Source organism: Gorilla gorilla, chromosome 18 (genome assembly GCF_029281585.2).
Source record: "Gorilla gorilla gorilla isolate KB3781 chromosome 18, NHGRI_mGorGor1-v2.1_pri, whole genome shotgun sequence".
Taxonomy (NCBI): Eukaryota; Metazoa; Chordata; class Mammalia; order Primates; family Hominidae; genus Gorilla; species Gorilla gorilla.
In genome coordinates, this window is record NC_073242.2 from 81,508,073 (window position 1) to 81,644,872 (window position 136,800).

Here is a 136,800-nt window from a genome sequence, read left to right on the forward strand (position 1 = left end):
TTTGCATGTAGCAGAGGTAAATTTAAGTAATTAGAGCCTTAGGCAAATGGAGCTGTCTGTCTGCATATCTGATGCCGTTGTCTCCTGGATGGTTAAGCTTTTCCTCAGTCACACACACACACAACCCATACACCTGTAGGATCACAATCTACAAGGATTAAGCCCGCTCACTGGCTTTAAAATTCAGGGAAAGTCTTTATTCTGAGGTCAGTTCAGATCATCAGTAAAGCTAAATGCATTTGAGGGGATGGGGAGAAAACATTTATATATTTAAGAATATTTTCTAAGAGAATTCAAGTCTGGTTGTATATCTGATTGATTTTCTTAGTAAGGCACATTTTTTTATAAATGTGTAATACCTGAAGAATAATGTACAAATATGAGGGCTTTCTGTTAATACCAGGTTTTCTTCACTTTGCATTCACATTTTTCAACGTCTTCCCTTCCCAAAACCTCAGACTCCTAAAAGTCTATTTTATATATTTTTTTAACTTGCGCCTACTTAGCCCATTTTTTGCTACTACTGAGTGAGTGAGTGTGTGTGTGTATGCGTGTGTGTGTGTGTGTGCGTGTATTTGGGAGAGCAGTCAGATCCTTAAAGTGAACCAGAATTCTGGAGTGATAGATTACATGTCCATGCTGTGTCATATCCAATTATCTCAAATTGACTGTACACTGCATTATTCTGTTAGTGCATGGAAGATCAATAAATATGAGGAAAAGCCACCCCAGCTCTCCACTTTCCCATCCGATTCTAGTAGGTCTGAGACGGATCATGCTACTGTGATGTGTACGCCACAGCTAAGGCAGGCAGGTGGTGCATAGACACCATTCAAACTTGGCCTATTCAATCCCAACTCCTCTAACTCTCCATTCATGCATAGCAAAACACCATCTGGTCCTATTTTGCCTCCAGCAATCACAGCTGACCAAAAACGATAATAACAGCTGTTGCAAAACAAAAGCCAAACAAAGGGGGGTTGGGGGGGGGGCAGGGAGGAAAGGTTATATTGAAGTCCAGTGCTGAAAAATGCTCCATGAAGTGAGAAATGGGAAAGAAACCATTCAGATGTCTAAAGCTCACTGAATGGACACAGTGGAGGACTTCTACTTAAACTTGAGATATTAATCCATCTGTCTAGAAAGCCTTCAAACCTCCATCAGGTGGTAATATATTGCAGAAATTATGCTGCACAAAGGCATTTAAGCTTTTGTTCTCTGACTCGGGAACTAATGACCCCATGTCAGCTAAAAATGAAAATGCCTTATGTTCTTTCATCATACAGCAGTACAGGTTAATGCAAAGAGAGAACATGTTTAGCCAGAGTAATAAAACAATGTCTACATGGCATTGGGAGAGACAAGGGGTGTGTGTGTGTGTGTGTGTGTGTGTGTGAGAGAGAGAGAAAGAGAGAGAGAGAGAAATGGAGGTGGTGGGGGTGGGGGGGGGGTGTCTGTAGACCACTTAAGAGGGAAGGCATTTAGGCCATTTAGGTATGACACTAATCAGATACCACATTTCTCATGTCTATTTTTCATTATCCTGATTTATTTCTGACCTGTAACAAAAGAAAAAGTGCACCAAGTACTTACTTAAGTCTCAGGAATAGAAACCAGTCATATGTATAAACTGAAATATAAATCGATATATAACATGCTTTGTGAATCCTGAAAACAATAATTTGGTAACAAGGTTGAGGAATTCTTTTCATGATTCAAGGCTTTTGACATTTTAAATATATAGTTTTGCCTGGTGATTAATTTTATAAACTGTAGTCATTAAACATTTTTTTCCCTCTGGAATTGACCATCAGTGGCTTAGCAGCCATTTAATCAAATGTGATAAAACCTAAGATTTATAAAATCATTTAATAGATGTTACAACACCTGCTTCTAACTGCAAACAGTTGAAAACAGACTTCACTTGCAATTAAGTCTTATCACTAGTGACATTTTTTTCCAAGCAATACTTCATGGGTTTTCAAAATGACAATTACAGAACTAATACACAATTACTGTCACATGTAGTTTAGCAATTAATTTTGAAGACATTTGTCTAAAGGTTTCACAACAGAATATAAAATGGTTATTGTTATGTAATGTTAGTTTCAATTCACAGAAAATCTTTTACCATTCGAGCTCTACTTCTGATGGGTCTGATGCTAGCACATCATTTCTTTGTGGAATACAATCACTCCCTTGTAGATGTAATTAGGCATCATTCTAAGGCTGTTTGAACACTGATACCTGTCAACTAATACATCTTATGAAAAGCTTCAATTTAGACATAAATTTTTCTACAGCAAGAAATCCATAAATTTATAATTAGAATCTCTTGCTGTTCAATATTTGTACATAATACAGAGTAGGAGAGGATTATGAAATATTGAAAGGTGAATTCATTATTCATAACCCACAACATACAGTAAATATTCTCTGAAATACAACAACTTTGAGGGATCCATATTCCATTATTTTTGAATGTCTTGCACATAGTAGCTGTGGAGCACACCACGCACACCCTCATTCTTTCCAGATTAGGATTCTGGTCAGGGTTGACACTTGCTGTTTTTAATTTTCATTTTATCATAAGCAGTTTAAGACTGTTGCCAGTGGTAATTTGCAATTTTTATCAAGACCTCTTCATTATAGCTTCTGACAGGACAGATGCTGTAATTAATCATGCAAGACAACTGGGGATAGTGGTCACACTGCTCTCAAAGAGGAACCGCTACAGAGCAAGAAAAGGGGGGAATAAATGGGCACCGAAATAATTATTTTGGCTTAAGAATTAGCATTCACCATCTATTTTAATAGCAATAACATTACAATACCCAGCTAGTTCTAGCCCCCTCAAAAAAGCGATTACTTTTTTCTCTATACTTACCTTGTACTTGCATCTTAAAAAAAAAAAAAAAAAGACAATTACACAAATATTTCCAATGCATTGTTTTGGTTTTTTCAAGGATCTTCATTTCAGGCTATGCAATGCATATTCTTGGCCATAAATATCATATTTCCAATTGAAAAATGGAAGATGATGCTTGGGCTAGAACGAAACTCGGTATGTGGCATATTTCCCCATCTTACATGTATTCAAGGAACCAAAAATGAAATCTGACATACCATTTTATTTGAAAAGTGAACAGTTTCTTTGTTGTTGCATCAAAATACAGTCCACAGTTTTTACTGAAATGTGTTTATTCTATAGCAAGATAAAAGCATTTTTGTTTTAGTTAAGCAAAATACAAACAACTTAATTGCTGCTATCATAACTCATAAAAAAGTATAAAACAGCATAAAAACACAATAAGCAACGTAGCAATGAATGGTTTATGTCACCAGTGTTTACGTTAAAGCCTCATTTAGGAAAACTTTACAGCACATGATATGAAAACTTACAACTTTGAAAGAAAATATTTACATTGATTATTCAGATGTGGTGTGCCTTTTAAATATTCTACTGGTATTACATCATAATAAAAACTCTTGCTTTTTCTTTTTAAATCTTAACTTTTGTAATAACTGTTTTCATTTAAGTGCATTTCCCTTTTAAAAATACAGTGTTTTTATTTTTCGAAACTTGTCACTCAAAACACGGAATATAATATTCACATTTCTTTTCTTCTAATTGGAATGAATATAATGGGCTAATAGTGGTCATAGATATTGTTACAACATATACTGTGGTTTGATTTGGAGAAGTCATGGATAAAAAGTGGAAATTAGTCAATAATTGAATTTAATCACTTGCATTTTTTTTCTGGAGAGATTTAGGAAAAAAATAAGAGCTTTGGCAAAAGTCTGTGATTTACATTATTTTTTTCATGACAAAAAAATGCCATCAACTATTCACGTCATACAAATGTTTGTATGAAACTGGATCTTCATATTTCAGGTAGTTACAACTGTGCTTTTTATTTTTAGGGCTTCAGAAGTTCAGATAGCCTGGAAGTGTGGTTTACTCACTTCTGGAGAAATAAGGCCATTTTTCTATGACTCAAAGAGGCCAGTTTATAGTCATCAGTATGTCCCAGGATTCATTAAACAGTTTGATTCACATATTGTAGGTATAGCCTGAATAAATAAAAAAGGCATCACATAAAAGAGCACAGCTTTTCTTGTTTAAAAACAAAGTGATTTATAGTCAGCTAAAAGATGTTACTCAGCTACACTGCAGTTCTTATTGCCTATCTAATAGACACTTGAGAGGACCGTTTGATCTGTTACACATTTCTGCATAACCAACACCAACTTACAGGTTTCAGCCACATATGCTTTTCCCTCCTATGCCACTCTCCTCGGTATATGCAAATCCGTCTGCCACACGCGTCTTCAGAAAATACTGACCTGCGATAATACTTGAGTCTGTGTCTGAGACTGTATTTGCGACTGGTGCTGCTGAGAGGCTGGCTGGGGGCTCCCGATGGCAGGGATGGGGGATGTTATCTGAGAGGCGACGGGGGAGTGCTGCCGAGGAGAAGGCTGAGACTGGTGCTGCATGTGTTGCAGCTGCTGCAGCTGGAGGCGCTGCTGCAGCTGCTGCTGCAGCTGCTGTTGATTAATTTGCTGCTGGAGATGCTGCTGCTGCTGCTGCAGGTGCTGCTGCATGTGGTGCTGGAAATGCTGCTGCTGCATCTGCTGCTGGATTTGCTGATGCATTTGGTGCTGCTGGAGTTGCTGCTGCTGCATCTGTTGCATCTGTTGTTGTTGCTGCTGCTGCTGCTGCTGCAATTGCATCTGATGCTGCTGGGTTTGCACCGAAGGACTCACTTGGGTGGAGGGTGCTGAGCCAACCATGGTCGTTCCCATGGAGCTTATCAGTGGAGCCCCAATGTTCGAGGGCATGTTGGCTGCAATGGTGACTGATGTGACAATCTGGTTCATGGGGAGTCTCATGGTTAAGGGTTTGGGAGCGATTGACCTAGGGAGGGATTGCTGGAGAGTCTGAGGTGATGCTGACACTGTTCCATGTTGAGACAGTGGAGTGTTGAGAAGGAGAGAGGATGTTAGATTGGTCGACGCCAGGGTCTGCTGAACAGAACGGATGGTCTGGGCTTCTGCTGACTCAGCAGCAGCCTGCATTTTGGGGGAGAAAATTCCAGACTGTTACAACACATAAGTATTTAAAATATTTAAGCATTTTTAGATATTATGAATTGATTTTTTTTAACAGCCACCATTATTCATGCCCTCCTGTATCTGTACTCTTTGTCTTGCGACTTTTTCACTCCTCCCAGAGGTGGAGTCAAATCCCCTACCTCCTTGAGTCTGGGCTGCTCTTGTGCCTTTGCTTTGGCTAACAGAATGTGATGACAGTGATACTGCTCCAGTTCCAAGATGAGGCTTCAAGCCTGCCCCTGCCATGTGCATGATGACAGACATGTGGCCCAATTACCCCCCTCAAGAGTCAGTTCACTGCCAGCCAGCCAACTGTGATCAATGTGAATGAGTCCAGCCCCCTCCAACATGCAAGCTGACCCCAGACAGAAAAGCAAGACTAGCTGGTCCTACCTATCCTGGCCTAGATCTGAAGAAACAGCCAGCTAACTGGCACTCTCTGAGGATAAATGCTCATCTTATATCACATCATTGAGCTTTGGGGATGATTGTTACACAGCACTATTGTGGCAAAAGATAACCGATACACATATTTAAGAGCAACAATTTTTCTGCATTTAAGTCTGTACTAACGACTTTACCATTGAGTACCATATGTTTAAAGACAACAGAGTACAGGCTGCCTGAGTTCAAATGCAGTTCTCTGACTTAACAACTTTGTGACATTGGGCAAGTTAATTTACTCATCTGTTCCTGTTTCCTTATCTGTAACATTGGGTTATATGGTATTTTTCTTTCTTTCTTTCTTTTTTTTTTTTTTTGAGGTGGAGTCTCTCTCTGTCACCCAGGCTGGAGTGCAGTGGCGCGATCTCAGCTCACTGCAACCTCTGCCTCCTGGGTTTGTGCCATTCTCCTGCCTCAGCCTCCCAAGTAGCTGGCACTACAGGCGCCCACCACCACACCCAGCTAATTTTTTGTATTTTTTAGTAGAGACAGGGTTTTACCATGTTAGCCAGGATGGTCTCGATCTCCTGACTTCGTGATCTGCCCACCTCGGCCTCCCAAAGTGCTGTGATTACAGGCGTGAGCCACTACCCCTGGCCAGGTTATATGGTATTTTTCTTGTGCAGAGGTTGTGAGAATTAAATGAACTCACATGTTAAGCATTTAGGAAAGCGCCTGGTCCATAGGAAGCAATAAATATTAGCTATTTTTATTAGTTAACAGTTACTATTACCAGAAAATGGCCACTGGAATACTTGAAAGCCCTGTGTTGTGTGATTATTTATAACAAGGTTCACTCAAGTATAAGAAAACCATTATTGGTTTCCTCAGAGATACCAAATTGAAGTTTTCACAATTTTAGAAATGTTTTAGTTCATCAACTATTTTTGAAGATTTCTAGAATTTATCAAAGGAGTCATAGATAAGGGGAAAATGTTCAACTTCATGGGACCAAATCACCTGTTAAAAGATAAACAGCAGATCTAGGGCTGAACATAGAGAGAAACTATCTATTACATTTTGTACTAAAAACACTTCACTGCCTCTACAAAAAGAAATTCTTCCACTAATGCAACAGTGATTGGAATGATTCATTCCAGAGACGATTTTTTCCTTGTATTTTTCATTTGATTAGGATGTTTTTGGGGGTGTGTTGTAGGGGCACCTAGGAGACATCAAGCAGCCATCCATTATCTTTAATAATTTTATATTTCTAAATTTTTATGACTCCGATTTATAAAATCCTGCTGTTGGAAAGAGACTGAGATGTAACCTCATATAGAGAGTCATCCAGTGTAGGAAAAGCCATCTCTGATGTTTTCTGTTTGAACACATGTCATCATTGTAAGGCACTCCCCTTCAGTGGGCAGCTCTCCACATTACAAAACTCAGTGGGGCTGCATGCTCCTGAACCGTCATGTTCTAAGGTCTTAGGGTAAGAAGCAGCCTATAAATATTCAAATTTGTCTTCAAAAAACCATTAAATCTCCCATAAAGTTGAATACACACAATAAACATGTACATAATTCTTATATACTCTAGTAGTTAAAAACTAATAAGCTGTCTTAAAGAAAAAAACACAAAGAAAGTCTGTATTTCAACACCTGGGCAGCTCAGTTGCACTATTGTGCCTTTAAGATGCTGCCTTAACGGTAAATGGAGATGGGTGGATGATTGCACAGAGTTCTTCCTTGCCTGCCTTCTTGTTCCTTTATGGCTTAATAGTAAGCTTCCATGAATTTCTTTGGTTATTGTAAAGATTAAAAGTGATAGCAGAGTCGTATCTTAAGGGGGGAGGTCTGAGGCTCTGCGTGCAGAGGCATAAGTTAAATGTGCATATGATGCAACCCTATTGATATTTCTGATGCTGGGGCTGAACTCTCACCCCCTGTAAGCTCACCCCTTGGATGAGTTCTCCTCTCTTGGGCACAAAGATCGACTTCATTTCCCTCATATAACGGCCCTTATATTTGAGGACTAAGATCATATGCCTCCAAGTCCTTGCCTCCCTGATTCTTTCAGTTATTCTAACATGATGTGATTTTCAGTCCTCACTATCATGGAGGCAATGCTCTAGAGAGACATCAAGTGATTGTCATCTCTCTTTAAACTGTGGGATCCAAAACAGAACCAATTCTTTAGAAGCGGTCTAATAATCACTGTACAATTCAATGCTGCTTCCTGTGCGATCACTATATTAGCAGCTACTTCACAGTTTGGGTTCAGGCTGAAATTATTCTAAACTTATAACTAAAGGACTATATTAGTTGCCTCACAGTTCTTTGAATAGAGATTTAGGATCCTCTCAAAGTGCATTTACTGAATTAAAAAACAAACAAACCAAGCCCTAGTATTTTAAATTTATTCCTTCTAAATTCTATCCTATTGATTTTTTTTCTCTTTTTTGGTGTCATTGAATTCCACCTGGAAGTATTTCTGAATCCTGATTCTAGTATGCAATGTATAAGTTTTAAGTTATCCCCTCTAAGTCAGTCACAGGTTTCATGAGCCCAATCATGGTTAATATTCCCTGAATGCCTTTTGAGATACCGGATCTTGGTTTAAATCCATATACAGTCAATTATTCATGCTTTAATGCACAAAATCACCTATACCTGCTCTGGATAAATGAATGAATAAATGATCCACTTAAGAAGTACATGCACACTGTTACTCTATTCACTTCACTCCATCTAGTTAACCACCAACTATACTTCAATTCTTAACATCTGCAGCCCACACAGTCAGCTGTTTTCTGCCAATGTGCAAGTCTGAGTACAACATCAGTATATCTTCCAGTATGTGTCTTCCAGAGTCTGAGAAAGAGGTTTTGCTATTGACCTGATAAATGTTTTATCTATCTAATGAAGTGGGAAGTGTCCTAATAGCTGTCAATAAAGAGAGGAGGACCTCTGTTGATCTGATTCTGAGCAGCTGCAAATGGTAGATCTTGATACAAATACTTAATACAGATAATATAAAGAAGAAGCAACTCAGGTGAAAAGAGAAAAAAAGGAATGAACCCTTTTTAAATGGCTTTGAGACCCTAAGTTGTACTTGAGACAGCAACAGTGACAATGAAATTGTATCCCTACTTGTCAGAAAAAATTTGTCTAGAGCAAAAATATATTAGATCAAATTATCCTTTCCAAACCCTCTAAAATCTAGAAAGGCAAGAGAAAAAGCTAATTAAATGTTAATATAATGTATTAGCTCATATTCCTTTGGATTCATTTGCTAGAGTGACATTTGCTTGGGATACTGGGATATTTTATAACACACCAGGGTCCACTGTATACTCTCTATATAATACATGTAGGTTTTGTTTAGTACTTGGAGTATAATTTCATTTTAAATGATCATGAGGTTTATTTATTTATATGATATGGAACAGTTTGGTCAAAAATGCAATGCCCCCCTATTGTAGTAATATAACCACAGAAGAATTTATAATATGATGTCCAAAAATGCCTGACAAACATACCTCCCAGTTTAAACAGAGGACATTAGCACAGGTCCCAATCCCTGACCAGAAGAAAGCATAAGAGCCTACTTAAAATTTATGTATATAGCTACATACACATATATAAAGATCAGGGAAATCTTTCAGAAACAACTTAGACTCGGCTGCTTAAATTAACTCATATTTTCAGATCATCACTTGGGTAATCTCTAATGGAAACGCCTAAGTTTACAAGTTGTTCAAGATACCTTTCCATCAACTTTTAGGGGAGCTACAAGTATGTTTTCAATGCTTGAGGGCTGTTTTCCATGCTGTAACTATTTTGGAGCCTGGCCGCCCCTGCCCAGGTTTACCTTAGAAACGAGGCTGGCCCTGTATGCCGCCAGGGCCTTCAGGTATTCTTTTTTGGCAGCTTCTGTTTTCCTTTTATATACCTATTAAAAGACCACAATTAGCACCACCTTTAGCGTATAAATTCTCAGCTAGAAAATAACTGCTGCACAAATTAGGTCACATAAACACAACTCACATAAAAAGGTTGGTCTCCTTGGCTTTGATTTTTAAATGTTAGCGCGTGCACACACACACACACACACGGATATTAAAACAAAACAGAACCCTGCCACCCTCACTGGAGCACAATTTTTATATTTACTATCACAAATAAGAAAAAGATTTCTGGATGCAATACAGATTACTTGAGAATCACTTTTTCTTGAGAACAGCTGAAAACCTCATGCTAAGGCAATAAATAAGGTAGCAAGAAGAATAAGCTTTGCTGCAAATGGCTTACTTTAGAGAAAGTAATGAGTTTCTCCATCAATGTCTTCTTTCTCTCAGATACCTTTCTAAACTATACCAAACAACAGGATAAAAACAACAGGTAGAATGATGAAGACAGAAGAGAAAAGAGCAAAGCATTTCAATGTTGGTTTTCTTTTGGAGCAAAATTAAAAGTCAGAAATCATCCAAGCTAGGAGATTTCCATTAGTGACCCCACTGAGTTACATAAATAAAATTCCAGCATATTAAACATGATTTGGGTTTCTCCTTTTCTTAAGTGGTCTGATGGCTGGGTGTTCAATCAACATGCATCTTTCTCTCCAGAGTTTAAAAGTTAGGTGCAGCACTTTTCCAGTCCCTCAGAATTATATTTCTGGGACAGAAAATCAGTCTGCTATCTACAGTAATAAACTCAGTGCAAACTAACAAGAAATTTCTAATGTTGCACCTTCCCAACAAAACAAGCTTCTAGGAATGAGTTCCTGAAATAAGTTCATGATTTGTAAACAAAATCAAGGACTTTCCACTCTTCATTCTTGAAAACAATTATTCTATTTTATCACTCATAGGGGTTGATCTATTCTTCTGTGGATATGTAAAAGTTAACTTCTTTTAATGGTAATTGGAGTTTCATGCAAGGAGTAAGGGGGGGATCGACCCCCAAGGAACCCATTCTTCCTTTCATTTGTGTGGAGGAGTTGCAAGGGGAAGGAGAGGAGACGAAGCCCCTAAGGAAGTATCTCCCACAAGCATGGCTAATTTCTGAATACCTCTCATACTGCCTTGCTTTAAAATGAACTTGGAATAAAATTTCAAATGCCCGGTGACAATAATGAGACACGCAGAGGCAGCTTCAAAGTTTGGAAACCCACCAGGACAGCACAAGGGTTCAGAAAGATGATCAATGGAAAGGCAAGCGGGATGGACCTAATCCCTTTGTAGTGCCCTTTTTGAATAAAGGGGAAAAAATTCCACATTATTTAAAATGAAAAGATTATCATCAAAACTTTATGCTTGCAGGATACTGCCTGGATTTCTTCCAACCTTCCTCTGAATGGGTTCTGAACATGCACCCATAAGCTGACAGAGAAATCAATATAACTGGAGAGTTGTTTAGATTTATATGTCTGGGTTTTTAAATTCCATTACTTAGAAAAGGATTTCAAAAGAAGCAATCATATTAAGTGAACACATGCACTCGGAAAAGGTGTGAGGAATATTTTAAACGATCATGAGGTTTATTTATGGAGCCTTGATGGGTCTTTGTCTCACCTGCTTTTGTTCTTCTCCAAGGCTGTCCCACATAGATGCTACAATTTTTGAGACCTCTCCAAAGGTTGCATTGGGGTTTTGACCTTTAATTGCAGCCTGTGTGTCTCTGAAAAACAGGGCATATGCTGACACTGGCTTCTGTGGCTCATTGGGATCTTTCTTTTTCTTTTTCTTTGGAGTCTTGGGCTTCTTGCCAGAGTCTGGAGCAGCTCTTTTCTCTCCAATGGCCTGCAAAGCAGGAAGAAAATTCACTGCCTAGAATGTACTTGCAGAGAATGCAACAAGACTTAACTCAGATCCATAATTGTTCTTTGAAGGTTTTGTTAGGCATCATCAACAGATGAATCACCACCAAAAGCGGGGGAGGGGTAAACTTGCTTGGAGTTAACCAGACAGCAGAGATTAGCATTTAGAACATCGATTAATGAGACCCAGAAGTATCTTCAATACGTTCACAACATATGCTCTAAATAGCAATTATGAGTAATGAAAAACAGAACACTCTGTACCAGGCAATGCTATATATATGCTATACTACACATACATACATCAGCAAAATATTTTATATCTTCAGAGGTTTTAGAAGTAAAACCTAAATAATATTCAGGATGTTGATCATATTCAAATATTTTAAATGAGGTCCCTAGCCATAGTCACATGCCTTATGTGTGATCTGTCTGAATTGATTTTTTTTTTGAGGCTGATTTTTTAATTTTACCAGAATGTTACTTTGCTAATGGCTCTCCAGAAATTCAAATGGAAATTAGCTCCAATTTCTATACTTGCAGCACTAGGAAAAGGTCATCTTTATTTTCTAAAAATAATTTTCTAAAGATTAACAGCAAATGTAAAAATGTCAAAACTACTTTAAGTGGAGATAAAAGGGAAATTGATACTCTCCGTAAAATTAAAAACGTGTAAAAAAAAAAAGAGCAATAGTTGATACTTAAAAATCACTAAGAAGACTAAAAAGAAGATGTTTGTTATTTATGGCAAGTAACCCTGCTCACAAGAATACTCCATAGAGACTCACGCACATTGACCATATGAACTCTGAGAGATCAGAACCACAAACTGATATGGGTATAGTTTCCCAATTTAAAGATGACTAAGCTCCATACTCACCAGCTACCACCATCTAAGTTCACTGATCATTTAACATACTTATCAGAGAAGCAGGGAAATGATTTGTAAACCTTGTTTTATTCCCCTAGATTACAATATCGAAGATAATTTTGCAGTTAACTTCATCAAGAATCCTGCAATGTTTGACAAAATCTGTTTTCAAAGCCAGCCTTGGGCAAGATCAACCAAGATAGATTCAAGTTACTAACAGATAGGCTTTTAATGGCTTGAATTCTAATTCAAATTTTCCTAGAGTATCATTTACTTTCTAAATGAGGGTCATTTGGAACTTTCACTAAATTTTTACCATTTACTAAAATTCTTAGGGAGGAAACTGATAAGCAATTTTTCTTAGAGAGCTCTGAACACTCAAAGTGTTAAGAAACCACTGGCCTACCTCTCTAGGTGAGCCTACTGTTTGCACTATTTAAGTGATAACAGCAACCACACTTTATCTGAGCAGTTTACAAGCTTCAGATGGTTTTAAGTCATATCTCACTTCTCCTCCAAAATGCCATCTTTCATAACTCACACAATTGATTCAATAATTCTCTAGAGCCCATAGTCTTTTTTCTAAATTTTCAAAATAAGTGACACTTGTTTAATTCTACTTAATGAATGTGAATTTCCAAGAGAGTCAGATGCCTTTCAGTTAGAGCTTCACCTGGAGCCAAGTTTTCCTTCAATGAAAAACATTATTTAAACAAGAAAATCTATATACAGACACACATATTTTTCTAGTTGAGTCAAACAACTATATTTTTCTCCTGGAAGAAAATCTGGCACTGTTAGTGCCACAATACCCTGACCAATGGCAAGATGCTATTACTTTCCAGAGGAGCTTTTTTTCCAAATGAGAGGAGTTCAATTTCATTCTCTGTAAAACAATATTCAAATGTCGACCACCTTTGATGCCTTTCTTGAATAACCATGATGTGCCCTAAACATTATTACTTTTTAAGAATAAACAAGAAATGTGGAGTCTCACATTTTAAACAAAAATTCAGAATTAATTCTCCTAAGGAAATTTTTGTGTCATTGACTTAAAAGGGTTGAGACAGAAAGCTGGAGAAAAAGATTTATCCCAAAGAGACATAATCAATGATAGTTTTAATCTTCCTTTCTCAGCTAAGGTTCAATGAAGATACATTGGCTGTATTGCCTTTACACAAAACCTAGACCCTCGCTTAAAATGGAGCAAGCTAGGAGTCCCATAAGAGGTCCTCTTTAAGACATGACACTTTCAGTTTGGTACAGTGGCAAGTATGAAGATCAGCGGACGTGTTATTGGAGGGAAAGGAATCCCTCTCAACTGTAATGGCTAAGCTGTTACCTAACCCCATCTGATCATATCCCTCAAGAGTCTTTAACCATTACTTCTCAATCCTCTGGACTGAAGTTCTGTGACTGTGAGAATACTGTCAGTGCATTTACCATTCCTGGGCCCAATGCGGGTACTAACATGATGTTATAGAATAAACCCTTCATCTTGAAACCGTTCGATTTCTGCAGCATCACTTGAAACTCTCTCCTCTGTTCCTCCTCACTCTTAATCTTCTCTAGCTCCTCTTCTTCCTTTTGCTACTTAGAAATAGATGATGCTCAGGGTTCTGTCCTTGACTTGCTCCTTAATACTCTCTGAGAAGTCCTGATTACTTTCACATCTTCTCATCCATGTGCTGATGGTCCCAAAATCTATAGTTCCAGTTCCCATGACTGAGTTCTAGACTCCAATGTAAGCACATCAAATTCAACCCTAACATCCCAAACTCTCATGTTCCCCATGGGGGAGAACACTCCTCTCTTTGTGGATTGCTCCTCTCATTTGCTGATAGCCATTCTGGCTCTCAAACTAAAACCCAATTTGTCTCTTCTTCAAATTCCAGTGGATCACCAAATCCTTAAAATCTTTATGATTTTCACTCCTAAAATGCCTGCTAATCTGGTACCTTCTATTCATTCCCTCCCTTGATGAAAGGAAACATAACAAAAGAGTCTTCTAATTAATTTCCTTTTCTTTGGTCCCTCCCTTTATAAGGCATCTTATATATAGCCAAAGTTGTCTCTCTAAAGCATAAATTACTTATGCCATTCCTCGATGCAAATAATTAATCAGCTCTCAGCTACCAACAGAAGAAAGACCACCACATTTAAGCCATTTCGTTCTTCAACTTCTATTTCTCTCTTCCCCCATATCGAACTTCACTATACCCATAAATAGCATGTACTTCCACTGTTCCTCACTAGCCCACCACCAAAATGCTGGCCTCTGTCTTCTGCCTCACAAACTTTTATTCATCCTCTTAGACCTAATTCAAATATCACTTTCTCAGTAAAAGTCTTCCTCAGATCACTCTCCCAAGCAGAATCGATTAGAATCTCAGCACACCAGATACATCAATTATATCACTAATCACATCTGGAGCTAGTTTTAAACATTGCTATTCATCCCCAATGGGGAATCTCATTAGCAGTAATTCTCTTATAAATCTTTGTATCACAAGAACCAAACAAAATGCCAAGCACAGAGTAGGTATACAGCACATAATTAATGAGTGACTAATGAGTAATTATGTACTATTACAGTACTCTTTTTCATTATTCTAAGCATTTGGAAAAGTCATACTGGAACACAGTTTTTATTTCAAACTTTGCATCATTTCAAATTATACATTTCCCATGACAAAGGCAAAAATGTAAGATGATGAGAATGAACTCAGCGATAAACATCACTGAAGCCGCAAGGCTGTCAAATGTGGCAGCAGCTTGACCAACACACTGGATGAAACTTGCTCACATGGACATTTACTTAGAACCAGAGCAGTTTAGAATTTCTGGAATGTCTAGAATTTCTGGAAATTTGTAGCAGGGAGTCCAAGCCTTCCTTTTGCAGATTAGAAAAATTGGGGCTACAAGAATTAAATAACATGTCCAATGCCTTACAGCTATAGTAGGAGAAGCCAGATCTCTCAATTTCCAGTCCAATATACTTTCTACAGAAAATAAATGAAAGAGTGAAGAAAAACAACAAACCATCATACATTTAAATGCTACTCCAAATCCATGAAGACAAACAAGGTAACACCATGAATGAAATTCAAACAGCATGGGGTAATCCCATATTCTCTGGCAGGTTACACACTAAGGCAGTTCTAACTTACTCTGTTGGCTTCATCAGCATCCTCTTCATTGATGGAGCTGGAAGGGGAGGGAGTGGCCGATTTGCTTGCTGGAGGTGAAGGAGATGTGTGAGGCATACTGGCACCTCCCAAATTCAACCCCAACTGGGCGCTGAGCTGAGACTGGTTGATGGTGGTGAGCTGGGCAGGAGGCATGACCCCAGAACGCGCAGCATCGGTCATGTGGACGATGGACCGCATGATCAGGGAGGGATCCTGCCGGTACTGGGACACTTGTGTGTGGCTCTGATCCTAGAAAGGCAGCAACAAAGGGGGAAAATATTTCAGCTTTTCCAGATATCAGTGAACTTATCAGGTTAGCATCTCCTTAGATAGGTTTGAACTGTTGCAATGTTGATAGGTCTGACCTATTGCAGGATGATGGTCTCCATTCATTTATTAAATATAAGGACCCATGCCAAGAAGTTGAAAGTTGAGAAGCACAAAATCCAAATATCCAGCACAGAATATTTCATTATAGAACTGTCAGTGGATGTGGAAGGAAGGAAGGAAGGAAGGAGGGAGGGAAGGAAGGAAGGAAGGAGGGAAGGAAGGAGGAAAGGAGGGAAGGAAGGAAGGAAAAAAAGAAGAAAGGAAATTAGCAAAACTAGATATAATCTTTCAGCTCTTGTTTCTTATTGAGTAAACTGGTGGCAGGGAAAGGGCTGAAGCAGAGACCGCACCCATTTAGGCTCATCCATTAGTTTACCATCCTTCCCAAACATGTAGCTGTTATGAGAGAAGGCGAAGCCATTCTTTATTTTATTCTCCCAGAAATGCACAGGGCACGCAGAGGATGGGCCAGCAAAGCACAGAGCTTTAGTTTCACAGAGCAAACATCTGTTTGCTTTAGGGCACCCTTTCTGTGAAATCCTCTGTGGTTAACCAGACGGTCATTCCGATTCTAAATTACATTGTCAGCGGCATCTGGAAGTCATTCAATGTCTTTTGGATTGGATATCACTTTTTTCACTTAAACTTACTTTGTTTTCTTTTGTTCAATCCATCATGATTTAATGTACTAATGAATTTTTTCATAAATACGTTAAAAAAGATGGTAGAGACCATCAGAAATAGCTTTTTCTGAAACTTATTGCAGTTACTTCAAATGCAGCTTTCTCTGTTCTTGGTAGTCATACAGAAAGGCCTTATAGTTGTTACTGCTTATTCTCTATTTTTTTTTTTAATTCCAAAGAATCAAAAAATGAAGACATGTTTTTCAAATGACTTACTTTAAGACATGTCATTTGGAGTGAGTCTGTGATTTTGCTGAAACCAAATTCTCTTGACTCACAGTGACCCAGAATATAATTTTATACACAAGCCTATGAATTCTTAACTGTTCCTTTTTTGAGTCCTTCCGATAAGGCTTATTTTTGCTCTTTAAAGAAGCGGAATGAATTGTAAATAACTAAATTGGAGCATTTGGTTTCTTCATATTAAATATATAAATGCCACTCAATGAGAAGATCTATCAAAGAAAACTAGTTGAATAAATTATAGTCTACCCATACGTCAAAGTGTTATGAAGCTTTTAAAAATAATGAATTAGATTTATGTGCATTGACCTAGGGCAGAGTTTCTCAATTTCAGCTCTCTTGACATTTTGGACCAGATAATTTTTATTGTAGGGGCTTGTCCTGCATATTGAGGGGGCTTGTCCTGCATATTGTAGGTACTCAGATGCATCCCCAGCCTCTTCCCACTAGATGCTAACAACGTCCCTCCCCGTACCAGTCATGACAATGAAAAATGTCTCCAGACTTTGCCCCAGGTGGGGCAAAACCACTCCCAGTTGAGAACCACTAACCTACCCAAGATACAGTACATAAAAGGCAAGTTAAAAAATAACTATACAGGACAGCCTTGTTTTCTTTGGGAAAAAAAAAAAGTGTATCCTAACATTAACAATGGTTACATTATAAGGGGTGGAATGGGAGGGGCAAGGAAGGGAGAGTTTCAACTTTTTCTACATACATGTGTATGCCGTTTTAATAAGCTGTGACCACAATACAAACGTAAACATTGTTCAATTCCCACCTATGAGTGAGAACACGCGGTGTTTGGTTTTTTGTCCTTGTGATAGTTTGCTGAGAACAATGGTTTCCAGTTTTATCCATGTACCTATAAAGGACATGAACTCTTCATTTTTTATGGCTGCATAGTATTCCATGGTGTATATGTGCCACATTTTCTTAATCCAGTCTATCGTTGTTGGACATTTGGGTTGGTTCCAAGTCTTTGCTATTGTTGTGGGGTGGGGGGAGTGGGGAGGGATAGCATTAGGAGATATACCTAATGCTAAATGACGAGTTAATGGGTGCAGCACACCAACATGGCACGTGTATACATATGTAACAAACCTGCACATTGTGCACATGTACCCTAAAACTTAAAGTATAATAATAATTTAAAAAAAGAAATGGAAAAAAAAGTAAACAAAAACTAAAACACTTTAATCAGCAAAAAAAAAAAAGGAAGATAATGCAAGTGGTTAAAAGAGTCTGTCAACAAGTGTTAGAATATTAAATACATACATTTCCCATTTCTTAATAATTTCCGAATAATTACTGTGAAATCCTGGAGGAAAGTGTCACAAGCATCAGAACACCACACTCCCTTATATCACCGGCAATGTTCTCCTTCGTTGTTCCTACAATATTACGTTCTACTTGCAGGTGTCTTTCTACAGATTGTGTGGATTTTATGTTATCTGTTCATCCTAATTATCTTTTTTTATTGTAATTCTACCACATTTGCTCATTTCTCCTAGAAAATCTGAGCTATCTATTCAGTCTTCCATGTTCTCTTGAAGTGTAACTACTGCTCACTGACATAACTTCCACCCCCACACTACTGGTAATTACGCCATCTAGCTTATTCTAAATTTTCGTCTTCATATATGTCTTTCAGAATGCTTTTTTTTTTTTTTTTAGATGGAGTCTCGCTCTGTTGCCCAGGCTGGAGTGCAGTGGTGCCATCTCAGCTCACTGCAACCTCCACCTCCCAGGTTCAGGTGATTCTCCTTCCTTAGCCTCCTGAGTAGCTGAAATTACAGGCACGCACCACCATACCCAGCTAATTTTTGTATTTTTAGTAGAGACGGGGTTTCACCATGTTGGTCAGGCTTGTCTCGAACTCCTGACCTCAAGTGATCTGCCAGCCTCGGCCTCCCAAAGTGCTGGGATTACAGGCATGAGGCACCGTGCCCGGCCCAGAATGCTTTTTAAAAATCTTTCCATCTTATTTAAATCTAGATGTTTTAAAGTATCTACAGGCAAATTCTAGGGCAGATTTAAATGAAGTATTTTAATTCTGACTGTATAATACTAAATTAGTTAACTGGTATGGTCATGAAATGTGATCATCTGATTTATGCAGTTTTCTCATTAGCAGAGAGTTACTTTGCTCTCTTTGCTCCAATGCCTGTGAAAATTTGCACATATAGGTGCTCGATTGACTCACCCCACACCTAGAGCATTTTTCAGATGGCTTTCATGGCCAAACACAAGCATGTCTCCTTGGCTTTGTCAGCCCTTCCTGAATTCCATCTGCAATTTATGCCTTTATTATGGATCTTGTTGCTGGGGAGCTCCTGTTGATAGACAGCCAAGGTTCACTGTACTAAAAAGGAAGTTTTACTGTGTGTTTATTACTATGCGCCAGCATTTGTGCTAAGCTTAATATGCACTTTCTAATTTAATCCCCTAGATTGCTTTCTGCATTAGATACTAGTACTATACTCATTCTTAGACAGATAAGAATGATTCCCCAGGCCCCCAAGCTAGCTAGTGAATGCTTGATAGAAAACCTGGGCCCTAGAGAGCCATGGTATCTTCACGGTAGAGGCATGTCCCGGCAGAGAGAGATGAATAAGACTCTGGGATCTCCACTGCCATCATCCCCCTTTAACAAAATCAACTCCATTTCCATTTGTTTTATAAATTGAGGTTCCTCATAATATTTCATTACAAAAAAAAAAAAAAAGATTCTTTTGCAGTGTGACAGTATGGAAACCACTCCTGAAGAGTGCTGGTGGTGGGGCCAAGGCCTTGCCAAAACTTAGAGTCATCCACATAGTCTTCAGATCCAAAAAGATGCCATCTCCCACTGGACAAGATACCAAGGGCCTCTAGAATATTTTTAAAGTAACCTCTGACCCACATAATTGATGCATCAAAATGTGCTACCACTCACCACGGTTCACAGTTATCCCATAATCACTTCCTATGAGTGAAGATTATAGTGTAAGACGATTAATGGCTAAAGTGTCTCTTTGGAAATTCAAGCTCCTTTAGGGCCACCAATTATTAACAACTGCCTTGGGGAACTTGAGGATCCTCAACAGCTCCAATCATTTTCCATAAAAGTAACCTTTAAAAGATGTTACCCTTGATCTTAGGACTACCACATAAAAAGAGAAAGATGTCAGCTCAGTATAAAAGTATTTACTGAGCCCCTACTATGTATCAGGCCAGAGAAGGCAATATATCAAACCTTATATCTTTGAGAACCAGGAAATTACCATGTGATTATTTTACACATTAAACAAAATCCTGAATGGATGAACAAATTTACTACAACATAATGTAGGCCAGAATAATTTTTATATACTCCCACCAAAATTGCTCACAATTTTTCCCAGTAGTAATGACACAATAAGGAAATGTATAACTATGAATATAGCCCAGAGAAATTTAATGTGCTTTTGTTAATATTACTTCTTACTTACAAAAATTAAGTCCTGAAAGATTTACCAGTGATCATTTAAAGGCAAAGCAGCTATTGGGTTCTAAGAGATTGCCCACTATCATAACCAACAATAAGAGCTGAATGCTGGTAGCTTTTTCAACTCCTTTCACAATTACATTTTATATGTAATGTTCCTTTATATAGTTTCCTAAATTTTTCAGTATTTGGGAAAAACTCATTCTCTCTGCCTTGTCTCGTTTTGTCTTCTAATTGGCGATATTAGATAAGAGTTTCTCAACCTGAGTGGTACTGACATTTGGGTCTGGATGATCCTTTGTTGGGGGAGGGGCATTCTGTACGTTATAGAATATTTAGCAGCATCTCTGGCCTCTACCCACTAGATACCAGTAGCCGCCCTTTCTCTACCGGGCTGTGACAACCAAAATGTATACAGACATTAGCAAATGTCAAAATCCCCTTCATTTGCAAATTACTGTATTAGACAAATGTCATAAAAATCATCTCCTTGGGGGAGGCAGGTAGTGAATGTTCAAAGCTTACGTTCTTTTCCTAAAAATAGAAAGCATCCACATAAACAAGATTCCAACTGTGATAAATATTGGGAAGAAAATAAATAGGTTATACAAAAAAGAGTTACTGGGGAAGGATGGCTACATTTGATTGGGTCAATAGGAAAGGCCTCTCAAAAAAGACAGTATTTGAGCTGATGCTGAAGGATGAGGAGAAGCCAACTGTGAAGTGAAGGGAAAAGCATGTCTCATGCAGAGGGAACAGCATGTGCAAGGTCTGAAGTGGGAGAGATCTTGACATGCTTGAGAAATGAAAAGGTGGACAGGAAAGCTGCGTGCAGGGTAGGCAAGGTAAAGGGTGAAATGCAATAGGCTTGGAGAGACTGGCCTCATTGTGTAAGGTGGGGAAATCATGGGATGCTTCCCCGAAGAGGTGACCTACTATGCTGAGGTATAAAGGGAAGTAGAAGCTAACCAAGCCAGGGCATCCCAGACAGAGATGAACATGTACCCAAACCTGGGGCATGGGCAAACATACTGCCGATAAGGAAATGACAGTCCAGTGTGACTGGGCCAGGAAGAGCACAGCTGGCTATGAGGCTGGAACGGCAAGTCATGGCCATAAAGTGACAAGGTTTATTGTCTGGGTTAGGAAGTCTGGATTATATTCACAGTGTAGAAGGCTGCCATTGAAAGTTTAAAGCATGGTATATATCTAGTGGGACTATTCATTGCAATAAATATTAACTGACCATACCTCATGGACAACCAACCCATCTAAATCAATTGCGGACATTTCTATTTAGTTTAAATATAAACGTACAGCCTGCCACCTCAATCTGTGTTTCGAAGAATACCCAAAGATTAATATTTGCAGTCACAGGAGGTCACTCAGAATGGGTGGGCCATGGATCTCATAAAATGCTCTCACTAATAGGAGGGGCACTGCCTTCTATCTATTGGCCTATATGATTCATGCCTGTGGTGTTCAACAAAGCCTTCTGGTTTCTGTATGCCTTGGTGGGGGTAGGGGAGTGCCTGGCGGAGGCTCGCCTCTCTCTCCACCTGATGAAAGAGGCTCTTTGTCTTTTTTAAACAGGAAAAATCCAATGAATGGATATTTTGGGTAGCAATCCCTCATTTTCTTAAATTGCCTGAAACCCAGTCTATTATTGAACATTAATCATTTGAGTGAACAGTTAAAATCTGAATAATGTTATATTAATAAGGAAACTTTAGATCACTAGCATAAATGAAAAATTAAAATCACTCATGGCCAATGGAATGCCAAATAAACACCAGGAAAAGAAAACAATACTGTTATAGTCAGTGTGGATACTGGGGCCTGCCTAAGTCTCTGGGCCTGAGTTCTGCTTTCTTTAACTTAAGAAGGCAAAAGAAAGGTGTGAAAGACTTAATTAGCCCCAAACTGAGTCTTTCTCCTGGACTTAATCAAGATTAAAAGAGAATTGAAAGGTGAAAAACTTCCTTACTGTGTAAGTCACTATGTTATAATATCATGTTTGTACTTCATATGAAGATATGTCTTAGGGTAGCAGGATATGAGAAGAGAATGGATAAAACTTGCTCTAATTTCCTTAAATGAGAAAACTCTACATATTTAAATCCTTTTCACTCATTTTTTCAGGCCTGGAGCAGTGCTACATTTATCTTTGTGCTGCACAATTAGTAGTCCATAGCTATACATACTATGGTCTTGCTTTGTTTTGTTTCTTTTTGCAAATCTAAGATATAAGCTTCCACCCTGACATTTTATTGTAAATATTATACATTATTATTCTATATTATCTGTTTATACTTATTACAATGGCACTTACACTTGGGTTGATTTCATCATTAAAATTTTTTTAAATTCTGATATGCAAATGTGTTTAATGCATCTTCTATGTATACTTACACATAAATATTCTCCATAACGATCCAATATTAGGTTTTCAAAATAGAGCATAACATCCAATTAAGAAGCAACTAACCCAAATATATTAGAGTGTGACTACATATATTTTCACTGTGCCAGTTTTTAATCAATATTTCTTGAGAAATGAAGTAATTAAACAATTATCAGCAATAAAAATTACTCTGTATTCATAAATATCAGAGTTAACTGCAAATAGGAAAGGCAGGCCAGTAATTTTATGTTCAATTATTTAGTTATGTCTTATAGCAATGTTAAAATTTTATTTCCAAATTAACAACGATCAAATAGTTATGCATAGCTACTACTTTTGTAACTCCAATGGACCCTGACACAGTCATGCCAAATGCATACCAATGATAATTACAGACCTGCATACCACCACCTTTATACTCATCAAAATATCTGCACTGAAATAGATCATTTTTACTTAATAGCTACTCTCAGGGTTGTAATCAGACATACCTACCCATGAAAGTTTTGTAAAAAACAGTGTTCCCTAAAGTTAATTAATAGTTTCTTGGCAAAATAAAATTTTCGAGAGTTTATTATGAACACTTAATGGTAGTTTACTCACGTACCCTGCAACTGCCTTTGTTTTACCAAAGGGACAACTCCACACTGATTTTATTCAGTCCTAAATTAAAATTTTAAAGAGCAATTCCATTTTTTATAGCTGTTGATACTTCAAGCCCCCTCCCCTCCATTTTAACTTAACAGTCTAAGTATGCTCTTAATAACAAGTAAATGTTCTTTCAATGCCCTTTTATTCATTTATGTATTGAACAAATGAAATATGTATTGAAAGCCAAGTATATTCCAGGCCCAGGGATGACACCAAACAGACCCAAGGAGCACTTGCCTTCCTGGAGCTTCTATTCTGGTAGGGAGGAGACAGATGGGAAGCAAGCAAAGGAAACCATTGCAAAGGACGACAAGGGCTGTGAATAAAAGGAACAGGGGTAATGGCATACAGAGTAACTCTCACCTCTCCAAAAAATATTTGAGCCATCGTGTCAGTCTTATGTGGGAATCTAAGTGCTGTAAAAGGGTGTCTTTGCTGTCTCTGAACCATCACTAAGTACTACGATACTTAACTGTAGATGATCTATGTTAAAAAGAAGATACAGGGAAATAAACCACAGCCAGCCTTCTCATAACACTTTCCTTTAAATGTTATAAACTAAACAATAATCATGTATCACACTGCACAAGGTCTAATTAGGTTTAGTAGAAGTTTGGAACACAGTCCTACTTTGACAGATGACCCTCAGGTTACCTCAGCCCTAAAGACAATTCCTATCTGTTCAGAGTCAGTAGTATGTACAGGCCAAGAATAAAGAATATTTATTTTAAGCTTAGTGTGGTACAAGGCTCTACAAAGAAGGCAGCTTGTAAAAGTGTCTGTGGCCTGGGTATTTTTGGCAGACAATTATCAAGGTATAGTAACAGCTACATTAAAGTTGGTTTTTGACAATAAGCTTCTTTCAGGCAGCTTTCAGATTGAATCTCTGTAATTCATTGAGGGGACACTGGTAGTCAAAAAAAAAAAAGAAACACAAAACAATTTCACAAACAGTATAATCAATCTCTAATGATTAAAAACAGGCCAGGTGCAGTGGCTCATGCCTCTAATCACAGCACTTTGGGAGGCCAAGACAGGAGAACAGCTGGAAGCCAGGAATTCAAGACCAGCCTGGGCAACTGACAGCAAGGCCCTGTCTCTATAAAAATTTTAAAAACTAGCTGGACATGGTGGCACACACCTGTAGTCCCAGATACTCGAGAAGCTGAGGATCGCTTGAGCACGGGAGTTCGAGACTGCAGTGAGCTATGATCATACCACTGTACCTCAGCCTGAGTGACAGAGTAAGATCCTCTCTCTAAAAAATATGTAAAATTAAAAAAAAACAACAAACAATATACAGCACTTAGTAGGTGCTCAGTAAATATTCATTGAAGGTTAATATATGGCTTCAGTTTTATAATTTAGAGTTCACGCAGATAGGTCTTATTCCATTCAATGTGTATTTTTGCCTAGGTAAGTTGTGACTTTTATATTGTTAATTTATAATAAAATAGTTTTTGACCGTAACTTGACCAAAATTATTCAATCTGTATGATAAATGTGTAAGCATTCAATTTGTATGAGAAATTGCTTGTCCCCCCATGGCTAAATAGTCATCATCCTGTGAACTTTAGCTCCCCAGCCTCTATTGACAATGGCAATGAATGCGTTCATAACAATAATAAAGGCTTGTTTTAATAGAACGTTCCATGCATTAAACACATTAATGACTCATGAAATAACGGCTTTATCTGTAACACATTAAGCAACGTTGCTAAAAACAACGTATTAATTGAAAGTCTTCTATTTCTCTTAACGTAAGTTTTTTAAGTATAAAAATGGCATGAAAGTCATTTTCTTAAAAATAAATATAATAATTCAACTTCAAAATTAGAGCCATGCCAAGTATAATAATAAAAAAAACATCTAAAATAAGCCTGGTAATTTTAGATGTAATATTTTGATAAATTGCCATTTTTCTATCAAAAATGATATCTGTCTGGATTATGACTTAAGAGTCTTATGAATATTTATAAAGCTCATAATTTTCTTCTCTGCATAAGTGTCTCCTATAGGACCTTTTCTTCTCTTTTTCTCTTCCCTTTAACTGGTACGAATACTACCATACTCAAATACTTTCCTTACTTCCATCTTTTTCAATTTTCTAATACTCCGTTTGATATTGCTAGAGCACCACTATAGCATTTTCTATAAATATGTGTGATCACAATTAAATCCAAGGTAATATCAAACAGAAAATGTCAGTCCTCTAAACATGGAACTATAATATATGAAGAAAAGTATGTGAATTATCAGTGTGTTTTATAAATTCTCTTTTGGGGGGCATACAAAATATCAGACCAGAGACAATTATTTTACTGTCTGTTTCTTAGATATCAAAGAGAATTTTGAAATTCATCAAAGCTAACCTTCTGTTATGTACAACAGGCTAAGCTGAAAAGAATGTTAACAAGTTCAATTTTCATTCAATCAGCACTACTGCTCTCTGAAATGTTTCATTGCAGGAAAGAAATAAAAATAATCTATATGGTAATTATGAGGATGAATCCCCCAGTAACTTTCAGCTACATGAAAGGTCAGTTCTATTCAAGATATTTTATCAGTCCCCTGCACATACTCCTGTCCTGTCATTTTAAATCTGAACAGCATTTTATTTTCCCATTTACAGCTACCTGCAGAATTAAGTACTTAAGCCAAATAAGAAAAAAAAAAAAGAAATGTTGAATGCTGGCAAAGGCTATAATAGCATAGAGATAAATCGTTCATCTGCTCTCTCTCAAGCCTCTAGGGCTGCAGATTTTTCTTCTCCTGGTGCACTGTGGGTATTCAAAACTTGTTCAACATGATTTCATTTCATTTCAGGCACTGCCTGAGAAAACTAAATTACAGAATCAATCATACAGAAGGTCAGAGTGAGACTTCATTACAAGTATTGCATGCTTGCATGAATATCTTTCATTTATGACTGACCCAATATGTCACAATAGCTGTCTAGTAAAAATAATCCACTTTCTGAAATTGATGTACTACTGATGTCAATGCTACTCAGCAGGCTGGGCAGATTATAGAGAGGTGTTAAAAAAAAAAACACACAACCCTTTGGAACTCACATTGTAGATTTTTAGAATTGCAATCTTTTGTGGATTAAAACAATTTCCTCTGATCATCTGAACTGACAATAACATTTAGAGGTAACAAATTTTTAACCAAAATATACTGTTGATTTTGACTTGCCAACCACATCCTGTTTTAAAATACACGTATTCACGACAAGCAAATCAAGGTTGTTCTTTGAAGTCACAAATGCATCGACATTCAATTTTTCAGCAATTCGCTTTTGAATACTGGGGCATTATTTGCATATTTTGAAATGTGAATGCTAATCACTGGACTCTTTTTAATCCCCCTTTTTTGTTCCTGCCTTCTGTTTTTAAATATAATGGCATAAATTTAACGAAGATAAACATGTTGTGCTTGTTGCCAACAATAATGCAGCTAATCAGTAATGTGACAAACTGTCACTGTTTCTAAAGGAAAACCGATGAAGCTCTGAAGAAAAGCTGGTTCAATACAACATCAACAAGCTGGCTTTTCTTCTTATATGATAGTCTTAATTCACCATAGCAATCCTTAACAGACAGCCATATTCATTTGGATAATAAAACTTCTTACTTGCATAAGGTATGAAATATCCAACACACACTGGGAAGCTGAATGCATGACGTATAAAGTATTATTTATTATTTTTCTGGTGACTTTCCTAAGGGAAATCTCTGAGGAGGCTTCTGTGGAGTGTTATGATGTAGCCAGCCAACTCAGTACCCGGAGAGAGATATAGAAGAACCCTGACATAACCAATTTTTAACCATGCCTCTGGCGATTCTGAATTCAAGTTTATAGGTGAACATGTCAGGTAGTACATAGAACAAAGCCAACGACACATTGTATTCATCATAATTCTGTCCTAGTACATTTTATTTTTTTCCAACATTTGTGATTTAAAATCCCATGACATTTCTTCAAGGTGAAATTCTACTAGAATTTTCAACAAGATTAGTTTGTTTCAAGCCAAAATAAATATCACTCAGGTTCAGCAAAACTTCAAAAAGGCACCAATAAATGTGATGAGGTCCATGTAAATACCATGACAACAGCCTGCACTTAGCTAAAGTACCTATACTTTTAAAAATCAATGAAATAATTCAACTGCTTTAGTGATTAGCCATACATTACAAAAGAAGCATTAAAAATTGAGTCCTCTTTCCCAACGCCAGTCCGTGAAAGCATTGTTCTTTAAGTGTATGTGAATATCATAATTATTTTATGATTCCATCTTTAGTTCTTTCCAATATAGTAAATTCAATTGACCATGAAATGAAATTTCATAGTCAAAATGCCTCCTTTACGCTTTTTTATGGCAGCAATAACAGTTTTATAGCTTTAAGGCAAGGTAATTCATCAGATGTTTAATTTAAAGGCAGATTCTTATATTATTAATAAATATTTACCAATTTAAGAAAGTACACATTTTAACATACATTTAACTATTTCTGCAACTTAAGTGAGCCTCGCTGAGCATCTATGAATGATGGTGAACGCTGGCAAACTCCCTTGGTGACTAAACACACCCATTTTATTTTTATCCTTTCTAAGCAAAACATTGCAAGCCTGGCTGTAGAGAAACAGAGAATAGAACCCTCCATTCCAGTGTCAAAGGTACAAAAACATAAGAAAGTCCCCAGGAAACAATTATTTGTGATGTCTAGTAACGTTTATGAATACTTAATGACTATTTCCCGACTGTTCACTGAATTCTTTTCTGACCAAAAAAAAAAAAAGTAAAAAATAAAAACCCCGATGTTCAGCTCAAACACAAAAGATCACAGGCAAAGAAAATTATGTTGCTGCAATCCTATTTGGGAAAGCAATCTTATATTTCAGAGAGCACTTTGAATCTCTGCACCACTAATCCACTACATATTTTGCAATCATATGTTGTTATCTGGGGAATTAACAATGAAGCCAATAAACATCACTGGCATGGTCCTAATGTGCAGAGAAATATGTAAACAAGCAAGAGGATTTGTTTTTTGTTATACCAACACATCTGTTTCATTTTATCAGGGTTTTTTTAAAAAAAAGCTCTATATTAATCTTGTTTTAAAAATGTCTACTTAGTACCTCACCTAGCTAGACACAAATGCATTATATGCTGTGATGGAAAAAAAAGAAAAATCCCAGCAGAAGAGTTTAAAATACTTAAGCAGATTTACTCTAGTGATTGCTGACTATAATTGCACACTAAGAAAAATAGAACCAAAATTATTGCATTAGTTATCTTGGCTCTCTGGAGTGCCTTAATCGATGTTTATGACAATAAATAACACAATTAGGTGTATTTCACATAATCGGTTGTTCTATATTTTTCTCTGCTGGTTATAAGCAATTATACTTTTTCCCTTTTTTGGTATCTCAGTTTGGTATTTCATTTGCAGTAAGAGTAAATCGTGTATCATAAGCATTATAATACTAAAAACTCAAAAGACTTAGGCACCTGATAAGGACTTCCATTTCTAAAATCTTGCCTGGGCAAACTTTCAACTCAAGCACACCTTTGTGTTAAGCCAACAGCAAGGGAAGATTGGCTACTTCCAAACTAATGAATTAGACTTTAAAAAAAAATCATTTTAAATCAGCAGACTCTTTTTGGATCATCCTCTTTTTGGTTACTGTCAACCAACCCAATACCCCTTTGTTCAATACCAGTACCTGCATGTAAATAGCACTAGGATCAATCCACTAGGAACAGGCAAGAGCACGTTTCAGAACATGGACTCTCAGATCTTTACTATGATTTGTGCAAATGATAAAAAATAATTTAAGTAATAAATGTGGTGCCTACCATATGCAACCCACTGCTATGAAGCACGCCATCTTGTTCCACGAGATTTCTTGAGATTGTAATGGAAGGGAGGTCCAGGCTCTGAGGGGGAAACTGGGGTGTGAATTCACTTCCCTGGGAAGGCAATGGATCGCTGAGGGCTTGAAAGGGTAGCAGTACATCCGGTATGCCTAGGGCAGGGTCTGACTCTGGAGGAGGCGTGATTGGTGGAATTTCGAATTCCTCGTCCCCAAGGCTTGGTGTGTGGAATGTCTGCTAAAAGGAAACAAAATACAGGTATCTTCATATTCTGTTCCTATATCTTATTCCTCCGGGGAGGGAAAGAGAAAGACATTGCATGAAAACACTGCATACGTATCTAGGCCAAATATTTATTTCTCAAATGAAAATATCTTAAACACAGATTTCCATATATAAAGTTTTGCTGATCATTCTGATTAAAGATTTAAGTCTCATTATCATATGGTTTTAATGGAGTATCAGTATTAACAGTTTTTTAATGCCTACTTAATTAGCAACATCTGTCTTTGTTGTTAGTTGGAGCATATAACAAATTGCTACTTTATTGATATGTTAGTGAAACAGCTCAAACCGCTGACACTATCCACATGCTTTATAAAATGCTGATGATTTTGTGGCATGCACACACACACACACATATTAATCCAGAAGTGAACATTACATATATTTACTTTCTGCCACAACATATAAAACAAGTAATATTAAATTTGTGGTTTGCTTTTTTAATTTCCTCATTGGTATATTCCCAAGTGCAATGACTACTTCTATGGAAATTGTTACTGTGTGTAATACAATGTTTTATATAAGGATTATCATAGTTCATATTAAAAGATGCCAGCGCTTTTATTTAAACTACAAAGAGGGTTATTTTCTTTTACAAGAACATTTTAATATGTATTTATCTGAACATTTTCTACCAGTCTTCTACTTTTTAAAGATGATCTAGAGAGCATAGAGCTATATTGATATAGAAATACTAACTAGATTTGATGCTGTTCGCTTACTTAGACAAGTATTATATCTCAAGACCTAAGTAAGTCTTAATGCATTCTTTTTTTTTTTTTTTTTTTTTTTTTTTTTGAGACAGAGTCTCGCTCTTTCTCCCAGGCTGGAGGGCAGTGGTGCCATCTCGGCTCACCGCAAGCTCCGCCTCCTGGATTCACGCCATTCTCCTGCCTCAGCCTCTCGAGTAGCTGGGACTACAGGCGCCCGCCACCATACACGGCTAATTCTTGAATTTTTTAGTAGAGACGGGGTTTCACCGTGTTAGGCAGGATGGTCTCGATCTCCTGACCTTGTGATCCACCCACCTCGGCCTCCCAAAGTGCTGGGATTACAGGAGTGAGCCACCGTGCCCAGCCAATACTGAGATTCTTAAAGGCAGTGTTTTAAAATAGGGCCTCGTGATATAAATCAGTGTTGCTCCACCCAACCACACTAACCATTTTTGGGGGGATTTTTTTGGCGAGAGGTTCTGGGGGAGTGGCAAGGTCTAGGTTTTTTTTTGTTTCTTTTTTTTTTTTTTTTTGGTCAGGTGGAGGGTTTGGGGGACTACTCATATTTTTTATTCCTAGCTCAGAGAGTCAAACTTATAGTTCATTTATTATTAATAGTATTTGAAAGAATGAACTGGTGCAAGATAATTTGAGTCTGCTATTATCAGTTAAGAGGACTAATTAAGTGCTGAAAATCATCATTCTTCAAGCTATCAATCATGATATAATGTAATGACCACTTGAGGGAAAAGAAAAACTCAAGAAAAAAAAGCAACAAAAAACATTTCTTACATATAGAACCTGTCAAATGTTATTTGTATCTCACCAGAAAAAAAGAGGTCACGAGATATGGCAGTCTATGGTGGGACAACTGAACATCTTGAGGTTCTTAGCAGGCTCAATATATGCAAAACATCGTAGCAGAATAATACATTTGAATGCTAGACTAAAATATTGGATTTTCTGACACATGCATTTTAATAATGACCCCAAAAGCTGTCAGTTTCTAACTGTGGAACCCCTAGTTCCCAAACACAAAGGGATGAATTGGCCACAAACGTGGTTGGCTAATGAGCATAACCCTATGGTTGCATTTGCCGTTATTTTGGCACTAATATGGTCTAGTAACAGATGCAACTGTAATTTGTGACTCATTTGCTACCCCATTACTGCTTAATGAAATCTAACATATCACATTAACAATACGGATAAACACTCATTCTTGATATGTGGCATTTGGCTGTTTTCATTACCACTGTAATTAACACTTGAAATATTATTTCAATAAATATTTAAAGTACTTTAAAAATGGTCAGGGTAATCATGACACAGATAGAAAACATAAAGCAAATGTGTGAATTTCAAACTCAGAGTATCCTAGTCCCTGTAGTGTTATCTACAGGACAATATCCATGTGAAGGGAATTGGTTTCAGGCACAATTTAGACTTTACAGCATGCAAACCTAAAGACTTCCTGAATTAGTTTACACTCATTAAAATGTTAAAAAACCAAGTAAATTTACTTTTAATGCAGTGACTGGGAAATTAGGCACATGCTATAATGTAGCATTAACATTTACTTGGGCTTTATTTTTTGTTCAAGAAAAGATGTACAGAGAAATCATTACATAAGATTACTTCCAAAACTAACATAAAACATGTCTATGCTAAGCAGTCACAATTAGGAAGGTTTTTATTTTTGTTAAGGAACAGAGAGAGATGTCATATGCAATATGTCCCTATGGTATAATTTTTTTAACGACAAATTAATTTCAATTAAGCATATTACAATATCCTAACCTAATATAATAATCCACTGAAATAACCAAGAAAATGTTAAAATGTTAAACTACCTTTAAAGGCAGGTAATATATTAAAATTAAGCTTTCCTTAGAGAAAAAAAGGAATCCAAAATGCTGGATATCTGAGATTATAAAAAAATAACCACATATGGCATCAACAACAACAAAAACAACAAAAAGACACACTGACTTTGGTAACTGTGCCATCTGACCAATATCAGATTAATCATTTAGAGTTTACATGATTATTTTTTACAGATATTGACTTTTCAATGTTTACCTTGAACATGTTAAAGTAGTATGTACATGGTTAAATACCATCTGTACTGAAATGTTCAAAACATTTGTTCCTTTTGATAAAAATGCAAATCTGGAGAACTGTTGTATCAACATATAACAGCCAATGTCTGACACGGTGAATTATCACAGCTGGAATTAAATTGTCTCTGAACAGCTGCTGGCAGCAGAGCTTTCATCAATGTTTGATTCAAATGTAGGGAAAAAAAATCCTACAGAATGAAACATCATGTTGTCCTTACAGATGGGGTTTGTGTTCATTACCACAAACAACACAGCAGCCAGTGCCAAACAATATTCCCTTATCTAAACTGTCTTTTTAGTTAGAGAGATGATGGTCACCATAAAAATGATTAATCTAGGAATACCTTTAATTCTTGATTCCCCATTTATTCTAATAATTTCTCAAAGTTAATTTCTTTCATAACACTTGCCTCCCTTTACCAAGATCATTTATGAAGCCATTATTATTTTCATTCTCTGGGGTCAAGCTAGTTCAGTTTCCTGTATTTGAATGTATCTGGAAAATGAGGACTTTATATTACATGAACCACAAGAGGAAATGTTCCATTTGGGCCAATTTCACTTCTGTTTGTTCTTGTTCTAAAATCTTAAATCTCACACAGTCTACCATTTTTAGGAAACCACGTTTTATCTAATGAAGATTGAGGTTTTTCTGGAGGGCAGGCCAATGAGACCAATAATAGGAAATGCAGTAAAAACAGCAGCAAGAAGATGATGCTTGTTTCATCTGCACCCGTAAACTGAAGACAGACCCAGAGACAATGAGGTGCTGCATTTAGATTCCATCACCCAGTTTCCCCAGCTGTGACCAAGTCTTGGAGCATGCCAGCCACTCATTCATTCATTCTATAAATATTTATTGAGCACCTACTACTGCCAGGCACTGTACTGGGCTGTGGGGATCTAGCAACAAATTACAACACTCATTTCACATCACCCCAAGCCCCAGAAAACTATAATACTCTTCTGTCGCATAGTTTCCCAAACCATGACAACTTAATGACACTTAATTATCCCTAGATATATGTGAAGTTAAACTATTTTCCATTAAAAGTCACTTCTAGCCTGGTATCTAAAAAAATAACCACTTATCTGCTTAGATACCAACACTGTATATGTGTGTGTGTGTTTTAACATACATTCTTTTATATTTACTTTTTGTTTGCATTATTTTTTAATCAAAAGATTCGTATGAAGTTACTAACATTAGTAACAGTCTACAGACAAGTGATAAAAGACTTATCAGGTTTTCTTTTCCAATAAGCTTTTTTCATTTCTCCTCCAAAGTCGTTACCTTGTGCCACATAAGAGAGAGATAAATTTGATACTTTGTTTTTCCCTTCAAGCCTATTAAATTATCTCAATAACACGAAAAACAGGAACAAACACATTAAGACAGTCACCTACCTCACTGGCAGCGAAGAACGCATTGTTCGCCTCAGCCATATTCATATAGTTATTATTACTTCCAAACTGAAAGAAAACAGATTGTTTTATGTTAATATGCGGCATAATAAAGCATTCTGGCTGTGATTTGGAAAGAATGCTGGTGTTGCTTTTATTTAGCAAATTTAGAGAGTTTTATCAGCCCAAATGCAAAACATGACAAAGGTTTCAAGGCTACACTGTCAGCTGGTTCCCTCAGAAAATAAAGCACAGAGTTAAGCTAACTCAATAATTCTATAAAATAGTTTTGTTTCTCATCAAGACTAACTGTGAAGGGAAAGGATTACAAACATTAAGCCAACTGGTCACCAGTGTGTGTTGCTTATTGACCTGGCATTTGTGAGAGGTGAGAGGGAAAAGAGTTTCCAAGAAAATCACCTTGACACATTTTAAAAGCATGTAAGGATTTTATAGCTTAGTTTTCAAGAACAGATGTCACAAGTGTGGGTAGGTTAAAATGTGAATTAAAGGGAGTAAAATTCAATTCCCAGGACTCAAATTCTATTTTCTAGTGAATGGGGTGTGGCATGAATATAAATTGTAAGACTAAAGAATATTTTTAAAATCTCCAAACAGAGCTTAAAGCGATATCTATATCCATCAGAGTTGCTGAAAACAGTGATATTTAATCTCTCAATGTAACATTAAGTGCAAAGAGGTTTAAAAATAAGCGGGATCTCATGAACACAGCAATTTTTATTTCATTCGCTAACACAATGGGCCATTCATATCATCACAAATAAGACCGTATCAGCATTTCAGACTTAAGCTCTTTACTTCTAGGGACCTGTTATCAAAACGTAAAACTTGGATTTTGGCAGAAATGTATTTTCAGGTTCAAATGGTCTAAATCGGCACATTTTGTTGCTTTAAACATTCCATTATCAGTCTGGTAATATGGAAAGGCTCTGTGAGTATAATAATCTAGAGCTATATTATTTTCATGATTTTTAACTGGTAAAAGAATGTCCTTTTTATAAAGTGTATTATTTCCTTCCTTGAATGCATCAAATAAAACATACGTTTGGTCTCCAAAGGGTGAAATGTGTATATCTATTCTCTAATATAAATAAAGCTAGTAATTATTTAAAGATACAGTTTTCCCAAGGAGAGTGAGAGATGGATGGATGGAGATAAATGGGTAGGTACATAGATAAATACACAGATAAATATTGAGAATAAATAGAATATGGAGAGAGATGCATAGATATGGAAGACTCATATAATCCTCTTCCTCAATAAACTAACACTTATTTCTGGGGGGCTCTCAATCCCTGACTCTGAAGGACTTACACCCAGAAGCAGGATTGACATGCTACACTTGATCATGTCAGGGATCCAAGAACTAAGCAGGATTTATACAAAAGACTCTAATGGTTCCAGAGTATCCCACAACAGCCAACACACCGAAACGCACATACAATGAGTCATCCGACAAGCTCTCACTGAGCACTCAGCTTCATTTAGGTAAATATCTTTATAAGGATTTCTGAAAGATGAATTGGCGCTTAAGAAAGACCTTTATCTGGTTTCTCTGAAGGCATGTGATATCAGAAACATGTGCATGGCTGCACATGGGCACACACACACTCACACACATATTTTCCCTTGTTTTTCTACAATGTTAAATACATGCAAGAAAAAGTATTTTAAGTATTTTATTTTCTATCATGAAATTTTTGATGAATGAATGATGCTAGAGTTAAAATCTCAGGTCTCCATGCAAATGTTCCTTTTGGATATTTATGAGAACCTGGGCTCGAGATGAGTATTCCGTGCACCAGTCCTGGCACCCCAAACCGCCTAACAGCATATATCACAACCTCAATGTTATTTAAATGTAGGTTTTGCTGGGGAATTAGAAATCCATTTAAAGCAAACAGCTCATTATCACAGAGTATTTTTTTTAAGATTAAACTTACTTATTATCTAATAGCACCTAAAACAACAAAGAAAAATAAAATGGCTATTAAACTAAAGGCCTAAACAATTCAAAAAACAAATTAAGCTTAGAGTGAAATAAGAACTGGGTTAGAAATCCTCTTCTGAACAGTTAGTATGCGAATGTAATTACTGAAGAAACTACAGCTAATCAGCTGTGAATTGTATCCATTAATTAGTATTTGCCCTGGAGAAATGAGAAAAATCAGTAACAACGCTGGCACTGCAGTGCACACTGATGAGCAGAGCAGGCCACGCAGCGTTTAGTCAAGCAGGTGGCTCCAGTGGTCCAGGTAATTTGAAACGCTCTCACCTGAAGTACTGAGCTAGCATTACAAAGCACTCCTTGCATATCTTTTGTATCTATAGAAGGCCTTAATTAATGGCTTTTAATTTGGAAACACTTGCTGATCAGGCGGGAACAGTTATAAATCATTTCAAATAGAACTAAAGGCTTCTATTCTGTATTGGGTAAAACAGCCCCTCTACAAAGGGGGCTTTAAATATTGACTTGTTGCAGGCAATTGTCTTTCTCCTGCATAGGTACCTGGGACCCTAGTTCAGTGTGGCAAGGTAGTTAGATAATATACAGGACACCCAGTTAAATGTATTGAATAAACAGCAAATTTGCTTTAGTATAAGTATATCCCACGCACTATTTGGGGGTATACTTATATTAAAAGAACTATTCTTTATCTATCTGAGATTCAAATTTAATTGGGTGCTGTGTATTTTTATTTGGTAAATCTGGCTACCCTACCGTGGTGGTTAAACTAATCAGAATGAAAGGGTGGTATTTTCATTTGATTACCTTACCTAGTAATGCTAGCTTGATCTTATTTGTTTTACTTTAAAATGTGACCTATGAATCCTGCTTTAGTCATTTGGTGTAAGAACAGATCTGATTCTGAGAGAAAAAGTGCTCCTTTGGGGCAGGTCTCTAATATAATGACCTCAGAACAATTAACTTTAAGTGAATTGTGTACAATTAAATTTACTTTATGTTCTAAGAGGCAGTGACATCAGTAAACACATTATAGTACAAAACCCCATAGGTCCATGGGGAAGGGGCCTTAACTGTGTTCACTGACATCTCTCCCAGAACTAACAATGTCTGGAATATTATAAGCACTCTAGTATTTGTTGAAGGGAGAGAGGGAGAAAGGTTGATCACACATAAACTTCAATGCCTCCTAATCACCCATCCTATCTGGAGTCATTTTCACTTACTTTTTAAAAGATGATAGTAATAAGTATTTAGCCCAGTGACACCCTCTACATACGCTTTATTTCATTTAGTTTTCCAAACTGGGACTAATCATAATCTATTTTCCCAACACCCAGTAAGATAATTATCATCCCTATTTTATGGATCAGTAGACTGAGGCTTCTAGGGCTCAAGTAACTTGCCGAAGGTTATAGATTCAACCACGGAAGTCTAGCCTCCTCCCTACCTCATGATCTCTATCATTTACATTCCGGTATCTGCAAAAGCTTGAGTATTTCACTCAGTGATCAATTCAGTTTTACTTTTTTATCTATTTTACTCAAAGTTAGAATTTCCCAGAGGTATTCAAGTCTAGTAAAATGCTCCTCAAGAAATGGTTCCATGGTCCAGTAAGTTTGGGAAAGGCTGACTTCCCTTTGATGAGTCACGATGCTCGCTATAAAGTTAAAGGCTCTGAGAAGTCCCACAGTTCCTTCATCCAACAAATATTTATGTGCCTATTATGTACAAGGGGCTGTGCTAGGCACTGGAGGCAATATGATGGAAAAGATGACAAATTTTCTACTTGGATGAAGCTTACATTTTTCTTCAAGGGGGAGACAGGAAACAAACAAACAACAAGCTGTGGATCACTTTCTTCTGTTTCCCCTGCAATACCCTGTGAAAACACAGTTTGGGAAGGCTTGTTCTAAGCCCTTTATTGACAATATTATTTTATTTTCCCTGAATCTTTCTTAGGAAAGCTAATATCCTAATTTTACACCATGGTAAAATGTATTTGTTTTATTAATATGAATCAACTAAATAAGAATTTTTAATTATTCATTCTAAGTCACCTTAACTTGGTCTATTTCCAAACTTTCTAGATTATAACCCTCCACTGATGTTCCCTCAAAGATCCCCTACTCAACCATACATGGGGCCTTCTATGCAATTTCAAGAGTCAAAACAAAATATTCCAAATAAACTAAATGAATATCAGGTAAAGTAGTTAATTGTTCTAAAGGTCATATACAAACATTATTAAAGAAATCAGGCAATTCCAACTGTTTTAAAGACACATAAATGGTCACTGGGAATCAGGGGTATTTGGCATTTATGAGGCACACTGGTGGTAATAGGTCCTTTTCCGTGCTGATAGGCTCTAATAGATGTGATCCCCAAAGATAGAGTCCCCAAAGATACCATTATAAAGCAGAACTAAATTACTCTGCGTTGAACTTCTGTATCTTAATAATTTCAAAAAGAACATCTTCATTGTACTTGGAGGTAGATTTGCTTTTGCTGCTTGATGAGTAATTATAGCTTGGGCAAATACAATTTATGAAGGATGTCAATTAAAAAGGAGCACTGCAGGATTTTTTAGAAATTTATTAAGGACCATCGTGTTTGTGGCCTATTTGACCATTTGAAGTGCCAAAGTAAATTAATGTGGATTGTTAAGTCTAGCTAGTCCAGCAAAGGGGCCGGAAGAAAGTGGAACAGCCCAGACAAAAACCCATCTGTAATCACAAGACGAATACTTCAGCTTGATGCGTCCACACAACATCATTTTCACTGAAATTATTTTGACACCCATGTGAAGAATTGTATAGGCTTCTAATAAAGCAGCATTAACTACAGGGTCTCAAACAGCTAAATGGCACAAACTTAATCTTAAAAAAAAAAAAAAAAGATAATCCTTCGAATTCTCTTCTCTTTTTCCCCCATTAGATTTATTAGCAGACACCATCCAAATTGATGCCTCACTATGGACATCTGTCAAGTCACTTACACAAATGAACTGTGCCATGATGGATCAAGTGTGCCAAGCACGGTCACATGCTGGCAGAGGCAGGACTGCAAAGTCCACACGCACGTGAAGGCTCGGTTAACTACCCCCTGGAAGAGAACTTAGGAGAGATCATCAAGGTTCAACCACTTTCAGCATTAGTAATCTGTTTCAAGACACAAAGCCCAAAGGAGTGAAAACAAGCCAATATGGCGGATGATGATGAATACTGATGATTATCGTGGATGGGTCTGGAGCACCACATTAGGAAGCAAAGCATGACTTTGTGACTAAAGACCATCTACACCAAAGGTTGGAGGTTCAACAATACTTTAGAAACAAAACATTGCAAACAACAGGCTATGAGGTATAATATAGGAATCTATATATAATCATATAGAGTTATGTATACAAACAAGTATATATGCACACAATTCTGCTAATTATGTACATACAATTATATAGATTTACACACACATACATATAATCACACACACACACGTCCACATGCTAAAACTCCTAGATGAGGATCCCCTGAGCACCACACTCATACATCCAACGGTCTACAGCCCTTCCAACTGGATGTCAGTAAACATCTTAGACCTATGTCCAAAACTGAATTCCTCATCTTCTCCTCAAAGCCTGCTCCACGCACAGTCTTTGATGGGGAAATGACTCACTTTTGGTGACTCAAGCCAAATATCATTCTTAAATCCTCTCTCTCTGTCTCCCTTCCTTCATCCAATCATCAGGAGATTCTGTTGGCTTATCTTTCCAACTGTACCCAAAATGGACCATGTGTGCCTGCCTTTCAGGATCCACCCAGGCCCAAGCCATCCATTTCCTCCTGGACCTCTGCAACTACCTTCCCAGCAAGTCCCTCTGGTTCTACCATACTTCCCAACAGACTATCTTCAACACAGAGACAAAGAGGCCTTTTGAAAATCTAAGTTTAGCCTGGGCAACATAGTGAGACCCCATCTCTACTAAAAAAAAATTATAGGCATGTTGGCACACGCCTGTAGTTTCAGCTACACAGGAGGCTGAGATGGGAGGATTGCTTGAGCCCAGGAGTTTGAGGCTGCAATAAGCTATGACTCTGCCACTGCACTCTAGCCAGGGTGACAAAGTGAGACCCTGTCTCAAAAAAAAAAGAAGAAAGAGGAAAGAAAGAAAATGAAGGAAAGGAAGAAAGAAGGGAGGGAGAGAGGGACAGAGGAAAAGAAAGAGAAAGTAAGAGATGGAGGGAAGGAAGAAAAGAACTAAGGAAGGAGGGAAGGAAGGGAGGGAGGGAGTAAATCTAACTCAGACCATGTCACTCTTCTGCTCAAAACTCTCCAATGGCTTCCAATTCATTCAAGGGAGATGCCCAATCCTTACAATTGCCCCATTTCTTCTTACCTTTTGGCCATCGTCCTTCCCCTTTCTCACACTCCTCTAGCCTACTGGCTTCCTATTGTTCCTTCACCACCCCAGACATGTTCCCACCCCAGGGCCTTTGCACTGGCTGTTTCTTCTGTCTGGACTATTGTCCCTGTAAATGTTCCCAGGGTTCGTTCACTCCCTGCCTTTGGAGTCTTTTCCCAGATGTCACCTTCTCTCTGACTACCCTCCTCCACCTCCAACACTCTCTATCCCTCTTCCCCAAGTCTACTTTTTCCATGAATAGTTTTCAACATCCAACAACATCATTACTGCCTTTCTCCTCCCACTAGAATATAAATTCAATAAAGATAAGAATGTTTTGTCTGCCTTTTACACTGATGTCCCAGTAAGAAGAAGAGTGTTTGGTAAATAGTAGGTGTTCAATAGGCACAAATGAATTTCTGGGTGCAAAATAATGATATCAGAACTGCTGTCCAAGCCCATTCAGACACAGTACTTGAAATCCAAGTGAAAATAAGATGTCCAGCAGCCAACACCACTAGTCACTCCCCAAACTACATCTATGGGAAAAATATGGTAACATTAAGGCTTCTGTGTTATAATAAAAGTCCCATTTTGAACCCCAGAACTATCTACCTAGAAAAAGGCTTTATTCTAGAAAATGCACTAACCTTTTTATAGAGCCCTAGGTGGATGGGGGTTGGGTGCTAGGGATAGGTGCCTTCGGTGGCTGAGCACAAACTGCAATGAACAACACAGATTCTAGCCTGCAGGCAAAATGCCGAGAGAAGAGAGAACTAACAGCATAAAGTCAATGGGGGCAAGGATTCAAGTGTTAGATTTGACAGCTAATTTTTTTTCTAATTTAAAATTTCCTCTTCTAAAAAAACTGCTTTATATTATAGGTCAGGGTTTCTCCAAGTGTTGTGCTAAGGACTGCAGAACAACCAGATGGCTGTTAAAAATGCGCATTACCCGCTCCCCACTCTGGATTTACTGTAGCAGAATCTCTAGGCGGTGGGACCCTAATACATGTATTTTTAACCAGCTTTGAAGGAACTCCAAAGCACTCTAATATTTGAGAACGACTAGTCTAGTTCATTTTAGACTAATGTGGAAATTCCTTTTTTTAAAATAAACATTTCTACACATCTCACAGAAATGCTGATAGAGCACAGGCTGTTTTGTTGACAGCAATGAAGGCTTGGCACGCATATTTACAATCTCCTCTCACTTTCCTGGATGATAGGGACATGCAACCATTTGTGAAGTGACCATCCAGCCTCTTCTACCCATATCACCAGGAGAAAGGATGGGAACATCCAAACTTGGATCAAGTAGGAACACAAGTTCCACTGTTGGATTCTTCAACAAGTTCTGTGGACCCACACAAGTAACAACAATGCCTAAACATATGGACTCTGCTCAAACACGGAGGCCTTGGGATTTTCATGATCTGGACACATTTGAGTCTGTGAATCGCATAACCATCTGGACTAGTTAAAAGTGGCAAGAAAGAAAAAACACCCTCTCAAACCCAACTGCACTTGTTTAATATCAGGAAAACAAATATAAGTAGGAGTGGATACTAAGGTTCCAGAATTAAGGGGGCTTTTTTGTTTTGTTTTGGGGAGTTTTTTCTTGCTTTTTTTTTTTAGCAAAAATGGGGCCATCTTTGAGATTGGCCAAGCAACCAATCATCACCAATATTCGGAGAACAGGAAGAGAAGGCCTCTGATCTCTGGTTCTCTTCGAATATACATCCACAAAAAAAGCCAATGGTAACACATATGTTGTGAAGTGACTACGTCTTCTGTGTTAATTCCAGTTTGTCTCCCTCCCTTCTCCCTGAAAGCCTTACCAACACTTAACTGAGTCCCTATTAAATGCTACTTAATAGGATATATTTAGTGGAATATATTATCTACTTCTCTGTAGATGCAGAGAAGTAGAAGATACGACTGTTGATTTTAAGGGGTGAAAACTCAGTTGGGGTGATGAGACAAAAAAAATATATCAAGCTAAGGGCCAACTCAGTGACAAGTGGCTTGCAAATCTAGGAGGAGGAGTCTAAAAGGAATGGCCTTTCAGAGGAACAAGTCTTTTTTCAATATATAATTTCACCTTTTATTTTAGATTCAGGGAGTAGATGTACAAGTTTGTTACATGGGTATATTGCATGATGCTGAGGTTTGGGATATGAATGATCCCGTCATCTAGGTACTGAGCATAGTACCCAATAGTTAGGAACAAGTCTTTAACCAAGAAAGAAGGCAGACAGAGGGGGAGTCCCAGGCAAAAAGGAGGGAGTGAGTGAAGCTTCAGACCTACTTGTACACAGGCTGTGTTCAAAGAACAAAGCAGAGAGCAATTTGGCTACAGAAGAAAAGGAAGAAAGCTGGAGGAGATGGTAGGAAGCCAGGCTCTGGTGGGCCTTGAAGGCTAACCTAAATATTTTGAAATATATTAAATAAGAGTGTCCACAAAGGATTTTGTTAGAGGAAGGAGGCAGAGAGAGAGAGATGTAAAGCCCACACCTGAACTTATCAATAGTGTGAGATGCACAAGAGTAGTATTAAGAAAGGCTGGTGCCAAGGAGACCAGTGAAGAACACTTCAAGGCTGGCAGGAGGTTGAAAGTGTCTAGACTGGGCAGAGGCAACAGTAGGAAGAACAAAATTCAGAAAGCGCTTTACAGGAGTCAGACTAACTTTGAATTCCAATCCTAGCACCAAACTAGTTGTGGGATGGCAGGCAAGCTGTCTTACTTGCCTTAAGAACAAGTTCAGCTTCCAGCTGAACTACTTGCTAGGGGTCATTGTGTACAAGCTGTTTACTCTCCATGTGTTTCAATTTTCCCATCAATAAAACAGGGATAAGAACAGTATTTGCCACATAACAGGGGTTTTGAGGATTAAATGGGTAAGTATGTATAACGTCACCTTTTCTTTTTCAAAAGTTTTTAATTTTTTTAAGAGACAGAGTCTTGCTCTGTTGCCCAGGATGGAGTGCAATGGTGCTATCATAGCTCACTGTGGCCTCAAACTCCTAGGCTCAAATGATCCTCCCACTTAAGCCTCCCAAGTCACTTGGATTACAGGCATGTGCCACCATGCCAGGCTTAAAGCCACCTTTTGTATCTATACTAATGGCCAGGTGACATTTCAATGAGTTTTGAAGAAACCAACAGAGACCAAGCATATCTGTTTTACAAACTGCTATAGCTTATATGACAGTGCAAGAGAATTTTACTATTTAGAGAAATCCAATGGCTTCCCAAAGACACTTAGAGTAAAATTCAAACTCCTTGCCATGGGCTACAAGTCCCTATATCATCTGGGTGCTGGCTCCTTCTCCAAACTCCCTCCTGAGAGCAGCTGCCACCCACTAAGCTCCAGAAACACTGCACTGCCTGGTCCTCAGTTCTTTCTCTGGGCCACTCATTGCACTTGCTGTTCTTGCCTGGGCCGCTCTCCCTTCTATCCCTACTTTATGTAGGTTTATGCTCAATGTTCACTCCTCAGGGAGTCCTCCCAGGTCAGCTTAGTTAACAGGACCTCCATGTGCCCTCCCTGTCTCTTGCCCATTCTCTTCCTTTATAACTCATCAGAGATACAAAGTCACTCATCACTGACTAATGTACTGGATTTATTTGTCCATTTACTATTTCTCTCCATTCTAGAATAGACAGTCCATTTGTCTAGTTCAATGCTGTTTCCTTGGAAGAGTATCTGGCCCACAGGAGCTGCTCAGTATGTTTCTGTTGAATGCATAAGTGAATGAGTGAGCCAGAAACATCCAAATTCAAAGCCCAGCTCTACCACTTACAGGCTGGGTATCATCAGGTAAGTTGCTTCATGTTACCTCTCTGAACTTCTGTTTCCTCATTTCTAAGGAGGAAAGCATAGAACTGTATGGGACTGGGCTTTGCAAGAAGAAGGGAGACAACACAAACTCCCAGGAAAGGATGTCATACAGAGAGGCACTTGATAAATGTCAGAGTTGGAAATGAGAAGCCTGGGAAGACAGAAGTTCAATGATCTGGGGAAAATGAATGGGTCATTGAAACATTCTGTATAACATTTATTAAGTGCCTACAATATAAAAGATACAATGGTAAATATTGGGCTAAAAATGTGAATAAGACCCAGTTTCTACCCAAGAACAGCTCTAATAGAAAAGACATATGTGACTCCTCATGACAGGTACTACGTGGAGGAGGTATTTGAAGTACTCCCCCTTGAAAGTCAGCATAAGTTTTCAAACAAGAGGAGCTACTGGAGTGGGGTCTTGAAGGATGTGTAGGATCTCACCTGTAAGACAAAAGCACTTTGGTAGATAAAACTCCTTGGGCAAAGGCCTACCTAATGTCATCAAAGTGAGCCTTGCATACCAAGAAATGAAGATGTATGCATTCTAGGCAGGAAGGACAGAGACAAGGCTGATATAGGAGCCTGCAAGTATACACTGTGCATAGGGGAGGCTTAGCTTGAACATGCTTATGAATAAAAGGAGACTTGCAAATGTTTGCAGGTAGAGAAGAAACTAAGAACAAAGGAGAAGGAAGATCAGACCATGACAGCTGAAGATAAAATTTGAGGCATAATTTTCAGAAGGTAAGAATAATGTCTACTCTGAGTGTCTTCTCTTGTATTTGGCAAACTACTGGGCATCTCTTATAAAATGACAGCAACCTACAAAAGAGATGTGCTTAGTCTGTTTTGGTTTTTATGAGAATCACTGAAATGACAGCTGAGAGAATCCATTAGTCCAGATGGAAAAGGTGGTTACTTTCTCTGATGTTGCTAGAATTGAAAAGACCCCTTCTCCATGGAAAGATATGACATGCAAGCTTCTATTACTAGCAGTATCCTCTCTTGGGTTTAGAAATGGTTGTGACCTGTTATAAATCCCAATATCGCTGGGAGGAATAACAACTTAGCTCTCATCTGCCATGGGCACTTTAGTGTGAATTCGTTCATAATAAACAGTTCTACTGATGCACACAGTGGGTATCATCTTCAAGGATGCTCAGAAAACAACTCTTTGGAAAAGCCTTCCTTCGCACCACCTTCCCCTCCCCTAGCTGGACTGGATTCTCCTCCTTTAAGCTCCAAGGTAACCTGTGCATTGCTCTAAACTGTGTTAAAATGGTCCCATTTCAGTGTCTGTCTCCCTGCTACAGTCCTTGGGGGCACAGGCAATGCCTCATTGGCCATTGCAACACCAGAGCCAGGCACACAATAGGGTCTCAATTGATAATGCAATGGCCTCAGGATCAACCCCAGGGAGGCTTGCACTTGGCAGCTTCAATGTGGTTAAAGACACTTGTTACTAAGCCATTTATTTTTTCTGTGCACATGATGCAGCCCACATCAAATTCAGGTGAACCAGTGTTATTATGGTTGCCAAAGTACTGTCAAGCCTTAAAACAAAATAGAAATAAAGTCATGTAAGATAAAAACTGAGTTATTTTCCTTGTACTGCCAGACTTCGTAGTTCTTGCTGCAATCCAATGAAGGACCTTAGAGACTTTCTGCTGAAAACAAACTTTCAGGCCTCTAATGACATGACATATTTACACTGGACACCCCGAGTAAGTCTCCTGGGCATCACTTCTTGCACAACCATGTGAAACTTCAAATGTAAAAAAGGAACAACAAATTAAATAAAATGTTCCTCAGTATTTTTAAATGAAAACCTTTTAACTAATTACAAAACTCCCTTAGTTCAGTAACCGAACTTTCACTAACCAATAGTAAAAACATGTGCTCTCTAATTTCAATAAATCCCTTTAATTATGAGTTAGTGTGAATTCCACCAAAACATCAATGACTTCCTATACTATCTTCCATTCTTTGATTTCTAAAGTATAAAATATAATGCTCTTAAACCATAATCATGTTCAGGTGCCAAAAACTAATGTGCTAATACACAGATGCAGATAAAGCTATAAACAGTTATAAACAGATAGGTATAAACATCAGTGATTCTCTACCGGGGCAATTTTATTCCTCAGGGGACCTTTGATAATGTCTGGAGAGAGTTTTTTTTTTATTGTCATGACTTCTGGCATCCAGGGGATAAAGGCCAGGGTGTCACTAAACATCCTACAATTCACGGGGCGGCCTCCCACAACAAAGACCTGCCCTATTCAAAGCTTCAACAGAGACTGAGAAACTCTGATATAGATCAATCCATACATTAAACATAAATTCGAGACAAGGTATTTTACAATAAATATTACAGAATCATTGCTTCTACACTATCCAAATACAATGTGTTGTTTCTTCAGGAGGGCATTGTGTTGCCTTTGGATATATCTATAAGATTACTGACTGCAATTAAAGATTCTCTTAAATGTGTTTCAAATATATATCAACTAGTAGGTTCTCAGCAATGAAGTTTTCCATTTATATAAACACCCAGTTGCTTTTTTTGTTCCTGCTGAGAATAAGCCAAGAAACAGAAAATAGTTTAACGTGTTCTTTTAAGGCTAACATTTTTAAAAGATCAATAAACCGATAAGTTCTTCCTTAAGTATTATAAGGGACTGAATGTTTTTATTTTCCAGTCTTAATCATATTTGATAAACCAAATACCTAAAGCCTACTTAACTCACAAATCATCAATGATAAGAAGTTCATAAGCATATACAACATATAATCACTTAAGCCAAACAGGATTACATCTGAGGTCTATTAATGTCTCTTAATTCACATTTATCATTGTTTAAGAGCAAGTCTAAGATAGCTGATAAGAAATTATGGGAATCTATGAAACCACTGGTACCAGTCTGGCTTTAGAAACATGTCAGGGCTAATGTTTTACTGCATGGTGGCAGAGAGCTTTTGCTCACACTGCAAGAATATCTTGATTACATACATTTTTCTGTGATTTTATGATTGCCGGAATTCTGTAGGGACAACTTTTTACCAGATGGGTGATCATATAGCTTTCATTAGTTCTCTGTATTTTACCAGTTGTGTTTATCTAAAATCTTTTACTAGGAAAGAGCTCACATGAGACTCTAAATCCCACTTCCGATGAGGTCTTAGGGCAGGAAGGACAGAAATCACACTCCTCCCAACCAACTATTCCAAAATCTGTAACTTAAGATTTTATATCTTATATTTATTTTAAAAGAAGGGTTTTTGCTAAACCTATATTTTAATTAGTTTGAGTATGTGGCTAATGGTTTCTTAAACATAACCATAAAATAAAATCCCTTCAAAGTAGGGGCTGCTGGCTTTCATCTTGAAGACAAATAATGGAATTCAGTCGAGATGTAAATTTTAATCGGGTGTTCAGCTACAACTTATTTTAGCATTTTATATAAAATAACCATGAATTTAAGTATTCCTAAATAATGGAGGCATTTTATTCTTGGGATCCCAAACAGTCACTGCATACTAATACATTTAAGATTACCTTAACATTTCCTTACAAACATTTAAAAAGATGTGATTATACAGCAATTTGTAAGCAGCTCTTCTTAAATCATATATTAAATTTTACTCACTTCAGCAAAAATCAAATTCTAAAAGAGTGACTCAACTGTATTTAGGCAAATTATATCAAGTTGTAAATGCAAAAGTGACCAAAAGGGAGGAAAAACGGATGTAAAAGTTCTAAAACAACCACAAAAGGATATCAGGGTGCATTTTAAGCTAAAGACACTATATATACTATCTAAATATTTATTAACCCTCTGGATATGCCACAGTTAAAAATGCAGCATATTTGGAGAGAAAATTCTTGTTGAGAAGCTAAAAAAAGGGAGGGGGGACACACTACTTACCTTTAAAGTAAAATGTTAGCACCTTATTTACAGCAACTCTTATAGAAAGTGTACATATTACCATACACACTGACTCCATTTATTCCTAACAAAAAAGAATTATTTTTATCATCGCTACTAGTGGAAAAATATATATGGCACACAGGAAAAATTACTACACATTCCACAGTGCTGGTTAATAACTGAGGGGAATAGTAGAATCCATCTATAAAGCCAATCTATAAATTTCTTTGGCCATAATAAAAATAAGTTAGAGGTATGATTTTTTTTAAGAACTGCAGCTGCCTTCATATCAAGATTAATATTGAAAATAAACCCCGTATAATAGGGCCCCTGGGATAAGTAACAGATTCCATGAGGGATGTCCATCTGGCACTAGCCATAAGCCACTCCCTTTTCCACTGTGCTAAATACTCCAGACTAAAAATATGCCCTCCCAAGAAAACCTCCCAGAAAAACCACGCCTTCAACAACGACGCACATCACCCACACTGTTTCACTTCCATGTTTTAATGACTTTAATAAGATTGTAAAGTGGTGACACCGAATATCTTAATGCACAACTGAAAATAAAAGGGTGCATATCAAAGGAAAGCTCTAGACACAAGGGATCAGAATTCCCCAAGGAAAAATAAACCCTCCAGAGAAAACAGAAAATACATTATATTAAGTCAAAGTTCTTGACTCTTGCATTGCCTAGAAGGGGAGAGCTGGGAAAACACCACGGGCGTAACTCATTCCAGCACTGTACAGTTATAAACTCCCTTCGTGTGCCTTTGTGAAATGAGCTGAGATGAAACCTACATGTTGCCTACCCATTCATCATTGGGTAAAATGGTAAAGTTGCTTCCTCTACTAGACATGGCAGTTTGTTTTTTTGTTTGTTTGTTTTTTTGTTTTTGAGACAGAGTCTTGCTCTGTCGCCCAGGCTGGAGTGCAGTGGCGCGATCACGGCTCACTTCAACCTCTGCCTCCTGGGTTCAAGTCATTCTCCTGCCTCAGCCTCCCGAGTAGCTTGGACTACAGGTGCCTGCCACCACACCCGGCTAATTTTTGTATTTTTAGTAGAGACAGGGTTTCACCACGTTGGTCAGGCTGGTCTCAAACTCCTGACCTCAAGTGATCCTCCCACCTCAGCCTCCCGAAGTGCTGGGATTACAGGCATGAGAGGAGCCATAGGGCAGTATTTTTAATACAAGAAAAGTAACCTTAACAAAGAAATATTTAATTCCTAGTGGTAGAACCTGAAGTTAGCACTTAATGTGGTTAACTGGAACTATATACAATGTTGCTTTGTAAAAAATACTAACCAAGGAATCCTCATACTAGCCTTGAGAAATTGGAATGATGGAATATCTAGATAATAACATGGGGTTACATAAACTGGCAGTAGTTACTGAAGCAGAAAACATATTTTTGACCCTAAACAAAATGTAATATATTTTAAAAGGAGCCTAAAGTTCATCATACCTTATGGACTCCAATACTTTAGGGAAATTTCTTTAAACAAAGTCTTTCCAAGAGTTTTCATTCATCAAAGATAAATATTCTAGAAAGGTTTTGTGTCTCAAATTTGTCAATTTAATTTTAAACAATTCTGAAGCAGTTTGAATGACAAAGGAAAATAGTCACGGTATAACAGAAAAACATGATTCAAAACCATATCCAGTTTGACAGAATTCTTTTATTCTTTTGCTTTTCTATGCTTTCCAGGTGTTTTAACATTAGGACCTACTAGTTCTGCAATCAGAAAAAAAGTATATATTTATTTATAATGAAACTGCTCAAGAAGGATTTCATTAATCTTCATCGGCATGAAGCACGTAAATAAACATAAATTCTGAAAATAACAAACAGCAATAATCAAGTTTTACGGTTGATTCATTTACTCATTCTTACAACAAATATATTCTGATTGACTCCTATGTGCCAGAAAGTTTGCTAAGGTAGTGAAAAAACATTAGAAAAAAAAAATCTATGCCTTCATGGAGCATCTAGCCCAGTGCAGAGAAATAAGATAACAGTCAAATAACTACAGATATAAGTGAATAAATGAATGAATGTGAGACTTCTCCTGTGAATTATGCCATGAAGGATACAGCTATTGATGGGAATGGAAATTAGTTCAATCTCTATGAAAAACAGTATGGAGGTTTCTCAAAGAACTAAAAATAGAGCTACCATTCAACCCAGCAATCCCAGTACTGGGTATCTACCCAAAGAAAAATAAATCATGATATAAAAATGACATCTATATTTGTTATGTTCATTGCAGCACTATTCATAATAGCAAAGTCATGGAACCAACCTAAGTACATATAAGCAGCTAACTGGATAAAGAAAATGTGAGATAAATATATATATATATATACACACACACACACACACATATATACATGCATGTATGTATATATATATACACATGTATGTATATATATGTGTGTATATATATACATGTATGTATATATGCGTGTGTGTATATGTAGTGTGTGTGTATATATATGTGTGTGTGTATATATATATGTGTATATATATATATATATATATCCCATGGAATACTGCGTAGTCATAAAAAAAGAATGAAATCATGTTCTTTGCAGCAACATAGATAGAGCTGGAGGCCATTATCCTAAGTAAACTTAACTCAGAAACAGAAAACCGAATACTACATATTGTCACTTAAAAGTGAGAGCTAAATAATGGGTACACATGCACATAAAAAATGGAAATGGCAGACACTGGGGACCCCAAAAGGACGTTGGGGGGTGATGAAGGTTGCAGAATTACCTATCAGGTACGATGTTCACTATTTGGGTAACAGGTACACTAGAAGACCAACCCGACCAGTTGGGTTGCAATATACCCATGCAATATACCCATGTAACAAACATGCACATGTACCCCCTGAATCTAAAATAAAATAAAATTAACAAAAAAGGAAGCATATAGGTGGAGAATAAATAAGAGTGAGCACTGGCAGATCAGTTAGGAAAATTGTGCCTCAGACTAGATGAGAGATGATGAGAGCATGACCCCAGATGGTAATGGAGAGAAGAGAGCAAAGATGGGGAAAGTTGAGTCATGGATGGATCCCAGGAACTTCCTTTGGAGTGTTTTCCCTGGACTTGATGATGAATTGAGAGGGGTGAGGGAGAAGAGCCATCAAGGAAGCTTCTAGTTTTGGGGCTGGCATAACTGGATATGTGGCAATGCCATTCATCAACACAGGGGAAGCTGAACAGAATCAGTCTTCCAGCAGTGGGCCAAAGCACGGGTGCATTTTAAACATTGTTGGGGTTGAGGTGCCAAGAGATGTCTGTCATTTACCAGAAAAGTCTGGAATACAGTGACCTTTTCATGTGAGACTCTTTGTGAGACACATGGGTGCTGGTGTTCAATGAATGAGGCCCTCCGTAGTGAGATTGGGAAGGGAGAACATCCCAAGTGAGATGAGAGGAGGCCTAGAGGAGAACCCTGAAGAACACCAGTGTCTGATGACCAAGACACGGATCCCAAAAAGGAGCCTGAGAAAGGGCAGCAAGGGATGTGGAAGGGAAGCCTAGCAAGGGTGGGATCCCTGACATCAAGAGACTTCACTAAAGAGAAAGTGATTAATAATGTTGCATGCTGCAAAAGCTTGAAGTACAATGAGGCTGAAATAGATCTGTTGGGTTCAATGACATCAAAGACACTTTGGTATTTATCAAAAGCACAGAGAAGAAGTATAAGGGAGGGATGGCACCAGCTGCCCTCCAGGAGTTGTGAAAACAGGACGAACATGCATGTACCTACACAGAACCATATCAAAAAAAATTCAAATACTCAACTCCAGTTTTGGTGGGAGAATGGAAAAGTGGCTGAGAATAAGAGGGCCTGCTATGGCCAAGGAAGAATTATAGATATAAAGAAATTGTGGGCTGGGTGCAGTGCCTCATGCCTGTAATCCCAGCACTTTGGGAGACCTAGGCAGGAGGATCAGCTGAGCCCTGGAGTTCGAGACCAGCCTGGGCAACATACTGAGACCCCTGTCTTTCCAAATAATATATTTTAAATTAGCAGAGTGTGGTAGTGCGCGCCTGTAGTCCCAGCTACTCTGGAGGCTGAGACGGGGGGATCACTTGAGCCCTAGAAGTTGAGAGTGTATTAAGATATGATTGTACCACTGCACTCCAGCCTGAGCAACAAAGCGAGCCTCCACGTCTTTAATTAATTAATTAATTTTTTAAGGAAAAAAAGTGGTGACCATCCACCATATGATCTTGCTTTGTTCTAAGGGGAAAAATAATAAGCATTATGCCCCTAGCGTATAAATTATCCCTGTGTAGATAAAGAGTTCAAAATGGTACATAAATGGAAATCCTTGGAACAAATGGACAAAAACTATTTTCTTATAATAAAGCAGAAGATGCATCTTTTGGGATTAGTGAGAAGGCCTTGTTCACCATGGGATGACAACAGTTGTACAACTCGAAAACTGTTGGCTTCTGGTAGTGACCATGCATGGTGCCAAGCTCACCCCCTAATCCCACATTCCTCTCCATCAGGACCACCAGAGCAGCTGAGTCAGATGGAAAAAAAAAAGAAAGAGAAAAAGAAAAAGACATCCCTTCATCATGAATGGTAGCAAAATGAAGAAAAATAAGCTTCCTCAATACCCTTTCACTACTAGGGACTGTCGTATATCAGAAGGTAATGTAGATTGCTTTCACTTCAAGAACTAACAGCTCTAAAGGAGGGTCAGTTCAAAACTAAACACACATGTATTGCTCGAGAAACACTTCCACCCCCAATTTTATATACCCACATCATTTAAGTAGGAGAAAGTATCTGAATGTGTTCATAAGAAAGTGACATCTACTAAAAGAAACAGGATTAAAGGATTGTTTTTGTCTCTAGGACAACAAAATGTATAAGCCCCAAACTACTGTTGCCCTGTATCTTTTCAATAAGGTCTTAAAAACAAGAGAATCAGATGAGGGTTTGCAGTTAAAGTTAATACATGAAATATTAACTGGGAATTTAAAGAAATTTCTGACAAAACTTGAAACCATTGTTCAACATAATTTGGTTTTGATAAATGTTGATGTTGGGACCCTTTGAAACTGACAGTTGTGTCTGTGGAGCAATGGGAATTTAAGTCTGTGATTTTTGGAATCAAATATTTAATGACTAAGAGGGAAAAGCAAATTTTTCCCCACAATTCTGATATGTCTAAAAAAATGAAACTGACCCATATTGAATCCTTTCCCCTTTCATCTGAGGTCCTATCAGGTATCTTAAGTAAGCCAAAGGGAAACTTCCAAGTGCCAAAACTTGACAATGACTAACTAACTCACTGTACTTTCTGCATATGGATATATCTGCCTATGTATCCTGGTATGTATATTTTATTTCTTGACCACATTCCATATTTTCCCAACTTCAGGCTTTCTCTTCCATTGGAAACTCTTCATCTTGCCACCTCCATTCCAAAACACCCTGCCCCTAGCCAGTGGCCCCCTGCTGAAATTCCATGCTTTTATCAGTGTCCCGTGTAAACCACCTCACCTACTGCAGGAACTTTGCTCAGCTCAAGCTACCAGATTTACTGACCTCCTTCTCTGGAATGTCCAAAGCTCTTCCTTTCCATCTCTTTTTATGACACAGCTTGTGTTGATAATGGTTAATTCTTCCTCTGCTCCATCCCACCACCCCCATGCCCACTACAGTGGAAGCTTCTAAGGGCAATGACCATCTTGTTGCCATGACTTTTCTGCAATTCTAATCCTTTATCCATAGAAAAGACACAAGAAGTGTTTGGATGTAAGTTTTTCTTCTTGCACAAACTTTCTTTTTAGTGGAAGAGGCAATACCAAGTATAGAGAAGGAAAACAAAAGTTAAAAAAATAAAGCAGACTCAGGAAAAAGACTCAAATCTTAGCATTATATTTACTTGGGTTCTAGGAAGTAGACCAAAAAAATTGTCCACAAATCTATGATTGACTCATTTATTCAACAAATGTGTACTGAGCTTTCATTATGGAATAGATATACACACAGAGAGAGACATACAGATACACACACGATTAATATACCTTGGAGACATAAGCATCAAAAATGTCTCTCTCCCAATAGGCATGAGCTTTTTTGTTGTTAGGTTTCTGACTCAGCAGAGCCTCTCCAAGCACTCAGCACCTGTAACTTTTCCTATCCCATTTCCCCACAGCAGCTCTGCCAAGCTTTCAGCACCAAACCTCACCCACTTGTCAACTAATGGACTTTGTCCCTCAGTGAGTAAACAGAGGCCATGAGGTATGCAGTTCTTTTGCAACTATCACCCCAAACCAGAACTCCAAATCATCCCTTTTTTTCCCTTTGCCCAGCAAAACATATTCTTCCATCTGTGTTCTGAATCCCACTCCACCATGGTTTGGTTTGGCTCTGTCAATTTACCTCTCATTTGATTCTTCATCTTTTCCCACTCCACTGTTTCCTCCTAGCAAAATGTTCCAGTCCCATTCACCCTTAGAGTTAGGGGAGCAAACACTGCTGAGCCCCTCTCAAATTAATCTTGTACCTCCCTCCCCTAAACCCACTAACTATGTGCCCATCTCCACATTGTGATCTGTCCCCCTTCACCTTTAATCCTCCTACAATTTGTCTTCCTCTATTTAATGCGCTGTGATCATTAAGTCTACTGTGGACTTCTAACCTCCAAAGCCCATGGACATGTCCCCCATAGTATCTAGGTCTCAAATGATTACTTTTTCTCATCTGACATTTTCAGCTATCACCCTCTGGAAAGAGTTATTTTCATTTGGAAACAGTCACTCTAAGCCAGTGGTCTTATTCCCTGGAAAGGTTCTCAGCTTCTTCTTAACACATCCTCTAACAATTCATCATGTCCCAGTGCATCAACCACGAACACTCTCCAGTTTGAATATCTTTCACTATACTGAGTTGCAAATTTCTAACTCCTTCTGAATATTGCCTTGGATGACTTACTAACAACTTATATTCAACAAATCAAATACAGAGCTTATCTTTACCAATCTCAGATATGCTCCCATCCAGAAATCAATCACTCTATTAAATTTCCTTTCCAAAGCCGAGACCTTTGATTCTCTCTTATCCTCCACATGTGGTCATTCAACTACACCAACCACACCAACATCTTTCACATCACTGCATATCTTTCTAATGGTACCAGCAATCCTAACCAATCTTCAGATGCCAATTTCCTCCCTTCAAACCCATCCTCCACACTGCACCTGGAGTTACCTTTTGATATGGTTTGGATTTGTGTCCCTGCCCAAATCTCACGTTGAATTGACGACAGGTGTAAGCTACCGCGCCCAGCATATGATGTGATTTTTTAACACAGTATGCCAAGGTAGGAGGTGACCGGATCATGGGGGAAGATTTCCCGCTTGCTGTTCTTGTGATAGTGAGTGAGTTTTCAGGAAATCTGATGGTGTAAAAGTGTGTGGCACTTCCCCCTTCACTCTCTCCCTCTCTCCTGCCACTATGTGAAGAAGGTCCTTGCTTCCCTTCCGCCTTCTGCCATGATTGTAAGTTTCCTGAGGCCTCCCAGTCATGCTTCCTGTTAAGCCTGTGGAACTGTGAGTCAATTAAACCTCTTTTCTTCATAAATTACCCAGCCTCATGTAGTTTTTTATAGCAGTGTGAGAATGGACTAATACATCTTTATTTCCATTTGTCATTTATATTGCATTGTTTAAAATAATGGAAAATACTGGAAAGCCTGAGGACTAACACAAAAGGCATTTCTCACCCCACTATCAAGATGAACACTTCACAAGGGGGAACCAAAAAGTATATTTAGTATATTTTTTTAAATTGAAAAGTATTCTGTAATCATTTTCTTCCCTGAGACCTTCTAGGATGTAATTTTTTTTTTTTTTTTAAATACAGGGTCTTGCTCTGTCACCCAGGCTGGAGTGCAGTGGCGTGAACATGGCTTACTGCAGCCTTAGCTTTCTGGACTCAACCAATCCTCCCACCTCAGCCTCCTGAGTAGCTGGGACTACAGGTGCACACCACCACACCCAGCTAATTTTTTATTTTTTGTAGAGACAAGGTTTCTCTATGTTGCCCAGGCTGGTCTCAAACTTCTGGGCTCAATCAATCCACCCACCTCAGCCTCCCAAAATGCCAGGATGACAGTTGTAAGCTACCACACCTGGCCTAAGATGTGATTTTTAACACAGTATGCCAAGGCATGGCTAAAGCATAATTTACCTAATTGGTTTTCAATAGGGTTAGTCTTCCAATATGGAAGTCTGATCATACATGTCACTGTCGGGGTTAAAATACTTCCACAGTTACCCACAGCCTAATTAAAACTCTTTTCCTCATTGAAGGAAAAAGCCATTTACAAATCAACATCACTTTGTTTATACAGCCTCATTCCCTTCTATTCCTTCTGTTCCTTCTGCTCCTCTCCTCCATTGCCAACCTCATCACCTCTACTCTCATAATCCTTCTCTTCTTCTTGGTTCTTCCAGTCCCTTTCATAGAAGGATCCTTTTCTGTTAACATCCAATGGGGTGAGCTCTTCTTCCTCCTGCTCCTACACTGAAGCCCTTTCACACTGGACTATGATTGGTTTCTTTGTCTTTCTTCCTAATTAAGCTGTGAGCGCCCCCAGTAGACATGTAATCTTACCACAGAGCTAAAGACTCACAGCAGCTCCTCAAATCTGTGTTAAATAAATGGGAGTAATGTTTTATTTCATTTAGATTTGTCAGCAGAAAAGGACTTATTGTGTAATATTTCTAACAAGAGCTCACATGTATTGAGTGCTAAGTATGTGCTGGTATGTATAACCTTGTTTGATCATCAGAGTTGCAATTTTACATGTCTTTGGGTAATTATTGGACTGATCTGCTTGTCCTACCCATGGACTGGAAATGTCACAAAGGAATTACATCTCTTTTTGCTCCCTCTTTTGTTCTCAGTATTGGATACACTATGTGGAACACTGTTGATGCTAAATATGTATTTTCTGCATAGATGAAGAAATGACCCTGTGAGGTCATTCACAGTGTTATCTCCATCCTTAGAGAGGGGAACTGAAGCAGAATTCCTTTGGTTGGGTTTCACATCAAAGATGAGAAGATGACACGCCAGTATGTTTCAATATTCCGTTCTAATTTTTCTGATGGTTTCTTGCCTCTCATGAAAGAAAGTACCACGGCCACAGATGAAGCTATGCTCGGGGCTACACACCACATTGCCAGGAGCAGTAGGAAGCATTGAGCTTTTGCAGGACTCCAATCTGAACAGCTTTACTAGGCCCCTTGACACAACAAAGGCTGACTCTGAAGCATTCCTCTTCAGTTGTTCCTGTCTTTGTAAGTGAAATCTATTTCTCAAAATGGGTCTGTACAATGAATTCTAACATCAAAATTACTTTGTCAATATTTGGGAAACTTTTTAATAGTGCTGTGTTATTGGTCATTTTTCAAACTAATATATATATATTTATATTATATATTATATATATTTATATTACATATTATACAATATAAATATATAATGGTTGAGAGGGAGGAAAAGATCATCTATAAATCTCTATTTCAGTATAATGAAATTTGGATATTACATTTTCTTCCATTTATTCTCACTAGAATTTACTCTCACCTCCATCCCATCATCAACAATTATCAAATATTATCATGAATATTATATATATATTAGTTTGAAAAATGACCAATAACACAACACTATATTAGTTGTATATAAATATGTGTGTATATATATATATACATATATATATATATATTCCTGAATTTTTTCCTTTCAGGTAGAATGTTCATGAGAAACTAAATTTTCATATACTGAATCTGAGACCTAAGACAGATGGCCAATCAAAATTAAGTTACTCTTCATTTTCCCAGCTGAATTAGGGCTCCACATGTTACCACGTGTTATCAGATATGACAAGAAAAGAAAAAAAAGACCCTATCTTTGCTTCTGATTTGCAGGATGATGAAAAGCCCCTTCCTTTTTTTCCTCACCAGTAGATTCTTTCAACTCCCAATTGCGTTTTCATGAGAGTCACAAGGTAGATCAGAAAACCCAACCGCAAAAAAAAAAAAAGTTCACTCCAGCTTTCGTTCTGAGAACAGTCAGATCAAAAGAATTTTTCTGAAGGCAAAACAGATGGGTTTTTCCCCTTTATACTTACAAGTGAAACAAACATGTACTTTGTACTTTCACTGAACACAGAGCAAGTGGACAGAACCAAGCTTCCCTGTACTTAGTCAATATTCATACCCGCAAAAGACTACAGTCCTACAAAAGAAATAGGCACCTGGAATCAGTGACTTATAACTGGGGCAACGGGAACAGGATCTCAATAGCAGTATTTCAAGGAACTTGCGCAGAATAAGGTGCAAGTGAGAAAGACATGTAAGGTAACACTGAGAACTCTTTCACCTTGGACACGCATATACCTATATGCATAGCCACACCTACACACACATCATATAACCACATACATATCAGCCCTCTTCCTCTCAGAATCCAGCTCTTTGGGAAAGTGAGAGTGCAATTTTTATTCGAGTTCAGCGTATCCATAAATTGGACCATAAAATGAAAGAGGTAATGGTGAATTCCCAGGAGAGGTTAAAAAATAAATGTATATATAAACTACAAGGTGATGCAAAGCAATAAAGTACATTTTATGCCAAATATCATCTGAAGAGAATTACTTACTGGCAAGAATAAAGGGAGAAAATTGCTTATAAATATTTGACAAACCTAAATATTCTCGTTTGTTCTCTCTAGCCCCTTTTTTCTCACAAGAAAACGTCCTCCATATCTTCTTATTTTTATCCTACTCCATCACAGAATCATCTTAAAAACACCGCCTAGTTTAAAGAACAAGCCTTCTCATCTAAACAGTCTTTGCTTCCACCTCTTGAAATCCCACCTTTCCTACAAAGTCTCCCTTTTCATTTGGAGGAAAGGTGGTAATTATTTCCCAAACTCCTACCCATTTAAGCACATAATTACCCAGACAGTTCTTCAGTCACTGCCACACTCCTTATATTCAATGTCAATACTTCAGATGCTTTTCCACTGTTGATAATTCTCCCTGTGGGCACATGCTCTTTAAACATTTATCTTCACCAAAATTGAAAGGCTTGAATTTCATATCTTAGGAGAACAGATATTTTCTGACTGATAATCCAAAACTCCCCTGTAACCCTTTCACCCACAACTGTAATAATAATTTTATTATCTCTTCTTCCAACTCCCCAAAGAATCTTCTAATATTGACAAACAAATCTGCTTGTCATATGTGGCAGCTAGGCTAATTATTTTCTAAGAGTCATGCTCCTCTTACCATCATAAATCATTATGGGCTGTTTCCAACCCCCTTGCATTTTGATGCGGGTTGGGGGGCAGGCAATTTAGCTCTTACTAGTGCAATGTGAGCAGAAGGATGTGTCTCACTTTGGGGCCAAAGCAGCTGAGCAGGTGTGGCTTCTCCACCTTCTCTATGTCCCGTTCCACCCCAACTGGGTGTTCGAACCTAAGACAAGATGGCAAGGCCTCCACCGGCCTGGGTCCCTCCTCCACTGCCTACCAGAACAACCTTGAACTTAATACTTGAACAGGAAATACACCTCTATTACATTTACCTCATTATACATGGTGGGTTTATGTGTTAACAGCTGTTATGATATTCTAACTGAGCCACCATATCCTATTTATTTATTTCTACTTTCCATATCCTTTAAGGCTATCTCAGTAGTTCTACATTTGTTTGATTACTCTGTGCCCCTCTTGTCCTTCAAGTCTCTGATTAAATCCATCTCTCTAACAAAAACTTCCACTCAAGATCATCCTCTCAACATTTTGAGGATGTTTCTACTACATTCGCTTGCATTTGGTTACATCACCCATTCAGCCTCTCCATCAATAAATATTGACTCAGCACTCTTACATCAGATGCAAAATTATTTCACCAATCTGATTATATGATTCTAGAGGAGAGAGGTTGTTTTCAGTTTGTTTGCTCTTTGGTTACAAACCATCTACCTGTGGCATAGGCCAGTAGGTATGAGTTTATGTCAAATGGCTAGTAATTGGCTTGTTTACACCACAATTCTCAGTACCATACAGGTAGGGGAGATCTTCCATGGAGAAGTGACTCTCCTAAAACAGGCTTACTACCTGCTGTGGGTGAAAGCGGCATCGGTTCAAATCCCATCCACTTGCTGGGGTTACGTAAGTTCTTTGTAAGGTCCTTCTCTACATTCTCATTTCCTTATCTTTAAAACAAGATAATACTGGTGCTAAACTTGCAGAATTGTTGCCCATCAATTGACAAAGCAATGTAAGAAAACCCCTTTTACCTTTAAGACATCATAATAAAACTTTGAAAGGAGTTGGGAGCCCAGAACGTGCTTTTGGAAACAGAAGAGCTTCCTAATTCCCCAAAATGCAATTCCCTGATGCCTTATATTCTCTTCAAAATTAAATTCATTTCATCCCAGGATATAGAGAATAGCCATGTGACTCTCCACTAATGATTATCAAATAATTTGCTAGTGAAAGGAAGGTAAGTACTACAGCTACCACTCTGGACCAACTTTTTCAAATCTCACCAGGCCTAAAGTGTGGGGGAAGGCAGACCTTAATAACAGTAGCATTTATTGGCATTTCAGCACATTTCATCTTGATCATAACCCTATTGGGGGAGTATTACTTTCTCCTCTGGTTATAGGTGCAGACTCTCAGAGAGGTTTAGTGTCTTGTTTTAAAATCACACAGCACATGCACATGTGGCGTATGCAGAACTTGAAGCCAGTCTGTATAATACCAGATGGTATGCTCTTAACTACCACCACGGTGTTAACACACAACTCATGCCTTTCCAGAGTACAGTTAACACATATACAATCTCCAAATTCTTCCACTAGGCACTTGATCCTAAAATTTCACCCAAAATTCATCTAGAAATTCTCCAAATTAACTCATGGTTGAGAGGGAGGAAAAGATCGTCTATAAATCTTTATTTCAGCATAATGAAATTTGGCTACTACATTTTCTTCCATTTATTCTCACAAGAATTTACTCTCACCTCCACCCCATCATCAACAACTATCAAATATTACCATCATGAACCATGGGGCAATAAAAAGAGGTGCTATATCAGTTTTACTAAATGCTGTTCACAGAAAGAGTATCAAATTCTACCTATCAGTTTCTCTCATTCTTTCCTAACTAAAGACTTAAAAGCCAAATAAAATAGTAACTGGGAGTTTAAAAAACATGTAAAATACCATATAATCAAGATTGCTTAAATGTATAAAACTGTCAAGCAGATTATCCTTTATGCAATTCAAATGAGCCTTTGGGAGACAGAATTAACTGAGGGCAAACAAGAGCTTAACTTTAAAAGACAAAGAGTTGGCTTATATCAAGTTGACACTTCCAGATAAGATACTGCATTATACCAGGTTATACTTGCAGTAATAATTTTTGATTGGCATATCATTTGCCACTAACTGCTGCCTGGCTTCCACTGAGCACACGCAACATACTATAAACTGTTATGAAAGATGTCTTTGTATTGTTCAATATTTACAGGGTACGTTATTTTATAAATGCTCCAGTTGGCAGAAGTTTAAAAAGAAAAAGCATTAAAACATTTCAGATCAAAATGATCCTCTTTGCCTTACAAAAGAAGTACTTTCTAAAGACAGGTGACAATTCTGTTCAGAAATTTTCACACCAAGGCTAAGTAAATGTTCAGCGGTAAAAACAGAATTGCTTTGTTCAGCTGCACAAACAGATTTCTACATTGCCTCTATTTGCGTATTCCTGAATATCCTCTTTCAGATCCCACTTTTATGGGAAGCAAAATCAATTTTCTTTTGGACAAAAAAGTGAGATCTGGTCTAATGATTTTAATCTTTTAAATAAACATGAACTGAACTTGGAGCACAAGCTTTTCCCTTAAGAAAAGATCTTTGTTGCTCAGAAAGATTTCTTTCAACCCATGAACAGTTAGTGCCCACGACAGTCTAACCTGGGGAAAAAAAAATGGAAAATACATATTTATACCTATGTTATTTATTTGTTAAAAAAAAAGCAAGTGTTTAAAAACAAAAACAAAACCCCTGCAATCAAATTATCTTGCCCCTAATGTAGATGGATGTTAAGTTTAATTTTTGAAGCAAATTAGGCTCCCCAATTCAATTTTAAGCAAATAGAAAATGAGAAACAGAAAACTGTAACATAAAACTTTTATTGCTACTTTGCTAAAAAAGCACACTCATGTTTATGAAATAGAGTCTCCCTTAGCCTCAAAAGGGGAATTATTCTGAAAATCAGCAATACTTCGGGATCCTCACAAACACCAGCCCAGTGCAGCCTTTCTAGGCCTGTTTCAGCCCTGCTAATAGTTATTGTTTGTACAACTGTAACTAAGTACATTACCAACCGGTTGTTCAATCTATATAAATTTAAGAAACACACATTGCCAAGGAGTGACTCATATATCAGTCTATTATATGCTACAGGGCTGACTGTATTAAACAAATCACTCTGCCTACAGCTGAAGAATAGAAGCTATATACAGAGCAGAGGTTATTGTCTAATTTAAATCTTGGCTTGCTTCCCAGTGCTGTACAAGATTCCAATTTGTGGAAATGTTGCTCTCTGCTACTGCCAGAAAGGCTGCAGAAAATGGTATTGGGAGCCTTCCAGAAATATGTCTGCAAAATGCCAATCAACAAGTCACTAAAGATTAACAGTATGACTGTACCAAATTAATTTAAATTATAGAAACATATGGCTAGGATGTTTGCTTTGCACTTAAGACAACACCTACCTCACAAAGAGCTAGGTTTATTCCACAGTACAAAATAATAGCCCAATGTTCAGATTACTGCAAAATGTGATCATCAACTAATATCTCAGGAGCTAGATGTCCTTACGGAGCCAGTTGTTTTTTTTTTTTTTTTGTTTAGGGCCATGTCTTTAATATATTCAAAACATAGGGGAAAATACTTTTCATAACAAGGTATTTTTCACCCGCAAAGATATAAAGAAAAAATCAACATTATTCAGCAACTGAAAACAATTTGCTCTATAACGGGAAGAAAATTCTAGCTTTATTGAGATTCACCGTAGAACCCAGAGGATGATGCGATCTACTGCACATTATTCCCCATTCTAAAATATGATATTGGGTTAAGAATTTAATATACGGCCAAGAGAAATTCACCAATTATGTGACCAAATCACGAAAATAAAAAGACAACACAATTTCTACCCCGCCAGCTGCTCTCAATGTATATGACATTCACGCTGCCTCTCCATTATTTTCATGGGAATCTTTAATATATACAATCATGTCATCAACCAAAAGGGGGGAAAATCAATGGCACTTCAAGCCGTAGTTATACATTAGTGTACACTGTATTTCAACTGAATAGGAAGGGAACTGTTTTATGTTTCTCTCCACCGCTTTTCTATTATTGCCTAGCTAATGGAAATACATCAAACAAATGTTATACAAGAGCAATAAATATTAAAGTTGACCTATCCATCTGGGAAAAATGAGAACAATACTGCTCACTTTTAGCCCAAATATGACACTGATAAATGAAGCGATGAGATTCCATCACACTTGCAACAACCTGGGCTGGGAGCCCCCGCATGATCCTGGTACCAGCAATTTTCTTCATTCATCTTCATTAGGCAGTCACTTGACCTGCCTCCCAACATCCCTGTCAAATCTGAACCTTTGTGGGGGTTGGGGGGGGAGGCTGTATTTTCTAACAACGTAGTCAAAATGCGCCCTTCAAGTTTTAAAAAAGGCCAGAAGAAGGCCTCCATGAGCAAGAAAGGGTGCAAACAAGTCCTCTGGAAACAAAGAGACATTCAATGTAACTCATGATTAAAAGGGAAACCACAGGATAAAACTGGTCCGTGCATATCCTGCTTCCCCGTGCATCGCCACGGTGGCAGGGAAGGCCTCCGAGTGTGCGAACAAGCACACCCTGCGCCATCGAAAGACAATTACGTATTCAAATGAAGGATGTACGCGGGGCCTTATCACAGATGTAGAAATGCTTTCCATTTCCTTCCTCAATCACAGTTTCAAGTGAGCTGGAACAAGAAAGGAGAACATTCTTACCCTAACACAATGAGCGAGTTTCATCACATTAGCAGTTTTACATTACAGTCCCATTATTTTCTATTTCAACGGCATAATAAGAGAGGTGCTGATTTGATTATTCCGTAATAGTGAAAATGAATACCAATGCAATATAAAATTGCTATTATAACACAAAGCTACTAATATGATTCACAAGACCCCCTGGAAATTAGGTTTTATAACTATGATCACAGGGGAAAAATTAGAAAGCCAGTAAGCAACAGAAGGGAATTAGGTGCTCCACACCAGAGCCTTAGCAATGCAGACAGCTGCTCAAATGAAGCCAGGCAGCATTTACTTCGAAACGACATGCAAAACCCAGTCCTTGCAAATTATTCAAGAGGTTTTCTTTTGTTTTTCTTCGTGGCAAGTGTTCCAGATACTCAAAACGTTAACTAAATCTGTGTTTGAGTATAGTATTAAGGCAAGATTCACTGATTCATAAAATAAATACAAGACAAACAAACAAACAAAAAAACATAAATGAGATGATGCTAGGGAAAGTATGAAGAATCTATCACTTCAGGAATCAGATTCTTAGAACCAGATTGATTCTACGAATCCACAAGAAACAAAATTGCCTGAGGTCAAAGGACTTTTTTTAGACATGGCTCTCACCCTAAATAACAAGGATGCTAAAACCAGTTGTGATTATTTCTAAACCAGTGTCCTCCACAGGAGTCTAGAAAGATCTAAGACCCACCCCAGCATACTCTCACCTGGACGCCATGGTTCTACTGAGCTGAAAATATGTTTTCCCTATGGCTTCAAACACATACCTGCCTAGGCAGGCAGAGGGTGAACACAGAAGCTGCTGAACAACTTTCCAGCCACCCTAGGTACAAGGAAAGAATGCAAAGCTCTTTATAAAAGCTCTTTCCAAGTCACTTCTCCATCAGGTTCTGAGAGTGTACAATCTGAGATGAGCAGAAAACCATGACAAGCACCAATCTTTGGCCTGAACACAAGGGTCGCTGGCTACAAAGTGACAACTACAAATTTCTGCTTCTGATCCAATGTAACAAGAGATATGTTTATATTGGCCAGAAGTTTTCCATCTCTGCAGAGACAGGGAGCTCTGATACCGGAAATGAAAATGCTTATCATGGTTTTCTCCTCCAAACAGAAGAGATTCTGCTATATTTAAGAGATTCTTAAAAACGTATTAATGTTTCGTCTGTAAAGGAAGTCACATCGCATCAAATGTTACTCTATATCTGTATGCTTCCTTCTCATGTGTTTTAAACATTTAGGTTATTAGAGGACGCAGCACTATGATTGGAGCAAAAACCAAAGAGTATGTAAATAAAACAGGTACAACCCATGCACATCATCTTAGCCTAGGCCTTAACTCCTGGCACAGACTTCTAATCAAAAAATACCCTGTTAATTGAGGACTATGGGTACCAGTTAATCGGCATTCGATCATATGAAGCAATAATATCACATGGCAGTGTTTCACAGGGTTTTTGGAGAATATTAAAAGGTGGCCATATTTCCCAAGCTGGGTACCACAGAAGTATTCCGAGAGTTCTAAAGGTGAAAATCTATAATCCTACTAGATATCAAAGGCTGATCAAGACCTTCCAACTATTGTCACTGCATTTTGCATTCTCATTTCCCTCTTAGAATAATGCATATGCCAATATATCTTAATTATAACAGTTAACATTTATTAAACACCATCTATATTCTAGGCATTATGGTAACCACTTCCCATTCATCGTCTTATTTATTCCTCACAACCTTAGAAAGTAGAAACTATCATATTTCATAAAATCTAAGACACTATTGATTATAAGATATAATCTAACTACAGACATGTTAAAATGTGAAAAATATGTATGCCTAAGTCAGTAAAATATGCTACTATTATTACCATGCCCATTTATAGCTAACTTGTCCACAGTTACACACAAGAAAGTCTGGACTTGAACTAACAACTGTTTGAGTCTGAAGTCTTAAGTGCTAAATAAGTAGTCTCCAATTATTTTTTACTACACACCTCTAGTAAAGATTTTCATATAAATAATACCAATTAACACTTACATATAACTTGCCATGTGCCAAGTACAGTTTAAAGCACTTTCCATATGTTAACTCATTAATTCCTCACAACAGCCTATGAGACAGATATAATCACTGTACCCATTCTACAGAGGAACAAACAGGACTTTGGCCAAACCTACATGATGATGATGCAAGACAAACAGGCCTCCAAGTGTACACTCTGAGCCACTATACTGTCTCTTTAATAACATGGGCGCCCAATTGCAACATATGCAGGTTTGTTTATTTATTTATAAACTATATACACAGTTACCACCATCCTGATGTATTATGTGTATTTCAGAACATACCAAAAATTATAATTAAAAATGATGAATAAAAATATAGAGATGGCTGAGCGTGGTGGCTCATGCCTGTAATCCCAGCACTTTGGGAGGCTGAGGCGGGCGGATCACCTGAGGCCAGGAGTTCGAGGCCAGCCTGGCCAACATGGTGAAACCCTGTCTACTAAAAATACAAAAATTAGCCGGGCATGGTGGCGATCCCAGCTACTAGGGAGGCTGAAGCAGGAGAATCGCTTGAACCCAGGAGGTGGAGGTTGCAGTGAGTCGACACCGCGCCACTGCACTCCAGCCTGGGTGACAAAGCAAGACTCTATCTCAAAAAAACAAAACAAAACAAAACAAAAAAAACAGAGAGAGAATTACTAATATTTTCTTCTCCAACCTTAATGCTCACTCCCTGAGCTATGTGGATTATACTAGTGAAAGTACTGCCTTAACCCACTAATGTAAACAGATTCCTTTTAAGAAGCCTCCCTATCGAGAATGGTCTGTAAGAGACAACCATGTCAACAAGTAAAGTTCCTTCTGCCTTCCCTCCTGGGGTGGGCTAAGATGGACTCTTCTCACCATTCCCAATTACCTGCAGGAAGGCAGCAACAGAATAGAGAAGGAGGGTAACACAGTTTCCTGTACTTTAAATACCTCCCTGCCTCCGCAAGTAAAACTTGAGCCATGCCAATGAGGGAAAAAGTGGCCGCGTTTTCCCAGGTGGCTTAGTAATACACAGTTTTCTGACACACTGCAACTCCATTCTTTCCTAAAAGTTCCTTCCAAGCCTGTAGGCACTGTAAGACAAACAGCTAAGCACTTCCTGAGTGCCTACTATTTGCCAGGCTGTATGCAGCACCAGGAACACAAAAATAAAAGCTATGGCCATTCAGAACAAGATTTCAAAATGAAAAATAGGAGGAAAATCTAACATGGATGGAAAAAAGCCACACTTTTCCATGCTTCAAGTTTAGTTTCCATTTCTAAAATGTCTGTCCTCATATGTTAGCCAGAAAGCCAGTTTCCAGCAAGACAAGCAGAAATAAATACTATGCAAGTCAAACCTACAAGAATGGGTCTTCAAGAAAGGGAAATAATTTTCAGTCAAAATCTAAAAATCCATATTCAACAAAAAAAGCACAGATTGAGAAACTAATTCAATAGCAAAAAAGGAAAATTACCATTGATCCAGGTTGCCATTTTTAATAAAAAGCAGTAAGGTCTTAAAGAAAATATTAGCATTGAAGTTCAACCAGATAAATTACTTTGTCATCAAAATGAAGAATGCCAGAAAGTTCTCTGAAATACACTTTTTAACAAAACTAAGAAAGCAGAGGAAGTATTTTTTAATATTACAAATTTTTGACACCAACATAAGAATTCCATGATATCCTAAAGAGCAATGAACCCAGGTAACGCAGTTTCTAGAAATTTTAAAACACTACCAAATAATATTGCTTCTTGCATTAAGTATAACATTGGTTTGCTAGAATAATCCTAACAATGACAATGCAATGTACTTTAAATTGGGGTCAAAAAACTTTTTTCTTAAAGTACCAGATAGTCAAGCTTTTAAGCTCTATGGGTCATCCACAGACACACTGCAACTATACAAACTATATCAACCCTGTTGCAACTATACGAAAAGCAGGAAAGCAACCACAGAAGACAGACAATACATAAACAAATGAGTATGACTGTGTTCCAATAACATTTTATTAATAAAAACAGGCAACTGGCCCATGGGTGGTAATTTGCTGAAACTTGGTTTAAATTATTATTAGTATCTACCTTTTTTTAAAAGATGATGTTTTTTAGGGTCTTTCCATCATGAAAATTATGTTTTTATGAAAGTGATTTGGGAAGTATTAAAATACAGAATAAAGAGCAAGTCTTGGGCTATGAAGTCAAATAGGACTGGGTTCCAGGACTGCTGTGTGACTTTGAGAAACTGACCTTCCATCTCTAGGTGTCAGTTTCCTCACCTGTAAAATTAAGATGCTGACAGCCCTCACCTCACAGGGTCACTCACTGCAAGGACCACACAAGTGAACATGCATATAGCACTTAGCATAGTTATGGATAACCCTGTACCTACCCTATTATAGCAATTGCTATCAACTTTCTTCTAGCTTATCATTAATGATACTATAAAAACACCCAGCATAACGCCAGCATAAGGATGTGCTCACGTTGAATGAATGAGCAAATGAAAGGAGGGAGTGCAATGGCAAAATTTTACCTTGGTTTCCAAGCTAAAGTATAACCTGAGTTTTTTAATGCTTTACAAAAAGGAAAGGCAATCAGAACCAATAATTAATATTTAAGCTGTATTGGCAGGTTTTCCAGGGAAAATTCTATAGAACTTGTTATTCTCCAACTTCCAAAAATAAGCAATAAAATTTTTTTTAAAGAGCTGTTATTTTAAAACATTATTTGAACCAAAGAATGTGTTTATGGTAACAACATACATGTTGTAAATTAATCAGTTTCAATGTTATAAAATAATACTTCCAAGAATAAATGTATCATATAATCTATGTACATCATGTCGATAATTTAAATAAATACATTAAATAAATACATCATTCCGAAGTCCGCTTTATCATTGTTTGTAAAATCCAATTGTCATACTCTGGTATTTGTTCTCCAAAAGAATCATCACTTTCATATTCACTACAGCATGAGATGAGATATTTAATAAATAATAGGACATCATAATCCAGGGATTAAGTAGTTTCTTTTAGCAAAATTGAATATGAGCGTAGCATATGCCAGCCGTTCCTAGTTGAGCAACAATTTCTGTGTTGGGAGAGGATAACAAAGCCCAGTATTTTCCCATAAGAAGTTCACACTCTAAAGGGCCAGGCGCGTTGGCTCACACCTATAATCCCAGCACTTTGGGTGGCTGAGGCAGGCGGATCACTAGGTCAGGAGATTGAGACCATCCTGGCTAACACGGTGAAACCCCGTCTCTACTAAAAATACAAAAAAATTAGCCAGGCGTGGTGGTGGGCACCTGTAGTTCCAGCTACTCAGGAGGCTGAGGCAGGAGAATGGCGTGAACCCAGGAGGCGGAGCTTGCAGTGAGCCGAGATCGTGCCACTGCACTCCAGCCTGGGTGACAGAGCGAGACTCCGTCTCAAAAAAAAAAAAAAAAAAAAAGAAGAAGTTCACACTCTAAAATGAAGAGAAATGAGAAATGTCTATGTGCACACAACGTCCCACATACACACATTAGTTAGAGACCACAGTGATGCCCACCCTCCAGCTCACGTGACATTTCAAAGCAGAGATGAGACTTAAAGGATGGAAGAAATGGCGTTTGTTTCATGGATGGGGTAACGGACGCTTTTAGGGGCTTATGGGATGGACAAGTAAAGGATCAATGAGACAGAAAGGCAAGGCAAGGCAAGGGACTCGATCTCAGGAAGTGGTGAGTGGAGATGAAAGAAGTCCAATGGAATGGCAGTCACTGGAGATATATTTAAAGAAGAGGGTCTTTTTGTTTGTTTGTTTGTTTGTTTGAGATAGAGTCTTGCTCTGTTGCCCAGGCTGGAGTGCAGTGGCATGATCTTGGCTCACTGCAACCTCTGCCTCCCGGGTTCAAGCGATTCTCCTGCCTCAGCCACCCAAGTAGCTGGGATTTCAGGCCCGCACCACCACGCCCGGCTAATTTTTGTATTTTTAGTAGAGACGGGTTTCACCATGTTGGCCAGGCTGGTCTTGAACTCCTGACCTCAAACGCTCTGCTTGTCTTGGCCCCACAAAGTGCTGGGATTACAGGCGTGAACCACTGCACCCGGCCAAGAAGAGGGTCTTTTAAAGAAGCAAGATAGGAAGATCCGTTAAAAAGAGAACTGCATGGGAAGGAAAAGGCCTGGCTAGGATTCCCTGAACCTTCTCATTTCACTACTCTCTTGTTAGTCATCAATGCAGTTAAGAATTAAAGCAATCAAATCGAATCACATAGTGATTAATTTGTGCCACCAATAGCTCTAATTTTGTTAACTTCTCATTCCAATAAAAATAATCATCTGGTTAATCCATTTCTTCAGCAGGATTACTTGTTTGCTTGTTTCTTTAGCTATAATAAACTCTGAATGCCAGAGTCACCAAACTAAGCATTAAACAAACTGATTGACAATTCGGAAGCATAGGAATAATTGCAGATGATGCTAGACAATATCACTAGATTGGGTTTTCACGAAGCTCCTGACTGGATTTTGCCACAAAAATCACTAACTGCTTTGGCTTCCAGAGAATAGCCTCATGGATAAGCCCCAAGTTCCAAAAACTACAAAATAGTCAAAATCACATTCAACTAATTAATAATTTTATGTCACAATAAGAATTAGGACTCTCTAGAAGGCTGGATACAGTAGCTCATGTCTGTGATCCCAGCACTTTGGGAGATCGAGGCAGGCAGATCACTTGAGCCCAGCAGTTCAAGACCAGCCTGGGCAACATAGGGAGACCCCGTCCTACAAAAAATATAAAAATTAGCTGGGCATGGTGGCACATGCCTGTAGTCCCAGCTACCCAGGAGGCTGAGGTGGGAGGATTGATTGAGCCCAGGAGATGGCGGCTGTAGTGAGCCATGATCACACCACTGCACTCCAGCCTGGGTGACAGAGCAAGACCCTGTCTCAAAAAAAGAAAAGAATTTCTCAGAAAGTCTTAATTTTTATCTAAACCTATCTGAAAATTCAATGATGAATTTCATGAACTTAGCCCTGAACTGACATTCCTGGTGAAAACTGCAATCATTGTAGGACAAGAGCCGTCATGTTAAATGCTAAGGCTATTTTATACACATCCAATATTTTGGGAGCACTGCAATTAAAAGTCTTCTCACACTAAAACCAACGCACAAAGCACCTCTCAGGTTTAAGCCTCACTAGGCTGATGCCTGAAACACAGCAAAATGCTCATACTCCTTTATACACATGTCCAAAGGTCTAGCTATCAAAAGACAGATAAAAATCAGCATTTTCCCCCAACTGATGGAAGCAAGTCCAAGGTGAAGAAAGAGGATAGAACGAGAAGGTAAACCATCTCTCAAAGGTGAGAAATCAACAGAGTCAACCAATGTCTTCATCTCAACCCAACCCACCAAGCAATGTATCAGATTGGATTGGAGACAGATTGGAGACTCTATGAAAGAACTGGCATGCACAACCCAAGGACCTCCTGGATTCTTGGCCCTTCTTTTAAAGAAGGGGGGTTTCTAGACAGGAATAGAACCCACAGAGTCATGGAAGCCAGCCCCCTACCATAAATTGTTCATAACCACAAGCTTATTGGTCAGGTTTATAAAGTGATTCAGACTCTTTAGAGGCTACAGGAAGGGTGCAGATAAGAGGACACTTATGCTGCAGTGGGGAATTATTGGAGAGGCCTCCAACAATGAGATATCACCTATAATTACATTAAAGATTTTAAAGCATGATTGAATCATATGTTAACAATCTCCTAATTAGAGCTCTGACTCTCCTTAGAATGTCCAACATCCACTGCATCTAAGAAGCACTAGTATTTATTATGTAGTATTGTTTGTGTCAAATTCTTAAAAAAGGTTATCTTGAAGGTTAATGGATTTAAGTAGCTGGAAACCCTGATTAGAGTTGCCCATAGAAATCTGAATTCTGCTCAAACAGTTCAAAGCTGACAACAAAACAGTGATGGACTCTGAAAGTGAAGAGACCCATAGAGTTCACATGTAATGTTAAAATGTTCGGCACTTCATGGACACAGGAAGGGGAATATCACACTCTGGGGACTGTAGTGGGGTGGGGGGAGGGGGGAGGGATAGCATTGGGAGATATACCACCAGCATGGCACATGTATACATATGTAACTAACCTGCACAATGTGCACATGTACCCTAAAACTTAAAGTATAATAAAAAAAAAATAGATTTAAGTAAATAAAAAAAAAAAAAAAAAGAAAATAAATTGTAAACTACAAAAAAAAAAAAAAAAAATGTTCGGCACTTCACTTCTCAACCGGGGTACATGTACACCTAAGACCTACATCTTAGAAGTTTCCAGAGTTACAGAATCAACTGGATCGTGTCTCAGATTAACAATTGATTCAAAGAATGGGGATAGAAAGGGAGCCATGACAAAAAAAAAAGGAGGGGGCTGTTTTGTATCACAGCAAACAAGGAGATCCTGTGTAAAAGAAATTATCAAAATTGTTAATGCCAGAAGGTGGTGGTTTATGCCTGTAATCCCACCATTTTGGTAGGCCAAGGCAGAATTGCTTGAGGTCAGAAGTCCAAGACAGGACTGAGAAACATAGTGAGAGTGAGACCCCATCTCCACACACACAGAAACATCTTTGCATTAAAAAATGAAACTAGAGGCTTTAAAGAACTGCTGCAGGCTACGTGACTTAAAGAATATAAGTTCTCTGCCTTCTTTGTCATCAGGAGTGCTTCTGTGATTGCGTATAGGAAGGCAAACCTTAAAGGAGGTAACTGAAATCTTTACTTCAACATACTCAATTGTATGCACACAGCTTGGTAAGCAAAATAAGTCACAAATAAGCAATATTGCTTCAAAAACCTTTTTTAAAAAAGATACATAATCAATTATTTTCATATTAATAGAGCAAAGGAATACCATGAATAATCCAAGATACCAGGTAATCCAGAAGTCAGATACTGAGAAGTGAAATACATCAGATAATTTTTACAGTGTGTCTATGATCTTAATTACATTTTACTAAGCCTAATACTAGTTTTTTTCTTTCTTTTTTAGAATTTCTAGATTACATTATTTGAAAGTAAATAATGGCTTCAAATCATGTTAGGCAACAGAATTCCCAGGAAGGAGTGAAGGTAAATCAGATGACTGAACTATATTACAATTAAGCTGTGATGTTTGCACAACTATAATAATATTATAAATGAGCTTGAGGTTTCTTACTGAACATGTTTAATATTTGATCCAAAATATCGAGCAGTTTTGACTAAGCACTGTAAGCAAAGAAATACGCTATCATAGCAGGACTCCTGTAAGTTTCCATTGTATAAGAAAATGTTTCCTTTGTTTAATTGGAGAGTCAATTAAACATACAAATATCTGAAGACATTATTATGAAGGCCGATTTGGAGGAAATATATAATGCAGATACATTCTGGGTGTGAGTATTAAATTCATACAACCATTCTGGAAAATAATTCAATGTTGCCAAGTCAAGAGCATTCCCTAAAACCCATGAGTTCCTCTCCCAAGTAAAGACATGAGAACAATTCTTGCACATGTGCAACAGAGTGCATACACAAGGGTGTTTGCAGGACCCGCCCATGATAGCAAAGCACTGGTAACAAATCAAATGTCCAGAGGGAGTATACTCAGACCATGGAATACTGTACAGTGGCAAACCAAAAGAAAGACACCTGCATCCACTTAGAAGAATATTACAAAACTAATATTGAAGCGGGGAAAAGCAAGTCAGAAAATAAAATATATAACATCATTCCACTTATAAAGAAACCAGGAATATGTACAACTAAGTAATATATTATTAAGGGATAAAGAGATGTATGGTAAAATTTTATATAAAGAAAAAACAAGGGAATAATAAATGTAAAATTCAGGAAAGTGACTATCTCTAGGGGCAGGAAAGGAGGGAGTTGCAACTGAGAAGCGCACAGAGAGAACTTCAAAATTATTGATAACTTTCAACAAAGTTGGATGTTAGACAAATAGGTGATCATTTTATTACTATTATTTAAACATGCTCATAATTTAAATTCACATGTATAGCTATATATTATGTATTATAGATATAAAACAATTCAGAGGTATAAAATGCAATAAAAAAGTGTACAAGCCCAAATCTCTAGCATACTGCCAATCAAAAGATGATTGTTATTCATAAAGTATCTCAAAAAGGAACATTAGACTATTTCCAGAAATCCTGGTTGCTTTATTATTCACTTATTATTTATTACCCCAGGAAAATAAATTTTAGGAAGTTTCTACTTTGAGTGTCTTTCTTCTAAGTTGCAAATACAAATAAATGCTTATTTGGAATTATAACTATACTGGAAGCTCATGTTTCAAATAAAGCTATTTATATATAGCTTCATCATTGTTTGAATGCTTATCATTGCAGCCTCATTACAAAGAACACCTAAAAGATTTTTTTTCCAACCTAAGAAAAAACAGTGCTATAATAAGGTATCTTACATTCATGGGTAAAAATACTCCTTTTAGAGAACATAATATAATTAGTTTCTATTCCAAGTCTGTCAGTGTGCACTGTTTACCTCTAACAATTATGCATGAACCTTTTAATTAGCATGTTATCTTTGGTGCAATTAATAACTTGTACTTCATGTTATAGGCAAATTAAAGTTTTCCCACTAAAACCAAATTCTTCAGCATAGTTCTAAAAGTGTTTTGCCATTTAAATGAAATTTTAACATTCAGACCTCTTGCTCCCAAAACACATAAGCCATTTTTTCCAAAGCTAGACAGCTTTTCTCTATCCACGTTCTTTCAAATATTTTACCTAAGACAGAGAATCTCATATTAAATTCAATTTCACACTTGCCAATCACACACGCCCACTCACAATTCCTCCAGATGATGCAATGTGGCCTAATGTGTATGCTTATGTATGTACATGTGCACACACAAACAGGCATAATGTTTAAATACATATAAACACATTCATTGCTAGGTATTGGTTAAAACAAACAGGCTTGCAGCATACCAACTTATTAAACATAATGACTGATATTAGTAGTTTCATTAATGTAATTAACCTTTAGATTTGAATTATCAAGTTCAAAGTCTAAGACCGAGAGCAGTGGTTCTCAGGCCGGTACAATAATGGCAAGTCATGGTATTCAAGAGATGAGTCTAAAAGGCCCCTCAGTCCTGCCCCTACCAGAAACCAGAGATATTTGCTGCTGGTAATAATGAGGAGGGGATTTTTAAGTACAAGATCAGCTCTATTCTTTCATGCCCTGGAAATCTGCCCTCGCCTCTGATACCTCAAAAAATATCTGTTGCATTTCCAAGGGAAAGAACAATGATATAAGCCTTGCTGTTAAAAAAAAAAAAAAAAAAAAAATGCCGCTACTTACAAGATAAAAGGCAAGGTGTTTTGTTTTTTTCCCCTTTCTCTTAGAATAGGCATGAATAATCCCAAAATATTTGTTTGTCAATAAAGTGATTAAAATAAAGTGATAGACAAGACATAATGATTAGAGAAATGAATCAAAGTAATATTTGGGACCAGGGTCTTACAAATCTAGAGTAAGTATGTTGAGCAGAAATAGATACTAAAAATTTACATTAGAACAAAATAAAAATGGATTTAGTAATGCTGGATTTAAATTGGAAATAGCTGTTTAAACTCATGACCTTAAAGAAAACTTGTCTTGGCCAACTGCGGTGGCTCACGCCTGTAATCCCAGCACTTTGGGAGGCCAAGGCAGGCAGATCACTTGAGGTCAGAAGTTTGAGACCAGCCTGGCCAACATGGTGAAATCCCATCTCTACTAAAAATACAAAAATTAGCTGGGCATGGTGGTACATGCCTGTAGTCCCAGCTGCTTGTGGCGCTGAGGCAGGAGAACCGCTTGAACCTGGGAGGTGGAGGTTGCAGTGAGCCGAGATGGCACCACTGCACTCCAGCCTGGGAAACAGACAGAGAAGGACCCTGTCTCAAAAAAAAAAAAAAAAAGAAGAAGAAGAAGAAAAAGAAAATTTGTCTTCTAGCTCTCTCCCTAAAATGAACTAACTGGGGAGTCATTTCTACCTTCCAGAAGCATTTGAATGGAACAGCTTGATATCATGCGGAGCACCTAAATTTTGGATGCCACTATGCTCTATCAAAGGAATCAGAGCTCCTCAGAGAATAGCTGACTCCAATGTATTGGGTCATGAGAAAATCAAGATCCACTGGAACTTGTGGTTCCCAGAAAACAACAGTGCTTTCAAGAATGCCTGGGGGTAATGCTAAGGGGACCAAAGAGGACATTTAAAGGGACTCCCGCAGGTCATGCTGTGACCATCTGAGCATTGACATGACAATATGAATTATAATTAATTAGAACAAGTGCATCCCTTAAAAGCTGAGAGTCCAGGATACTCAAAGAGAAACAGTAAGGCTGGCTGGGCACGGTGACTCATGCCTGTAATCCCAGCACTTTGGGAGGCTGAGAAGGGTGGATCACGAGGTCAGGAGTTAGAGACCAGCCTGGCCAACATGGTGAAACCCTGTCTCTACTAAAAATACAAAAATTAGCCGGGTGTGGTGGCAAGCGCCTGTAATCCCAGCTACTCGGGAGGCTGAGGCAGGAAAATTGCTTAAACCTGGGAGGCAGAGGTTGCAGTGGGCCGAGATTGTGCCATTGCACTCCAGCTCTGGGCAACAGAGCAAGACTCCGTCTCGGGGCAGGAGAAGAAACAGTAAGGCCTACTGAAAACACATTTGTATCATAATACCAAAGAAGAGTGACTATAAGATGTCCTAAAAATAGATGGTGAAGTATTTCAAGATTAGGATATTCTCTTTCTCCTGTGAAGTATGTGCTTCTTTATGAGGAAAGAATCTGCATTTTTCTTTTTGTGTGTTTGTAGGACAGAATGAATGCAGAGAATTCTAACCCAAATAGTTCCAGAAAAGTAGGAATATACCACGAAAGATGGCAGCAATAGTTTGAAGAGTGAGTCAGAAAACAAGTAGTTTGAGAACCGTTAGCCTATATTCTAATGACTTGAAAGTTTAGTGCATGGAGAAAAAATATTTAATGTAAAGTCATGTTTGCCTTTATAATTTCAAAGAATACTTAAAGCAGTATGGGAAATGCCTAAATGGACACATTCAGAACTCCTGAGGGAACAAGCAGAACACAGAGGGCAAGAGAACTTGGAATCAGATATTCCACGTTCAAGCACCACGTTGCCTATTCCCCAACTTTAAAAATGATCAATCCTGCCATATCTGCCTCCCAGGGTAAGTCTGAGGAACTGTCCCTGTGGTTTATGTTTGTTCAACTGTATTTGCAGGTCCATCTTTAAGACAGTTTGCCCATGAAGATAGCAAGATACTTTTTATGACCCTATCTCAAAATCAGGACACATTCTGGTAAAGACACATAAATATTGGCTCAAATGGATTTTGTTTTACCTGAATCAAAGGGATTTTGTTTTACCTGAATCAAAGGGATGAAAATTTGCCCCAGAAATAGTTGACCAAGTACCAGGAGGTTTCAAAGGAAAAACTAGGAAGCTGACAGATTGAATGTTCAAAATGATTCCAACCCAAAATGCTCTATTACCCAGAACTTGACTCCAGAGACAATCCAACCAACGTGAACCTCTGTTTTCTATTTACTCAGAGCATAGTTGCTGCTCAATACATCCATTCATGCAACAAATGCCATATTCATGATCCCATGCCAGGCACATTCTATGTGCTTAAGATGCAGTTAGTGACAAAAGAGGCCAAAGTCCATGCCCTTGGTGACTGGGGACAGGCAAAGGTGGATGGCAATAAATAAGAATATTAGATGAAGGAAGTAAAATAAGACTATGTCACTTAAGATGACTTGGTGGGTAGCACACTTTTGAAAGGCTTCTCAGAAGAGGTGACATTTTTGAGCTGAGACACAAATGACAAGGAGCTGGCCTTACAAAGAGCTGGGGAAAGAATTCCTTGCAGAAGAAAGAATCAATGGAAAAGCTCTGAGTTAGGAATGTGGCTGGCATGTTATTAAAAAAAAGAAGAAGAAGAAAAGAAGGCTTAAACAAAGTGAATGCCAAGAAGTGTTAAGATGTGAGTTTGCAGGGGAAGGAAAGAGCTAGAGAACACGGTGTGAGTAACGTAAGCAAAAACAATAAATAATACCATTCTTCACATCCAAAAGCTGGTCAGATTTCTTTTTCCAGTGCCAAAATACATGTAAGTACATAATGTCACGTTGCATACCACTGCAGTGGAACACAAGGAAAGAAGAGCTATAATGCAAACAAACAGCAACTGACTCTTTGGGGAGCTTAGAAAAAAGAAGTCCAGGCGCCAACACAAAAGGCTGAATAAATCACAACCTTACTCAAAGAACAATATTAAGGGCATAAGCTGTAGAAAAGGCAACTGGTTCAATGCTTCTCATGCCCTCTGAGAGCTATCACAATTAATGGCATCATCTTCCAAACAACAGGTAATACAATGTTACTTCTGTGTTATAGAAACATTTGGGTTATAACTGGAGACGTATGGTATATTCATCACAAAGATGATAATCATTTCCTCTTTGCGTATTCAATGGACAGAAATCTCTAAGACTAGGCCTCTGCTTCCCAAATATTCATGCAACTGGAACTGTTACAAGGGTAAAGGCATGAATTAAAATTATAGAAATCTAGATGAGATGGAAATTGAAAATACAGTAAAACCTAAAGTCTCCTATAGTTAACATGGTATAATATATGCAAAGTTCCTAACAGAGTACCTACAATCCTATAAGGGCTGAATAAATGTTAGTTTGCTTTCCAAAGTAAAAGTGACCTGATTTTTCTGTGTTGCTCCCACTTGAGATCTAAAGCTAAACCTCTACTGAATAAAAGCAGAGTGACTTACAATTGAGATAGGCCAATCTAAAACTGAAAAGTCTAAAATGTCAAACTTTTAAAATAAGGGGATGTTCACTGCTTATTTGACTCATTAAAAATAAAAATACCTAGTGATTGTGAATTTAAAACTGTAGACTTATGATTTGTGCATTTTATATATGTTATTCTTCAATTAGAAGTTCAAGAAATAATAATGGGAGGCCTGTATTAAACCATTTATATAAAAGTTTCTCAACCATAATGGAAAGATCAAGATGTCTAGCATAATTTGAAAGTATGTTTCTATTTGACAGAAACCTTGGCTTGGAAAAGTTAAACTCTAAATATTTGTACAGAAAGAAGTATTCTGGGTTTCATTCATTAAAAGTCATTGACCACTGCAGAAAAGGGAGAGCAAGAGATTTACATATATTTTTCTCGACGTTTTATATGCATTAGGCCTGGCAATGAACTTGAGGTAGGTATTACTATCTCCTTATTTCTAAGGGAATCAGAATACTGTAAACAAAGACATGGAGCTAAATAATGGAGTCAAATCCTGGCTTACTAGGCTCCACATCCATGTTGCTCCACTTATCAGACTGCCACCCAAATATACAAGTTTAACAAATTCCAAATTATTGGGGCCTAAATAGACACTTTTTTGATTCAATGATGCCCTTCTTCCCTTGTATTCTGAATATCATGTCAACCATGAATCAGAAGCCAATGCTTACAAATTTAACTTCACATGATGAGTTTTGAGCCCAACTGATGCCTAACCACTAAACCATTTATATAACACACTGAAAAGAAGCCATTTAAGAAATGAGAAAAATAGGTATTGTTTTCTCTGTATGGCTGTAAAAGCTGAGATAAGAACATTTTGGCAAGTTCAATAGAGCCGAAAAGCTTGTGAAGGCTATGGGAGGATGAGTATATTGGAAGAAGATCAGTAGGTCAAGAATCTAAGAAGAGCTATTTATATGGGAGACAGGAATTCCCTTGAAGGAAGAGCAGAGCCCCAGAAGAAGAAAAACAGAATATAACAGCTAACTATAAAAGGACCCAGGGCCAGGTGCGGTGGCTTAGGCCTGTAATCCCAGCACTTTGGGAGGCCAAGGCGGGTGGATCACGAGGTCAGGAGATCAAGACCATCCTGGTTAACATGGTGAAACCCCGTCTCTACCACCAATAAAAAAAAATTAGCCGGGCATGGTGGTGGGCACCTGTAGTCCCAGCTACTTGGGAGGTTGAGGCAGGAGAATGGCATGAACCCGGGAGGTGGAGGTTGCAGTGAGCCGAGATGACAGCCACTGCACTCCATCCTGGACCACATAGCGAGACTCTATCTCAAAAAAAAAAAAAAAAAAAAAAAAAAAAGGACCCAAGAGAATATAAGTCCCATGAAAACAGAGCTCGAGTCTGTCTTGTTTTGTCACATTACCTATTTGATACTCAATATGTAATTTAATTTCTGAGTGAATAAATTAAGCAAATGAATAACTTAAAAGTACAGCTATGAATGTTCAAAAAAAAAAAAAAGAAAAAGAAACAAAAAAGAAAAAATTAAGTGGGGAGAGGCATGCCTATGGCCTTGTCCTTGGTCCTGAATAACTGTTTGGCCAGATAGTATGGTTTCCTAACCCTAGCTCATGGTGTTCAAATTCTACTAGTTTTTCTTTGTTTGAACTTTCCATCTCCATGAAACTAAAAAGTATAATTTTTAAGCTGCAGAACAAATCATTCCATGTCTTATTTTCTGAGGTTGCATAGCTGGCTGCATGTACTTTCAACAATTCTATCATGCTTTGACACTTAGAAATATTTTCCCTACCAGCTTTGGGAAGCTGGGCGGTTTGTGTTTACCATCCTCTCCTGATGTTATGCTTTAGTTTAAAAATAACAGTCATTATCACTCAATTATTCAGTGATCAAGTGTAACACCAGGTGCAAACAAAAGTTCTGAGAACACTAGAACATGCTCTTGTTACTGCAAACGATTTAAGAGCTTTGAATTTATGAAGCTAGTGATCATGTTTCTCTAAATTAGAAGCAGGTAAAACAGAAGAATGGCATAAGCTAAATTTCTTCTTTTCGTTTCTTTACTTCCTTTTTCCTTTTAAGGATATCTATAGCAAACTATATTAGCTTTCTATTTTCTCCACTATTTGCACTAGCATTAATCAACATCCAAAAAGTGTACAAATTATTTTAATTTATCTTTATAATCAATCTTCTGAAATGCTAACTTGAAAATATAAACAGCACAATTACTTTTTTCTCTTTTCTTTCCCATTTGAAATGTGTGCTTGTGTGTGTGTGTGTATCTGAATCTGTACATATAAATCAAATACACACACATATACTTGTTTTAAAAAAAAATCCTCAAAGAATCAATCACATATTACAGAACTGAAGGAATATTGGAGTTCATCTGGTCCAAAGTGTTGGTATTGTAAAATCACTTTCAAATTTCACAGTTATCCAAATGGTAATGAATATTAATACCTAAGAAAATCAATCAAAGATTAACATTAAGACATTAGATTTTAAAAATCATTTCATTTAATATTTTTTATCCATTTTCAAATTTCAGAAACTAGGTCTATATTGTCCTATAGATCTAACAAGCACTATAAAAGAAAAATTACAAAGATTTCCCAATATACAGATAGACACATAAATGAAAACTTTTAATTGCAAGAGAAAGGGAACTGGATTCATCAGTTACATGCATTTAGAAAAATCTGTCTCATTCATCAGCAGCAATGAAGGAGAAAAGTTGGCAACAGAGCCAAGTATACTTACTTTCTAAGTAGCCAATAATTGGAGGCATTTAAAAATCTTTTTCACTAAAATATACATTTTTTGCTCAAACTCCAGATTTCTGACATTTCCTTATTCTACTGATAATGACTTCATGTGAGCAAAATGGAATGAAAGATTGAAAAAAAATCAGATATATGCTACCCATAAAGGTTTATCAATATGATATATCTAAACATTTATGTACTTATTGGTTTAACTTAGTTGATATAAATGAATATGTATATCATACATATCATGTGAACAGATGAGCAGATCAGTGGCTGGGGGTAGGGGATTAACTGCAAAGGGGTACAAGGAAACTTGTGGTGATGGAAATGTTCTATATTTATTATGTGGTGGTTGTTCACAACTGTACATGTTTGCCAAAACTTACCAATAGCACATTTAAAATTGGCAGATTTTATTGTATGTAACATATCTGACTATCCGACCAAAAAAACCAAAACTCTGTTATACCATGACACCTAAAAATAATTCCTACAGAGACTTACCTAGAACATCATGAACACTCAAATATTAACCATGACCCAAGAAAACACTATAAAGTATGCATAAACAGTGATTCTCCTATAAAATCTACACACACACACAATATGTTAAGAAATGAGTACAAAAATTAGGGGAGCTACCATAATACATGGCAGAAACAGATTTCCTGCCCCCTGCCATAACTATCATTTACCAACATTCAATCGAATTTAAGAATTGGGGGAATTTCAGAGAGTATCCTAATTCACTTCCTAATTCACTTCCTCTAGATACCACCACTCAAAGATTCCCGTGGTTCCCAGAGCCTTCACTTGACATTCACACAACTTTGACCAGGAAAGAAGGGTGCGCCACCTCCACCTGTGCCTCTGCCTCTATACTAGAAAGGATTAGGCAGAGAAAGAGATTCAAACAGTGGAAGGAAAAGAAGGTATTGGGAAGCCAGGATGGTTTGTTGGGGCAAAATATTCTCTTGTCACACAGATGGCTCTCTTCTTGGTGGTGCCCCAGCCCACCCTCAAGGGTGTCTATAAATGGGAGAAGAGAAAAGCACTAATTATGATTGTAACATAATTAAATAATTTATGAAGGATAAAATATCAGAGTCATGAGAGCTCTGAAAGAATAGGTAGACTACATGCATCTTACCTACACATTGAGTATTAAAAATCCTAGCTGCCCTCTGCAGTGATGCCCCACCCAGAAGACCAATCCATTGGAACTATTGCAATCTGATCAGATTAAACACACCAAGGTCACTCTGAAAGTATGGAGGAAAACACTAAATTAAGAACAAAATAATACTTTTAAAATATAAACTAGTTTAAAAGTATCAAAAACGTTTCTATTTAGTCCATCTCTGATCTCTCTCCCAAACCTCTGACCGAAAGAGACACACATTTTTGCTTCTAAAAACAAAGTATATTTTACCAACAGGATAATATAAGTGCTTTCAATTTTATCTAATAAAAAGTAGGGCAAAGTAAAAAACAGGTGCCTCTACAGATGGAGTATACTAAATACATGTAACACTTCTGATAATGTTGAACCACCCCCTCCCCTTTTGGAATTTGAAACATCCCGTATAAGATCTGCATTTTTCAAATATTGCTAAATATTTAGAGTCTAAAAAGATGAGATTCATTATTTTGCACAGTAACACATCTCCTAATAATATTTGAGGCTAGTTTTGAAGAACTGCAATTGATATCTTTTCCGTATATACTTAACCTCCTACAGATTTATTTGATTCTCAATAATTACTATTCTCTGGTAAAAGGCATATGTTATTACAGTACACTGCACTCCCACAAGCTGCCCATTCAGTGTATTTTAATAAATCTCTGCCAGAGCTGTATAAATTTGATCCTGTTTAAATTTAATAAGGATCAGAATATATCAAAGCACAAATACCCATGGGAGAAATAGATATTTTGCATAGTTATTGAATGGCCTATTCAGGGATACAATATGTAAGACCCAGACCATCAACCTTGAATTAAAAAGAGAGATTAATGTGTTCAAAGCCAGCTACTTGTTAAATAACATATGAAATTAGTATTTAATAAAACATCTTCTCTATATTGTTGCTAATGGTATCCATCCTAATACAGCTTTAATATCAATATTCTCATACACAATTCTAATATTTACAAGAATTGTCAGCAAAGTATTTCTTAAATATCTACATTATCTTGATAAAATGCAACACCATATGGAACAGAGATGAAGAATACCTCATAGTAATTTGGAATTGTTGAGTTTAATGTTCATTTGAGTAATATAAATAAAAAGAACAACCACTTTGCTGTATATAGTTTTCACAGATTACAAGCCTGATGATCAATGAACTGCTTTCCCATTCTCTTCTGTAGCTGGATATGTTTCTGATTTGAATCGTATTTCAATAATCATTAATATCCTGTGGTTGAGCAAATCATTTCAATTTTTTCCAACCAAAATCTACACTTGAGTGTAAACACCAATGGCAATGATTAATGAGCCTGGATTTAGAGGCTGTTAGAAGATACAGGGAGCAAAATGTCAGGTATCAGGAAATCCTTCCTCACAGTATGGACGACTCACAAGACAACTATTGCCAGGAAGATCAAAGGGAAATGGTATCATGCGAGGCATGTAGAACCAACCTGTTCTAGCGCTAAATGCACCAGACAGATGGATGGGCTAATCCGTCTTCAGTTATCTGCAAACACTGCGGGGGCCACAAATTGTTTAAAGCCACTGAAACTGACATTCGCTCATGCATGTTATATTTGAATCTACACCTCATTATTCCCAACCACTTTCATCTTATTCTTAAACTAGAAATGTAAGGGTTAGTGCATTCATCAGACAAACTGATAAAAGACACTATCTGGTTAGCCTGTCCAGATCCATTAGAAACCTCACCAGAAGATTAGGTCTTACTTTCAGATAGGTAGTTATCAGGTAATGAAGGCTCTCCTCAATGCGCCTGGCTCCCAAGCGAGGGTGGCACTAATCATCCTCCGCTACATCTTCTATGAGTATCTAAATCCTCTCTACCCTCTTCTGACTCTTCTGTCCTCTGCTGGATGGGGTTCAGTGAGAGAAATGCATCCTAGCTGAGCAGACGAAAAAAAAAAAACATGGCTGGGCAATCAGCTATTTGTCACACTGAGAAGACATCACTTCTTACCAAGCAAGAAGTAGTAGAATGGGCTGGGCGCAGTCGCTCACACCTGTAATCCCAGCACTTTGGGAGGCCAACACAGCAGGAGCTCTTGGGCCTGGGAGTTCAAGACCAACCTGGGCAATGTATTGAGAGCTTATCTCTACAAAAAAAAAAATTAAAAAATTAGATGAGCAGGGTGGCACGCATCCACAGTCCCAGCTACTCAAGAGGCTGAGGTGGGAGGATTGCTTGAGCCTGGGAGGTCAAGGCTGCGGTGAGCACAGTGAGCACTGGTCACACCACTGCACTCCAGCCTGGGTGACAGAGCAAGACTCTGTCTCAAAAACAAAAACAAAAAAAAGAAGAAGGAGAAGAAATAGTAGTAGATGAGCTACAAATACAATGCCCCAATGGCTGAAGGAAACTGAAGTATGGATGCAGATATGACATGTCCCATATATCTAATTTTATGAAATATCGGTATATAAAATCCAAACATAAAAATCAGATCCATAAGACTAATGAGTGTAGTTAAAAGTTCCTGAAATAGTATTTCTAAATATATTTAAAAACTAGCATTGGTTGAACATCTTGTTTTCCAATAAAATTGTATAATTTATTATGCTATAATTTTTCTTTAAAACTTTTATTTTAAAAGCCCAGGCTTGGCAGCCTGGCCAAGATTAGCACCTTATCTTACACAAAATACAGTGCTCTGCCTCTTAACAAATATAGATGTAACCACTGCCAGCTGTTTACAGCAAGCAAAAGCTGGGAAGCCCTATTAGGTGTTATGTTTGTTCTGCTCGTGTTAATAGACTCATGTTCAATGACAGCTCATCTTCCTAGACCAGTGTCTGCCAAATTTCAGTTATTTGTATATCACTTTCATGCATTTTGCCATTTAAAGCAGGTCCACACTCTTCCTTATCCAAAACCTTATGGCCAGATGTATTTTACAGTTGAAAGTTTTCAAGATTTAGAAAAGTAATCTGGTGCATATTCCATTATTACATAATACCTCTAGTGGTCTGAGGCAGCACCCCATAGTCAAACATGTGGACATCTTTGTAGCAAAATGTCTGAATATTCACGTAAAGATAAATACAGGAAAAAAAAGTTTCATGTGAATTCAGGTCAAGTTTTGCTGCAAATGTGTAACCCTAAACATTTTTTTAAATTTGTTTTTCAGAGCATTTAGAATTTGGAATTATGGCTAAGGTATAGTATTGTGAGCCTTTATTTTTCTTTAATTCATGCATTTGCATAAAAATTAATATGCTTTTTTGTTAACAAAAGTACACTTTATGTCATACATGGAAAACTGGTATTCCTTTCTATAAATAGCACATAACCATCAAAATAAATACAATAAATACAAAATAATCTATTTAATTCTAGCAAACCAAAGCTACAGAAGGGTTGTAACTGGGTCCTGTATGATCTCCTCCGTCTCTCCTTCTCTCTCTCTTCCCCTATAATGTGTCTCAATCTCTCTGCTAAAAAAGAGATTAGCAAGTATTAGGTGTTAAAGACATATTCGCACCAAACTGAGATTTTCTCACTGATGTAATAAGAAAGCCTGAAAGGAAAATGGAAATGCTTTCTACGTAATTCAATATGGTTTAAAAACATATCCTTGTAGCTAAAAATCAAGCTACAGCCTACCAATGGTAGAAGCCCAGTACCACCTGCCTAGCTTCCATCTTTCCTATGCCAACCAGCACACCATGTTTGCTCATGTCCCTGGCCAGCTCTACCTTCTCTGCCAGATATTTGGAAACATACAAGGGTTGTAGTATTCAGCTGGAAAAAAACAAGTTCAGTGGTATAAGACCACAGGGGTCCAGGAAGTGCTTCATTTTACATAAAGCCCATTTTACTTTATGCCCCTTAAATATGTTTTGCCTTTGTGCATGGCCATCTGTGCCGATGACACTGTTACCACTAGAGTACCTAAATATGAGTGCAGTGATCAACTGTGCGTACACAGCTTCAGTGGATGCAAGTATGATCTCTCCGATGATCCCGGGTCCCTTCAGAGGCCTTTGGATGGTTCTGAGCAGTAGACCTCAAACTGTGATCCCAGGAAGGCAGCATCAGCATCACCTAGCAACTTGTTAGAAATGAAAATTCTTGGGCCCTACCCCAGACCTACTGAATCAGAAACTCTGGGTGTGGAGCGGCAACGTGGATTCTAACAAGGCCTTCCGGTGACTCTGATGCTCAGTGAAGTTTGAAAAGCCTGTGGGTAACGAGCACAGTCTCTGGAACCTGCCTGTTGATTTGAAGGAATCCCAGATCAATCACCTCCTCGCCTGAGACTTTGAACAAGTTATTTAATTTCAGCCATGCTTCCATTTCCGTTTCTGTTATCTGGGACATTAATAGTACTTACCTTATAGAGTCGTGGAGGATTAAATTTATTAATACAGATAGGGTACTTAGAATAGTTCCTGAAAATACTGCACAAATATCAATAGTATTCCATGTAAGCTACATAAAACCTTTACTTACAGCTAAATAATAGTATTTTCTCCAAATAATAAAGACAATTAATAACTACAAGCTTCATTTGATGCTCAAAATGAGGTTCATAGGCTTTGTCTCCTAATAAAGTGTAAGTGTGGAACTTCAGCAGAGACAGCCAAATGTCAGGCCACAGGCCAGATGCAGACTTTAGACAGTTTCCAAATAGTGCTAACATTTAAAAATGTTAAAGTATCACAGAAATCAAAATTTCTGGTTCCCCCTGAAAAATCAGGACCTCAGACACCACTACTCTAGGATTCCCTAGAGCTACTGGCAGGCAGAGTGGAGGAGCAACCACCTCCTTTGAAGAAGTCTCGTCTCTTGCAGTCTCACACAAATGGGCAGTTCAGTTGCAGTCATGCACCATCTTCCTCACACCTATGACACAGGGGTTTGTGAGCCCTGTCCTTCTGCAAACTCTAAGGTCTCTAAGTGTGTCCTCTCTGTGCAGGACAGGGTGACAGCTGTCCCACTGGGAAAGCAAGGGGGTTCCCAAGGACACTGGTCTTTCATGCAACAACAGGGAGAGTCCCAGGAAACCTGGGAAAAAATGGTCACCCTATCTGTGCAGATGGTTCCCAAGTCTACAATCCAAGTGTCTCTCCTATCTGGTCCCTGTTTCCAAGTACCATGAGAAGCATTTTTTGGTTTGTTTGTTTTTTGTTTTTTGCGAATCCCACTTTTGCCTCAAAACACACTTTCCTTCATGTTTATCTTGTGCTATTCAAGCACTTCTTGGATGAAGGCCTCCTCTATAGCAGGCACAGTCCTGGACACTGGAGATGAAGCAATGAACAAAAGAGACAGAAATCTCTGCCTTCGCCAGGTTATGTTCTAGCATGGAGGAGAGAGACAATGAAATAAATAAGGCAGAGGGAATGTTGAATGGTGGTAAGTGCCTGGAGAAAACGGAAGCAAGGCAGGAGGACAGAGAGTATCAGGGAAAGCAATGAGGTGCCCATCAAAGTCCTCCCTGAGAAAAGGGACATCTGAGGAAAGACTTGAAGAGAATGAACAATTGAGCCATGCAAATATCTGATGCAACGGTATTTGGGGCAGAGGAAAACAGGACCTGCGCCTTGAGGTGGGCATGTGCCAGGGGTTTCCAAGTGATCAAGAAGAGCGGGGTATGTGGTGGGAGGGAAGTCAGACAGGCCTTGATGAGGTCAAGGAAATAATGTCCACCACTGAGTTAAGACCAGGCTTTCCTCTGAATGAATCAGGGAGCCATTGGAGAGCTCCAAGCAGAGGAGTCACAGGGACCTAGCTTACTTATTTTTCTCAAATAGTCGTCGACATCTAGTTGTTTTGACTTGTTATTCAAGGAGGTCAGTCCAAGGAAACTAGATTCCCCACCTTCTATAATTTCAGCATCCCCTCTCATTGAAGACAGGAACCACGTTTAACATCAATGAGTCCTGTGGGAATAAAGACTGACCGGGAACCAAACAGCAAAAGGGAAGACTTACCTCAGTTTATTTATGGGGATTTATATACTGCAAACTAATATTCTATTTCACTGGAATATTTGTGTTTATGAAGACATCCTGATGAATGAGACTTTTTTTTCAGTTCATGAAATTTTCACCATAAAAGAACCCTGAATTCCTATTTTGAAATCCATTGTGCCATTTTTATTCTGCCTGTATTTGAATATAGCATCAATATTTAACTACTCATTAAATGAAGTGTGACTTTTATAGTGAAAATGTCAGTCTTTGCAGTTCATTAGATTCATTTAAAGTATAGCTGCTTGATATTTTTTTCCTGGAAGAATAAAAGAACTGTGAATTGAAGACATAAACTTTAAATTTAAGCATGTGTTTTCTTCAAAATTAACATTCAGGATCTGTAACATTATTCATGAGATTGAGGGGCTGTTTGCATCTTTCTGCATTTACTTAGTGACTGTCGTCTTTTATGGAGTATAGAGCTGTTTATCACAGTTGGATATGACCAGTGGAATGTCACTGTGGACATTAAGATGTCATAAGCTATTATGAATCTCTAGAATTCTGCATGTAGTATTAAAAACATTATCTTGAACTATGGCATCAGAAAAAATAAACCCTGGAAGATGTGAAATTTAATAACTCACTGAATCCAATAGGGCCTAAAAGTGGTCAATTTCAGTTTTAAAAAATAATTCTGATAAGACTTTAGACTGCCTGAAAGAAAATGATATATTAAAAATGGAATTTGAGAAATGAATTCAAATGAATTTTTTAGATGTTTGCAATTCTTTCTTCCTAAAATTACTATGATTTACATGTATGGAGCAGTAAATGCAAATGATTTCCAATCACCACGGGTACGTGTACTCAATTTCAAAGTCTCTTAATGAGCATTGAGAAGATTTCAGCATTCACTAAACAAGACATAAAGCAAATGAACTCTTCAGTGCCCTCCCCTTCCCACAGAGGGCTGAAAGGGACTCACTCTTGTTACAAGAACACGGCCACTCCTCCCTCTCTTCCTCTTCCCAGTCCATCCCTCACCCCAGTTTCAGCCACCATCCAAACAGAAATCGCAGCATGGCCCTTGAAGCACATTGAGCTTAAAAGTGCCTAGAAGATAAAGCCTAAACTGCAGCACGACAGGCAAGACCTTTCAAAATCTGGCCTCGACCCTCCTCTCTGGGTCTCCTTTCTGAGAACCCCTATTTTCTGCCTTTTCACAACTCCACACTTATGCATGATGCTGTTTTCCCTCCCTGGCTCACCCACCCCAGTGTTCTTCTTCTGTGATGGTAACCTCCCCAGAAAGTCTCTTGAGCTAGAGTGATCATTATTAAATTTTAAAAAAAAAAAATCCTACTTTGTTCTATTCTGATTTCAAAAACCTGAAAGGCAAGATATTTGAGGGAAAAAAGAGAATATGGTTTTGATGCTTTTTAAAAAGTAAATTTGCAGGACCTGACAATCCCATGCTTTGTGTGTGCTGATCACACTGCAATCTAATCAGGTACAGTAAATAAAATGACTTGAGAACCTTTCTGACGAATGCAAAGGCTGATGATATTTTGTGGGTGGAGGGCTATTCATGTATCTTCTTTGAGTATACTAAAGATCCATTTAATTAAGTTTGGGGAGGGGGGTTCTCTATCTTTTCCTCTGTCCTTTTTTCCTGAAGCTCTCCTACTGGAAAGGGAATGGAAGAAAACCTTATGTGGAGTCCGGAGTGCCTACCCAAATTACTAAGACAATAAAGGACATACAAAAGAAGATAATCAAATGCTACTTTGGGTACTTGGGCACTTGCTAAGAGCATGCATCCTGCAATCAGTAACATTACCATCTATACTCAGAGGGCAAACGCTAATTTCAAATCAAGAGCAATGTCAAGGATTTATCACTGCAACCCAAAGTATCTTTGCTATCAAAGACAGTGGGGGCATGAACTACAAAGGCAATAACTAAAAAGAGGGGCTCATCTCACACCTCTACTCCTCTCCAATATTGGGAAGTCCATCTGAGTTCTAGAGAGTGCACATGCCAAAATGCAAGTGCGTGCATGCGTGCGTACACACACACACGCACACCATTCCAACATTTTCCCACATTTTGTCCACTCCCTCTCTTCCTTGTTATGGGTAGCAGCAGTGATAATGTACTTTAATGGAAACCTGCCTAATGAACCCAAAAGAAAAACGATTAGGAAAAAAATATGCAATACATCGCATTGAAAGGTGCCCATAATTAAATTACTTGTTACCGTTTTTAAATAGTGCAAATATTAGTATGCCCACAAAGAACTAAAGGTTTGTTTGTTTTAATCTAGATCTTCCAGAATTGGCTGTTCAGGAACTGCCCATGTTGCCCAAAGTAGCTACTTTTTATAAGAATTTCCCACTGCCTTTGAAATATTCTCTGACATTCCCATTGGCTTAAGTATTCTCATACTTTTCTGCCTAAATTTGTAGTTTCCCAAGTTTAATTACCCCAGAACAATCTGGTCATCAATAACCAAATAAAAGAGGATGGTATTTTTTTCCCTCATAAATCTATTCATCAAGATTCGACCAAGCCTGCCTGGAATGTCCAGGGAAAGCTTCAATAATCAGGGAGAAATGAGTTGCAGAAACTCAAAGAGAACAGAATAGCCAAGGCAGGAGATTACGAAGCCAGGAGATGAGGGTACACTGAATTAAACATTCTTAAGCAGACTTACATACATAATGAATTGGTCAATTCTGTCCAATGTTTCTGAAAGAGATTACCCTTCCAACAAGCCAAATGAGTGTTCAAGGATGGTAGCTCGGATGGATTCCTGAACAAAATAAGTGTTAATCACTTTATCTCCCCCAATCTTTTTTGTGAAGAAGAGCAACTTTTCATTTCCATAAAGCCTTGAAATCGTTGGTCGGCAGGGGATGGGGGTGGTGGGGGAGGGCTGGTTAGAGGATACAGACAATGAAGTCCCTGAAAAGGGGGATTTCCTGACAATAAACCCCTGATCAGAGCCAGAGAGGGGACATTGTTGTCTTCAGCACTCCCCTCTCCTTTGGGAATTCCAGGCGTAGTAGAGAGAAGAGGGTCACAGTGACAACTGCTTGGGAAGGCTCTAACCAGGTAGTCTTTGCGATTTTCTGTTTGGGAAAAGCTGGCCTACAACAATACATTTTCTTGGAATGTGTTCTTTTAAACAAATTGCTACAGACTTTCTGAAGACATCCTGTCAATTGTTCCAAAAATGTGTAATCAGCTTATGAAATCTTTAAGCAAAGAACACTAAATGTTAGCATAAAATCTCACAACTAGTTATGTATCGAGATTCTCCTACACACCAGGCACAGTGCTGGGTACTAAACACATAGCAGCGAACAAACGAAACACAGCGGTCACTACTCTCTGGAAATCACAGTTAGGAAAGACAATACTGCTCCTTAAATCTCTGTGCACTCCATGCCAGACACAGTAGCCATTCCATAAATATTTGAGGAATGAATGAATAAAAAGACTTCAGAGCTTGAGGTTCATGTGACTCAAGATTAAAAAATAAAAAAATAAAAAAGTAAAAGAAAAGAAAAAGCTAGCAGGTATACTAGAACCAAACACACAAAATAATGAGCCAGAGTGTGCTCCCACAATATTAGGAGAAATGGAACAAGAAATCAAAACGCTTGACATATTGCTCCTATTTATTATTTTAATATCATCGTTGCACAGAACCAGTCATTGGTGGTGCTTTAACAATTCCTCCTAAATAGCTCTGTGACTTAGTCCAAGCACCCAGAGACAGATGAGCCCCAATTCAGGCAAGTCCCCTGTTGAAGGACAACTATTTCCTCGAACGAACAAAGATCTTCTCTTCTCAATCCGCCAGATCACACGGCTTTATAAGTTTGAAACGTCTTTTTGCTAACCTAGAGATATTCTCTAACAGAAAGAGGGAGATGGAAAAAGAAAACATTTGCAAGGTGCTGAAACACGCGTAGATTATTTTACCTGATCCAGGAGCCTCCTTCCCTGGTGACTACCTACTCCTCAGAATGAGTGCTGGCCTTCTTAGCTATTCTGCGGAACACAATGATGGAGGCTCCTTTTAGCTCCATCAGGCCCTAGAGAAATAACTGCCCTATATTTAGATAGATGCCCTTTGTAACAAAGGAATAACTCATCCCAGTTAGCACTTTCTAAATGACAGAACCAGAAAGTTTTCGAAAATATTCTTCTAGCTCAGTGGCTCTGAACCAGGGGATGTTCGGCAATATCTAAAGACATATTTGGTTGTCATAACTGGGGGTGCTACTGGCATCTAGTGGGTAGAGGCCAGGGATGCTGCTAAACATCCTATGATAAACAGGAAAGTTCCCCAAAACAAAGAACTATTTAGCCCAAAACATCAACAGTGCTGAGATTAAGAAATCCTGCTTAAGTTATACATTAAATAAAGAACAGCGGGGCATCTATTGGTGACCCCAGATAGTTCTGTTAAAATATTCTGAAGTAGGATTCTTCTCCCAGAGTCTATGTTCAGCAACTTATCCAGATGTTAAAAACTGACCTGATCTTAGGATGTTAACAATATTTTAGAATAATAATGATGATAATGGTAACACTAATGAAATCATTGGTATACAGAGAGTTATAGTGTATATTTACAATGACCCTATGTTGCAAATGTTATTAGTGTCCTCTAGAAGGTAACTGTATTAATCACATACAATAACTCTATGGAGTAGGTGGGTTTATAACCCCCTAGGAAGTGTGTGCTATGGGCAAGACTTGATCCGTTTTTTTTTTTCACCACCATCTGTCCAGCACCCAGCAGAGTGAAATCTCCATTTCAGAAATAATGATGCTGAGAGGCTCAGGAACATGCCAGAGATCACAGGGCCAATAAATGGTGGAACCCCAGTTCAAACCGGGCAGACTGCCTGGTTCCCTAGCCTCTCTCTCTCGCACCCTGCCAGCCGGCCAACTGCTTCACATGAGGAGCCATTGAAACCCATTAGACCTCTTGAGTCTAACCTTAGATAAGCAGAACCAACCTAAGGGGGAAGGAATTAGGCTGCTTTCCAAAGTTACCAAAAGTTTCCCAATATTCAAGAGACTGATTAAACAAACCAGTGACCCCAAGACAATGGTGAAGTACATTTGTATTGCCATGAGACACTTGAAAACAATCTAAGAGGGTGGCTGGTTTTATAAGAGGTTAACTGCTTCTCAGTTTGAGCAAGACTCATGTGGCACCAGGCACTAGGCACTGGGCAGGCTTCCTGAAGCTAAAACGGCCACTTTCTCAAAGGACAAATGCCCTGCATGAGTGCAGAAACTCTTTGCAACTACTAGGGAGCTAACTCAGGGATCATGGGATTTACATGTGGACCAGACAACAACTTGGCCACCAGTCCAGTGGATCCCCAATGCCAAGTTAACCTTAGCACAGTCTTCGGGTAAAATCTAGATCAATGCTGATTATATCAGGAGGTCAACTTTCAGGAATTAATACTTTTTGAATGATAAGAGAGTGCAAACATTAATTTAAAGTCTCAGAGAGTATACTAATTTTCCTGTTTTCATCATTTCAGTAGATTCTATAATTCTAGGGGGGGAAATGTCCCATAAGAAATAAATTCTAGCAAGTACTGTAAATAAAGAATTGTATCCACCTTTATAAAAAGACTAAAAGAAGAAGAGATAAGAGCTTGTTTTTTAGTTTTACAATATTGACATAGTAGTCTTTATTTTTTTTTTTTAAATGTGGAAACTTCCCTTTTAGAACGATAAGAATACTAGCCTGGACACTATACAAACATAGTCATTGTACTTATAAGTGCTTTAAGTATTTATTCATAGCCTGCCTTTCTCTACAAAGGAAGTGAGGTGACTTTTAAAAGCATATTTGATTTTTAAAAGGTAAGTAACAGGTGAATCAAAGCAAGGAAAAAGTAAATTTGAGAAAATAATAAAGCCTAGATGGCCAGCACACAGGAATGCATATCCTACTGCCCTAGACAGCTACTAAATGGGTTTCCTGTTTGACTCCAAGCTTCTTGGCCATCAATGCAAAGAAAGAACAAGAATGGTAAGGTTAATGCCCAATAAGATACAGCGAAGTGGATTTTTTTCAGTTCTTCTTGATATAGTAACCTAAGAAGATTCTCTGTAAATCATGATTTAAAAAGACACCATGAGGTGTAATGAGCTATACATTGTAAATAGAACTTTTTTTAAAAAATGATGTTCACGAAACTATTACTCATGATCCTCTCAATACAAAGTGAAGCCTTAATCAGTGTGCAATTCAATAAAGCAGAGAGGGCCTGTGAAGGCAACTGTGAAGTGGGGTGCCACATAACATGCCATCGTGAGCATTCAGCTCTCTCACAAGTCTGGCAGAAATCTCTTATCAAATTAGGTTATCTGGATGAACGGAAGGAAGCAAGGCATCTTCTTCATGCCATTCTCCTTAGATATATTATTTCTTCCAACAGATTTTATTAACACAAACTGGGCAGCAGGGACTTCAAGAACGACAAAAATCCTGTGTCAAAACCATTACATATGTTGGCAACATTTATCATCAGGAAAAGCATCCCAGGAAGTTGAATTCTAATGTATGGGTGGTGTTACAATGGAAATTTTAGTGTGCAACTGGAATCAGGCCATGAGTTTTGCCTGTCATCAAATGTATCTGTTAACTTAGGGTTGAACTGCCCCCCACCCCACTTTTTTTTTTTTTTTTGAGACAGTGTCTCACTCTCTTGCCCAGGTTAAAGTGCAGTGCCATGATCTCAACCCACTGCAACCTCCGCCTCCCAGGTTCAAGCAATTCTCTGGCCTCAATCTCCCAAGTAGCTGGGATTACAGGTGCCTGCCACCACGCCCGGCTACTTTTTATATTTGTAGTAGAGACGGGGTTTCACCATGTTGGTCATGGTTGGCCAGGATGGTCTGGAACTCCTGACCTCAGGTGATATGCCCTGCCTCGGCCTCCCAAAGTGTTGGGAATGTAGGCATGAGCCACCATGCCTGGCCCCTCTTTTTTTTTTTTTTTTTTTTAACTATACCCTTCTCTTTTTCCTCTCTACAACTGAATGGTCTTTCTCCCTGATATAAGAATCTTCTAGATCACTCCCATCCATTGCATTCTTCTTGGTCTTCTGTTATCACTCTTCTTACTCATCTTACTAGCTTTTAACTTGACTACGTTTTCCTTTACTTGGTTTCTGCCTTGGACTTCCACAAGCTTCACCCTAATAATCATGCAGCCTTGAAAAACATGGAGGAAGGAAAATGCTGTCACCTGCCATCTTGTACCTGCTTAAAGCTCCACTGTTTTCAGTGTTTAAACTATGAAGAAAGGCTCCGATGATTAAAGCTGTATAGTCAAAACTACAGTGTCTTCTAGGAATCTAGGATTGAGACAAGATGTAAAAAGAGGAACATGTAATATATTATTTTACCCCATTGGCAATTAGAAATCGTTAGCCAAAGCCAGGATTGGGGAGGATATTCGAAAAGTTATTAATGCAGACAGAGCAAGGCTTTTATGCCACCAAGAAAGTTATTTATTATAAACAATGGGTTTTGAGTCACATGGACAATAGCTATTTTAAAAACAATGAATATATCCAGGAAAGGTGCAAAAATATAAAGGCAGGCAATCCTAGTTTGTGGTGCTGATCTATTACCACTGCAATGACTGTCAATAGTGACCCTGAGCAGAACTCAAACAGTTAAGAAAACTCACCAGCTGTTTTCCAAGGAATTTTATTTTTGCTTAAGGTGGTAAGTTTGATACTAAATACGGAGGGTGTTCAATGTCAAGTTGAGGACATAGCAATTTACCCTGCAGGCCAGTGTTCCCAGTGTCTACTATTCATATTAGATTAACTTAAGTGGTATATAAAAAAACTTTTTAAAAGTTTAATAGCTATGCATTTATTGTATGGGTAATCTTTACACATTGCAAGCAATACAGGGTCGCCATATGCAATGGTGATACAAATTAAAAAGTGGGTCAATGTAAAAAATTATAAATAATAGCAGTGATAGGTAGATACAGCAGAAATGAAAGTGGCAAATCTGAGAACACATTGCAAGACACTGGAAGTGTTCAGAAGGAAAATGGTAGCTGTCTAAGCTATCCTTTAGAAGATTAAACCAGAAGTAAAGCATAGATTCCATTGAAGGTGAGAAAAGATGACAAGCAGGGAGAGAGGCCTGGGCTAGGATACTGACGGCTGAAAGAAAAGAAAAAGATTATCAGAAGGATAATAAAGAAGACATGAAGACTCCCTGGACTAAGGGAATGAAAGAAGCCAAGTAATCTAAATTAATTTTGAAGTTTTGCACCTGGAAATATGGCACTGAAAAAAACAGAAATTCAAGGGGGAGTTTGGGGGGCAGTGGGGATGCAGGTTGCCCTCTGGCTTATGCTGGATTTGAACTGACGGCAGACAGGGAAGCGGTCATAGCCTGGAGAGAGCCACTATGCAGGAGATGAGAAATGTAGATCACAGTAGAGATGAGGATTTGAGACCCTGGGGTAAATTGCAAAAATGGCCACAATTCTCCACACCCCTGTCTATCCATGCCCTTCTGTAATGTAACTTTGTGGCTCCTCCCATCAAGGAATGGATTCTGTGTCCTCTCCCCTAGAACCTGGGCTGGCCCAGTGACTTGCTTTAGCCAGTAGAATGTAGTAGAAGGAACAGTGTGCCATTTCTGGGCCTGGACTCAAGGATTCTTGTGTACTTTCCTGCTGTCCCAAAATACTGCCATCATGAACAAGCTCAGGCAGGCGTGCTGGAGGTGAAAGATACATGCCAGAGAACTGAGGGACCCCGGTGGACAGCCAGCCAACCTCCTGAAGCAAACCCTCCCTGCCAATCTGCAGTTGACTGCAAACACATAAGAGACCCAGAAGAGGATAAGCACTGCCCTTCTGAGCCCAGCCTAAATTGCTGATATGCAGAATCAGAAACAAAATATGTGTTTTTGAAGTCACAAAGTTTAGAGGCGGTTTATCACTAGCGATAGATAACTGGTACAAACAACACAGGTCTGCCTAAAATGTGAAAAACATACGAAGGCAAAACAGTAAGAGGTCAAGCTTTAGGAGGATATTCCCAATTCCTGGGAAGAAGGGGGAAAGCTGTAGACAAGACAACAGGGCAATGGCAATCAGAAACATTCAAGTATATAATATCAGGGAACCAGGAACATGGGGGCAGGGGACACAGAGGATAAAAGTGGGGGTAGGAGAAGTCAAGGACTCATCAGGGAAGTATAACACTGGGCTTAGCAGAGCATCTGCCTAGAGAAGGCACTGGTATTTTCGCATGAATGATTGAAGTTTGATCTGTCAAGGCAGAGCTCGCTGGAGAAGAGTGAGAAGACAGTGTCAGTAACGTAACAAGGAATAGAAGTGGTCTATGGAGTGTTAAGGAGGGCCTGGGCGGGAAAGATATGGAACCCTAGGTAAAGATTACTTGTTTGAAGAATCATTCAGAGAGATGTTGAAGACGAGGTCAACAGAGTTGGACAAAAGTGTAAATGTGAATGGTCCTTTCTCTAGGACCCTACAATCACAAGTGTGGCTGGGACCATCCATGCCAGCATCACTTGGGAACTTGTTAGCAATGCCCACTCTCAGGCCCACCCCAGACCTACTACCTGTCTTTTATCCACATCCCCATGTGCCATTCAAGTTTGAGAAGCTCTGTTCTAGGAAGTACAAAGACAAGGAACTGAAGAGCATTTAATGACATCTTGAGAAAGTCATTCTGTTTTGAATTCCCTTTCAATCCCCCAGATAAAATAAGACAAAGTCTTGGCTTGGTACTAAGCCATCTTTGACACCTCCCTAACACTTGCAAATCTCCCTTTTCAACAGAGTTCAACAGAGAGCAGAGCCTTAGGCAAGCAAGGTCTCCAGTGAGATTTGAAAAACACTGTTTACACCCCTTTTGTGTTTATTTTTAGGATTTTCTTTTAGGTGTGGAAAGCAATCAGGTTTTCCATTTGCAGTAGTCTTAATTTCACATTAATTTATTTAAGAGAAAAAAAGAGGTAAATAAAAATATGTAGCATATAATAATGTGGATGCAAATGAGAAGACAGCAAAAGTTGTTACGAGTGAGGTGGCACTCAAAGCGAAGACTGGAAAATCTATAGTGGAAGTCAGAAGACATCTGGGCACATTTGAAGGTAGAAAGGCAAGAGACAGGAAAGATGGGAGCTGTCTGCAGAACAAAGAATATTCAACAGGCAGGAAGGACTGTTGGAAGGATTTATCCCAGAGTAGAAGCTGCCCTCTCTGGGCCTGGAAGAAAGAAAGAACTGGTCCCTGAATGGGTGAGGATGACAAATCAGAGATCTAAGGCAGATAATATCAAATTCTTCATAAGTAAAAGATTGGAGGTCCCCTCTAAAATGAGGGTAGGTTGGTTTGACTGGGACTGCAAAAGAGTATGAAAGACTTGGAATATCCATTGTGGACAATGCCCAAGAGAATAAACAGATGAAAAGGATTCCGCAGCAAAGGCCCAGGGACAGTCAGGCAGCATTAATTTTTAGTAAGGAAAATGGACACAGTTTATCCCAAAGCTGAGAAATGAAACTCTAAGGCTGACACAAAAAATACAACAGCAAAGAAAGGGGGCAGAGGAGATTAGGTAGTAGTGGCAAGCATAGCTGACAAGTCCTCATAGTCAAGGTTACATACAAAGTCAAAGGTTGGCTAGGTGCAGTGGCTCATGTCTGTAATTCCAACTCTTTGCAGGGCTATGGCGAGAGGATCACTTGAGGCCAGGAGTTCAAGACCAGTCTGGTCAACATAGCGAGACCCCATCTCTACAAAAATATTAAAAATTAGCTGGGTATGGGGTGTGCACTTGCAGTCCTAGCTACTCAGGAAACTAAATTAGGAGGTTTGCTTGAACCCAGGAGTTTGAGGCTGCAGTGGCTATGATCACACCACTGCACTCCAGCCGGGGCAACACAACAAGACCCTGACTCTTAAAAAAAACAAAAAAGAGTTAATGGAAGAGGCCAGTAGACTGGACTCTGGGAACAAGATTCTCAGTGGATATAGGGATATAAGAAGCGAGAAATAAACTAGGTTTGATCAAAAAGGAAAAACATCATGTTTTTAAAAAACTGGTTTTTAAAATGTCAACTAAATATTAACTAATGTTCAAAATTTTGTTACCAAGAGTTGGGACTTGATAAATGGCACTACAAAAACTCAGGAAAAAATTTGAAAAAAAGAGAAATTTGGGCCTAAAATGCAGGTAATCAATTAAAATTAGGACATAATGATGTGTGGTTCTTGCAAAGAACATAAATCACTGGGTATTTTAAGTGTGCTCAAAATAAAATCCCAAAACTGAAGAAAGGCCTGAATAGATATAAATCTTATCACAGTGTGTCTCTCTCACCAAAAGAGGATCATCCAAGAAGCACATAAAAACTAAAACTGTGAAGTTTAGGAAAAACAAGAACACTACAGAGTATACATAAAATTTCAAACTTGGAGATACCCAAGAAGGGTTTCTCAGACCTCACCCATCGCTCACTCACACACAGCACACTTGCTGAACTACCTGGTGTCCCTTCCTTTCCACTCACTCCCTCCATAGTAATTGAGAGTTTCACTGGGCACATGGCCAGGCACAATATAAAGTACATTTCCTGAGTACCCAGGTGTGGCCATGTGATGAAGGCTAGCCAGTGAGATATAAGCAAAGTGGCATGTGGCAGCTTCTGGAAACCTCCGTTTGCCCTTGATCCCCTTCAATCCCCTTCGTCCTTCTTGCTGGTCAGACCATGGAGGTTGACTAGAGGTCAACCTTGAGCCATAAGGATAAGGGTCACAGGATAGCTAGAGGCAGCTTGGCTCTTCAGTGTTTAAGAAGCCTCCATACTAGCCTTGGACTACTTCCCTCTAGATTTGGTTAGGGAAACAAGAAATGAGTATCTACTTCATTTAAGACATTGCTGTTCAAGATTTTTTCTATTACATGTAAGTTGAACCCTAATGTACCCTCTTTGCTATTATGGGGGCCTCCTATTCCTTGACCATTTCTTCAATGGCCTGAATAGTTGGATTAAAAGCAGTCACTTCAATACCACATTTCCCTTAACTCCTGTTCTTCTCTCATCCCTGCCTAGGCAAAATCCACCACCAAGTCATCTTCATAACCATTGTTCTCTTCCTGCCACCAACACATCAAATACTGATTTAAAAATTAAAAATAAAATGTAAACTTAAACATTTCTAATAGGGATCATCACAACTGTAGTCCAACTCCTTGAAAATGGACAAGTGACTTCACTGCTGCATTCCTATTGCCTAGAAGTGTCTGACCCATACTATGTCAACACATATTCACTCAAATACTAAACTACAACCAGATCTTCTGCTCAGCAGTATTTTTATTCATCTCTAGTTCACTTCTTACCACATTTTATGTGCCAGGCACTTCTCTAAATGTGAGATGTACCATGTGCATCAAAGTAAATACACCCCCTATCCTCATGAAGTTTACATTTCAGTGGAAAGAGATCAACAAGAAGCAGATGAATAAATGAATAATCAAGAAACTCAAATAGGGTACATGCTATGAACAAAATTATGAAAGTAGAGAGATATTAATTAGAGGAATGGGGAAAAGGATATTTTAGAAATTGAGATTTTTTAAATGGTCAGGACATACTTGAAGGTGATATCTGGGCTCAGACATGGGTGCTGAGAAGAGGCCAGCCAAGTGAAGACATTTGGGGAGAGGGCTCTAGACAGAAAGAATATCAAGTTCAAAAAGATGGGATGAAGGCTGGTACCGTTAAAACACATAAAGTGAGGGTAGAGGGGAGGAGTGGTAAGAAAATGAGGTAGGAAAAGTACACAGGGATAGATCTCAGGCTTGTCAATCAATTCCCATGCCCATACATATTGTTCTCTCTCTCTCTCCTCTCTTTCCCAACATCTTTTCTACTGAAATACATATACACTATATATATATATATATATACATGTGTATATATAGAACAAGATATATTTCTCACTCTATATCCATACAGCCACTGAGAATCTTGTTCCCACAGTCCAATCCACTGGCCCTTTTCCTTAACTCTTGACATTTTTAAGAGTCAAGGTCTTGCTGTGTTTCCCAGGCTGGAAGCGCAGTGGTGTGTGTGTCTGTGTATGTGTACATATATATGTATATATACACATGTGTGCACATATTTACATATTTTATATATATATGAATCTTCAGCCATCTTTTCTTTCTTTCCTATTATCACAAAGAAATAGTTACCAAGGCTTCATTTAAGGGCTAACTCTCCTTTATCTACAGTGTTCGTTCCAACAGCAACTGACCACCCAATCCATCATTCAATAGCTCTCTCACTCTCTCTCTAATCTCTTCTTCAAACATGTTCAGACATTGTCTTGAAAATATCTTCTCATTAGCCCCACTTCAAAATGTCACCCTCTACCTATACACACATATATGTATGTAAACACATACATATGCAAATGTACCAAGACACACACATACACGGTTTACTAGCACCTACTCAATACAACCTAGGATCTTTCACCAGACATTCTAGTGTCTCCACAGTTTGTTCTCAACCAACCACATCTCCCACCATGGAAAGAGAAAATCTCATATCCATAGAATATCCAGGTGACCTATAGGTTTCTTGAAGGCAGACCACATCCAATCTTAGCCTCAACAAGAAGGGCGTTCCTAATATAAACAATATTTATGATATTTACATTACATAAGCACAGGCTCATTTTGGTTTCCACAAAGAATAATAATAAACATAGACAATGGAAATCCTCAGAAATCTTCAAAATCATCAAGCTTCACTCCAGTTAGCCATTTCAATGGACTTTGCTTTGCTTTCCTATCCTACAACCACGTTGTCTCATTGTGACATCAGCACTTTGTTTTTCCTCTGAAGAACCACTGCTCCATACTCTTAGCTCGTGTGGCTTCCAAGAAGATGACAGTGTCCAGCTCCCGCACTGGCATGCCTACGTGGCTACGAGCCCGGGCATGGGATCCAAGTCTATCCAATGAGACTTGATCCAGAAAAGCTGCTGAAACATGCAAGAAAGAATCTCTCCCTCTTGAAGAGGCTGAGCTGTGAGAATGTAACTTGTAGCTGCTGCTGGACAACTTCCCACTACTTGAGTACAGCCTGGCTGATATGATAAAAAAAAAAGAAAGAAAAAGAAAAAAACAGATGAAAGCAGAGCAAATATAATAAAGTCTTGATAGCATCCCTTGAGACTCTAGATCCAGCTATGCCTGAAACAAAACTTACAATCCCTTTTCTATGTAACTCAGTTTGACTGAAGTCTTTTTCTCACTTGCAACCAAAGCATTTTTACTAAAACAATCATTTTAACCACTTTTCCATTAAACATTTTTATTAGAATTTTTAAATAAGTCAAATAATAAGGGTTGAATCTCTCATTAAAGATAAGTTGGCATCAAGGAGCAGCACGATGGATCTACCGAGTATATTTTATTAACTGTTCGATATTTCTAGATTTAACTCATCCCCTTTTGAAGAAGATCAACTTCCAACCAATCATACATATTTAATAAAAGTTTTCTAGTCAGGTCAGCATTTTGAACTTCTACTTCCTACACCTAGGAGATTTTTTTAAAAAACTGTAGAATTTGTATTATTCTACAGTAAATCCCTTGCTTATTACAAATTAGCTGTAGAAATTGCTGGAAAAAATCTCACAATATGGTACAGTTATACTACATCCATTTAAAATAAATTGAATTTTAAAACTCACTCTTATCACCATCTTTGACATAATTCTTCTGCATAAACAATTTAGTCAATGTAGATAAGGCTACATTAAATTTGCAACATTTAGAATAGAAGGACCCAGCTTAAAACCTCACTCCCCCAAAAGAATGAGTATATATCATTCAAATATGAATTTAGAGTAAAAACTCAAATGTGTCTTCATATTAGCCCATTTGTCTATCTTCAAATTCTTCTTTTACAAACAAAGCAAAATTGAATTAAGATTAAAGACAGAATGTTAATCATACAAGAAGGGCCATTTTCCAGGGCCTGGCATGTTTTACACAAGCATGAAAGATATTTAAGAGAACATGGCCTCCCTGAGGAAGAGATTAAGGATACAAACCTAGGAAACAAACAAAATAAAACGATCTACCTCTAAGGGATAAGATTAAACCTGTGAGAAGCTCATGCGCACCTTAAATAAAAGCCTCTACTCCTTATATTTTTAAACAGGATTTTTCTTTATTTTTTTAGAGCACTAAATCCACCTTCAAAATATATTTGAATTTGTAAGTATACTCAACAAAAATCCTGTCCTTTCTTATTAACCATACTCAAAACAGATTCTCTAAAATAGTTATGACACCATTAACATTTCACGAAATCCAAAACAAATGTGTCTTCCAAAAAAATAAATGTTTTCATTCATAAATGGCTAATATGGTTTTAAATTATGTTATCACAAATTTTGCATCGTTGCCCCTTAATAACCATTTAAGAATGTTTCCTTCCAAATAGCTATTAAGAGAGAAAGGATGTTTCATCATGCATACACACACATAAACACACACTCCTTGTTTATGTCATTGTTTTTAATGGTGCAGTAGGATTTCCAAACTCTTCAAGTTTCACACATTCAGGAATGTTTCCTTCCAAATAACTATTAAGAGAGAAAGGATGTTTCATCGTGCAAACACACACATAAACACACACTCCTTGTTTATGTCATTGTTTTTAACAGTGCAGTAGGATTTCCAAATTCTCCGTTTCACATGTTACTTCCTAAGTTACTGCCTCACTGACTGGGAAGTTGAATTGGCAACACCAGCCAATCCTCAGGTCCAAGGATGTTGTCCTTGCATTTCCTGTCTCCTTCCTCTTGAAGGACTCAAATTCATTTCATTCATTTGCTTTACTACAAACAGAAAGACTCCATCTTTGGTTGTTCAGCCCCAAACTCTCTCTTGAGTTCCAGTGCATGACTCTGTGAGAATATACCACTGAAATATCCAAAATGAGCTTGATCTGGTTATCTTTCCTCAAAACCAGCTTCTCCTCTCTCCGCTCTGCTTCCACTCAAGGTCTTACCATTCGTCCAGGCCCCAAATTCAAACACCCTCAATCATTTCTGCTTCCTCTTTCTGCCTTCCAGTCAGGAGGTTCTGTTTAGTGCTTTCTTTTCTTTTGCATCCAAATTCACATCTCCTTGATTCAAATCCTTCCCATACCTTACCTTAACTGGGTGATGGCATCCTACTCCCGGTCTCTCCTACTCTTGCCGGGGCCTACACCAATCTACTCAAAAGGTCAGATCAATCTTTACAAAAGTAAAACTCTAACCAAGCCACCGGTCCACTTAAAATTTTTCAGGCTGGGCGCAGTGGTTCACACCTGTAATCTCAGCACTTTGGGAGGTCAAAGGCAGGAGGATCACTGGCGGCCAAGAATTCAAGACCAACCCTGGCGACATAGCAAGACCCTATCTCTGCAAAAAATAAAATGAAAAAGTTAGCCAAGCATGGCGAACACACACCTGTGGTCCCAGCTACTCAGGAGGCCTCCCAGGAGGGCTGAGTAGCTGGGACCACAGGTATGTGTGCATCTCTTGAGCCTGGGAAATTGAGGCTACAATAAGCCATGGTTACTGCACTCAAGCCTGGGTGACACAGCAAGACTCCATCTCAAAAAATATTTATGTGTGTATGTATATTCTTCTAATGCACTCAGTTGCAGACACCGTTGACTTTCCAACAGCCTTCTTCCTTGCTAACAGAGCATAACACTAATTAATTATGCTCACGTAGCAATGCCCAGCCTCAAGGGATATTGGATTGGTCTAAACTGATCAAAGTAATCTTCCTCTTTGCTAGTGAGTAGCCTAGGGTTGGTACGCAACCCATTTCTGACCAATAAGATAAAAGACAGGGTCTAGTGGAAAAGCTTTTCCTTCTTGCCAAGGGATGTACAGGAAGAGAAAGTACTCATTTGTGACCACTCCCACCACCATCACCTTGCTTCTTATTTTGTGTGTTTTCATGTGAGGATGTGACACCCAGAGCTACAGCAGCCAACTTGTAGCCATGGGAAGACTGCTAAAACTCCAAGGATAGCAGAATAAAAAGAAAATCAAAGAAGGGCTCTTCAAGACATGATTGAACCATCCAAAACAACCTGGCACTGCCAACCCAAAGACTTCTTTGAAGGTAAACAAGTGTCTTTTATGGTTTATGCCACCATTTGTTGAGTTTTCTGTTCTCTGCAGCCCAAGGCACTCTAACTGATAAACTTAGAAAGAGCAAACTCTTGACCTTAGAAGGCCCTCTGCTTGATGTGCTACTCAAAGTGTAGTCTACAGACCCACAACCTTAGCATTGCCTGGGAGCCCAGCCCTGGGCCCATGAATCAGAATCTCCAAGGGTAAAGTCCAAAAGCCTGTGTTATAACAAGCTCCCAGGTGGTTCTTGTGCATGGTAAAGTTTGAGAAACACTGCCCTACAAAATGATCACAAATTATTTTTTACCATCTCAGCTACTACCGTACATAGCATGAGGTGCACTTGATCTGCAATTTGTCTGGTGGCAGTAACCTTTCCGGGTTTGAGCATCATTTGTTGCTCCTTTAGTTTCTTCTCCTCTTAATCAAAATCTTCAAACTTGAATCCTCCAGGTCCTGAGAGGATTACAAAGGTCTGAATATGAGACAGGCTGTGAAACAGGCCGTGATGAACTATGGGGTACAGGCACATCTGAAGGACACCGAGCAGATGTTGCCATACAAGGATATTGGTTCAGTGTTGCCAGATTTCTAAAGAAAAGCTGGAATCCAGATTTATATGCAAAGTTTTTTAGATATAGACAACCAAGCCTTTTTTAATGCTCTGCAGATTAAACCAATTTTCAAGAGGATTCACATCCAGCTGAGTTTGTGACATGAAGTAGATTCCTTGAAATATCGACACATACTTTGAAAACTGTGACCACCTACATGCATTGACTTCATTTAAAATGACTAAAATTAATTTTCTTTGGCTAACTATATGCTAGTCTCTACTGAGCACAGGGTCTTCATCAGTAGCCCAGCATCTGGAGTGGTCAAATAAAGAGTTTGTGGACCTCTAGTTAGGAGCAGCAGGACTGTTTTATCCATTAGTCACTATACACCACACACTTAGAACTGCAAGCTTCTCATGGGCCCACAACAATGTTTAAAATGTGAGAAAAAAATAAACTGGCCACACATCACCAGAAAACTACGAAGTTACAACTAATAGATGTGAAGCTAAATATTTACAAAATGTAAACTAAGTCAACGGATCCATATCAACTCGGATATGGTATCATATCACATTAGATTAAATGCAGGACGTGGATGCATTTTAATGTTTGATGGGGCGTGGAGGGGAGCTCAGATCAATAGTGCTTAGAGCTGCCAAGGTTCTAAAAAGGCCCTGGGTACCAACCTGAAGCCAACCATTCTGTGGTAAGTCTGGTCTTCACAGGTGTCACAAATTTCTTTACGCAGCTCTACTCCATTCTATTCAACTGTCTACATAGTTGGACATGGGAGCAGAACTGTCCACATAGTTGCACGTAAACCATAAATGACTTATTAAAAAGTTATGTTTGGATCCTCATCTACATATGAATTTAAGACAAGAAGTACAAGAATCAGCACACAAGCAAGTTTTGAGGGTCCCACATAATGATTTTAATTATTTTTTGTTAATTTATTCCAACATTTAAAATTCATGATAATTCACATAAAAACCCAGATTATCATCCTCTTGAAAAAAGAACTGTAAAGTGTAGAGATATTGGACCCAAATGTTGGCATGGCAACACTCTACTAATGCTGACCAAGGCTATCCCTTTAAATGGGGTATGTTCTCTACTTGGCCGCAAACCCTGTCTCCATGTAGGCTAACTTGTTGTCCCAAGAGACAATTGAGTTTATGCCCCCTGGTTTAAGGCTCTTAGGAAAACCTTATTTCTTTTTCACAATGTGGCTTCAATATCTTACGTGAAGACCTGTCATGATAGGATACAGGAATCTCTCAATCTAAGAAGAGTTTCAATCAAATTCCCCCTCAATATGTTCTCAATTTGAACCATGATCCCCAAGAAGACGGACAAATGACAAATTACCCTGCAGTTTCTTTTGCCCTTCAAGCTAGCCAAGGCAGAAGCCCAATCAGGTGGAGTCAAAGCACTAATATAAGAATGTCTTAATTAATCAGAGTGATCAATAAATAATACACATAATAATTAGAAAGCAAAGTCTGGGACTGATAGAATAAAAACAACATAGCACTAATCTAAGCAAGGGTGAGAGGTCAATAGCCATAAATCAAAAGGAAAAGCCCTAAAAATATGCAGAAATAGCTAGTAACTAGAGTTTAGTCCAAGTTTGTTAACAACCCACTGTATGATTTCACCTCACACCTACATTAAATACAGTATCTTATTTTGGGATGGCAGAATTCTGACAACTACAGGTTGAGTATCCCTTATCTGAAATGCTTAGATCTAGAAGTTTCAGATTTAGGGGTTCTTCGGATTTTGGAATATTTGCATTATACTTACCAGTTCAGCATCCCTAATCCAAAAATCTGAAATCCGAAATGTTCCAATGAGCATTTCCTTTGACTGTCACATCAGTGCTCTAAAAAGTTTTGGATTTTGGAGTATGTTGGATTTCAGATTAGTGCTAAATTATATTTGCTAATTGATATTCTGTGTATTGTTTTCTTACTGGTGAAAAGACAAATTGAAATCAGGAAAGAAAAATTATAAATATATAGTCAAAGAGTCACCAAATCATTTGAGCAACATAATGAGTTTTTATTTCTTAATATACAGGGTTTAATTTGTTAACCACACCGGAAAAAGAAATGTTCAAACAGTTGACTTTCTACTTGAAATTAAAATGGAAATTAGCCCTTAGGAAACAGTGATGACTTTAAGTTTATACATCAGTGGCTGGTTCATGAATTATTAACTGATTTTAATGATCCTGGCTATATTTTATTTGAAGTTATTCTCCTACTTGCAACGACTTTTGAACCCACAAAACTCTTTCATCCATTCTCCACAGACACAGTACACTTTCATGAGCACTGACATTTGAAAAGGATCCATATACTCACAGAATGTAAAGATAATACACATGCATATAATTTATACAAAGGACTCTGGTCATTTGTTAAAGAGAGAAATGAATGAAACCCTATTATTCACGGTTTGTAAATAAATTTAAAGATAAGCGCTAACTTTCACTTGTTAAGCCTAGAGCCAAGAGTTCGGTGTTTCTTCTAAAGTTTCCCAGATGGTCATTAAAACAAGAGAGGGAAGAAACATACTTTCTTTGAAATCCATCATTTCCCATCCAGAAAGATAATACATGTCATCAAAATTAAGTCTTTAGAGATTAATTAATAATGTGAGTATTTTCAAATAAAATAAATGCATGTCTTTATATGCTAGTTTTTACATTTTCAGTATAAACCTATATTGAACAGCACCACTTCAGACACACAAATTAGCTGTGAAACAAAATGCTATAAACCTTTAATTAGCACTTGCTGCTTTATACCCATAAAGTTAATACTTCCTCTTCTACTATATTCTCTGTAAAGGAAAATTATGGGAAATAAAATTGTGTTTTTCACTTCTGAAAATAAAAGTAGCAAAATATAGTATTGTGGCTCAGTTTAAAGATAGTTATATTTTTACTTGCAAGGAAGTCAATACAAACATCCCTTACAATAAGTATAATTTGATTCCCACCAATATTAAGCGCTATGTCTAACTTTCATAACTTGGGTACACAGAGCACTGATGACGATCAGATTGCTAAATAAGTAAGAAAGCAAGTTATTTCAGGCAAATAGCTGCATTAAGAAAATACGACAGTAAGCCAACTTGCATCCACACTCCTGAAGCTGAACAAGCATCTCAATAAATAATGTCTGTTTTCAAGCTTTATATACCCTCCCTGAAATAAATGTTCTGAGCTTAAATAGACTCAAAATAGCCTTTCTCAGAAAATAAAAAAGAGACACACACAAAACACCCCCAATTTCCTCTGGTCCCTTGAAGTACCCTTGGGATCCCAGTGAACAGAGATTTGCCACGCATTGCAGTGACTGCATTTGTACAATAGGTTTCTATTTTGGTGTCATTCGAGTGTTGCTGATCTTAAATCAGAGAAAGGAGTTACATTAGGCAAGGTAATGGCTTCCAAAAATAAGAGTATGCCCAGTTTATACAAGGCTTGCATCCACATGCTAAGTTGTAAGGAGATAAATAATACCCCACTGGAACAATTAGGTGGATTCTCAGAAACACTACATACTTAATTAGGCTGCCTAAGTCCCTGACTGAGCATACATGGGGGACTTTTTAAAGCATTTAATAACCTGAGTAAATCCAAAATCAGAGGACACAAACTAATCCTTAACTCTGGCTCCAGCGATCGGCCTTTTCTTGCCTCTCTATAAATGCTTAGCGTAGCCCTTAGAATTCGGAGAGCAGGAACGCTCCAACCACCAAAGGGTTAAAGCACACGGAATAAAGTCCCCTCGATCTATATTTTTTGGGAGGCCCCTCTGTGCCAGACGCTGAGCTGGGCGATGATGACACGCGAGGGCGAGCAAGAGAGACCCTAATGGTCTTTTACAAACTTCAGCACTGGAGTTGGGAACGGAGTATAAACAAATAGAAAGGAACACGAGCCTCCATCAGCCACGGGGCACAGCAAACTGTTCCTCACTCTAGATGCAATTCCTCCTCTTCCTGTTATTTATTCATTAGTTTTGTTTAGCACCTTTCTTTCAGCAGGCTCCTTATTTCCTCCTGTTATCCAAGCAATCACAAACAAACTACGATTTGAAAGAAAAAGGGAGGGAGGAGGGAGGAGCAGGAGGAAGGGGAAAGAAAACCACATTCAAAAGGCACAGGCCATCCAGAGCCCGGCTGTTTCTCTGAATCTCGCCCTCAGGGTGATGTTTTCGACAAATTCGGCGCTGGGGGCTTCAGGGAGGACAGAGGACACCGGGTGGTGGGGGGGGGAATTCCGCGCGGCCCGCGTACCAGGGCTACGACTCTCGCCCGCCTCGCTGCTCCGAGCGACGCCCGCTGCCCTTCTGAGGTCCACCTCGCCACCTGGAACGCTCGGTCCTCGAAGTTGGCGCAGGGGGAGGTGGAGAAGGTGGGGTGACCCCAGGGTGTGGTGTGGAGGTCTCCAATCCCGATCTCCCCGAAATGCAAAACTCACCCCCCCCCAAAAAAAATGAGAGGAAAGAAGCCACTTACTCTAAGCGGGGAGGGGCGGGCACCCCGGTTCCGAGGTCCAAAGCGCCCTAGCGAAAGGGCAGCAAAGGCCACCTGCGGGGTCCCACCACTTCCCCCCACTCCCCTGTCCAGGCATACTCAAAAGTTTGTTCCTTTCCATCCGTAAGCGGCCCCGAGGCCGGCTCTGGAGTAGGTGGGGGAGGTAAGAAGGACTGGGGATGGGGGAGGGCAAGACCATCGGACCAGGAGATCAGGGACCCCTGCGTAGCCCCCACTCAGTCCAGGTGGGCTGCGATCGTGTTTACTAATAACAGCAACAAACAATCACACGCAAGCCCTTCTTTCAGTCCTCGGGCTCTCTTCGCTTCTTTGGGGCAGCAAAGGAGAGTCTGGCGGGGAGTTGGGAGGGAGCGGAGGGGCTGAGGAGAGCGCCGGCTGGGGGACAAAAAGCGGCGTGGGATGGGGCAGAAAGAGAAGCGGGGAGAGCTGGACAGAGACGAAGGCTCAAAGGTAGAGTAGACATGGGAGGAAAGAGGCCAAAGAAAAGTGCAGCAGGCGGTGAGCCCGAGCGCGGGGCGCGCCCGGGATGGGGAGGTGGCCCCCGCCCCCCGGCCCACCGGCCCATCCCGGTCACCTTGCTGTAGCCGTAGTACCCCAGGCACTGCGCGAAGTCCAGGCTGGCAGGGTCCCCGGCCGCCGCGGGGTAGAACCTCACATCCATGCCGAAGCTGGGCCCGGGGCCGGGGGCCGGGACTGGGGTTCGCCGGGGCCGGGACCCGCCTCCTCGCCGCCGCTAGATCCACCGTCGGGGGCGCCCGGGGGTGGCGCGCGGGACTCGCGGCCGGAGGGGCGCCGGGACCAGAGCCCGAGGAGCTCGGGAGCCGCGGCCGCCGCACACAAAGGCGCGGCCACGCGAGCCGCGGGAGAGCGGGAGGCGGCCGGGGGGACGCGCCCCGCCGGGGCACCGAGGCAGCGCTGCGCGCGGGCCGGGCGCCGGGGGCGCGGGGCGCGGCGCGGGGGCCCGGGTCGGCAAGGCGAGTTCAGGTGCGCTGGGCGAGGCTGGGACGGCGGCGGCGGCGGCGGCTGGCCCCGCTCCTCCTCCTCCTCCCCGGGCGGACTGAGGAGACGAGCCGCGGAGACAAGGGGCCCGGCCCCTCCCCTCCTTCTCCCCCTCCTGCCTCAGCCGCCGGTCCCCTCCCCGCGCCGCCGCCGCTCCGCCCCTCCCACCGCGGGCAGCTGGCGCGCCGCCCGCCCCGCCGGTGCGCTCCTCGGCCCGGACCGCCTCCGGGCGCGCCCACACCGCCCCGCCAGCCCCATCACCCCCGCCGCGGCCGCCCCCTCTCCGGGGCCCCTCTTCTCCCTACCTCGCCCCCCTTCCCGCTCCGGTCCTCTTTGTCCCCGCTGCCTCGGAGCGCTCCTCTCTCCCCTCCTTTCCTCGGCCGAAGCGGACGCCAGCCCTGCGTCCCGTGTGTCCCACCCTCCTCCTGCGCGACCACAGCTTCCCCGGGCCCCAGCATCCCCAAGCCGTCTGCTCCCTTCCTGTCGCTTTCCTCCCCACGCCCCCCTTCCTTCTTCATGGGTGCCTGTCCCCAGGCCCCTCTCCTCGACCCCGCCTTGCCTTTCGAATGTCCCCTGCGTGGACACACCTAACCCAGACGCCAACCTGCACGAGTGTCTCCCGGTAGCCGGGAGCCGGGACCCCAAGTTCACCTGTAGGATTTCCCAGAAGGGGTGTTGGGGCCTGACCTTTCACAGGTAGGCAGACTTGAAGCTTCCCAGGTGAAGCCTCGTGTCGGTTCTCTTCGTATTCTCTTTGCTCTTGTTTGTATTCGAAAGGCATTTGAGTAACTGGATCTAGGCAGATCATTCACTGCTCTGGGAGAGAAAATGTCCCTATTTTCCTAAAAGGTCCTAGCTGATTAACTTCCCCACTCTGCACTCACCCACCCCTCTTTATTTCTTTATCTTTCTTAAGCTCCATCTTTTTATTTATTTATTTTTTCTCATCGGCTTTATTGCTTTGAGTTAATCTGAGAGTTTGGCCTTCAGCCTTGGCGAAGGGAAGGGGCTTTATACTAGATGGGAACGTTGTGGAGAGGCCGTGAGATCTGCGCCCTCCCCAGTTTAGTTATCTGCGAGCTACTTTAACCAGAGTGGCGACATTCTGAAATATTTCCTATGACACTCGCTAACAGTTTCGTCCCCTGGTCACACCTTGCTGGCCCAGGGCCTGAGCTTTTTCAGACAAGCATGACATGGGTTTTCTTTTCATTTCTTCTGTTCTCCAAAGTAGATCGGGCTTGTGAAACCTGTGTGTGTACCTTCACTCAATATTATCTTTCTGGAACGGAGCAGAAAAAAATAAACTTCAATTAGGTGAAAGTTTGTTTATTTGCTCTTCTCTTAGCAAAAACTTGGGTCAGGAGACTACTGCATGAGAGAGCAGTGTGTGTTCAGAAAAGAAACAACTGCCCACGTTGTCCCTGGGTTGACTCTGATCCCCAACCTCCCGAAAAAGCTTTGGTTTCCCCTCCCTAGTCTCCATTTAACGTTGACAACCCAGCGGCGCTCCCTAATGGCCCAGCAGGTTGCACAAATTGACAGTGAGCTGAGATATTATCAGGACAACACCCCATTGAGTAAGTTCTTGAAACGCAGAAGTGGAGGCCCTTTCTCTGGGCCACTGGGCGCCTGTGGCCTTTCCACCAATCAGAGCTGGAGGTTGCAGTGGCCACCTGTTGTCTCGCAAGAGAACATCTTTTAAGTTTCGCTATTAGTATTTAACAATGGCCTACAGAGCAGGATCTGGCCACAGGAGAGGAGCAGTGTGATGATCTGGGGTACCAAAAAAGAATTTTTTTAAAAAAAATTTTACAGATAGCTCTTACAAGGAGCCAAAAGTCTGGAAAGCTAAGTTTTTCTTTGCACACTCACAATCCTCACCTTCTGCTCATTCTGTTTTGCATCTGAAGCAATCTGAGCTTGATTAAAGGATGAAGAAAAGTATAATCAAAGTTACAGAGACTAAACCTGAACTTGTAATCAGACTTCGAGGATCAGGAATATAAATACGCTTCGCAGTGGAAACCCGCTAGCTGCAAGAATGGGAATTGCAAGTGGGCTGATGTACTGCATTCAGCTTTGGGCGGTAGAGCCTAGAAAATGAAGCGAGAACTTCACCCCTAAGGCTCTCAGGAGTTAGGAATGCTCGGTGACAATCCCTAACTCCTGGCCATTGTTTTGGAAAAGTATTTCTCTTAAATTTCCCTTCCCTGTTAGGATGCAAATACCTTTGAGAAGGGAACAATACTCATCTGTCTGCATTTTATTATTTGGTTTAGGATGTAAGGTAAGCAAAAGATCTGAGTTTAGATTTTGATTTAGGGGGAGGGGAAGAATCCGGGTGATGAGCTGAAGATGTGTATGTTGAGGCATTTAGAATGAGAAAATCACTGGAACAGAAAAAGGGCATTGGTGAAGGCTGCTGACTTGACGATTTAGCCCAATCTCCACGCATTTGGCAGCTATCTTTATTTATTGTTTTTTTTTTTTTTTTGAGTACCTACCATGTGCCAGGCATGATTTGAGGCACTTGTGAATGAGAAACAGGATTCAATTCCCGACATGACACATATAGAAGTCCTCGAAGAGGACTATGATTTCGGCTCTTGGAACACAAAATACACACGTACTCACATGCACACGTGTATACATGCCCTGAACCATCCCAGTCACCTGGAGATACTGTCATGGCACAGCCACTAGCTGATGTTGAGAGAAGCGACATGAAAAACAAACTCACATACAGTGTGAAGGATGCCAGCTTCTACACTCCCATGGTATTTGTATAAGAAGGCTCAAGGGATGAGGCAGTGCACACTGCTACATCATTGCTGGATCCCAAGAACCTCAGACCATATTTGTTACATAGTTTGTTTGCAGGAAATAAATATTCATTAAAGAAAGAAAGTTTAGAAAGAACATGGGAAGGAAAAAGGAAAAAAAAACAGAATGTTTTAATAGTGTAATTTATTTGCAGGGAACCTTAAGGCAGGATTTGAGAAGAGTGTATCCAGGACCTCTGATGTGAATTAGAACAATCTACTTTGGGTGGGGTGGGGGCCTTCTGCACCCTGCTGTTGTAGACCCTTCGCAGACATAAAAACTAAGATCCTATGTGGTTTCCTTTAGAACTGATCTGATTACACTCTCCATTGCTTTCGCACTATCATCTAATTTTAAGGGTTCCAGTGGTCTTGAAGACTATCCATTAAAAACTTTAGAATAATGCTTTAAAAAATTAAATGCAATTGTAACTGTCATGGTATTTGTTATCTTAAGGGTGTCACTATTTTCAGTCTGTCAGCAGTCTTATTTCTGAAAGCCATAGACAAAGGTTTCCTTTATACTGGATTAGCCTTGAATTTGAAGAACCTTCTCCAAGAACATATCTTAAATATGCTTTGAATTTATGCTGAACAATGCTAACAGTTATTGATTTAGAAAGGCAGCAGAAGAATCAATTCTGCAGCCAAAATACAACTTCTGGGCATAAGAAAATTCCTTTAGGGTTTTGAGATGATTTGGATCAAAACTGTCCATCTTATTATAATGCTTGATGTTTCTAATTAAATAGTTGATGTCATCCAAGAATCCCTTAAAAATGGGGAGAAAATACACAAACTTTATATTGTGGGAAAACTACCTTACATCTTGACAGAACCTGAAAACTTTCGCTACTTTATCTGGTTTCAAATTATGCAAGAAAGTCCCCATGAGGACTTCATTAAACCTGCCAGAGTTTTATAACCAAAAACCTCACTGGAACCCCCACTTTTACGAATCTATGAAAGTAATTTAACCCCTCTGTGTTCTGCTTGCCCAAGATGAGATGCAAATACTATTAAACAGTATATACAGTTTAATTCTCTTGAGTTTTGGTGATGAAAAATCCTATCCAAATATTATGATCCTTGCAATACGTAATGTAACCAAATTAACAATAGCTCCAAGTGGAAATTAACAAGGCCAGGGCTACTCAACGTTTCCTCTCATCTATTCCCATAGTAACAGCTAATGTATTATATTGCTAAAATATCTTATATTCAGTTTTATATCTGAACTTGGTGTTGTGTCATAAAGCGTAGCATTCCTATCCAGACTGGATTCTTAATATGTGTATCCTCATGAAATTTAGGAGAGTTTCGTGTCTGCGAATCAACACTTCATGTGCATAGTCTAAACCACATGCAGACAAAAGCAAGTCAGAACCTACCAAGACTCTCACCATAGTGAACCTGCACATGGTATAGAGGAAGAATTCTTACCTGGGAGACCTGATGACGCATTACCAGTGCAGGACCTAAAGTGAATCACCATAGAGAGATCCACACAGGAATTATAGTGTGAAAAAAAATCCCCAAGCATAGACATTGTTAGCTTCAGTTTTCAGTGAATCTAAACTCTTCTAGTATGAAAATGTGAGCTATTTTGATATTTTTACTTTGGTCAAAAAAATACAGAAATCCAAAAAATACAGAAATCTGGGAAATGGGATAAAAAGCAAACTTTTCCTTCATGATAATAAATATATATTCAGTTGTGTACATGAGGTTGTTTCCCATACTACTACAATTTTAGTCCTATTGGTCTCTGTATTACCAGGCACAAGAAGAGCTCTAGAAAACTAATCATTTTGTCAGTTGACTATTACTTTTACAAAGAATAGATAACACCCATAGGTTCTGACAGATACATAGTAATTATGGAACAGTCACCTCCAACACCCTGGTAGCAAAAAACTATTAAGCCAAGAATTCATTACCACAAATATGAAATGCAGCAAGTATTTACTTGTGACCTAAGTAGCTCTTCAATAAAGATATTTTAGAAACCAAAACACTCCACACAATCAGGAGGTGTGCAATTTTCACTGTATTTACACTCTGCCTTAAAAAAAAATTTGTATGTTGTCCTGCCTGTTTTCTGAAATATATTCTATTTCTTTTAAAGTGAAAGAATGACCTCTTTTGCAGGAACGATTTTCAGAGACAGCGTGTTTATCAAATGGTTTCTCTGCTTTCATAAAAACAATTTATTTTCACTGAACTCTTCACGATAAGCATCAAAGCCAGGAAGAATGTACAATGAAGTTTATAATTTCACTCCAGAAACAAATACTGGGTAGTTATTATTTTGCTTAAGTGAAAAACATTTTTTTTTCCCCAAGGAGACAAAGGTAGTAATGGGGGAGGGGGTTTATACAGGAGTGAAAATCAGGAAGTCCAGACAGTCTTCAGCAGGAGGGGCCCCTGGTGTTGTCCACAAAGACCACCGGCTGAACAATGAAAGCTGAAGACCCAGTACTTTCTTCACAAATGGGTGGGGGTCAGTCCACAGTTTTATTCTTCACTAAGGGACAGCTATAGAGGCATTAAGGAGAGAAAATCATTAAACCCTTCTATGACAGATCTATATACCATTGCACATAAATATCTCTCATAGTTGGTGCTTTGGATGACAATACTTTCTTTGATAAGCATCCATGTTTCTAGACTTAAAAATTTATATGACACGTTATTTTTTAATAACCATAGAACAATAAAATTGTAAAAATAACCAAGAAAAGAACTGAGTCTAATAAAGATTCTGTTTCTTAAGAAATGGGAAACAATTGCATTTGATCACAGAACAGCCAAGGACTAGCAGCAAAATAATCTCTCCTAATTTACATAGATCTGTGCGTGCCAAACAGATGAGTGTTTGCTTTTCGAGTAATAGTGCAGGTGCGTATCCTGCAGTGACTAAATCTCTAACTCATCAAACTGTTTTGCCAGAATGGGACATGCCCTCTTTTTCTGGAACAGTTTCAAGTTTTCTCCCCAGCATTCCAGCCACCTGTTTATGGAGTTCATCCTCGGGAGAAGATGCATGCAATTAGAAACAAGAAAATGAAAATAAATGACCTTGTTTGTTATTTATAACAAAGAAACTCCGCAAAATTAATGCTGTGAAGCTTGACCTCCTGACCCAGGAAAAAGAGCCACCTCATGGCTTTGTGGCCAATGGACAATAGTCTGGCAGCTCCCATTGTCCAGCCACCCTGACTTTTGGATGGTCATTAAAGCCACATATCCAAAATATTAAATGTTTTACAAGTTAGATTAGAGGATTTGCACTTTTTTAAATGCGTGTTTTAAAAACTGAGGTTAGTTAGCACAAGAGATTTTCTTTTTAAGGACAGCAGGTAAAAATCATTTAGCTTCATCTACTCCATCTATCCTGTGTCAACAACATGTTGAAGGAAAGGAAAAGATTTAAAAATTCTGAACTAGTGCTTTGGGAATTGAAGAATGGTTAAATATATAATAGAAATCAAATAGAAAGGTGGTCTTTGAAAGTGGTTCAGGGAAAACATTGTGTTTCCTCCCTGTTGAGGCCTCAGGGAGGAAAGGGGGAATTACAATGTTCTGTTACATAAATGCAGTGTGGATGGTGCCCCCTAGAGTTGTGCGATGAAATAGCATTGCTGTTTTTCCTTCCACCTCTTATCCCAACCCACACATCTAGAAGCCCAGGGCAGGAAGGAAATGAAGGTGGTAATGGAGTTTTGAAGACTCTTCAGAACTGGTGCTTGGGTGGAACATCTTGAGGTAGGATGGCGACTGAAAATGACACTCTCTGGTGTGGCTGATTCTAAAGCTGGCCTCCCCTACTGCATCTTGCCTCTTTCCCCATTTGGTCTCCTCCTTCATTCACCCACAACAAATTCCATGAGTGTCCTCAATTAGTCTAAACCTTAGGGTAAAATCCGTGTTTGATTTTTTTCCATCCAAGTTGCTTATTTATTGGCCAATCTGCCCAGTGCTACTACATCTTTAATTGTTTTATTTTTCCCCAGGAGGAAGTAACTGTTTATTCAAGAAGGATCACTACTCTTCCTCAAAATATCTTCTTCACTGTGAAATAAAGTCAGTTTTCATAAGGCATGCAGATTGTCATGCAAACACCACGCTGAGCATTCTAGATCATACCTCCTCACCTTCCCTTTTCTTTCTGATCCCCTGAGGGTAGCTCATTATATGCCCCTCCCTACCCCTTCTTGGGAATGCTGCAGCCATAAATCTGGAGAGGTCATTAGAATTACGAACTCTGGTTGGTGTCTCACATACCTACAACAGCAACAACAACAACACAATTATAGCCACTGTAGAGCCAATGTCCTGGTTAATGTTTGTGTAACTGGCCAATTCTCAGGCCCAGAGAAAGGAGTTTAAGAAAGTTTTTGCATCTCACCAGTCTAAAACTTCTTCTGCAGTCCAAAACCACATTTCAACTATTGTTTAACTGAAGGACTGAGCCCTCTTAATCTGGAACCACCAACTAAATTCCCCCTGTGTGCTTAAACACCAAGTTAGAGAGCTGTGTTCAGTGCCAGTGAGAAAGAGTAGAGTATGATTACCCCATCTTACCCACAGCTGAAACCTGTGTCATTTATTTTTCAACAAATGCTGACTGTGCCTTTCTAACTGTATGCTCCTACGTTTCCAGAAATGGGAAAAAGCATGATCCCCGTTTATACTAAACATGACAAGACATGAGGAAAGTAGTATAACAATGAAATATTGTAATGAGTGCCATAGGAAAAGCATTCTCAGGCTAGTGTAGTCAACAAACATTTATTTACAGAAATTGTTACAGGTAATATGTTAGTGTGCTGCTTAGAAAAGGCGGTGATCATTTATGATCAGGATAATCAGAGGAAACTTCATGGAGAAGGCATTTGAAAGTAGATAGCATTTTGGTGAGGCAAAAGGGATGAAAAAATACACTAGTGGAGGGAGGTTTTGAACACAGTTATTAAAGAGAAAATATTCCATGTGTGGTGGCAATTTTGGGTTGCATCAGCCATTTGTTGGGTAGATTAAGCTTCAGTAACAAATAACCTTTAATATCTTAGTGGGTTACCAGCACAGAGGACTATTTCTCAGCCCCGTTCCAGTCCACCACCCATCAGCTGCTGTTCATTTGCACATCTTCATCTCAGGACCAAAGCTGAAAAAGAAGCTTCTATCTGGGGCATGTGGGTCTTGTAGCAGAGGAAAAAGAGAGAGTGGAAACCCGCTACAGTTGTCAAAGCTTCTGCTCACCTCATTCCCGCTCACTTTTCACTGGGCAAAGCAAATCAGATAGCCAAGCCCCATGTCAATGGGGGAGAAAGTATGATCCTCCTGGAGGGACTGGTCTGGCAAAGAGTAAGGAGGAGCCCCCTATTTTGCAATAATGTAGTCGGTGCCATGGAAAGAGTGTTTTAGAGACCTACCAAAAGTTTCAGGCAGCAAGCAAAATTGTTTAGTAAAAGGAGTGAGTGAGTGTTGAGGGGAAGAGTTTGGTGAGATAAGATGTCGGGAAGTGACAGGGGGAAGGAGACAGGCTGGGAAGTGAAACATTATGAAGTTTTAAAGGCTGGGCAGCTGAGTTAGATTCGATGCAAAAGGATGTATGATGGCATGAAAAAACGCAGCTGTGAGTTCTCATCTAAAGTTTGTTTTGACCCATATAGAGCAGACTCATTTAACATTTAATTACTTTATACTGTGTGTCAGTTGTGGTGGCATGTAGATATTTGCATAGATCTATATTTTAAATTTTGATCCTCATGACACCTCTCTGGGTTAGATAAGTGTTATTCTCTTTGTTAAGCTGAAGGAGGCTCACCAAGGTTGAATGACTTGCTTAAGGACACAAAAGCAGCACACAGAACTGTGATGCAAAGTGAGGTCTTTCTACCGCATCACTGCAGGGCAAAGAAATTAAAATGTCACCTTTCTTTAGTATTGACTTGTTATTCTTTATCTTCTCCTTAAATACACAGTCTGAAAGCAAGGTTAATATGATGCTTTTTCTCATATTAATTAAAATGATGTTTATATAACTACTCCTTGCATAGTATAACTTTATAAGTGAATAAAAAAGAGACAGATCTTTAACTGAGGTAGTTATTATAAAATTTCGTGGCAGAGACAGTTACTTCTAACCAAATACAGAATGCTCTCCACTATGTATTTCCCAGTTTTTCCTGCTGTTAGGTGAGGAGCAGCTGAGGCAATAAAGAACTAGTGTGCTTCCTCCATATCTTTCTTGACCTGCTGTGGTGTCCTTGGAAGACACATGCACCAGATGGAAGAAGACAATTCATGCCTCAGAATTCACATGAGCAAAACCATGTCTTGATGGTATTGCACTACAAGATATCCAGTGTCTATTTGTTACAGCAGCATAGCCCAACCTATCCTGATTAATACAGATCCTTCTGACTTTAATTGATACAAGGAAAGTGACCATATCTGTCTTGCACATCCTCTTATCCCTACTGCTGAATACAGGACCTCCCACATAATATATGCTCAATAAAGTTTGATTAGTGGAAAATGAATGAATCTCAAATTGAGTCTGGCCTCTGTCTACTATTTGGTTAAACCACTTATTAACTGCTTTTAGAAACCAGTGGTTGATCAATCTTTCTGATATATCATTTCATTAGATCACTCCTCAGATTAAGACTTTATTATATATTTAATCAATTTTAAACTCCTTCCTTTGACATTCAAGGTCCTCATAATCTCACCTAGATTCCTACAATTTTACTAATTTATTGCTCAAATCCAATCTAACATATCACTACTGGCCTGTGACCCCTGGTCACTATATTCACTGTTCTAGGGACAAATATTGTGTGTTCTTAAGCAAATCATTTCAAGTCTCTGAGCCTCAGTTTCTCATTCTGTAAAGTTGTTATTTGTAGCAAAAGACATAATGCATACAAAAGTTGAAGTTATGCAGGGTTATGAAAATCCAAATTTATTTTGTACTTGTTGTTGGTATATATTAAATAAATTGATAGATCAGAGGAGTGACATTAAAAAATGTGTTGCCATTTCAGTAACACATTTGTCAAAATCTCCCATGACAATCTTGCATGGAATTGCTGTCTAGGGAGCAATGGTAAAGGAAACCAGGGAGACCCTGTTGGTTATCTACTCCAAATTCATTCCCTCTTTTTTTTCTTAACCCTACCTCTATTTTATTTAAGTTCTGCCCTTCTCCTTGGGACCATATTTATCTAGGGAGGATCCTTTACAATGGCCCTATTTTCACTGCCAATGATTACTGTAGTCATGAACTCTGATGCATTTCTGGTTGATAAGATGTGGAAAAGAGTGTAAGAGGGCTTCTAAGAAGGGTTTCCGTGCTTTTAAAAAGAAACACTCAGAAAATACCTAATAATTTCTTCTTCTGGACAGTGTCATGTCTCGAAATGTTGCAGCCAGCTCATCAGCATGAAAGGATCTCTAGCCCGAGGTCAGAGCTGACACGCTGAGATGAGAATGGAGGGGCAGAAAGACGGAAAGAACATAGATCCTTGATGATGTCAGGAGTCACTGATTAACTAACCCTGGAGCTCCTTCTGTCCTGATTTCTAGTTATGTGAAATAACTCATAATCTTATCTTTTGATCTAATTGAGTCCTAGTTTTCTGTTACATGCAATGGAAAGCAGTGAAACCCTCTTAGACTGAGTCCATTAGGGTACCCATAACAAAATACTATAGGCTGGGTGGCTTTCGTAACAGAAATTCATATTCTCATGGTTATGAAGGCTGGAAGTCCCAGATCAAGGTGCAGCAGGTTTAGATTCTCTTGAAGCCCCTCTCCTTGGCTTGCGGACGGCCACCTTCTTGCTGTGTCCTCACATGGCCCTCCGTCTGTGAGTGCACATCTCTGGTGTCTCTTCCTCTCTCATAAAGTCACAAGACAGATTGGATTAGGGCCCACCCTAAGGGCCTCATTTTAACCTAACCACCTCTTTAAAGGCTCTGTCTCCAAATACAGTCACATTCTGAGGTACTGGGGGTTAGAGCTTTGAAATATGAACTTTTTTTTTATTTCTTTTATTTTTTTTGAGATGGAGTCTCACTCTGTTGCCTAGGCTGGAGTCCAGCAGTGTGATCTTGGCTCACTGCAACCTCCGCCTCCTGTGTTTAAGCGATTCTCCTGCCTCAGCCTCCCGAGTAGCTGGGATTACAGGCACATGCCACCACACCCGGCTAATTTTTGTATTTTTAGTAGAGATGGGTTTCACCATGTTGGCCAGGCTGGTCTCCAACTCTTGACCTCAAGTGATCCGCCCACCTCAGCCTCCCAAAGTGCTGGGATTACAGGCGTGAGCCACCGCAACTGGCTGAAATATGAATTTTGTCAGGGACACAGTTCAGCCTATAACATTTGCTCAAGCCAAAAAAAGGAGTTTAAAATTTCAGAAAAAAGCCTCACAGACTCCAAGTGCACTTTATCAAAGTCAGACATCCAGAGAACTGGGAAGCCAATGGGCATCTAATCTCTTCATGTTTTTCCCTCTTCATGGCTTCAATTTTACATTTCTCTCAGCATGCATGCTTTGGTTTTTTCTTTCTCCTCACCCTTCTGCTTATACAAAGCTCATCATGAGTGCCTGATGATGGGCTTCAGCCCCTAAGTCACATGACCCTTATATTTGGCTACCCCTAGCTAGCAAACTCAGGCTCCATGCCTCTTTGAGAAATTCTTGAGATAGAGAATCTGATTGGCCCAGTTTGTATCAAGTGTTTATCCTTGGTCCAATAGGCTGTGGCCAGGGGCATGGGTCAGGCAGTACACAAGGGCTGCCTCTTGTGATCTGTGGCCAGGTTAGCTCACCCAGAGGACTTGAATGGGAATAAATTCCTTAGCAGCTCTAGTGGAAGAGGGTAATGTGGATAAAATTATAGTGTAGTCAAGTGGATTTGAAGCAGATGAAACAGTCATACACAAAGGTGTTGATTCATTACTGACAGGCTGTAAGAAGTCTTTAGTAAAGTCCCACTTTATCTTGCCCTCGGTTCTGATTTTTTTTTAATGTTCCCAATATTTTAATAAACAGATTAGGACATAGAAAATATACCTACGAATTTTTAGTTGACAAAATGATGGAAACATTTGTTAAGATAGTTAGAAATGAGATTCAGACTCAAAAATCATCTTAAAGGGCTAGAAATCTGTGTAGAATCAATAAGATAAAAATTAGCTCACATAAATATTAACCTCCAAATTTGGATTTCAGTGCTCACTTGCAAAGTGATGGAATGGAGTTTTCAAAATGAACTCTTAAATAAATTATAGCACTCTGTGGATATGTGTCTCTCTTTCCAAGAAGGAAGTCCTTTTTAATTAGTCTCATGCTAAAGTTAGTTTGGCTACGTAAATGTTTTCCTAGGGTTGGAAGATTTCTATAATTTCAGTTTCCCTTTTGTTTGCAGATCAAGTAGTTTAAATGACCCAGTAAATAATTTGGAGTCACCACAGTTAACTCACCAACTTTGAAAATCCCTGAACCAAGAGGCCCCTTGATACTGTAAGGGAGGGCTACCATAATTAATAGCATAAGTCTAACCAGGGTACCATACCTTTCTCTATATTGCTGGATATTCTGTAAGTTTGGCTTTCCCAAATTAGGACACAGAGATAAGGATAAACTCACTTTCCAGCTATTTTGTTATGCCTTTTTTATTTCTTTCATCTTTTGGAAATGACCTTATGAATTTCCTCTTATTATGAAATATATCTTTATTGAAAACTGGAGTCCAAACATTACAAAAAAATACATAGCATAGGAAGTGAAATGAAATACTGCATAACCAATGTAAATGATTAGGTGACTCCTCTTTCAGATTACATTCCTGAGCATTTTCTAACAAATTATCAATATTTTTATTTTAATGAATATAGAATCACACCCTACATATTCTTTTGTAATTTGCTTTTCCCGTGTAATAATATGGCCTGCAGGCTGTAATGATAGACTTGTTTTTTGCAGAACAATCCATTAGCCAAGGGCAACTAGAAAAGCCAGACAAAATATTCAATTGATTTGGTTTGAAGGCGTGAGAGAGCTACCATGTCTGCAAGGACTTGAGGGGCTAAGATTTTTGAGAAAAGGGAAGTACAAGGAGTGTGCTCGACATTCAGTCTGCTTTCCTCTCAAGGTCTTTAGCTGATTCACAAGTAGTGGCTGAGAGCAGAGAAGCTGAGCTAAGCTTCTGGCAGTCTTATCATACTGAAGGGAAAAATTAGAATTCAGAGCCCTAAAAGGAAAAGAGTCCGTGATAAGCCTCCCAAGGTTTTTGTTGACGTCCACCAAGGGCTATACCCTAGAACATAGGAGTGAACCAGAAATAGACCAACCCTCACAAAGAACAAAGTCTAGCTTTGATTAAACATTATCCCTGATTGGATTAGGTGATCTGCCTCTATGCTAACAGTTTACTAAAAATAAAAATGAATCTTCCTTGAAAGAAAATAAAATTACCAAGAGGCTCAAATTATCTTAATCTTATGTACACATCTGGCATCTAATTTCAAACTACCAGTCATTTAAGGAGACAAGACCACATGACTGAAGAAATAGATGAGAGGGGCGGACCCTAAGAGTGTCGGGATATTGGAGTTGCTAGACATTGACTTTAAAATAACTGTGATTACATGGTCATTCTCCACTCACATTACTCAAGAGATACTTAGTACATGGACTTAGCACATGAGCTGTGTATGTAATAGTCCCTCAACAAATATTTAATGATATGAACTGATAATCCAAAATAATGGTACTAATATATTTGCAATTTTAACCTAAGTAATATATGGGCAATTGGGGTTTCTGAACACCCTATTAAGTCTAATTGTCTGAGGGCTCCATTAAATCACCTGAGGTTCCTTGAGATGATTTAATGGAGCCCACAGACACTAAATTACATGGAGAAAGTCACTCTTTTCTATTCTTTTTAAGAGAAGCTTCTCACTCTGTTGTCCAGGCTGTAGTGCAGTAGTGCAATCATAGCTCACTGCAACCTCAAACTCCTGGGCTCAAGTGATCCTCCTGCCTCAGCCTCTTGAGTAGCTGGGACTACAGGCATGCATCATCATATCTAACTAAGTTTCTAACAAAAATTTTGTAAAGACAGGGTCTCACTGTGTTGCCCAAGCTAGTCTTAAACTCCTGGCCTCAAGTGATCCTCCTACCTCCCAAAGTGCTAGAATTATAGGTGTGAGATACCTGGCCCCTTTTCTGTTTCCTTTTAGTCCTTCTGATTATGCCATAGAGGGAGTCTCAGCTTGGTGCTGACATGTCTTTTATACCATCCTAATGCTATTTGATTTTTTTTTTAACAGCGAAAGATCTCAAGCTTTGCAGTCAATGTCTTGGTATCTCTACTCTGGTGTTCTTAAGGAAAATGCTATGGGCTCCTTTGGACATCTGGTGAAGTCTATGAACCCTATATCAAAATAATGCTTGTAAATTCTTACAATAAAATACCTAGTATTACAAAGTAAAGAATATGTTGAAATACAGTTCCATCCACCATCTTTTTGCCACTACAGGTTGTGATTGTTTTATTTATTTTCATGGTTACTTTCTACTTATGGAAAGTGCAATTGGTTTCTGTTTATAGTCATGACATACAATTTGCATTTTAAATACATTTGTTTAAATTAAAGAGGGAAGATGAATTAAGGAAATAAGTAAAAGTAGGAAATATGACAAAGCTAAAAGTGGTGTGCTGTGATTGAGTGATGAATGCAGACTTAACCCAAGAGATGACTTTATTAATGGGAATTTCAGGCACCCTTTCACATTGGGGACTGTACTAAACCAGGCTTGACACAAGCCTCACTTGTCCATCAGTCAATGTCCATTGATTGAGCAGCCCCACCAAGTACCAGACACTGTTCCAGGTGTGAGGGCAGGGCATTGAGCAAGGCAATTTATTTTCAAGGTGTTTACATTGTAGGGAAAGGATATAGACAGGAGGCAGGCCAAAACATTCAATTAAAAGGTAACCTCAGATACTGATTTTTGTCCTGAAGGGCAAAAGGTTGACTAGCAGGGTGACTAGAGAGGGAGTGACTTGGGGTAGGTGTAGGACAGTAGCAGTGGGGTTTGTGGCTTGGCCCGGGGCTGCATTAGAAAAAGACCAGGCTCCCACTGCAGCAGTGCCCGGAAAAATGCAGAGACAAGCCAGGATTTCTGGATCATTACCATGAGGAAGGGAATAAATGTGTGTTCTCTTTCAGTTGCTCCTCTTGACACCTGGGTAAATGGCTGTTTACACAGGCAGATCACCCAGCCGCTCCCTCAAAGGTAAACAGCTGCTTCCTGCCTCCCCTGCTAGCACAGACTGGGGCCCTGAAACAGTGTGTACCCAGGCAAAAGAGGAGGTATTCTCCATTTAGGTTTCCATTCATTCATTCAGGCAAGATTTCTTGAGTGCCTCCTAAAATGGAGGCACCAAGGTAGGTACTGGGAACACAGTAAGGAACAATAAAGAGGTCCCTTCTCCCCGACCACTCTCTCCTCTCCACTTAGAATCCAAGCTAGAGGTGTGCCTCAGAGTCTCAGGCCACTCCTCTCATGGTACAGATGGAAATATCAGAATCAGAAGAGGCAAAGTGACTTGCCCAAGACCCAGAGCTAGCCCACTTCAAGCAAGTCAGGTCTCAAAACGGTGCCAGCTGCTTTCATTGCCTACTACCTGACTTGCTCAATCTTGGTCAGTACTGGGATTGGCACTTTTTAGTGTATTCTCCATTACTAGACTATTATGGCTGAGGGAAGGAGAAACCAGAGGTCCATCCTACAAGCACACTGAAATGTAATCCATTTCTAATTCCCCGTATTACAACATGGACTACTGTGACTGACCACATTTGCCTTATATTTACCTTCTTCCGCAGGGATATGCCCGATTTCAGTTTCCCATGTTGAAAAATAACTATAAAGCCTACAGTTGAGACAAACATACATTACATTTAAGCATACCTTCCATTTTTTATAAGGTACTATATTTTTAATTGTTTCAATCACTGTGAAATTAACAAATGTTCATGACCACCCACTGTGGGAGCTCACAGTGTGGGAGCTCCGCCCTGGTGGAGGTACTGGGATTTAATGATAAACCAAAGACAAACATATGCTCATTCTGGTCTCTGCCCTCATATCTAGTCTGGGAGGTAAGCATTTGTCAAACAATCGCACATATATGATTGTGTATGTATGTATAAAACTAAACGCTTTCAGTTGTTTAATTTAAAAAGGTCAAAAAGAAGTTTGCTTTGAAGAATGAGATCAAGGAATAAAAATTAGTCAGTTAAAAAAAAATTACATATATAAACGTAAATTTACCACCATAATAGATACTTGTGTTAGTGCAGGTCCTCCGTGATGCACACTAAGACAGGAATAAACAGGTAAGGGATTTATTGGGGAAAATGCCTGTGAGTGAAAATTGGAGGTCAAGCACGATGGCTCACGCATATAATCCCAGCACTTTGGGAGGCCGAGGTAGGTAGGCTGCTTGAGCCCAGGAGTTCAAAATGAGCCTGGGAAACACAGCAAAACCCCATCTCTACATAAAAACATACAAAAATTAGCCAGCTATGGTGCCGCATGCCTGTCATCCCACCTACTGGGAGGCTGAGGTGGGAGAATCACTTGAGCCAGGGAGTTCCAGGCTACAGTGAGTCTTGATCACGCCACTGCGTTCCAGCCTGGGCAACAGACCGAGACTCTGTCTCAAAAAAATAAATAAATAAAATAAATAAATGAAAAGAAAAAGTAAAAGAAAATGGTGGGGGAGGCTGGAGAAGGCCAGGAAAGCCATCAGACTGGGAAGTAGTTCTGTGAAGAGGAGAGAGGAGGATGGATGGTCTTAGATTCAGTGTCATCCTAAGGAAGTTCTGGCAAGGCCACATTTGCCCATCAGAAGAGTCCCCCTTTCTCAAGGATGGAACTGGCTTAGTTTTCCTGCTGGGCTTAGCTACAAGCTGGGAACAGCCATTGGGAAGTGTGGTCTCTGCAGACATGTGGTGATGGATTTAGAGTACAGCAGCTGGGGCTGTCCATCAGTAAGGGATCTAAGAATTACATGCTCATGGCCACTGCAATGCTAAAATAGAGCAAAACACAATAAAAACAAGATAAATTAGAGGGACATGATCTGGTCTGGGACAATGAAGATTGTTTCAGAAAATAGTCTCTGTCTTACATTCACAAGGGAAAAGAGCAATGTTCCAGAAAGAGAGTGGCGAGTGCAAAGGCCCTGTGGCGGAAGGCAGCATGGGATGTTCAAGAAACTGAAAGGAGGCCAGAGCAGCCTAATGGAAATAATATAGGAGAGAGTGGAATGGGAAGCTGAGAGGTGAGCATTGCTGGGGACCCCTACAAGGCCTTTAAGGAGAGGACATTGTTTTAAACACACATCTAAAACTCACTACTTACATGACAGACATAGGGCAGAGGGTGGAGTACTAGGTGTGTGCCTGGATTTCCAGGTGGCTGAACTGTAGCATGACTGGTGGGACTGAAGGAGTGGAGAGGCTAAGGCCTTGATGTCACCTACTTTTGTTAGGATTAGAACAGGGGTCACAAACTGTTGGACCCCATGGCAAATATAATTTTCTTTTTCAATTTTTTATTTTTTGAGACAGTCTCACTCTGTCACACAGGCTATAGTGCAGTGGCACAATCTCAGCTCGCTGCAGCCTCAAACTCCCTGGCTCAAGCCATGCTCCTCTACCTCAGCCTCCTGAGTAGCTAGGACTACAGGCACATGCCACTCCACCCGGCTAATTTTTTTTCTTTTTCTTTTTTGTAGAGATGGGGTCTCACCTTGTTGTTCAGGTTGATCTCGAATTCTTGGGCTCAAGCCGTCCTCCCATCTCGGCTTCCCAAAGTGCTGGGATTACAGACATGAGCCACTGCACCCAGCCACAAAGGTAACCTAAAGATGTGGTTACTTTGACCCAGGCAGTAGTTTAAAAAAGTTTTAATTTGTTGTTCACATTTAAAAACTGGACAATTTCTACATAAAAATCTGAATCACTCATGTCTCTTAAAAAAATAACATCTAGCAATTGTAGGCCCACATTCCTTCCTGAAAATAATTAGCTGGGAAAGAGTAGGGACTGCCCCCTTTAGACACGGTATAAATAGCATGGGAGTTGATCAGTAAATATTTGCTGAATGAATGAATACATGAATGAAAAGTCAGAGACCTATAAGTCAGCATGGACTGTGGTAAAGGAACCTGGCTGAGCCTGAAAGAGAATGTGATCTAAGATTAAATCCAGGGTGTGCTGGTAAATGTTTAACAACCAACTCTTTGGGGAGGAAAAAAGTCCCAATTTGTAGTGTTTGCCGATTATTGTGATGTAAATACTCCCATCATGACCAATTTCAAGCTACCAACATGCTGACACTGAACTTGGAGTTGGAAGGAGATGAACAGGCATAATCAGGTCTCCTGAGATGGCCCAAGCCGGCCCCAGCACTCCACTGTTAAATATGAGGCTAGAATTACTACATAACTGGAATAGCAACTTTCTGGACCATATGCCTGGAACATAGCAGGTGCTGAATAAATGTTTGTTGATCCAGGAACTGACTGTGTTGAAGCCCACAGATGGGAAATCAGTAGAAGGCAGGTAAGAGTAAAAAGAAGGGCAGAGAATTGGGGGTGCAGACCCCTGAACCATAAGTCAGAGGAATGTTGTACATGTTTTCAGATCCCTCACTGGTCAAATGAAGGCAAAGGGTTAGAGCTCTCCAAATCTTTAGAGGGACATGATGTAACTCCATTAAGTAACTCAGTGATTTTCAACATTAAAAAGTGTAATTATCTTTTCAAACTAAATATTACAAATAAATTCTGATAAAAGGAAATGTACGTCTGTTGAGACCCCTTATCCTATAACTGGTTTAGTATTCCCTGAAGCCACTTGTAGTAGCCTATTCACATGGGGACTCCCCAGTGAACATTTTCTCATATCCACACTCTTGTGAAGGTCCTTCACCTTGAATCTGGACTGGGCCTATGACCTGATTCGATGCATAGAATGCACAGATGAGAATAGGTGGGTTTCTGGCATACGCTCAAAGAAGGCACAGTGGCTTCCAGAGCCCTGAGCTACTAGTAAGAAAGTCCAGCTACCCTGCTGGGAAGGCCATGGAGAGAGGCCATTGGGAGCTCATAGAGAAAGAGAGGGACCCTGAGACTACATGGAGCTAGGGAGAACAACACCCAGCCATCCCAGTGTCCCAGCTGAGCCCCACTCCAAACCCATCTGCCAACTGAGCACATCTACAAGAGTAACCACTGACAGGCCAGCACAAGCCCAGCCAAGTCCAGTTCAAATTGCAGATTGTAAGCAAATAAAGCAGTTGATGTTTAAGGTTTTTAGATGATCTTAGAGTTTAGATTATGTTAAGTATGTGAGATCCCTAAAAAGCCATCAATAAAAAAATTGATCTGTACAATGGAGAACTGCACAACTATTAAAAGAAGAAGGCAAATCCATGTTTACCAACATGAAAGAAAATCACCAAGATTTACTCTAACATGACAAAGCAAGATTCAGAAGAATCTGTAGGGTATAGTACGGGATTTGCCACTGCATAAAAAAGGGAAGGTAAGTATTTGTGCATGCGTGCATGTGCATGTGTGTGTGTGTGTGTGTGTGTGTGACTATAAATTTGTAAATGCATAGAAGATTTCTGGAAAGATATATAAGACATTAGAACAGACTGGAAGACTTGAAGAAGAGGGGAGATTGTGTATCCTTTTGTACATATTTTCATTGTGTATCGTTTTGTACATATTTTTACCTTATTTGCAGGCATCACTTATTCAAATCATAGAAATAACATTTTAACAAAAAAGTGAGGCCTGCTTATATAATGTTGCAGACAACTAGCTACCACACTATGGGAACACACTATTATATTAAACTTAATGATTCGAGTTTTGCCTAAATTTTACTCAGAATCAGATACAAGAATAGAGGAAAGAATTTAAAACCCATCTGGCTAATGCATACCCTTGCCAACTATTCTATTAGAAAGGAAGATGGCAGTGGGGAGGGGGTTCTTACAATGGAAAAGGTATTGGCTTCCCTAGTGCCTGAGGTCGGGTTCTCCAAGAAGCAAATTCAGAGTGAAGGATTTTAATGAGAGTAATCTATGTGGGAAGTGGTCCCAGGAAGCACCAAAACAGAAGTGGGGAAAGGACACAGAGAAGGAAAGGAAGTCACTGAAGGGACTGTGAGTTACCATTGTGGGCAACTGGGGTTTTGTCCCACTGGGGACCTCTGGGTGACACTGTAGGACATGTTTCAGGGTGTCCCATCCTAAGTGGGAGGAATCTGGAGAATTTATCCTCTGCTCCCAGGGGCAACAATTCTCCAGTGTTTCCAGTCAGCTCTGCTTTCTGGCTGAGATACCAGAGCAAGTGCTGGTCTGGGGAAGTTGTCAGTGTGTAGAGGAGGTGAGTACTGAGCAGATACAGGCAGGGCACTGTCAGTGCATTTGTTTACCTAGACAGCAAAGCCAGAGACAAAAACTCATGTGCTTATGTGGCAGGAGAGAGAGAGCGAACCATGCAGGGAAGTGCATTACTTTATGATTTTTTTTTTTTTTTTTTTTTTGAGATAGAGTTTTGCTCTTGTTGCCCAGGCTGGAGTGCAGTGGCGCTATATCAGTTCACTGCAAGTCTCCCTCCCAGTTTCAAGCAATTCTCCTGCCCTCAGCCTCTCAAGTAGCTGGGATTACAGGCGCTCATCACCAAGCCTGGCTAATTTTGTGTGTGTGTGTGTGTGTGTGTGTGTGTTTTTAGTAGAGATGGAGTTTTGCCATGTTGGCCAGGCTGGTCTCAAACTCCTGACCTCAGGTGATCCACCTGCCTCAGCCTCCCAAAGTGCTAGGATTACAGGCGTGAGGCACTGTGCCCAGCCGACAAGTTGATTTTTTAGTCTTATCAGATGTTTTCTAGGAGACCATAGGAAGCTACCTTGTCTACACATTACGCCTCTGTAAAAGAGGAAGGAAGAAATTTCCAGGGGACTTCAGCTCCTCTGCACTTCTGCATTGTCCATGTAAAGGTGCTTATTGAGTATGGATCGTGGTGTCTTGCACCTTGGTGGCAGCAGGAAAGTCCCGGGGCAGGAAGTGAGTGGTACAGGAAGTGAGTGGTACATAATGCAGGAGAGGGGAGAGGAGGTGCCTGATAACCCTGAGAGTCTGGGAGCTGCTGCCCCAGTGAGCTCCTCCATCTGTAACACTGGCGGAAACTGTAGTAAGCAGGCTTTACAACAGTGGGAAGCATGCATGCCAATGTCAGGGCCTCCCATCCAAAAGCAAGGCCAGGATGGATCCGGGGTGGTGAATAAATGAAACCTAATCCAGAACCTAACAAAGGAGACTGCGCCAAGTCCAAGAGGAGTGCCCTGACAGTTCACAGCATCTTAGAGCACATTGCACCACATTATGCTATTTCACCAAGGAGAAACTTCATAAACATTTTTAAAAGTAGATTCTCAAGACTAGACATTATTTTAATATTGCCTATTGACAATTATAAGGTAAAGAATGTTGGTGAGCAGGTAGAAAAGAAAGGTAATTACTAGGACCTAATACTGGTTCTCCAGAAATAGATCATAGTATACCAACCAATTTCCATTTTTGATAGAATTACTTTGCTGATATACATTGATCTAAGCATTGCTTCTGGCCATGTCACTGATAATATTTTTCTGGACAACATGCCAAAACACAGGTGGAATGACTGTACAGTCAGAAATATTTTTTGACTGTACAGCAGATTTCAATCAACTATACTCAGCTCTCTAGAGATATGCCACAGGTGCTTGTTTTTACTCTTGTGCTTATTGTGTTCGATATTCTTTCCTCAATGATTTGGAAGAAGATGTAGCAGGCATACTCACCACATTTATGGAAGGAATCATTGGCATGTTTGATGGCAGAATCAGGATTCAAATTCTACTACAGGTCAGGATGTTAGGTCAACACCAACCATATGCAATTTAAGAGTAATAGAATCTGTATTTAACATTAAAAAGTCAGTTGTGTTGGCACAGGATTGGGGAGTTGGATTGACAGCAATTGAGTTGGAAAAGACCTGTGGGTTTTAATTAACCCAAAGTTCAATAGGATCCAACAATGAAACAGCTTATTTCTTAAAGCAATTTTAGGCTGCAGTAATAAAAGTCTTATTCTCAGTTGAAGGGCAGTGATGATCCTAATAGATTCTGTGAGGCTACATCTGGAGTATTGTGTACTCAGTTCTGGGTGAAAGAGTGAGCAATTACATACAGGAGGGATTTCGAATGCATGTCACACAAGGACTGGTTATCAGCACCGGGGATAAATGCGAACAAAATGATAATATTTTACAGGAATAATAGTGACCTCCATCTATTTGATGAGCATTCAGGTGTAAAAGGGAGTAAACCTATTCCTTTTGCTCTATGCTTTAGTCAGCTATGGTCACATTAATACCATGTTGGCTTGTAATAACATCTATTTATCTCTTATGCATTCGCAGATAAGCTGGAGTTTGTCTGATCTAATGTAGGATTGGCTGGGCTTGGCTGGGCTTGGCTCCAGGCCATGATTGGGGTTCAGGTTTGCTCCATGTGTTTCTTTTTCTTTGGGAATCAGTAGGTGCCCCTGGGAATATTTTTCTTACAGTGATAGAAGAGGCACAAGAGGGTGCATGTATTAAAAGCCTCTGCTGATATCATGTCTGCCAATAGCCATTGCCCAAGTTAAGCCATCCCAAATTTAAGGGGCTTCAGCCACTGTGAGGCCATTGGAAGGGAACTTCATGTATTCCTATTATGGAGTAGTGGAACAAATAATTTAATTTATTCCACTCCAGACTAGCAGGTCAAAATGAGGGTCAGTGGTCTGAAGCTACAGGAAGATAGATTTTGGTAATAAAAAACTGGATGATCGTTGGAACTGTCCAAAGATGGATGCAAACAACTGAAGTCTTCGTCCCAGAAGGGATTAGACAGAGTTCAATGGCTCATTTCCCAAGAGCATCCCAGATGGAATTCCGGTGTCATTTGGAAAGTTAGAGACTGAGCCAGTTAGTATCTTTCCTACTCTAATATCCTCAAATTCCATAGTCCTGTTCTATCCCATACTCTTCCTCTTGACTCTGACATCCTGAGGCTTTTACTCTCTGTGCCATTCCTTGGGGAACCTAATTATATATGGCTTCTTTGTGTCTCTAAGAGATTCCATGAGTATTTCTTGTCTTCCTAATTGCTTTGGAAGCATTTCAATGTGCAGGCTGAGTCTTAAATTTCTCTTAAATTGCCTATAGCCATTAGCTCAGTGTCAGGCACCAAGCCCTTAGCATGGCATTAAATCATCACCCAACACCCAGTGCAGCCTCAAACCATCTTTGCAGCCTCTCTCCTACCTTTCCCATCTTATTATCCAGCCGAATTGAGATACCTGTCCTTCCCGATACACAGCCCCTGCTTTTCAAGTCTTTGCTCACTTATAGACCATTATCCTCACTTGTCTAGACCCCACCCATCCCACTCAGTGCAAACCAACTGCTACCTTTTCCAAGATGTTTTCACTGATGCTCCAACCAAAAAGAAGTTTCTCTACCTCTTCTGGGTGGTCTTAACACGTCTCATGGTATTCGAGATGTTTGTGGTATAGAAAAGTGATTCTCCACTCTAACTATCCATGATGACTTGAGAATACTTAAATCGTACACGCCCAGGTCCCATCCCAAGATAGTCTCATATTATTGATCTGGAAACAGAAACTCCAAGTAATAGCAGTGTCAGCAATAAAGCAAGAACTCACATAGCAAAGTGTACGGAAATAAGTTATTCCAGGGTTGGTATGGCAGTTTAATGATGCCACCAAGAACCTAGGCTCTTTCTTCCTGATCTGCCATTCCCAATATATCAGCAATGTCTTTCCTCATGGTTGCAAAACAGCTGCTATGGCTCCAAGCATCACATCCTCACACCAGCATACCAGGAAGGAACAAAGCAAGCATAGGAAAAGTGTTCTTCTCACATATCTCTCTTGCTCGAGAAAGAGAACCAGGAAGTTTCCTGCAGACATTTCCTCACACCTCATTGGCTGGAACTGGGTCACCTATCATTGACAAAGGGAAATGGGTCATCGAAATTGCTTAAGGCCAATCAGGAGCCATTGTTGGGGTTAGACTGTCCTGAACAAAATCTAGGCTCTGAACGATAGGCAAGAAAGAAGAGGGGATGGCCACAACTTCCTTTACACAGTGAATAAGAAGAGCAGCTTAAGTAAGTAGATGGCCCTATGGAGCAGTAATCTTGCTGTGGGCAGAAACATGTCCATGCACACAGAAGCTTTAGGAATCTTCAGAGAGGCTCCATAGTCACTTGTGAATCACTGAAGCCTCTCTCTCCAAGCCATTGTCTTGAATGCTGTTTTTAACTGATTACAATGCATGCAGCTCCCGTGCCCCACTTATTTTAGCTTTTGAGGATGTTCATTTCCCCAGAATCTCCAAATATAAATCAGGTTTTCACAGAAAACCACAGAGCCCTCACAGGTGTAGAAATCATCTCAAGATATGCTAATGATTTGGGTTTCTAGAAAAATGTATATCTATGAAGGAGGCAGGGATTAAGCACAGCTAGTATGTATGATTTTTTCTTTTCCTTTCATCACCTGTA

At 39.1% G+C, this 136,800-nt stretch overlaps 1 protein-coding gene across 2 annotated transcripts; it reads right to left on the bottom strand.

Moving 5' to 3' along the window:
* Nucleotides 1-1,529: 1,529 nt before the first annotated feature.
* On the bottom strand, nt 1,530-112,332 carry TOX3 (TOX high mobility group box family member 3). 2 transcript variants are annotated; one of them, XM_019012873.4, is made up of 7 exons: nt 111,816-112,332; nt 33,583-33,648; nt 29,037-29,288; nt 15,370-15,639; nt 11,084-11,311; nt 9,382-9,462; nt 1,530-5,079 (listed from the first exon to the last, which is right to left on the bottom strand). In XM_019012873.4, the coding sequence occupies exons 1-7, from the start codon at nt 111,900-111,902 to the stop codon at nt 4,336-4,338; spliced, it is 1,728 nt and encodes a 575-aa protein (XP_018868418.1). In that variant the 5' UTR covers nt 111,903-112,332; the 3' UTR covers nt 1,530-4,335. The 2 variants fall into 2 exon arrangements, with proteins under 2 accessions (XP_018868418.1, XP_004057690.1); XM_004057642.5 differs by having other exon boundaries at nt 29,037-29,291.
* Nucleotides 112,333-136,800: the final 24,468 nt, after the last annotated feature.

Bases quoted from the DNA above. Each gene is read 5' to 3' on its own strand.
- TOX3 (XM_004057642.5), bottom strand. From the start codon at position 111,902: ATGGATGTGAGGTTCTACCCCGCGGCGGCCGGGGACCCTGCCAGCCTG. The intron at 29,292-33,582 runs GTAGGTGACTGT...GTTTCCTTTTAG, and splicing joins CGTTCTTCGCTGCCAGTGAG to CAGACATTCCACACACCAAG. The intron at 11,312-15,369 runs GTAAGTTAGAAC...CCTGCTTTGCAG, and splicing joins ATGCTGATGAAGCCAACAGA to GCCATTGGAGAGAAAAGAGC.